At 42.6% G+C, this 144,179-nt stretch overlaps 3 protein-coding genes, 2 long non-coding RNA genes and 2 other non-coding genes across 10 annotated transcripts; 5 read left to right on the top strand and 2 right to left on the bottom strand.

The window, feature by feature from the left end:
- Positions 1 to 8,833: 8,833 nt before the first annotated feature.
- Positions 8,834 to 27,472, top strand: ZBED4 (zinc finger BED-type containing 4). 3 transcript variants are annotated; one of them, XM_020788199.3, is made up of 4 exons: positions 8,834 to 8,974; positions 12,588 to 12,636; positions 14,622 to 14,701; positions 22,331 to 27,472. In XM_020788199.3, exon 4 carries the CDS (start codon positions 22,668 to 22,670, stop codon positions 26,169 to 26,171), a length of 3,504 nt encoding a protein of 1,167 aa, XP_020643858.3. In that variant the 5' UTR covers positions 8,834 to 8,974; positions 12,588 to 12,636; positions 14,622 to 14,701; positions 22,331 to 22,667; the 3' UTR covers positions 26,172 to 27,472. The 3 variants fall into 3 exon arrangements, with proteins under 3 accessions (XP_020643858.3, XP_020643860.3, XP_020643859.3); XM_020788201.3 differs by having other exon boundaries at positions 8,837 to 8,974; positions 12,582 to 12,636; XM_020788200.3 differs by lacking the exon at positions 8,834 to 8,974 and adding an exon at positions 9,139 to 9,263.
- LOC140707938 (U1 spliceosomal RNA) lies at positions 15,643 to 15,806 on the bottom strand. Its single transcript, XR_012088067.2, has one exon. It is a non-coding gene; the product is annotated as a U1 spliceosomal RNA (small nuclear RNA).
- On the top strand, positions 16,995 to 17,158 carry LOC140707949 (U1 spliceosomal RNA). The gene has a single exon (XR_012088078.1). It is a non-coding gene; the product is annotated as a U1 spliceosomal RNA (small nuclear RNA).
- Positions 27,473 to 32,623: 5,151 nt separating the features above from the next.
- ALG12 (ALG12 alpha-1,6-mannosyltransferase) lies at positions 32,624 to 53,036 on the bottom strand. 2 transcript variants are annotated; one of them, XM_020788208.3, is made up of 10 exons: positions 52,952 to 53,036; positions 49,788 to 49,994; positions 47,594 to 47,726; positions 46,124 to 46,297; positions 44,252 to 44,446; positions 42,249 to 42,352; positions 40,111 to 40,334; positions 39,239 to 39,408; positions 36,187 to 36,262; positions 32,624 to 32,895 (listed from the first exon to the last, which is right to left on the bottom strand). In XM_020788208.3, the coding sequence occupies exons 2-10, from the start codon at positions 49,947 to 49,949 to the stop codon at positions 32,658 to 32,660; spliced, it is 1,476 nt and encodes a 491-aa protein (XP_020643867.3). In that variant the 5' UTR covers positions 49,950 to 49,994; positions 52,952 to 53,036; the 3' UTR covers positions 32,624 to 32,657. The 2 variants fall into 2 exon arrangements, with proteins under 2 accessions (XP_020643867.3, XP_078250529.1); XM_078394403.1 differs by lacking the exon at positions 46,124 to 46,297.
- LOC144589552 (uncharacterized) lies at positions 39,481 to 41,791 on the top strand. The gene is made up of 2 exons (XR_013545721.1): positions 39,481 to 40,588; positions 41,426 to 41,791. It is a non-coding gene; the product is annotated as an uncharacterized LOC144589552 (long non-coding RNA).
- Positions 53,037 to 57,821: 4,785 nt separating the features above from the next.
- CRELD2 (CRELD disulfide isomerase 2) lies at positions 57,822 to 83,104 on the top strand. The gene is made up of 10 exons (XM_073000607.2): positions 57,822 to 58,191; positions 59,497 to 59,579; positions 63,750 to 63,860; positions 65,663 to 65,754; positions 67,356 to 67,532; positions 76,029 to 76,124; positions 78,210 to 78,293; positions 80,500 to 80,595; positions 81,786 to 81,926; positions 82,548 to 83,104. The coding sequence occupies exons 1-10, from the start codon at positions 57,982 to 57,984 to the stop codon at positions 82,595 to 82,597; spliced, it is 1,140 nt and encodes a 379-aa protein (XP_072856708.2). The 5' UTR covers positions 57,822 to 57,981; the 3' UTR covers positions 82,598 to 83,104.
- On the top strand, positions 60,202 to 63,039 carry LOC144589551 (uncharacterized). Its single transcript, XR_013545720.1, has 2 exons — positions 60,202 to 60,877; positions 61,663 to 63,039. It is a non-coding gene; the product is annotated as an uncharacterized LOC144589551 (long non-coding RNA).
- Positions 83,105 to 144,179: the final 61,075 nt, after the last annotated feature.

Raw genomic sequence — 144,179 nt, forward strand, 5'->3', positions numbered from 1 at the left:
GGGGGAGGGGAGGAAGGGAACGCGCGCGGGGGGGGGAGGAGGAACAGGACGTGAGGGCGGCAGGCACCTCCCAGCCCCGCGGACGACGACAACGACGCGAACGCCTAGCCCGGACTCCGCGCGCTTTCTGGGCGGGGCCAACGGGTCTCCCTCGTGGCCCCCCCACTGTCGTCATTCTCCCAAGAGCCAATCCTGACGCAGAACGTCCCTCGGCAACCCCCTCCCCCAGCTCACGGCTAGCAGAAGCTGCCGGTCAAGTTCGGGAAGGGAGCGTGTGTTTGTTGCGGGGCGGGTGGTTGGCTGTCTACCGTCTTGTCGAATGTGTCCAACGATTGAACCATATTGAGGTTTAAAAAAAAATTGAGTCTCCAGCCACAGCTCCCATTTTCGGGGGGCTTTTAAAGTACTCCTTACCATATCTTTTTCGAACTTACAAAAAGACACCACCACTCGTGCTTGGAGTTTAAGCTAACTTCGAAGAAGGTTGCAGATAAGTTTACTTGAAAGGAGATCCCACTGAATGCTGTGGAAATGTTTTAGGAATTGATTTTTCAAGGCTGTGGCTTGCGTGCCGACTATTTTGCAAGATCAACGCATCTTGCTGTTGACCGTGTGAAAAAACGCAACCAGAAGAAAGGGGATTAGGCGCTACCATCTAAACATATTGAGGAACCGAAATGGTATATATAATGCCCAGTAGTTCTGGTACTACAGTTTTACACGTTTTGTTTCCATTCCCATTAACGGATTTAACTCTTAAAGATGTACATAGAGGACTAGTCCTACGATTCCTGCTACAAGTGTCCATTAGATTGTTCTGGCTTTATCACCTAATCTTCCACATCTTGGCTGCAAAACATGGCCAACTGATTGAATCAGATTTAAAATAAACAGTGTAGAATTGGAACTTGAGAGCTACATGGTAGGCAACTAGGTAATTTTCCAGCTGGTGGACTACAACTCCCATTATCTCTAGGCAAAACAGCCAACCCAGTGAGGCAGGATGGGAATTGCAGGCCAGCTACATTGTGAAGGCCCTAATTTGCTCAACCCATTCTAGGTTATTTCTACGTAGGTTTCATTTCACAGGAAAATAAAAATAAAAGCTAGTAAAACACCAACTAGACTTGGAACTGGAGGCATGCACATTCAAGTCTGCTCTAAAGGTTATATGATGAACCAGATAGGTGATTTTTTTTAGCCTAACTTAAGTCATTATATGCGGGATAGGAAAGAAGTTAAACCCAACACCAACAAGACACAATTGGATCATAAAAATAAATACAAGCACTAGGTATTTGAATTTACACTGGAATAGACTACATTTAAGCATAAGGTGACTTGTGCTGGAAGTAAATGTGTTCATTCAGGGATGGTAGTAAGAAACTATCTTGTAACATCATTAATAATTTAAACAAAGAAACCAGCTTAAGCCTCTGGGGCAGACATTCTTACAGAGGCTCTTCTGCCACATGTTAGAAAAACGATGACTTTTATATAGTTCAAGGTTAGCAAAGTTTGGATTGTCAGACAGGATTGTACTCTCATTGGCTCTAGCAAGCATAAGCAATATTATACAGTTCATGCCCAGCATGCACATGCACTCTGCTCTCGTTGTGTAAACACCAACACAGACATTTCACAAACAACTGTACTTCAGTATTAGGATGTAGCATTGATATATGAATATAATTCAAGCCCTGTAAACAGTGATGTCCTTTCATGGCTAACAGTATGTGAGAATGCCAGCTTCTTTGCCATGTAGGACTGTGAGGGTTCGGTTTTTGGCTCCATGTTTGATTCAAAATCAGTAGAATTTTGTTGCTTCAAAACAGGTGATTTATTGGTGCATTTAACATTAAACGAGTGTCCATAACATGATCTTGAGATCTATCTCCTTCCACCAATGGGTCCCAAAGGAGTTTCCAATCTTCCAATCTTCGAACATAGATGGATTTCCACAACTGGCATTCCATGATCCCAGCAAATCTGAAGGAACCCAGTCTCTTATGGTTTGCCCTGTTGAACCTTCCAACAGGGACACAGTCTCGTCATCCCGGGCATCAATCCACAGGGTTCATCTCTCCAGGTCTCAACTCTCCCAGTGTCCTCCCTGTAACTCTTCTTCCTCATCTCTCTTATCCTCCATTCTAATCTTTCCTTCCTCTCCCTCTCCACTCTTTTTCCTCTCTACTTCTCCACTATCTCGCTTTGGCTTCTCCCCAATGAGGGTTTGGGTGGAATCTCCCTTCTTCTATAGTCAGCCTTTTACTTGGGCACTCTTAGCCTCTCCCATAACCCAGTCCAGGGATCCTCCATCCACACCCATTCCCAGCCTGGCGGCAACTGCCCTTCCTTCCTCTTTACCTCCCCTATTCCTGCCTCAAACTCCACCCTCTTTTTCCTCTCCTTTCCCACCTTTTCCTTCTGAACCTCCTCCATTGTTATTTTCTGTATCTGTTCACTCAGTTCCTCTATTTCTGTCCCTTGCTGAGCTCTTTCTGTTGGTTTAGGTGCTGGCTGGTGTCTTGCCTCCTTATCGTTGTGGAAGACATATTTTTGGTATCACCTGGCAGGACAAAGTTCCAAATAGAGTAGTCCTAGAAGCTGGAATTTTTAGCATGTATACATTACTGAAACAGTGACGTCTACATTGGCCTGGGCACGTGGTGAGAATGACTGATGGTTGGATTCCAAAAGATTTCCTGTATGGAGAATTAGTGCAGGGAAAGTGCCCCTTAGGGAGACCACAGCTGCGATAGCATATCTGCAAGCGGGATCTGAAGGCCTTAGGAATAGACATCAACAGATGGGGAATGTTGACATCTGAGCATTCAGGCTGAAGGCAGGTGGTGCAGCATGGCCTCTCCCATTTTGAAGAGACACTTGTTCAGCAGGCCAAGACAAAGAGGCAGTCCCGAAACCAGCAAAATCAGAGAGCTGGACAGGGGACAGACTGTATTTGTACTCAGTGTGGAAGGGATTGTCACTCTCGAATTGGCCTTCTCAGCCACACTAGATGCTGTTCCAAGACCTCTATTCAGAGCATGTTACCATGCAGTAGGAATGGTGAACCACAGGCCTCCCAGATTTTCAGCCTAAAGAAACATCAGCCACTTTGGACAATGATAAAGGAGTGGACTGTGAGCCTTTTAATCCAAGTCATGTGAAAGGCAAATTGCTTTCTTGCTAGAGGCAGTGAACTGCAGTATCATTAAGATGAAAATGCAACAATGGAAAGGAGATGACATCATGTTATGTACATTTTAGGACAGGAATGAGAAACCCATTGTCTTTTAGAACATTGGCTCACAATGCCCCTAATCCTTAGCTAAGGCCAGTGCTGCTTGGGAACCACTGGTTCCTCAACTCTGTTTGAATGAGTGACACCTATTCCTATTTTCAAAAGACATTTGTAGGCTCGTTATCCTTGGTGCAGTATTCTATTACCATCAGATACCATTCTTTATTATCAAATAAGTTACTTTTAAAAAGATAAGTTTAAAGAAAAAGATTGAGCTTTTTCAAAATAATTAAATGTATCAAACCATTAGAAAGTACAGCAGTCCATTACAACATGCACAATATAAGCCATTTACCATTATTTTTTCTGCTAGTCAAATGGATGACTGAGGCTGAATAATGAATGATCCAAATCTCTGTTATGTGCATTTCTTTCTCTGACCTTCCCACACTACCCTGTGTCACTGCATTTAAGCCAGACAGCTCCCTTCTGCTTTGAAGCCATTGGTTTTGTTGACCATTTCATTTATTTATGAAAATCCCAAACTGCTTTATAAAGAGCCACATCAAGCTATAACTACCATTTCTATAACAGAAGCATGAAATATGTAGTAGAATGCTACATTTTAAATCAAGATCGGCAATGTACAGCTTGCTCTCCTGTGCTTAGTCTAAACTGGAGGGAGTACCATCCAGCCTAGGAACCATCCCCCCATACCTGTCAGAGGTTCCCCCCAGGAGCAAAATTTCTGTTTTGTTTAGGTTCAGTTTGAGCCCCTTGTTGCTGTTTAGTTGCTACCCATGGACCAGAGCACACCAGGCCCTCCTGTCTTCCACTGCCTCCCGGAGTCGGGTCAAATTCATGTTGGTAGCTTTGATGACACTGTCCAAACATCTCGTCCTCTGTCGTCCCCTTCTCCTCTTGCCTTCACACTTTCCCCAAATCAGAGTCTTTTCCAGAGAGTCCTCATCAGATGGCCAAAGTATTGGAGCCTCAGCTTCAGGATCTGTCCTTCCAGTGAGCACTCAGGGTTGATTTCCTTCAAAATGGATAGGTTTGTTCTCTTTGCAATCCAGGGGACCCTCAAGAGTCTCCTCCAGCACCACAAATGCAAAAGCATCAATTCTTTGGCAGGCAGCCTTCTTTATGGTCCAGCTCTCACTTCTATACATCACTACTGGAAAAACCATAGTTTTGACTATGCGGACTTTTTTTGGCAAAGTGATGTCTCTGCTTTTTAAGATGCTGTCTAGTTTTGTCATTGCTTTCCTCCCAAGAAGCAGGCGTCTTTTAATTTTGTGGCTGCTGTCACCATCTGCAGTGATCATGGAGCCCAAGAAAGTAAAATCAATCACTGCCTCCATATTTTCCCCTTCTATTTCCCAGGAGGTGATGGGACCAGTGGCCATGAGCTACCCTTAATATCTAGTTTTAATAGCTACAAGAAACACAGATATTTGCTCACTGCTTTGCAACATTTTGGAATATAGAAAGGTGTATTTAAAGAAAGAAAGAAAGAAAGAAAGAAAGAAAGAAAGAAAGAAAGAAAGAAAGAAAGAAAGGAAGGAAGGAAGGAAGGAAGGAAGGAAGGAAGGAAGGAAGGAAGGAAGGAAGGAAGGAAGGAAGGAAGGAAGGAAGGAAGGAAGGAAGGAAGGAAGGAAGGAAGGAAGGAAGGAAGGAAGGAAGGAAGGAAGGAAGGAAGGAAGGAAGGAAGGAAGGAAGGAAGGAAGGAAGGAAGGAAGGAAGGAAGGAAGGAAGGAAGGAAGGAAGGAAGGAAGGAAGGAAGGAAGGAAGGAAGGAAGGAAGGAAGGAAGGAAGGAAGGAAGGAAGGAAGGAAGGAAGGAAGGAAGGAAGGAAGGAAGGAAGGAAGGAAGGAAGGAAGGAAGGAAGGAAGGAAGGAAGGAAGGAAGGAAGGAAGGAAGGAAGGAAGGAAGGAAGGAAGGAAGGAAGGAAGGAAGGAAGGAAGGAAGGAAGGAAGGAAGGAAGGAAGGAAGGAAGGAAGGAAGGAAGGAAGGAAGGAAGGAAGGAAGGAACTATTATATCTTCACAATTTTAACCAAGGAAGTTGGCACTCCTGAAACCCTCAAAGCTAAGTGTATAAAGCTAAGTATAAAGTAATTAGAAAAGGGGGAGGGGTTGAAATATAAAGAATAATGCCAAGAATTAGTGTACTGTATATTTATTTGAACTGTGTTTTATGGAACCTTTTGTGAACTAGAGAAATTAGGTTCTCATGCAAACAAATGTAGCAAGTAATAATTATGCAACAAATATAGCTGCTAGCAACCTTTTTTACAAAGTAGCCTGGGACCCTTCTCCCTTTCAGATAGGTTATTTTCTATGCCATTTAGAGATTCTGAGGATCTCCTACTAAAGTATTGCACCCAACCCTACTTAGTTGCTGCAACTGGACAAGATCTGGAATATTTAGAGCGCCATACTTCTTTGCCCTAGAAATGCATTTCATAGAACTGGGATGTTAAATGAATTCCAAGACAACTGGCCAGTGTAAGTACACAATCACACCCCATCCTGATAGAGAGGATCTGCAGCAGGGTGGATTTGAATAAAATCAAATTCATTCAAATCACAATTTTAAAAAGAGAGATTTTTTGATTATTTAAATTTTAAAATCACTTAAATCAATTTGATTTAAAAATCATTTTGATTTTTTTTATCCACCCTGAACTTCAGTGATCATTTTAACAACTAATCTAAGGTGCAGACTATCATCTGCACACTTAGTTTCATAAAAAGGAGTTAGTGCCAGTAAATAAGTACCTTTATCATTGTATTCTTCAGTTTCAAAAAACTGTGATATCCTACTATTCTCTAAGCATTCCTTTCGATTAATGTGGAGCCAAGAGGAATTCTAGGGAAGCAAAGATGGTGCTAAAAACTGATATATCACTGCTAGACATGAGATAAGGAGGCTCTGTGGGGATGTTGTGCAGACACTGAGTTGGCAACCCCAGCCTGGAAAACTGAAAATAGAAGAAAGTACTGCCTTCCCCTTGTTTTGTCTTATTTACATTTTTTAAAGATAATGAAAGTTTTTCCTCCCTTTCTGGGGTGGTTTTACTATGCAAAAGGTTTAAGGATTCTTGCTATTCAAGTACTGGAAGGCAAAGCTCACACTACTGGTGTCTATAATAGTCATTTCATATCACTGCAGAATGTATTTTTCAATACAAATCATTCAAATGGCAAGCATTACCTAATTATACGTATTCACCTGAAGAAGGTTTGAACAAAATTAATATATACACAGCTTTATTAGTCAACTTCCCCTGCTCTCCCTGCACAGCTTTATCTCCCTAATTTACACAAAACTCATTAAGGATGCTTCTAGAAATTACACCCAATTTTCAGAACTGTCAGAGCATAATTAATGAACAGCTACATGCTGCTGAAACTTTGAGACTAGAGGAATATACAATTACATCACAACTCTGTATCCTTGAGATCTTTCTCACACATATAAAGGCAAGTGAGTATGTTTTCAGATGGTCAAAGCATATTTCTGGTTTGGCAACTAGTGAGGGGGGAAACCTGTTATGTAAGATTTTAAAAGTAGTAGAGCACTGATGGGTTTGGGCTTATGATACTGACACAAACTACCTCCTGCAAAATTCTTCAGATGCTGAGCAGACAAATGTTTGGGAGTCAACCAAACCAGTAATCTGATAATTGCATGGTTGAATTCTATCTGATGGAATCATGTAAACATTTAACCAACATATATATGTGTTCTACCAGGATGATAAACATATTCAATATTCTCTGTGGCCAAAGGATTTTAATAAGTTTGGGGCAGGGGCGAGGAGAAATCTCTATCCAAAAGTTGCTGTCAGAGAAACTAACATAATACAAAGCAGACGAGTCTTAACCTGATACAAGGCAACTCCTTACACTAAATATGGAGCAATGCCAATATTTCTGTAAAGTAAATATCACCGCTGATCCCATGCAAGAATCACCTTAATATAGAGAATGAACAATCATAAGCTAAAATCCTAAGCACATATGCAGACTAACACTGCAGCTTAAGAATAAATAGGAAATTTTATTAACCTCAATAGGGATTAGTCAAAAAGAGGGAAAAATTACATAAGAAGTCTCTGACAGCCAGTTATCTTATTAAGGTACAAACATCATTTTACTTCATTCCAGAATGCATTATTAAACTTATCATATATTCACTTCGATTCACAGAATTAATATTAGTGTCACACCTAATATTTAGGTAGCTCATATGCACATCTAAGAGTCAGACTGATGCTACAATTTGGACAAATGTAGGTTGCCATGTTACAGCGCCTCAGGGTGGGAAAACCTGAACTACAGAAATATCCTCCATGTTGATTAAAGATGTCATCTTTTTTGCATTTGGTTTACCACTTCTAAACAAATGGTCTTAATAGTATCCTCAACACCTTAACTGAAACTGTTTACTAACCAATCTCAAGTGATCGCAGAGCTTTCTGGTTGTATTGTGTCAATTCATGTGAGCCTTTGAAACTTGCAAAAATAATTTCAGGACAGTAGTTGCATAGATATGATCCCTAAATCAGCCACATCTTTTCATTTTCTTGAGTTAGCTGGTAAACAATTTAAACCCAGAAAAATCTACTTTTCGATTTAGAAGAAATTTTGACCACCACTTGTCATACCCCCCTAAAGTTCCTCATTCTACACAGTGATTATAGCCTCAATCCAATACGCAAATCCTTCAGAATCCGCTTTGTATTGCTGGAACTGCCAAGCGACGAATAAACCCCTTACTGCTCCTACATATGTAAAGCAGCCCAATGTGCTCAAATGCGATGAATATCTCACAGCATGGAGATCATCTTTAACACCGTCAAGGTCCCACGCATCAAGATAATTTTGAAAGCACAATGACCAGGCCTATATGAGACGCTGGCAAATCCTATGCATTCAATAGGATTTCCTCTCGCTTAAGGAGACCAGCTACAAAAATCAGAGCAGTCCTGAATATTTTTGCGTCAGTTGATGAGCGTTTCCATCTCTCTGAGACGGCTCATTTTCTGGAAGGGTAATTTCACAGAGGGGGGAAGGAAAGCAACGGTGCAATATTAGCAGTCCTTGCTTGTCATGCATGCCACTGCTGCCTCTTCAGTTGGCTCCCCAGTTGCAAAAAGACTACCAAAATAGGTCTGATACAAAAACAGGACAACTCTACCCTATACGAAGTGTCCCAGAAACAACGCCTTGGTTTATTTTGCCCGCCCATGCCCCCCTCCTGAACTCGCACCTGGCCATCACTTCCCTACTAATCTTCCACGGCCACCATTTTGTCGTCCCGCTGCTTGCTTTTGTCTGCTCGTCTCAACGGACGACGACGGCGCGCGACGCGGGCGATGACGCGCCAATCTGCGCCAGCGCGTGCCCGCGGGGCTGTGACGCATCAGCCCGGTCGACGGAGGCTGCCGCCGCGGCCGTCTTTTGCAGCTTGGCTGGCTGGCTGGCTGGCTTGCGTGCGTGCCATGCTTCGACTCCGCCTCCCCAACGGCCTGCTGCCCCGACCGCGACGCAAGCGCAGTACGACCCGTCGCGGCCGAGCCGGGGGAGTCCGAGTTCAGCGTCGCGGCAGCGGGAGACAAAGCGCCTGGGCAATGAATGGGACGGGCCCGCTCGACTTTTCGCGTTAACCAGTTCGGCCCCGGCAGAGCAGCCCCGGAGGCGGCAACACTTTGGAGGGGAGAGGTGAGGCTGAGAAAGACCCGGCCGGGAGGGAAGGCAGGGTCCGCGGAGCGCGTCTCTGGGTCCGTCGCCTCCACCCCTCCCCCGCCGCGGACTCCTTTCGGCCCCTCGCTGCGGCTCTGCTTGAGCAGCGACGCCCTGGAGGGCGTTGAAATCCCTCCGCTGAAGCCAGACCTTTCTCTCTCTCCGTCCCCCGGAGCCCCGAGGGTGGCGGTCGAAAGGCCGGCTCCGTGGCCTGAGTGTTGGACCTGCGTGCCGGGGCTTCTCTTATCGCTTCCTCGCCGGCCTTCTTGTGAGCGAGTCTCTGAGGGAGGGAGAAGAGGGACTGAATCCTCGGAGGCGCCAGGCCGGGAGCCTCCACGAGCTCCGGCATGAGGGGAGGCGGACGGCAGGGTTGTCGTCCTTCCTCCCACCCCCACCTTTACCCCCGTCCCGCCTTCTCTTCCCATCCTCGCCTGTGTTTTTTTTTTTTTTTTTTCCTTTTCACTTCGGTGTCAGTTCAGGAAGCCCCTCGGGAAGCCGCTGGGCCGCACTTCCCCTAATGGAGCCGTGGAGCATGCGCCTGGCTTTGTCTGGCCTCTCCTTCGGCCGGTTCACCTTCCCTCCCACCACCACCACCCTCAGAGCACGCACACCTTTAGCGTCTCCCTGGCCTGGGGAAGGCCCCTCACGTTTCCCCCCCCCTACACACGACCCCCTCAGCAGAGCCCAGGCCCCTTCACCTTTGGTGCGCGCCTGTGGCTCTTGCTGACAGACTTAAACGGGGTGGGAAGGGAGAGGAGAGGGGTCCTCCGTCGTTCCGGAGGGGCGCTTCCTGAGGGGGAAAGAAGGGAGGTGGCTGGGTAGCCGCCCCATTTCTCCCCCGAGCAACCCTTGGGCCTGGTCAACAACAGCAGTCAGACCCCTGAAGTGGCCCCTGTGCACCTTTTTGAGAGAGCCTTGTCTGCCTGTGGCTGCTACCAAAGGTTTGGAGCACATTTGCTCTTTAGTTAATCCTCTTAACAGTCCAAGCAGTAGCAGAGAGGAACTTTCAGGGACTGTTTGTGCATACAGATATTTAAGGCTACTTCATTATCTTGCCATTTCCCATAGGATGTTTATATATGTTCCTACAGTCTGTGGGATGTCTGTCACCTTTTTTTGGTGGAAGTGGTTATTAGTGTGAGGAAAAGCTGCAACGTTGTGAAGTCATCTTAGTGCTGAGTGATTAGAGTGTTAGCTGTCATTCTGATGCCATTGTATCCAGTCCCAAGTTCAGTCCTTGGCATCTTCAATTACAAGCCTTGATCTCAGATATCAGGGCTGGGAAAGACATCTGCTGGAGACCTTTGGAGAGCAGTCACCAGTTAAAATACTCAGTGTATCAATGCATTGATTTGATTAAGTGCTCAAAAGCAGATAAATAATGAGCTGTAGTGTTATAAGCTGATTGCTAACCAGTATGCTGGCTATGAGTCAGGAGATCTGGGTTTGAATCCATACTGAGCCATGGAAACTCAGTGGGGGGAGGTGGAGCTAGTAAAACCACTCCCACTTACTTTGAAAATATCCCAGTTACCTTGAAAATCCTGTTAGGGTCGCTGTGAGTCAGTTCTGACCTAAAAGCACATAACACACAATGTTACATGCATCTGTATGTACCTATATATATAGTAAGGGGTGATTGAAATGTCACATCAGCCTCTATGCAGAGGCTGCCATAAAACTTCCCAGGGTTGTTCCAATGTTTCAACAGTTTCTATGTATGTTGGCCAAAATACATTTTCCTGCTAGTATTGTGCATCCTGTATAGTCACTGTCATTTGTGTGGACCGCTGCACAGTATGCACTTCAGAAAAATTTAAACATTTGCTTGCTGCATAGTGTAATCATTGGAAAGTGCTTTTTGGCAGAATTCATATAGGGCCTGTTTTGCTTAAACTACTGCTTAAACAGCAGAAATTAGAAATTTGCTGACTCATCTTTTGTGTAAAACTCTTAGGAGTAAACTTCTTAACTAAGACTTTAAGCTTAGAAGTTTAAAACAAAAACCTTTAACAAAAATAATTCTGTTGCCTTTATTTCATTGTTAATCTTGTAGATAGTAGGATCTTAGTAAGCTTTCTAAGAAGGAAACAGGTGAAGCTGGACCTCAGGTTCACATTGTGTCCTAATCAAGTTATGGAACTATATCATGATTTGACTTGCTCACGAAGCCTTTTTAAGACACTGAGAGGCCTGGGGCAGAATGTCTGCTTGAGCTGCTCCAACTGTCATTTTGTGTCAGTTGATCAGTTACTCTTCCATGGGTGAGCCCCATCATATGTAAAGCCTGAGGTAATTGCCCCATGCCCGCATTTAAGGGGCTTGACTTGCTGAGAAAAGGCCAGCATAAACCAATCTTCACAATGAATTACTTACCCCATTGGGAGGATATTTAGAACTATAAAAGACATTGCAGTGCTAGGCATAAATTATAGGGTATGTTACATTATTATTTTCTTCCTCCTTTTTGTATGGAAGGTTCTGTCTTTTATGCCCAGGATTCAACATTCACGAGACACCACTGATTCAGTTTGTAGAACAAGCATCCATGATTGAGGTCTCATATAACTTTTTAGCTCATTACTAAATAATAGTTAAATGATCATCTATTTTGTTTTTATATCAAGCATATATTGTCCTTGCAAATATCTAATTAATTAATTAATTAATTCCATTTATACCCTGACTATCTGTTCATTACGAACACTCTAGGCGGCTTTTAACCAATGTGCCAGAGAGTCAGCTGGGACTTTTTAAATATGATTCAGTAAAGTCCTTCCTAATTAAAAAATAAACAAATACAATGTTAAACTTATGATCCAGATATCACAGATTATTATATTATTTAGTATAGAATGCAAGCGGGGCTTTGGAAATCAGACAAAACTGCCTGTTTATCAATGCTTACTAGTACGTTTTTCCTGTTTAATTTTGCTTTTGCATTTTATAACGACATTTATGGCATTACATAAAAATAGACTATCCCTTTTTTGTTTTTAATTGTTACAATTGCTGCATGAGAATAGTCACATAGACAGAAGCTGATAATAGCAGAGTACAGTTTTACTACTGATCTTGTACAGATTCTGGTCTGTTAAATACTGGTTAAAATAGCTGTCTTCTCTACTTTTTCCAGAAGTAATTTTGTTTTGCGAAAGGAACAAATGCAGGTCTAAGTAACTCAGTGCCACTTCATCCAAGAAAGCAGCAATGTGGCAATCTCTGGAATGCAACCTATGCTGCTTAGCATATATATGTTTTGTAAAGCATGGAGTATGCTTGGAGTCCTGTGATATTAAAACTTTTGGTGTAGATACTCTTTTATCCTTAATAATATATATATATACAGAAAGGCCGTGAACTTTTAATTAGGTATTTTCAGTCATTTTTAACTGTATTGTTATATGTGTATACCTTGCAACTTTGATAGAACGCAATGAGAATGTGTGGGCTAGAAGTTGCTGGGGAGTGTGCTAAAAGTGACTGTATGGAGAATTATAGTTATCCTGGTATTCATTTGGGCTGAATACAATGAGACTAATTTATGTTAAAGTAATTGTTTTCTCTTTTCTCCTCTTTTTCTGAGTCCCAGATCTGGAAAGGCTCTGAAATGAAGCTGGAGAAGATAGTTGTCAAGATAGGTGAGTATCCTTCCAGTCATACTTAAATATTTTTCATACTTTTTTATATAGTGCACAGTGGTGCCCCACTTGACAATTACCTCGTTGTACGATGAACCCGCTGTACAATTAGTTTTTTGTGATCGCAAAACGATGTTTCAATGGGTTTTTTCCTTTGACGATGATCGGTTCCCTGCTTCGGGAACCGATTTTTCACTTTATGACAATCAAAAACACCTGATCGTTGGGGTTTCAAAATGGCCATCCGCTGTGCAAAATGGCTCCCCGCTGTGTTCAGGACGGATTGCTCGCATTTCAGGCACCAGAAAATGGCCGCCATATGGAGGATCTTCGCTGGACTGTGAGGTATTTTGCTCATTGGAACAAATTAACTGGTTTTTAATGCATTTCAATGGGCCTTTTACTTTTGCTTGACGACGATTGCCTTCTACAGCGATTTTGCTGGAACGAGTTATTGTCATCAAGCGGGGCACCACTGTATTTGTTATACATATATAGTGATACATATATGTATCTATCGTGATCACCTCTGAAGGCCCTGTTCTCCTGGCCTTCACAAGGTTCTCGCTCTTCCTACCTCTTCACTGCCACCAGATATTAATGCTTTAATATCAATTAAAATTTAGGACACATGTAATGCCAAAACATAAGTCTTTTATTCAACAAGGGAAAATAGCCGCCTAGAGTGGTCGAAATGACTAGATAGGTGGGGTATAAATACAATAAATAAATAAAAAATAAAAATAAATAAGATAATAATCATCAAAGATTCATAGGATAAATTACAGGTTGCAAATCACTTATATTGAATCAATTAGAATATCATTTCTCAACTCTTTTAAACCTCTACTTCAGTTTCCACTCTAACAGTTCTCTAACTCGCTCTTCATTACTCTTAAGCCCCACACAGTCTAGACCCTCTCCTCTCCACCGGTCTTTTTATCTTGCTCCCCTCCCCCCTGGATCTGCCTTCCATTCTCCGATTGGCTCCTGTGTCAATGTTCCGCAGTAACGGGCAGGTGAGGTCAGGGCTGTTAGCTACAGTATCATTAGAAGCCAGCAACATTTAAAAACTAATGCAGCAAATCCATTGTGTATCCCAGTGTAAGGACCAGTCTAAAATATCCTCCTAAACAAAAGCATGCTGAACTAAGTGTCATTTTCTCCTTAATGATGGGGAAGACAGCTACTGCCTGAATATACTGAGAAAAATTCCCACAAACTGCATGCTATCACCAAGAAGGCATTTCATATCCACTTGCCATCTCGCAAGTAACAATCAGATATGAGGCAGTTTCTTTAATAACAGACTAAGGACACAAGCAGGTATAAAAAGAGAGGCAATACTTCTAAAATATTCAGGATGTAAACAGCTAAAACTTTTTTTAATTGGGGAATGAATTGGTAATCCTTGATGATATAGTTATCTGTGCAGTGAAATCAAAATGCTGGTATTTGGCTACTAGTTACATGTTACCAAGTGACCGTCAATTTTTTCTGTGCTCTAAAGCTTACTGGATGAATAACAATGAAAGTAGAAGTCTTGTGTTTCTTGTAATTTAAGAATTGAATGAGGTGCCATTGTATGAAAAATCAACAATACCTTTTTGTTCAGTGTTGTTGGAAGAATATTTTGACTCTAGTAGGATCTTAACTTGAAAGTATTTAATTATTCAATCATTGCATTTAGATTACTACTAGATATCTCAGTGGTTTTAGGCATCTGGCTGTGGTGCCAAAAGTTGGAAGTTCAGTTCCACACGGTGCCTCCTTGACTAGTTGTTCAGTTTAAGTAACCACAATTTCCTTTATTTGGATGAAAGAGAAACAATCTCATCCACTTATACTTAATGGAAGGCTTTTTAAATTGTGTGCGAACTAGACTATAAGTTGGAGAAGATGTCTGGATTTAGATTTTCTTAACAAAAGTTTTGATAAGGAAAATGAAAAATATTTTAAAGTGAATGTTATTTTTCTTTGTACAGGATTTCATAGAACGCTGGTTTCCTTCTTCCAATAATCTTTTTTCATGTGTGGTCTCATTTAGAATGATGAAGTCAACATGGTACGTGAAAACTTGGTTCTGGCAAAGTTAATTTGTTCAGATCATTATTAGTTTCAGAGGTAGATTTTTTCTTTGTTTCAGATAAAGGGTTATATGTATTTAGAATAATGCTTTTGTTTTACCTTCACCTCTAGCTTGTTGAGGAGAGACCGTGTCTGATAGAGCTTGCTACTTCAAATGTTCATACTTTGCTGTTTTGAGCTACTAGCCTTTGCTCCATGCATAGTGAGTTTCACAAAATTTGAAATTGGAATATATTACCAATGCAGTCCAGATTTGTCCTAAAATCTGAATTTTTAGAATTCGGAGAGCAGACTATAGTAAACTATTTGGAGGAATACTGATCTACAAAATAAACAAAGGGATGATCAGGCTGGTATTTCTATATGTGACTGTATGTGCCATGTGTATATGTATTGTCCTCTAAAGTAATTATGCCCACCAGTGGTAAAAACAGCTTTTCCAATAACAAGCAAAATTTAGGTCTTACACTTAGGATTGGTTAAAATGAAAGTACTGTAATTGAATTGCTTCAATGTGATTAGTTCTTTTAGTGTGGATTTATCATAGGAGTTACCGTATTTTTCGCTCCATAAGACACAGTTCCCCCCCCAAAAAAAAGTGGGGGGAAGTGTGTACGTCTCATGGAGTGAATACTGTAAAAAAGGGTTCAAACCCTCTTCAGCCACCACCACCCAGAAGCCTCCCACCGCTGTGCTGGGAGACCTCTGAACCGGCACCAGAGGCTGCTTGCCATGGCAGCCGCATTGAACATCGCCACTCTGCCATCTGTGCTGCTGGCGTTCCAGGATCTGCCTCCTGGAGCCAACCTGGAAAGCCAGCAGGGCCAGTAGGCCTATGGCAGCAAGTTTAAATGGCAGAGGGCAGTGAAAACAGCCAAGGACCAAAGGGGAAAGAGATCAAAGTGATTCTAGAAAGACCAGGGGAAAGCGCAAACACAGTCGCCCACTATCACAAATTATGCAGCTGCGTTTCTCACATTTGGGGAAATCACAGGGATTAGCACACCCGAAGTACAATGGATGAGCCTCACCCTGGGAAAACCACTTTCATAATCATGGTATCTCCTCTGCCAGGTAAGTATGAGTTGGAGTGGCCCCTGCTCCACCTGCCCTCTTCTGTGCCCTGCCCCCCCAAGGCATGGTGATTCCCCCGGCTGCACCTCCTGCTCAGAACAGGGCTGCACAGCCCCGGTCCTACCAGAGGCCAAGAGAGCTCCTCTGTGTTTTGGGGTGCCCCGCAGGACCCCCATCAGGGGCTGGGTATTACTCCCACAATCCTCCAATGCACAGGCATTAGAATATATGACTGCATCTGTCTGCTTACGTCACCCGGATGGCTTCTCTGTTGGAAAAGTAAAGCAGGAAGGAGGAGTCTCTGTTCACCTTCTGCGGAGAAGTTAGCTGGAGGCTACAGCAACTCTACAGATGGCAGCTTTATTCTTTGCAAACTAAAGCCCAAAATAGCTGTGGTTTTTCCCAATATATAAAAATGATAATACAGTCGTGCCCCGCCTAATGATTACCCTGCATTACGACGAATTCACTTCACAACGATATTTTTGCGATCGCAATTGCAATCGCAAAACGATGTTTTAAATGGGGTTTTTCGCTTTGCGAAGATCCGTTCCCTGCTTTGGGAACCGATTCTTCGCATTGCAACAATCAAAACAGCTGATCGTCGGGTTTTCAAAATGGTCACCAGGTGCTCAAAATGGCTCCCCGCTGTGCTTAGGAACGGATTCCTTGCTATACAGGCACTGAAAATGGCCGCCGTATGGAGGATCTTCACTAGATGGTGAGTTTTTAACCCACTGGAATGCCTTAACCGGGTTTTAATGTGTTTCAATGGGTTTTTAATTTTTGCTTTACGACGTTTTCGCTCTACAGCGATTTTGCTGGAATGAATTAACGTTAAGCTGTTATCTGTAGAGAGTTGCTGTAACCTCCAGCTAACTTCTCCGCGGAAGGTGAACAGAAAGAGACTCCTCCTTCCTGCTTTACTTTTCCAATAGAGAAGCCATCTGGGTGACGTAAGCTTGCAGACACAGTCAGGTATTCTAATGCCTGTGCATTGGAGGATTGTGAGAGGAACACCCGGCCCCTGATTGGGGTCCCGTGGGGCACCCCAAAACACGGAGGAGCTCTCTTGGCCTCTGGCAGGACCGGGGCTGTGCAGCCCAGTTTTGAGTGGGAGGTGCAGCCAGGAGATCACCATGCCTTGGGGGGCAAGGCACAGAAGGGGGCAGGAGGTGCAGGGGCCACTTCAACTCATACTTATCTGTTAGGGGAGATACCATGATCATGAAAGTGGTTTTCCCAGGGTGAGTCTCATCCATTGCACTTCAGGTGTGCTGATCCCTGTGATTTCCCGAAATGTAGAAAACTCAATTGCATAATTTGTGATAGTGGGGGACTGTGTTTGTGCTTTCCCCTGGTCTTTCTAGAATCAGTTTGATCTCTTTTTCCCTCACCAGTACCCACTGCAAAGGCAGCGAGTCCTGGTGATGTCTTAGATTACATTCCTCTCTTTTTCTCCCCAGCAGCAAAGGAAAATGGCAAAAGGAGTCACCATGATCAGGAGCCAGAGGAGTGGTTTTTGCCCTTTTCCTTTGCTGCTGGGGAGAAAAAGGGGGAATGCCATCCAAGACTGAGACCCACTGCATTTCCAAAGGCAGTGCAGACAAGGGGATCGCTTTTCCCCTCGCTGCTTTTGCAAAGGCGGTCTTGGTGACTTGGATCTGGCATTCCCCCTCTTTCTCTCCCTAGCAGCATGGGAAGAGAGGTATTTGGTTCAGAATATTTTTTTTTCTGTTTTCCTACATCTTATAGTCAGGTGCATCTTATGGAGTGAAAAATATGGTAAATGTTGGAACTTGAATTAAAAGGAACATGCCTGTTTTTCTATACCACAGCACAAACATTTGATCTTGTTATAATAATAGTTGAGGGTGGTATTATATGTACAGTGGTGCCCCAAATAGCGACGATAATCCGCGCCGAAAAAATCGTCGCTATGCGGGGGAAAAACCCATAGGAACACATTAAAACATGTTTAATGCATTCCTGTGGGGGGGGAAACTCACCGCTATGCTGCCCGGTAAACGAGGAAAGGGCGCGAAAACACTGCGGGCGGCCATTTTTTTTCTGGTGGCGATTTTGGAACCGTCAGCTGTTTTTAAAACATCGTTATGCGATAATAGGTAAGCGAAACGCTTACCGATCATCGCAAAGCGATGTTTTGCCAAATAAAACATTGCAATGTGATCACTTTTGCGATTGCAAAAACCTCATCGCTATGCGGATTCGTCAAACGGGGAGCTCGTTAAGCGAGGCACCACTGTATAAAGCAAAGCTTGGTAATTCCTGAGTGACATTTAATAAATAGTTATAAAAAGCTTAAAGAATAAAGCAATTGGTAAAAATGTGTCTTATTCAAAAGTAGCAGCACAATTGTGCAGCTAATTAAAAAGGAATTTTAAGACACTTTTCGTCTTCCTTATCAGTTTAAACAATCGTGAAGACTAAATTGGACTCCATGTGCACATCAATTATTCCTTTGGACAATGAAACATGTTATGTCAGATTTCATGAGCTGATGGTGTTTTTAAGTTAAGGTGCAAAAGTCAGGTTGTTTTCATATGCATGAGAAATCTGTGTTAGAATCATAGAAGAGAAACACATTTTAAAAAACAAAACATTTTTACAATTCAACAGCAACCATTGTCACATGCACACAGAAAAAATCCTTATAGAATTATGTATGTTTCAGGTTTCTGAGATAGAACCTGAAACATATTGTTTTTACATTCTGAGAAAGAATGAAACAGATTAATATGTCTGCTGTCTCTGTTGGAGTATGGGGAAAGCTGTGGAGCATTGATTATTAATGTTACAAAAGGAACTTAACCAGGTACTCAGTCTAGTCTGAGCACCTTATGAATGTGGCACAAACATTCACACACCTGTCCAATTTATATGATCTTGTGCTGGCGGAACAAAACAACATACTATGAGGCAATTCTAAAAGTAGGTGAAGCCCAAACAGAATATTATAACTTTTCAACTGGGTTTCAGATCAGCATCACATCTGTAGCAATCTGCTCTTGTTGTATGCCAAATTTGGGGAAGTTTGGGCAAATGGTTTTCAAGTTACAGTTAAAAAATAAATAAAACAATTCCACTACTTTCAGAAATCAGTTATCCTAAACACCCCCAGATTTAGATAATCACATAAACTTGGGGGGGCGGGAGAGACACCAGTCTTGTTTATATTGAAAGAGAATGGTTGGCTTCACCTACTTTTTTTATTTGGGAATAATCCAGGTTGCATGGACTGAAATATTGAGCCTCAAAAAAAGGCCTTCAAAGGATAAAAATAGCTGCTTTGTTATAAAACTGAGCATGCCTAGTATAGACTAACCAGCAGGACCTTGGTGAAATGAAACATGTATATTCTTAGGCAAGGAGGGGAGATATTTAGAGTGAAAAGTCATAGAAATAGACTGAAGAGACAGGTTTTCTTCAAAGAGTAAAAAAAAAAAGTTCTCCTTTGAAAAAAGTAACAGAGTAACATTCCTCCAGTAAGGTGAATATTTTGCCATGTATCTTCAGTAAACATTCAGGATTTCTAACACCAGACAGTCTCCTCACATAACTTTGCAAAGAGGAATTCTGATCCAGGTCTGGGGCAATCTGAACTTTTGACTCAGTCAAGCAGGATGCAATTGGCTTACTCTTAGCTACTTTTTAAACTCTTCCCGGCCTAATAAGCTTATCAAAATCATACTTGCAGGGGGATTTTGTGTCTGGTTTTCAAAATACATATATATTTAAAAAGAACACAACAAATATTTAGAAGCTTACACATTTAGGCTGTGAAATTACTGTTTTTTGTTTGATTTTTTTTTCTTTGTGGCTGCAAATGGTCTTACAGTGGTGCCTCACTTAACAATGATAATCCATTCCAGGAAAATCGCCGTTAAGCGAAAACATCGTAAAGTGAAAATAAAAACCTCATTGAAACTTATTGAAACCTGTTCAATGCATTCCAGTGGGGTAAAAACTCACTGTCCAGCGAAGATCCTTCATATGGTGGCCATTTTCGCTGCCTGTATAGCGAGGAATCCGTCTCTAAACACAGTGGGGAGCCATTTTAATTACCCGGCAGCCATTTCGAAACCGCTGATCAGCTGTTTAAAAACATCGTTTTGCGAAGAATCTGTTCCCGAAGCAGGGAACTGATCATCTCAAAGCGAAATACCCCCATTTAGACCATCGTTTTGTGATCACAAAAAGATTGTCGTAATGCGGGGCAATCGTAAAGCGAGGCACCACTATACTTGATGTTAACAGAGCTTTGGTGCCTATATCCCCTGTAATAGTTTCCATTCCACCTCTCTTGTTACTATATGATTGCTTGGTAATTTTTTTAAAAAAAATCTGAAGTTGTTATTTGCTGTCAAGTCATTTCTGATGTGTGGTGACTATATGTTAATGACCTCCCAAATGTCCTTTAATTTACAGCTCTGCTTAGATTTTGCAAGCCAACAACCTGTTAAATTGTTTTTTCTTTCTGCTGCCTCCCCCTGTCCCCAGCAATACTGTACTTTCCAGTTCTGCTCAGGTCTTGCAAACTGACAGTTCTGGATTCCTTTGTTGAGTCAACCATCTCATGTTAGCTCTTCCTCTTTTCCTTCTGTCCCCCAACACTTTTCCCAGCAATATTGTCTTTTCCAGTCAGTTCTGCATTGTCATTAGGTGTGGAAGGGAAGATACCCTCAATTTACTCATTGTTCCTCTAATGCTGGTTACCATTCATAAGAGACACCAATCAGGAAAAAAATCCCAGAACTTGACTCCTGTTTTTCATCAGTTAACCCCTTCTTGCCTAAAATAAAGCAATTCTCAGGGCTGTTTTTCAACAATTTCTCTAGGTAGCAAAATGTCTTGAAGAAATGGTAAGCACAATAGAGCATCTTGACTGCTGACATGGATGTTGTTAACTTTCATGTGGCCCTTTGCTATGTAACGTTTGGCCTCCTTTTTCCTGCTGAAAGTATTGTGCAGCAATATTGGGTGATTTTCTGGCATTTTGAATTCTGAATACAGAAGCACAATACAGTGGAGCATTTACGACTATAATCTGTTCCAGAAGATGGATGTAACTCTAAATGGTCGTAAGCCAAAGCACCATTTCCCATTGAAATGCATGGGAACGCGATTAATCCATTCCAGCATTTTTTACAAATACCATAATAATAATAGTAATAGTAATAGTAATAATAGCACGCAGAAAACCGCATCGGAAGATGCTGAGGCTTAAAAAACATACACACAACCAAAAACAAACAGAGCAAGCCCTGAAGGCGCTGGGACTGCAAAAAACAAAACAAAACCCAAAAATAAACATCAGAACAAGTCCCATGCTTGGACTGCAAAAAAATCACCAAAAAAAAACAACAACACAGCATAGGAACATACCCCCCCAAAGCCCAAACCCACCCAGAAGTTTTAGAAAAGCAAAAAGCAGCACCTTACCTTACCAGGCCTCCTCTGATCACACTCACTCCCCAGCTGCAGATGAGGAGGAGGCAGCAGGGCCAGCCATGGTGGAGGGCAAGGCCAGGGCAAGCGGCCAGAGTAGACCTGGGTGAGCATGTGGGAACTTGAGATAATTGGGAAAATTCAGCATAAATAAATAAAAGCGAACAATATTAGTAGAGTGAAACAAAGAATAATCCACCAGTCACAAAAGTCACTGCACCTATTACCTTTCACACAAACTAAACATGTAACTAATAGTAACATGTATAACAGTGTCATAAGGTGTTTTGGTTGTATCCCTTCTGTTCAGATGATGTGGAGTTGTTCCCTCCTCAGCAAAGATAGGTTATAGGTATTATGTGGGATGTGATCTGTGTGTCTTCTTTTACCCTGTAGTGCTTGTTATGTAGCATGTACACTTCCTTGTTACAGACTGAAGATGTTTAGTCTGTAAATCTTTTGCCAAACTTTTGAGTTTCAAGCAAATGATGGCCTGGTCCCCAAAAACAGATCATCAATTTTATGTGACTGTGGTGGTATAGCTTGTATTTCTCCAAATCAAACACATTGTGAGTGAGCTGTCATATACAGTTTTAAAAATAGTACAGGTGTCTTGTGGCAGACTGAGATGGAGATTAACAGTTATATTGGTCATGACTAAGCCCTTGGGCAAATATAAATTAGATACTTGGATCCTCACCATTAGAAACAACATATAGAGAATACTTTTTAGATGTACTCTTTATGCAAACATCTTAAGAACTCCATTTATATTTCCTTTAGTTTATCTTCCTTTTATTCATGTATAGGCAAACTGGCATCCTCCAAATGTTTGGATTGCAGATTCCATAATCCTCAAGTACTGGTCATGCTGGAATTTGGGCATTACAATTTAGCCTGAAAGATAACAGGTTGCCTACCTCTGCTTCTATTTATGACAACAATGGGATTTAAAGAACAATGGAACTGAAACATGAACATAAAGTAGTAGTTCAGTTTAGGGGAGTAAAGTGAGCCTGCCTGAACTGATATACTTATATTTGTTATATTCTTCTATTTCTAGATAATGCGAGGAAATCATAATAGAACTAAGATGAGTATATGAACTTATTGAGAAGAAATGCAACCACTTCTGCTTAGCCTGCACTCTACAATATGAAACATTTAGTACCAGCACCATTCGGAAACAATATATGACCTGGAGATCTCAAGGTTCTGATTGGGAATAGGATTCTATGCATTAAAAATGCTTTTTCAAAAATTCATGTAACCTTTTCATTAAACTACAAAGATATGTTCCTCACCTATTCTTTCTGCCTGACCTAAGAAATACAATTTAAACCCAGTTCTAAAATCTTCACTAGATGATGAAGACTCAGTAGAAATAATTGTGGTCAATCATGGATACAAATAGAGCAAATTCTCCACAAATTGATGATAATTTTATGATGAGTAAAATCAACAGTTTAAAAGTAGAACCAGAAGATGATAGTAATTGTGAATTGGAAGCAATGCATATAAAAACTGAGCAAGAAGATTTAAGGCAGACAGACAGCAGCGATGAACAAGATGACAGAGAAAAGAATTTCATCCATAGCAATTCAGGCAAATACATTTCTGCAGAAAATGAAGATGACTATGGATCTCTGTTTTCCCAGTACAGTAGCACTCTTTATGATGTAGCAATGGAAGCTGTAACACAGAGCCTTCTTTCAGGTCGAAACATAAGCTCTCGAAAAAAGTCACCTGCCTGGAACCATTTTTTTATATCTCCTAGAGACAGCACTAAAGCAATATGTATGTACTGTATGAAAGAATTTAGCAGGGGTAAAAATGAAAAGGACCTGAGTACAAGTTGTCTAATGAGGCATGTGAGGAGAGCTCATCCTACTGTACTTGTTCAGAAAAATGGAAGCATACCAACAATATCTTCCTTTTCGTCATCTGCTTTATTAATACTTCCTCAGCCTGCAGAAGTTGGAGATTTGACCAGCGTATTAGCTCCTGTAAAATTACTTAAGAAAACAGTTTCGAAGATCCCATCCCCAGATCAAATAACTGAGGAACCTGTTCCTGTAGTTTCTTCTGAAGAAATTCCTTCAGACCTGTTACATAATGAAAACAGCAATAAAGAAGAAGGTGGTGCTGGATTATCTCAACACTTACCAAATAATCAGTGTGAAGAAGTGGTGGAGAATGTAACAGAAAAAACTGTTCAGATCCCTAAAAGTACATCAGGCTCTAGGAGAAGATCTGCTGTCTGGAAACATTTTTATTTATCGCCTCTAGATAACTCAAAAGCTGTTTGTATACATTGTATGAATGAATTCAGTAGAGGAAAGAATGGAAAAGATCTTGGAACCAGTTGTTTAATACGACACATGTGGAGAGCCCATCGTTCTATTGTTTTGCAAGAGAATGGAGGTGGCTCAAGCATACCCCCTTTGTACTCTGCTCCTCCAACTCTATTGCCACCTTTACTGCCATCAGAAGGTGATCCAAGTTCTGTGTCATCTCCTGGTAAAATTGTGAAAGAAGCAATGTCTATTTGTTCTTCTCCAGATCAAGTGGCTGAAGAAAACAATTCTAATCTCCCTTTGGGCGATACTTTCATGGAGGACTCTTCATTGGTGTCATCATCTGAAGATATAGCTGAAGCTTCGTTAGTTTCATCCCCTGAAAAGAGCCCTTTGATATTTGAACATGGCTCTGTTTTTCATCAGAATAAAAGAATGATGCGAAAGCTTAAGTCAGAAGTGTGGCACCATTTTTCTTTGTCTCCAGGAGATAGTCTAAAAGTTGTGTGTAGACATTGCAGTTGTGTTATAAATCATGGGAAAAAAGGTGATTTAGGCACAAGCTGTTTAACAAGACACTTATACAGACGTCATCCTGAAATCATTGGGATCCAAAAGAGCTTTATTGATGTTAGTTTAGCAAATTCTCCTTATGCTACCTTGGCTTCTGCAGAATGTTCATCTTCAAAATTGACTGATTTACCCACAATGGTTACTAATGATACACAAGTTATATTTCCCATAAGTAGCAAAAAGACCTCAAAACTGTGGAATCATTTTTCAATTTGTTCTGCAGATTCAACTAAAGTAATATGCATGCACTGTGGACGTACCATAAGTCGAGGGAAAAAGCCAACCAATTTAGGTACCAGTTGCCTTCTAAGACATTTACAACGGTTTCATAACAATGTGCTGAAACCAGATGCTGCAGAGCCAGTATTGTCCTCTTCTACAAATAGTCATGTTCCACTGAATAAAGGTGTTTTAGGAGCTTCATCTTTTGAAGAAACCAATGACAAATTTTCTGACACTCACCCTGTTGCCAAAAAAATTACAAGTCTTGTAGCTGAAATGATTGCACTTGACCTTCAGCCATATTCTTTTGTAGACAATATTGGCTTTAATCGATTGCTTGAATACTTGCAGCCTCAATATTCGTTGCCTTCACCATCTTATTTTTCTCATACTGCAATTCCAGATATGTATGATAGTGTGAAAGAAATAATTGTTTCACATCTTAAAGAAGCTGAAAGTGGAGTAGTGCATTTTACCTCTGGAATATGGATGAGCAACCAAACCAGGGAATATATAACTCTGACTGCTCATTGGGTGACGTTTGAGTCTAGGGTTCGACCACAGTGTGAAGATTATCATTGTTCAGCTCTACTAAATGTATCACAGATTGATTGTGACTACAGTGGTATCAGCGTTCAAAAGCAACTAGAATATTGGTGGGAAACGTGGGTAACATCCATTGGACTTCAGGTTGGGATAACTGTTACAGATAATCAAACTATAGAAAAAACTTTAAATGAAGGGGAACATTCAAGTGTGCAGTGTTTTGGTCACACCATTAACCTCATAGTGAATGAAGCTATTAAAAGCCAGAGAATGGTTCAGAACCTGCTTAGTATTGCAAGAAAGATATGTGAACGTGTTCATCGGTCAGCAAAGGCAAAAGAGAAGCTGGCAGAGTTGCAGAAAGAATATCACTTGCCACAACATCAGTTAATTCAAGATGTTCCATCAAAGTGGAATACCTCATTCCATATGCTTGAACGCCTAATTGAACAGAAAAGAGCTATTGATGAAATGTCTATAGAGTGCAGCTTCAGAGAGTTAATAAGCTGTGATCAGTGGGAAGTGATGCAGTCTGTTTGTCATGCACTCAAACCATTTGAAGTTGCAAGCAGAGAGATGAGTACTCATATGTCCACTTTAAGCCAAGTAATTCCAATGATTCACATACTCAACCGGAAAATAGAACTACTGTTCGAAGAAACAATGGGTATAGATACCATGCTAAAGTCCTTAAAGGAAGCTATGGTGAGTCGGCTGTCCTCCACTCTTCAGGATCCAAGGTATATTTTTGCTACACTTTTGGATCCTCGCTACAAGGCCTCCTTATTCACTGAAGAGGAGGCAGAACAGTATAAACAGGATTTAATCAGGGAGCTGGAAATATTAAATGCTACCTCAGATGATGATAAACCTGTTTCCAGTGACTGTGGTATAGGTTCACCATCTAAAAATTCTTATGGGGACAATAATCTTTGGTCACTTATGGAAGATATGAAGAAAGCAAAAGTTCCAAAAGAAAAGGCAAAGTTGCCTGAAGAAATGGTACTTTTATATTTGGAAGAAGAAGTGCTTGAGCATAACTGTGATCCTCTAACCTACTGGAACTTTAAGAAATCATCCTGGCCAGTACTGTCAAAGTTGGCTGTTCGATTCCTGGGTTGTCCTCCAAGCATTGTTCCATCAGAGAGATTGTTCAGTACATCCAATGAAAACATCAGCTTTAGTCACTCAAGGTTGGCAATGGAACACTTTGAAAAACTTATATTTTTGAAAGTTAATCTTCCTTTGATATACTTCCAGTATTGAAACTAAGAACAAATTGTCAGTCTAAAAATGTTGCTCACTGGATACTTACTGTATTTGTAATTTGGATTGTTAAATTGCTCCAGTAGGGGCCATGTATGACATCTTATCAGTGACTGTAGTTCAAAATTCAGTTTTATTTTTTAGCTTTCTATATGTCTACATGTGCCTTATTAATAGTCATTCAGGCCAGATAATGTACATACATGTTTTTTTTTTAAAAAAATAATTTTAGAGTTAGACTTGTCTTTGTTCCAATTATTAAAAAAGTAGCTTTTAATTGAGAATTGTAAATGAAATTTTGAAGCTGTTTGAATAGAATGGCAAAGAAGAGATGTAAACAGTTCTATTACGTAGTTTTTTATTCAATTATGTAAAAACCAGGTACTGTATATTAGCTGAACATTGCTTTAATTGCAAGGACCATTTTGTAGCTATCAGAAGAAAGCTGTATATAAAGGTGGGATTGAAGCCATCTTTCTACTTAGCAGGTTTTAACTGCAACTGAAATATACTTAAAAGAATAATGGTAATATTCAAGTATGTTGTATGTACTAAGGGTGACTATTGATTTAGTATTTGACTAAACTGAACTTAGCGGTATCATGGAATATCAGTTATATGGTGACCTGTAACTTTGCTGTTAAGTGGTCCCTCTTCAGGTTTTTTACACTGTATGGATTAGAGCTTGAGTATTTATAAAGTCTTTGGGATGTTTTATTTTCAAATTTTTCCAAATGATGTTAGTTATTTAACACAGTGTATTAAAAAGTAAAATATAAAGAGTAGGCATTTGGCTAAAGCCTTTTAAGATTGAGTGCATCAAAGCATCCACTCCTCTATGGTGTAAAAATTGAATCCTGGTTTCCCCTGTAATTGAAAACTGTGTATGTCATCCTCTTGCATTCCCATTACAAGAAGCTGATTCTCAGTTAATACTCTTTATAGATTGGTGCCCTGCTTAGAATGTTATATAGTAGAATTGACCCATAATTGACAGTGTCCATCAGACAAATGAGATATTGTAGAAAACTTTTCAACCTTAAGCTGAGGTAAGAATAGCCAGCATTTTAATGGTAAACAAGTACACTCTTCACATTTAAAACATTTTTTAAAGATTCATTTTCTCTTTTTTGTGTGTTGCTGAAATTCTTTGGGGAAATAAGTTAACTATGACCTTTAGGAAATATGTAGTTTTGTTAAAATACTGTACCTCTGCTGAATTTTTGCATTTACTATGTTTTAGTGTATTTATAAATGGTGAACTCACTTTCTGAAATTAAACATCTTATTTGCAATTTTTAGAGCGAGTGCAATCTGCTGTTTTCTCCTTAGAGGGCAATGGAGATTGCTGGTTCCAGAAGGTGACATCAGGAATATGTGGGAGCATAACAACTATACAGTGGTGCCTCGCTTAACGAGCACCTCGTATAGCGACGAATCCGCATAGCGATCCCTTTTCCGGGATCGCTAATGCAGAGGCATAGGGTCGGCCCCAATGGGCGAAACTTGCATAGTGAAGATCGGTAAGCGTTTCACTTACCGATCTTCACTTTGCGACGCCCGAAAATCAGCTGTTCGGTGGTTCCAAAATGGCTGCCGGACGCCCGAAATGGCCGCGCGCAGAGTTTTCGCGCCCTCCCCTCACTTACCGAGGGCGCGGAAATGGCTGCCGGACCCTGGAAACTTCGCTAAACGGTGAGTTTTGTGCCGATTTGGCTTTTTACTTTCCGCTTAGCAAAGTTTTCACATAGAGAAGGTTAATCCGGAACGGATTAACCTCACTATGCAAGGCACCACTGTATAGAGACAGTATGGATTAAGAATTGGAGAATGGGATGTTTTTACACTTTTTGCCCTGTTTTGCACTTAATGAGATAAGCAAAGCTACTGGCTAATCAAGGCCCAGACTATGGAAAGGGTGAAGCAGGAACTATAAGGCTCACCATAACAGACACCCAGACAGGGCAATCCAAAGTTATAGTCCAGGAAGCAATTCAAACAAGGTCCAGCCAATCCAGAACAAGGCAGAGGCTGTCAGAAAAGTTCCTTCCAGCACCTTGTCAATCCAACAAACTGAGTTATAGCTGCAGTGCTGGGGCCCATCCCAACACACAGCTGTAGTGCTCAGGCAGCAAGTGGAAGAATGCAACCATATGGTTTGGCCCCTTGGTCTCCCTGGGAGAATGCCAACCCATGAGAACACAAGGAGGCTTCTGCTCACAAGGAGACCTTACGTGCCTTGTAGCTTTCAACCAGGCTCATGTTTTTAGTCTTTGCTCAAGGGCTGAGAGGTTATGCCACCTCCTCAGCCCTGGAACCCTCCACTAACCTTGGTACTCCAGATATTTTAGAATACAAATCCTTGAATCCTTAGGCTGCATTGTCAATAAAAAAAGTGGGACCTATAGTTCAAAGCAGCTGAAGTGCCAAAGGTTTACCATTCCTGTTCTAGGAGACACCTTCAGGTCTCAAATACAGCTTTTGTGCCCAGTAACCCCTTATCCCTCATGATGTCATTCTGTTCAGGAGGGGTGAATTTATGGGAGCAATAGGCACACAAGTGTAAGCCCTGGTTGACCCATGCTGGCTGAAAAAGTACTGCCCCAGTTACCAAACTGGAAGTGTTAATCTTCACAACAAAGGGAGGTTGCAGATCAGGATACTGGAGAATGGGTTCAGCGATGGGATGGAAGCATTTAACATTTGAAAAGACTTATCTGCAAGAGCTGTCCAGCAAAAGTCCATAATAGACTTGTCAGTTGGACTATTAATGAAGCAAAGTTTCATTATGAAGTGCCAGCCCACTTCTGGCCAGGTAGTGGAGATGATGCATCACTAGTAACAGATGAACCCAAGCAATTGCTGAACATCCTTATCATTCTGAGGAGCCTGCCAATAACAGGGTGGTCTCCATGTTAGCAGGATCCATATGGAGCACCTTAAGGGATGTCTAATAACCTATAGCTTAGAGATCAAAAGCACACTTCTCAAGTTTTGCACAGAGATGATGCTCCCATAGGCAGTGTAACACTATCTGGACATGTTGCTCATGCTCTAATGGGGAACCAGAAATAAATCAAGGTAGATTCTGATTAAATAGATTTTTATGTTGTCAACTGCCTAGAGTGGTCTTAACCGGCTAGATAGGCGGAATATTAAATAAATAAATAAATAAACAAATAAATAAATAAATAGTCTAACGGGTCATGAAATGCATCATTCATAAAATGTTGGAAGACTGCTGAAATGTTGCACAGCCCTAACTGCATGACTGGATACTTGAAATATTCGTACCTTGCACAGAAAACTCTTGCATTCAATGTCTACACAAATACAATTTTGTGTTTCTTAGGTTCATCATCTGCGTGTAGTTTGTGGTTATCTGTAGGCTTTTCGGGAGTTTCCCTTGGGCCAATACACCCCGGGGTGATGGAGTGCCAGCCATGCAAGCCCCAGTACAAGGGAAAAGTAGAAAACTGCAGCCAGGTAAAACGAGTGTCTCCTAGTTATTCTGGGAAGTCATTTGAGTGGTAAGCCCCAGATGGATCATTAGTTAGTTCTGCTGTCACTGGAACCCCCACTGAGTACCTGGGGATGTTGGTGCTGTTCTATGAAGGTGAGGTCCATGGTGAAGTCAGTGGTTCTCAAACGAGGTCCCCACATATTCTTGGACTGCAATTCCCAGAAGTCTCCACCACTAGCTATGCTGGCCAGGATTCCTGGGAGTTGCGCTCCAAATCTGGGGACCCCCCCAAGTTTGAGAACCACCGAGTCCAACACGAGTGTGGCATAGACGGCCAATTGTGCATTTGTAGGCCAGCATGCAAGCGGAGGGGTCTCGACAGTTGGAGCCAGCCATTCCAGACCTAGGGTCCTTTCTTAAGAATTTTCTTCGCTTCTTAGTGCACGTGTTAGCAAAATGTTCAGGCTGCCCACGTTACAGAGCCTTATTCTACTGCCATAGTCCCTTTGCAGAAATAATCAATTTGGGACAGACTTCACTCAACTGCATTGATGCTTCTGGAAGGGCTGCACTGGTCAAAGGAGCTGTAGGAACTCTTGAGTGTAAAAGCTAGATGAGAGGTAGTCCAAGAGACCAGTGTGCAGGAAGTTGCCCACCAGGTTTGAGCTGACAGATTGCCATCAGGATCGTCATAATGACATGCATCTGGGCCATAAAGCCTCCATAGTTGACCAGGTAGCTTTTTATGCTTCACATGGGCGTGGTTCCTATGGCCAGTATCCATTGAGGAGCATCTGTCCAATGAGGGACCTTGTGCCTCTTTAAAATTTACTCCAGTGCACAAGAAAACCCTCCCAAACAAGTTGGGAAGCCCCCCCCCCCCAGGGATAGGCAGAAAGTCCCATTATGAATGCTAATGTGATACTCAATGACCACTAATAAATTACTAACTCCTTATCCATGCCTGAATGATCACTAGGGATATGTATCTACACTCACACTCACACTGCCTTACTTGAAATAACTGACAAAGTCAGAATGAGTAGGAAGGCTCTTTAGGCAATACTAATTTGGAACTCAAATTTAAAAGCAGATTATAGATTGAATCTAGGCACAAGGTCTGTTGAAGACAAAGCAGTGCAATGGTACCAACTCATCTTTGCAATCAGTGAAGGTTCCTGTACTTGCAGCCCTGTGCCACACCCTAACATGATCTATTGTTTTGCTTGTCCTTAGTTGCATCTACTGCTGCTGAATATTTGATTAAATAAATTGTATGTCAATGGATGCTTACTGTAATATTCTCTGATGCACAATAAAAATAATCCAACTCATGGCACAATACGCCAAAGTGCATGGCTTTGCAAATTAACTGGTTGTACAGGTTGGCATTTGTTGCATCTTGGTAAACCTGCACCCTCCTTATTCTGTCCCAGGCTACACCCAGTATAATGCCTAGCTTTTCTGTTTTAAAAAATTGTAATGAATAATTGGAAGCAGCATACTTGCATATAACAACTTCTTTTGCAGCAGATAGTTCCATATCTGTATTTTCAATTAATGGGCAGAGGCCATCAATATGACAGTTGACTTCACTGCTTTTTATAAGTTTGGCATGTAGTGAACTAGGGGTTCTGAGGAAGCCAAAATATACTACACTATTAGTTTGGCTGCCATAAAAGAATGTTTCCTATCAGTTTGTTTTTAAAAAGCAACCCACAAATTTTAATGAATGTGGCTGAGAAAATATTTATAGAATATACATATTCATGTAAAAGATCAATTCACTTAAGTGACTCTTAACAAGTTCCATCTCTGCATCCAGAATTTCTAAAATGACTTAACGGTAATTAAGACATAAAGTAAGGACAGATGTTCTCAACAACATGGTACACTATTTTCCTCTTGATTTGTGTTACGGGATTTGTCATGGTAACACCCTTCAGAAGCAGCTTTGTTTCTCTCCTTCAACTCCAAAGACTGCATCGTAGGTCAGAACAATCTGTGGAGCAGATGACAGACTGGTTCAGAGGTCCCACCAGCATAAATAGTTGAACCTGTACCCAACTACTACATTATAAACAAGTTGGAGTCATGATTCAGTATAACATGCAGAAACCCCAAACACTATGTGCACAAATCTATATGCACTATATGCACAAATTGATTTTCTAGAATCAGTTCCTAGATTTTGTATGAGATGTTAAATGCAGTTGCTTAGGCTATGTGTATGGGATCTTTCCCATGTAGGTGCTGTTCAAACAGATAAAGATACCAACAATTTCACATCCCTGCTCCAAAACCAGGTTCAGTATGTAACTGCAATCCCATGTTGCAAATGACAGCTTGGACCTTGTCAGAACAGAATTAGATGCTGTGATTCAAGTAATGTACGTTGTACCTGGCAGTTGAGGAGGTGGGATGGGGAGATGTATCCATGCACCTTCAACCACTTATACATAGGTACAGGAAACAACATAAAACACTAGATAAATTGTCTTAGAATACAGTGGACCCTCTACTTACGGAATTAATCCGTATTGGAACGGTGGCTGCAGGTCGAAAAGACTGTAGGTCGAGTCTCCATTGACCTACAATGCATTGAAAACCGATTAATCCGCAACTGGCTGTTTTTATTCCGTTTTTATTCCATTTTGGTTTTTTTCTGGTCTGTAGGTCGATTCTCCGGCTGCAAGTCAAACCTAAATTTTGCAGCCAGAGAAGTCTGTAACTCGAAAAGTCTGTAAGTCGAGCCGTCTGTAAGTCAAGGGTCCACTGTATAGCATTTAACTGGACATTACATCTTTGTGAAATGGGAAACATTTCTGTATTCTGTGACGTTCCAATGCCTGGCAATCTACATATAACTGGCAGTATATGCATGTATGTGTACGTGCAGCACTCTCGCTGAAGAGAAATGAATGGAATCACGTAGGGTTCCCTTGATTGTTCAAAAACATTTGACTTGTTTTGAATTAATACAACAGAATCTTAGTGGGAAATTTATTTCAAGACTCAATATTTTATGTTCCAAAAGAAGTAGGAAGTTTTTCCAAAAGTACTAGTTTAGATTTCAAGTTTAAAGTAACAGGAGGTAGTTTAGTAAAATTGAGTCCAATCCCACTGGTGCCAGGTATATATGCCATCACTCGGTGGGTTGCTTTATAATGTGATACTTGAGCAGGGTCCATCTCCATAAGTAAATGTGTGTAAGAGAACATGAATGAGTCTCCCGGTTTGAGATCTTCTCTTTTGTCATACCTATAAGACAAACAACAATTACCTAGTGTAACAAGCACCCCTCCCTACATGCACCCAGACAAAACAGGCAGTTGCTACATAATCCTTCTATATGGAGAAAACAGTGGTTGCATGATGATGCAACTTTTTCTGACAGTAGCCTCTTCTCTGTTAGCTCAACCCTTGGGCCTTTCCAAAGAGACCCCTTTACACAAGACAAAAATGTATGTACTTGCAGGATGTACCCTGCACTGTCTTCTTGTAGGTGCAAAGTTCTAACTTGGATATTTGTTTTAAACTTATTTTTCTTGAATGATTTTTCATATGCTAATGGTTAATTACTTGGATGTCAAAAGACAGTGCTGGATCCAACAACACCCCCAAGCTGTGCACCTGCTTTTTCAAAAGGCAAGCAACCCCATCCAGAACAGGTAATACTCAACATCCTGGATTTAGAAACCACCAATTCACAGTGCCCCTTCCTTGCTATGATTCAGCTTTGGTTATTAATCTTTATTTTTCTCATTGCCAAATCAAAACAGCACTTCTAAAACCTCATCCATTTCAGATAACACCAAGGTCAGCGTCATCAGAATGCTAATGATACTTCAGTCTAAATCCCTGTGTAACCTCACCTAGCAGCTTCATACACACATACCATGGTCGATGTATCAAAAGCAGCTGAGAAATCAAGCAAAAAATCAATTCAACTCCTGGTTTTTCACACAACAGTCCTGGAGACAACCCAGGCTGTCTCTGTACAATAACCTGGTGCGAACCAAGAAAATTCCAGTGGAACTCGAGTTCATTCAACTGATCTCCCTGCTCTCCTAAACTGACTGTAGAAGTACTGATTTGGCATCCTCCAGCAGCGGGAATGGATGGATGGAGATTGCAAAAGGATACTGGACTGGGGAAACTAATAGAAGAGCCTGACTGGCTGGCTCCACTTAATCACCATCAGCTAATACCTTCAGCCATGCAACACAGTTCAACCTATTTGTGATGCATTTTTTTTGTCCTGCATTTACTTTTTCCCTATATAATGAAGAGTTTGACAGCCAATAGATTGTCAGGTGCCTTACGACAGATGCAGAACATCTTTTCTGCCAACTTCATCATAGACAGTTTGCCTCTCTAGGAGGTTGTGAGCAGAAAACAATGTAAAACAAAGATGAAGAAGGTGTGACCCTCTAGTTATTGTTGGCACACAAGTCCTGTCATCCTTTATCTTTGGCTACACTGGCTATGGCTGACGGGAACTGGAGTCAGATGACACCTGGAAGACCTCATGTTCTTCTCACCGATATAGAGGGGAAACACATTTTCCATTTGTTGATAATGGTCACCTCCCTCCAACTATGCAGAATAAGGTTTGTCCAAAATAACAGAGAACACAGCTGTAAAGCTCTCTTGAAGAAGAGCTTTTTCCTGTCTTCCTCTGAAATTGTATGCTAGTTACTGGATGACATATACAGTATTCAGCTTCTAATTAAAACAGAAAGTTTGGGCCATCTGCTGCCTCAAACTGAACACCTGGATGACTCTTTGAATGGAATTTCACCTTTGGCTGTCTAAGAAGCTGTTATTAGGATGTCAGTTTCCCTCAATAATATTATTCTAAAATTCCCCACATGTGAAAGCCTTTCATCCTAATTCAGCATGGCAGTGCCAGGATTAAAGAATTTACCCTATATTCACAGTTACAACAACAAAATTCTTCTGAATAAGAAAATGAAATGTCAGCTGTTTTCTTAAGGCACTTCTAGGAAAGGCAATGAAATAGCTCTCGCTCATATGGCACATATGAGTAACATGGGTTTTTTAGGAGTCAAATCTCAAATTCAAGATTCCATCAATCTGCACAGATGGAATAATATGTCTCTCTTATATACCAGTACTGGTTGCTCATGTTTGGTTACTATTTCATATTGTTGAAAGGAAAGTACTTGCATGTTTTGGAAAATTCAGAATATTTCTACCAACTTCCAGTAATGGATATTACGAACATTCTGTTTCAACACTGAAAAATTGTGAAATTAGCATCTATGAAACTGTGTCTTCTGGATCTTCCTACACAGTAGCATAAAAATCCCCAAACTATGGCCAGAATCCTATTGGTTATATATGCCAGTGTTAAGTGTAATGGCACAAATCACAATGGCAAATTGCAGCTAGTTAAGAAATCATTGATTATCATGCACCAAGTCATGCAATTAACACACAATAAGGAATACAAACATTAACTCATTTCTGCCATAACAGCATGTGTGAGAAATTTGTGATGCCCCATATGTTGCTCAACTACCCACTATCCCTCATCATGGACAAGGGTACCTACAAGGCTGTAGGCTACAGCTGCCACATCACAAGCAACAGTGGCTGATTTAAGAGTATTCAAGACTGAAACAACAGTCTTTTCCCTGTCCCAACTGACTCTCAATCAGGGGCCTCCAATGTGCAAAGTATGTGCTTGGATGCTGACTTCCATCCCTCTCACATGGTACTTTGAACCAGTGTAAGAGTGAATAGCTAGCCAAAGTTAAAGTGAAGTAGCAGAAAACTTCCACAAACCTTCCACTGCTCATCTGAATAAATTAGGTAAGAATGCCTCAGGCCATCTTTTCAAAGGACATTTTCACCTTTGTGCTTTTTCACAGCAACCTGAGGCCTCAGGGAAGGGTTCCCACTGGGCCAGAAGGCACACACAAAGGACCCCTTGGGCAGTTCCATTAATTTGTGGAGTGTCACTCCAAACGATATGCTGGACTGCAAGGATAGGCAACTTCAGTGGACCCAGAGGCTAATTTTCTTCTACTAGTACTTTCAGGGGGTTGCGCAGCATTCCAAAAATGCCCCCCAAATGAAGCACCTAGATGAACCACCTCTGGTTTTGGGGGGAAAAAAAGGTACTTGTTCCATGTTCACTGAACCAAGATGTGTGTCTCTGCAACGTATTTAAAAGGAAACTGACACTCCTGAAGATGTCCAGCAGCAGCAATTCACCTTTTTTTTTTTTCTGAGAAAAGGTCTGAAGGAAGCCTGGAGCATATTTTGCTCATCCAGTTCTGCTACTTCATCATCTCAGTGAGATAGTGCTTAGGACACAGAGGAAAGGAGGCCCTTCCCATGGTACCTACAGAGCCCTGTTGCAGCCCTCCGGCTTAGCAAGGGGCAAAAAAAGATCACCCTTGGGCTGCTAACAAGTAGCAACCACCCTGTACGAGAGCAAGCAATTTCCATAACTGACAAGCACATTTATACATAGAAAAGCAGAGGGTAAACAAATTTTTGAAAGGCCTTTGTTTTTACTTCCAATCCGAATTGACTTCTAAAAATCGAGATACTCCAGTTTGTGCTGCAGCCCCATCGATATGGACAGAAACGTCTGAAAAGAGAACAGAAAATACTTCCAAATAAAAAGCCTTTCAAGATAACAAATATCTGAAAGCATACAATAACATAAATAATCTATATTGTGGCAACACTGGAAGGATCTTTGTTTTTCAATAGATCTACTACAATGACTGGAACAGGCTGCAAAATAATGACTCAAGAAGTGTGGAATGAATAGACAATATATATTTTAAATTAAAGAATCAGCCTCCTATGAACATAGACTCAGGCCAAGTTTATGCAGGGTGGTGGTGGTCACCGTATTTCAGGAAAAACCAACTTCAGAGTTGTTGCAATGATAGAATCATAAGACCTGCCTTGAGCTCCTTAGAAGAAATGTGGGGCATAATTATAATAAATAAATAAATTGGAGGACATTATTGGATATTAAAAAGCCAAGATTCAGGCTGACTGACTTTTCTCAGAAACTGTTTTTCACTCAGTTTTTGTAGCCAGGCTCAAGCCAGGAGACTTTTTTCTCAAGGATTCGTATCAGAACTTCTCTCTGCCTTCTTCTTATGAAGATCTGAGGAACTAGCTTTTTATAGCATGAATGGAAAATAACCAGGGGTTGCTGGACTGCTGCTCTCACTTGCTCTAGCCCAGGGGTGTCAAACTCAAATTCATCGGGGGCCGCATCAGCAGTTTGGTCCCCATCAAAGGGCCGGTTGTATCTGTAGGGCGCCCTTATGGGGGGAGGGAGGGCTGTGCGGTGGGGTTGTGCCTGGCGCGCTGAGCAGCTCCTTGCGTTGGACGGGCGGGCGCTGTTGATTGGCAGGCGCTTGACAGTGATGGGCAGGAGCCCTTCCATGGAAACCGAGCCGAGGGAGGGCAGGGGCGGCCAATCTGGCAGGGGGCGCCCTCCCTCCGCGGCAAATCAGGAGTGGGCGGGAGATGTGCGCCAAGGGAGCAGGAGGAGGACGTCCGGGGTTTTCCCTTGTTCTCTCTCTGTGTGTGTCTCTCTTTCTTCCCCCCCTCAAGTCATCATCCTCCCCTCCTCCCCCCCACTCCCCCCCTCCCCTCGCGCCTCCCACCCTTTCCCGCCCACCCTCGACCACTTGAGGCAACGCAGCCCGAGAGGCGAGGCGCAGTCCTGCCTCCCAGCTCCTCTGTGCAGCGCCCGCGCCGGGCGGCTCCGGCTCCAGCTGCGCTTGCGAGGGGGGGAGAAAAAAAAAGCCCCGAGAGAGAGAAAGGCGAGGGGCGACGGGAGAAGACGAAGGGCGGCGTGGGGGGCGAAGCGAGAAGGAGGCGAGCCCCCTTGCTTGCTTTCGCTCCGGGGATTTGGAGCCAAGGGTGGCGGTGCCGGGGCGGTGGCGAGGGCACCCGGGAGGGACGAGCGGGGGGCGACCCGTGGTCCGTCGCCTCAGCGCTCCATGGGCGAGCGGGTCTCCTCGGGGACACCTCAGCCCGACGGGAGGGCGAGGCGGAGGGCAGCGCCCGGCCGCCTCTCCGGCCTCTCCTTCAGCCATGCTTCTGCCCCCCCGCCTCAACTCGGCTGCCCCCATGTTCCAGCTGCCCCTCCTCAACTTCAGCCCTCAGCAGGTGGCCGGGGTGTGCGAGACCCTGGAGGAGAGCGGTGATGTGGAGCGCCTGGGGCGCTTCCTGTGGTCGCTGCCGGTAGCGCCGGGGGCTGGCGAGGCGCTCCACCGCAACAAGTCGGTGCTGCGCGCCCGCGCCGTTGTGGCTTTCCACGGCGGCCACTACCGTGAGCTCTACCACATCCTGGAGAGCCACAAGTTCCCCAAGGAATCGCACGCCAAGCTCCAGGCCCTGTGGCCCTGTCCCCATCAAAGGGCCGGTTGTATCTGTAAGGCTGGCGGCGGCTCCGCGGGCCATCAGATGAGGTCTGGCGGGCCGGATTTGGCCCGCGGGCCTTGTGTTTGACACCCCTGCTCTAGCCAGTTGCGGAGCACGAGGAGAATGGCAGGCAGTAACAGCTGGGAAGAGTCACACTTTCCCCGTCCTCTCATTATGGTCTTAATTGAAGGGACTCTGATGATTAGGACAGCAGTTCACCATGCCTAGCCGCCACACCCAGCAAAACATCTTTTTCACTTCACCCCCCAAAATTACAATAATTATTGATTTATCCTCATAGTTCTGACAGCCTCATTCAACAACAGTGATCTACTTTCCCAGTTTGATACCGGTGAGGGTAATGATACAGTAAAGGTAGATACTCATTGAAGGTAATCCTAAACACTTCCCCTTTGGGGTATTTCAGAACAAGGAAATGGTGAAACATCGTGGCTGTGCTCTAAATTGTGTTCTTAAAGTTGGTTCCCCTCCCAAAGATAATTCAAACGATGTGTTTGTACTACCTATTATTACTACCAGTCTGCCCCCCCAACCCTAGATGATGATGATTTATATGCGACATTTCTCCCAACAAGGAACCCAAAGTGGCTCACAACATTAAAAATCACACAATTTAAAAACACAGTAAGTTAAATATGAAAAGATAAATTAAACAATATATGATTTAAAATACAATTAAAAGATTAAAACATGAAAGCATTAAAAAGTTTAAAATTATCTGCTAAAATGGGGTTCAGGTATAATTGTTCAAAACCTGCCTGAAGAGATGGATCTTTAGCTTTTTTTCAAAAGGATAAAGGGGAAGGGCCATCCTGGTCTCCCAAGGGAGAGCGTCCCATAGCCTGGGAGCTGCCACTGAGAAGGTCCTCTCCCATGTCCCCATCAGCTGTGCTTGTGCTGGCAATGGGACCGAGAGGAGGATCTCTTCTCCTGATCTTAATTGCCAAAAAGGCGCATATAGGGAGATACAGTCCTTCAGGTAGCCTGCATCCAAGCTGTATAGGGCTTTATAGGTAATGACCAGCACTTTGAATTGGGCCTGGAAATGGACTGGTAGCCAGTGCAGTTCTTGTAACAGGTGTGTTATATGCTCCATCCATGGTACAATCTCCAACATTTCTGTTTTAAAGTTTTGTCTCAATTTTATTACCTGCTGTTGAAGGTATTAACTGGTGTAGCTTTTGCATGGCAACTCCTCCTGGATAATTGAAGTGTGAAACATACAGTGATGCTCCTGAGTAAACAGCATTAACAAGAAGATGGGCTATGACAAAGAGGGAACCTAACTTATACATCCATGATTTCCTGTAATTATTTAGACTGTGAAATAAGAAAAAACAATACATCGATTAGTGGCTGACCTTGTGTCTACACAATATATCCAACTCTAATATGGGGAACCATCAAAATAGCTTCATTGATAAATACTGGATGACTTTTAGAAAGAATTCTGGACAAAATAACAAACCACAGCTAAGTATTATGGGAGGTGCAATCCAACACACTAGAAAGCATGGGATGAATGAAGAAACCTCTCCAATTGGTCACTAGAATTCTTACCCAGAGCCTCTTCTTTGCTAAACTTTTTTCAATTTCTGAAATGTCATGGTAGTATAAAATGCATAGAATTAACCATAAAGAACATAATGTTCTTTTGCAGATCTCTACATCCTCTGGTTCAATAAGTATCTTTTTCTAATATGAGTTTGTTACATAGTGCCAAAATAAGTTTATGCCTTACTGTTTATCTATTTTCTCTCCTTTGAGGGCTTAAGATCAATTTTACTGGCTCTCTATGGATCTGAAAATATACTTCAACAGAATAGGTAACTCACGGGTTATTTTTTAAAGATATAGAACCCAAGAGCTAAATCAATGGGATTTTACATCACAGCCTACATGAGCCCCACTGATTCACTGGGTCCACCTTACTTGGGACCAATAGCTGAATTTAGACCTAAATGATTAGAAAGGTGGCAGATGATAACACATAAGAAAGGGGGGGGGGAGAGCCAAACTTACATGCGTGAGCAACCTTTGGCAGCCACTATATTGAAGACTGGGAATGTGTATATAATAAACCGCAACTCTTTGTGTGGGAGAAATGAATAGAAGAAAATAAAAGCAAGTGTAGGTAGAATTAATATTCGGGTCCTTTTATCTATGGCACCAAATGGTATAAACAGAATACTGCATCCCAGAGCTCGGGGCAAGGCTGAATAAAAATACCACAGAAACGGAGAGGTCTTCGATAATAATTTTGAAGAAGAGTTAAGGATTTTTAAAGCCACCACCATCGTTTTAATAAATATTTTGTTCTATACAATAACTTTTGCCTGTATCATAATTATTATAATTATATAAGTGTGCCCAGTACTGCTCATAACATACACACATACATGCTGTTCATATCCAGCGCAAGTAAAAATCAAGCTATACCAAATGAGATACAAGGATACCAGTTTGCCCTTCAATACATGTATTATCCAAAAGAGGGGAGGTATATGCACAGATGTTTGTACAAATATACATAAAATTCCCCACCTCCTCCTTAGAGATGCCACAACTTTAGGAAAGGGCAAAATTCCTTAAAACCCTTTTCTAGAACAAGAGCAAACTGAACTAATCTTCCAAAAGTGTATTGTTGCACAGCCAAGATGGCAGCAGGAGGTATCAGCACATTTGGGAGAACCTCAGCATTCATAAAAGGCTATATACACACCAGACAAAAACCTCAGTGAGGGGACGCCAGGTGGATCAACAACAAGCCAATGAGGACTATGTATATTCAGCAGCCATAGGATCTGACTGACTGCAAAGAGCTAAGTAACAGCGGAACAGTGGCAGTGGATTGGAGTATCATAAAAGAAGCTATGGCTGGCATCTGGAATGGAAACAGTCCACACACTTGTACAACTTTGTTATAGACTCGTACTTCACAGTCACTGTTGCTCAATATTCCAGCCAGTGGGACAGGACAGAACTGCCTCACCACTGCAGCAAGGGAAGGCGAGGGTTTGCCTTTCACTCAGCAGTTCAATGAACTGGAATGTTTTCACAACAATAAGAAAGAAATCTCAGTAAAATAAAAATAAAAATTAGGTAAATATCTTGTTGAAACAGTGAAGCGTGGAAATGGTCAGTCAGCTTCAGCTGTAAAGATCAGGTATGTACCCATTCCACCTTCTTTTACAGAAGGGTTTTAAGGCTACATTTTAAGGTTACATCTGCTTGCACCCTCTGATAGATATGTTCAAAATGACAATCATTATTAACTCAGGTAATGAAACTTTCAGTCAACAAACACTTGGAAACTTCATGACCTGTGTTCACAAAGGTACTGTCACTTTCAAAATTCATCAGCTGAGTCTGTGTTCTGTCTTTATTCAGCACCACCACCCCACCACTGCAAATGGGTCTCTAAATTTATCATCTAAACATTGTGAGTCTTTAGTGAGTAAGTCATGAGAGTAGGCCCATTGAATCATTGGATATCTGGTGCATCAATACCTCTGCAAGTTCCACTGATTAAATTAGTCTTAACTGTTATGTTAAGCAACAAAGTTTTGACCAATGAGTCTGAAGAAATAAGACTGTAACACTCCAAAGATCGCTGAAATAAATCTGTTACATCTTTAAAGCATCACAATATTTTTGGTTTTTGTTATGCCACCAACAGAACACATCACTGAAAGAAGCTGCCTTATGGAAGTGTTAGATAATTTGTCCCTGTAGCCCAACATTATCTTTTCTAGGATGTGGTAGCTTTCTAGAATCTCAGGCAGAAAGGAGATCTCTTTCATCACCGGCAACCTGATCAGAATCAACTGGAGATACAAGGGACTGAATGTGCGACATCTAGCATATAAACGAGTTTAAGACTGCAGATACCACATAGAGAAGAGGAGGGCCTCCTCATTTCTTCCAAAAGTCCCTCTCCAGATAAGAAAGTTCACCAGGACCGCTAGGTTCCTCTTCCTTGGATGTTTATTTTATAAAGACTAAAGGGTTCACACAGCTGTTAATTGGAGGAAAAGTGACACTGCTTTTTTGTTTAAACACATTATTTCACAAGAACTAATTAAGCATCATGGATAGGTCAGACTATATCTCATCTCAGTGTGCTGCAGTTTTATCCTCAATCAGTATTTAAAGGATACTCCCCAGTTGGAACTTTTGTTTAGAACTGTGTTATACCAAAGTACTTCTCCTTCGGGCCACAGAAGCTGCCTCCAAAAAACAGAGTCCAAGGCTACTGTGAATCCTAGAAGATACAAACACTTAAAGATAAACAGAGAACTTTACAAACTTTACCTGCAGACCTGTTTCACACATACACTTAAAATAGGATTAACTAACCCATGATTGAATGAAAGACTTCATATAAACGCAACAAGCAAAAGGCGAAAGATTTATGCGATCTGAAGAGAAACCAGAGTATTGATTTCTAATTTTATGACAAATGCTAGAATATTAATAGCTACATTATGGAAAGACAAACATGATATTAAATCAGAAGATTGGTATAACGAAGTATGGGACATTGTGTTAAACAACAAATTGACTACGAACTTAAGATGAAAAGAAGGGAAATAAGTTTAAATATTGTTATGCTATTTGGGGTAGATCTATTGAATTTATACTAGTGAAAGAAAAGCGGAAAGCCTCTAATCAACAATCAATATTATTTTGGAAAGGAGGTATGTAATAAAAGATTGCTCCAAAGGTTCCCGTGGGTATGGAGGTGCACTGTTTTAGATTGTATTAGTAAGTGTTTTGTATTGTTGTATTTGTTTTGGAAATTAAAAAAATAATTAAAAAAAATAAAATAAATGTGACAAGCAGGAAGACAGTGACAGGAGACCTGTAGTATCAAAAATAATGTGAAACGAGACTGTGTTATTCGATCTGAATTCCAAATTGTTGAATTCTCCTAAATTTATAAATATAAATATAAATTTATAATTGAAAGTTTACCTAATTTAAGAAAAAAGACAATGGCACAAATGGCAAGTCTACACACTGCACCAATGTGAGCACTCTAGTGCGGGGTGGGCAACATGGGCCCTTCCAGATGTGGCTGGACTATTTATTTATTTATTGAATTTATATCCCACACCATCTGGCAACCAGGCCACTCTGGGTGGCCAACAACAATATCAGCAAGAATATTAAAACACGATAAAAATAAATTAATACATAGGGTAAAATTTTAAAAGATGGCAACGAAAGTGGTAAAAAGGGTGATGGAAAGGATGGCAAAAAGGAAGGTTGAGATCTTAATGCTTCAGGAAAGCCTGAATACAAATCTCAACTGTACTAGCAACACAGTCAGTGGGGAGAAATGCTGGGAATTGGCATTTATCAACTTGTGGAGGGCTCTACTTTGCCTAGTCAATGGCAGAAAATCTTTAGCCCTTCAGATGTTTGCACAACTGACATACAGTGGACCCTCAACTTACAGACGGCTCGACTTACAGACTTTTCGAGTTACAGACTTCTCTGACTGCAAAATTTAGGTTTGACTTGCAGCCGGAGAATCGACCTACAGACCAGAAAAAAAAACAAAATGGAACAAAAATGGAACAAAAACGGCCGGTTACGGGATTAATTGGGTTTCAATGCATTGTAGGTCAATGGAGACTCGACCTACAGACTTTTCGACCTGCAGCCACCGTTCCAATACGGATTAATTCCCTAAGTAGAGGGTCCACTGTATTCCTTTACCACTGGTTATGCTGATGGGAGTTGAAGCAGAAAGTATCTGAAGGTTCATCAACCCTTGTTTGAGAAGTGACCCTGTGGTTTGCACAGAGTCCTAACCAAGATACATAAAGACCATGCTACACCACCTGAGGTTTATCTGTGTATATTCATTATCATTTCCCCCCAGTGGTTAGATGTCTATTTGGAGCATTCTTGCATGTAAGCACACAGATAAACCCTACAGAAAGAATGCACATTTCAACACAGATAACACAGGTATGAAACCTAAACCTGCTTGATATTTTATTCTTTAACTTCCACAATTTCTTACCATAAGCAATGTCTGCTCAGATTTCTGGGAGTTGAAATCCAAAACATCTGGAAGGGCAAAGGTATCCAAATGATGTGGCATTTCAGAAGTCAATTCAACTGGTTCAAAGGCACCTTAAAAACTTACCTAACCAAAAAGCTCCTGCAGGAATGGCATACGACAACATTTTCACAAATGAAAGTCTTTTATTGAACAGCGACATCAGAAGCATAAACCCCAGGAACAGACAAAGCTCTGATCTGAAGACAATAATTGCCAAAGCGGAGAACCAGATGAATGAATGGTGCTTTTGCTGTATCCAAGATGTAACTGCCAACAGAACTAGTTAACAGACAAACAAACCAGACATTGAATACACTGTGTTTCAAAAACTGTATCATTATGGAAGGTCAGAATGCGGCATAGCAACTAATAAATATTGGCTGTATATCAGCAGCAACGAATACCTGCAGCAACAAACAACCCAAAAACAACAACCATACTCTACAAAACACAGTTTCCACTATTCCTGACTATTCTCCCTGATGGATGTGGCTGATGGAACTCAAGTCTGACAACATATGTTAGTATACAAAACCTGCTGAGAATCAAACTGCATGATTTTATACAGCTTCCAGACTGGTGTACTAAGAATTCTACTTAGGCATTCTGCCATTCTTAAGCTTCAGCCAAAAAGACCCGGCTGCATCTTTCTGCAGACCTCTTATTACCAAGAAAGATAAGCTGATATATGGCTTTCTTCTCCTGTAGATCTTAACAGACAGATAGACTCACATTGCATAAGATAAACAGGATCAAAGCCACACTGGGCTTTAGAGGTAAAGAGAGGCTGATACCTTGAACTCAACACTACAGCCCATTAGATGGCAATGCAATTGACATAAGTCAGATAGTCTGCTGTTGTGTTTTGGCACTTTTCAGTAAATGGACTATTATGATTTCTGCTCCCTTTTCAAAGGCAACTGCAGAAAATTTCAATTTGGCAGGATAGATACATGGTGCAAGAGTGACAGAGAGAGTTCTGAACAGAGACATGGAAGGGATAGCACTCCAAATGTTGTTAGACTGTAATTTTCCTTGTTGACCACTTGCCTTGCCCTAAACAGTTTGGGACCTCAATATTTGGCAGATCGTTTTCTCACACCCAGATCTACCTGAATCACACGATATAGCCAGCAGGGACGGCTGAGGGGTCTGACGCCGAGAGAGGCCTGGAAGGAAAAAACAAGAAACCGGGCCTTCTCGGCGGTGGCCCCTCGGCTGTGGAACACCCTCCCAACAAAAATTCGGCTGGCACCCTTGCTGGGTGTTTTTAAAAGCCAGTTAAAAACTTGGCTATTCAAGCAGGCCTTCCCTCCAGTCAACTAAGTCTTTCTTATTTTTTCCTTTCTTATGCTATTCCATCTTGGTAATCCTTTCTTTAAATTAATTGTTCTAATTAAAACTGTAACTGTAATTTTTATGATTTTATATATTTTTATACTGTTTTGTTTTATTTTGTAAGCTGCCCCGAGTAGACATGGTCTAGAGGGGTGGGGTAAAAATCCAATAAATAAATAGCTAGGACTGCTGGGTGTTAAATTCCAAAAACATTGGGGAAAGTCACCCATTCTGCACCTAGGACTTAGACACCCAACTAGAGTAGATAAGTCCCTTTGACTTAGCGGACCTATTCTAATTGGAATGAACAACTGGATTTAGCCTTACATTATGAACCAAAACCTAAACAAATAACCCCTATTCACAGGCTATCCACTACAAAAGAGGGACAAGTGGAAACTATGAGGAAATAGGGATTCAATTACATTAGCTGTGATGCATCCAGAGAGTTTTACACATTCTGCGGAACTAATGGTTCAATTCAAAGGTGTGTACTGTATCTACATAGGGCTAAACAAGGGAATATCTCAAGGCATCTATAACCCTGTTTAAAGATATTTTGTTTTACACTTAACTATTAATGCGAGAAGTGATTTTTTGCTCTGTGTAATGACTTACCAATGGGAAGTGCAAACACATTGGGGAGAGTTCGAGTGCAGTAAAACATCAGGTGGAATTGAGTAGCAGTTATCAAACAGAAGAACATGGAGACGGTTGAACCAAACTGCTTTCTCACTTCTTTGTGCATCCGCCACAAGGCATAGATCACGCTCAAACCCAGGCTTCCTCGGACTTGGGTTAAAGTGAAGTGTTCAGAAATTATTATCGATCATAGAAACAAAGCTTGGAATAAACTAATTATTATTTAACTGACCCAATAACCAAGCACTGTGAATATCATTATTGAACTTAATTTGCTCCTGCTCAGTTTACCATTTATCCATAACTTAATAGTTTTAGTTCATCTATTTTGCCAGGGATGTAACCTCCAGCAGGGAATGCACAGAAAGAGTGTCAGAGAAGGGGAGACAATCACAGCAGCAGCAGTTCAGAGAAGCTTTTCCCATTTCCAACTTCCTAGCTGTAGTAGGAAATGGAAATTGCCAAAGAGTAGCCAGATCATAGAAAAATGGCAACACAAACTGCAAAGTGTGCTGTCTGTAAGAGAGATGAAGGACACTCATCTCCTTTACATATATGGCGGGCAGGAGGAATCAGAGAGAAAAACAATACCTTCAGTCTGAAAAATAAGGATGGGGGGATTTGAAGAATCTACCACTCAGCTTCTACAAACAGAACTTTGCTAACCAAGGCGGTTTCTTTCTCTGTATAATAACACTAGATTTCTATTTTTAACTAAACTTCTTAATTCAAAGTAGATAAAGGAAACAGTCATCTGATAATTCAGAGAAATGTTAAGAGGCACTCAATGGCTGAAATCATGTTGCAGTTACATAAATGGCCTAACTTTTAGATACAAATTGCCACAAATTAAGAAATCTCCATCGAGATTATCTACTGTACACTGAGCCATGCAACTCAATATGCATGAGACAGATTTCTTAATTTACTAGCAGTTTGCTTCCAAAAGTTATACCATTTGCATTACTGTACAACAAAGTTTCAGTCAATATTTCTAATTCAGAATTCTGCACCTCTGATTATCTAACTGATTATCATCATTTACTGCCACACTTCAGAATTGTGCTGGATCAGTGTCTTCTAAGTAAAGACATAACTCTTTATTAACTTTTTTAAATCCAGACAACAGTCCAGGGTAAGAAAACAACATTGCTTCTGATCCTCGGACTTTTTCTGTGCCTTTACTGCTGATTCTATCCCTGGCAAAACCTATCAAAGACAGTGTTGCTATACATTACATTTTGAGTCTTCTTCTCATTAAAACCTTAACAAATTAAGCCTTTTATATTCATAGTATTCACTCCAAGCTATGAATACATGACAAGATTATCTAAACTATCTTGGCCATGTAACAACTTTAGAGATTACAGCACACTATGGAGCAACAGTGAGGAAAAATATTCAGGCATACAAATGTCCTATTGGACTTTGAACAACAGATCTCACCTATCAGCTGAGAGTAAAACTTAGACATCCGTAACAGAGAGAGCACATATATGGCTGGGCTGGAAAGTACAGCAATGAAAATCGGACCAAGAAACGTTCTTGGGACAACTCCAGGAAATTCATGATGATCATACTGCAAAAATGTTTTAAAGAAGAAGGCTGGTAATACAGACCAAATAAAAACAATAACCAGAAAGACTATTATATTGCATTATATGATTTCTATTTTAGATTAGACCCAGTACAGGTTGAGCGAGATCAGACAGGAATCCTCAAACCATTTACTCCAGAGCAACCCTATTAAGATTTATGAAACTATTGCAATGAATAGCAAAAATGAAAGAAGAAAAAAAAACAGATTATAATGCATTTGCGAAGGCTTTCACGGCCAGGATCTAATGGCTGTTGTGGGTTTTTCGGGCTCTTTGGCCGTGTTCTAACCGTCAGGAAGAACAACCTTCAGAACACGGCCAAAGAGCCTGAAAAACCCACAACAACCATTAGATTATAGTGCCTTTAAAACTCACAAATGCATTTCAGTGTGAGCTTTCGCAGATTAACAATCCATTTCTTTAGACACATGGGACACAGTGAATCTAAAGAAATGGATTATAATCCACAAAAACTCACAATGAAATAACTTTATTACTTTCACACAAGGTGCTCTAATACTTTTGTTTTAGTTGTGGCCTGAACGAACTAGCCCAGCTATTTATTTTTTTTGTACCCTTTACACAAGACACCTTTCTCCTGATCAGGGGCCTCCAGGAGGCTCTCAATGAAGCCGCCTCCATATCAAGTCTGATCAAGGATCAGTTGAGGGTAGTATACACCCTTCTCCGCCTAGCCACTCAGGCTCTCTCTGCTGGGGTTCCTGTTGTCCCTGCAGGTTTCACCACTCAAATCTAGCAATTCTACAATGAAACACAGCACAAAGGAAAAATAATTTACTGGGAAATCAAGCACACTCTCTCTGTTTCCCAGCAGAAGTGCTGGGATTAGAGGAAGGGGTGCTGTAGAAACAGCAGCAGGTGCAGAAGGCCGGAGCCCCCGTCAGTCCTTTGGAAGTCAATGTCGTCCCTGTTCTAGCTCAGTATAGCTTACACCAACCAACAATAGCTCCCTAGACTTTCAGAGGGAAGTCATACCCAGCCCTGCCTAGAAAAAAACAGAAATTGGGCTTGTCATCTTTCCTATGGAAACAATACCCCCACGGAGATACAGCCTTTCCCATGACCTTCATCGAAGCCATCCTGACCCTTTTAAAAGTGATAAAGCTAACAATATGAATACATATCTCTCAGTGGTTACGTTTCAATGAGGACAAGGTTAAGTGAACACTGGAGTCACAACCCAAAAATCAGCATGTATACTTTGTACAACTCTCAACCAGCTACTGTATATATATAGATTGAATGAATATTTTCCCTGTGAAACAGTATTCTGCCTGCCTTCTCCTATTTCTGTGCTCCCACAAACAAGGGAACCAAACTGGGTTTCCATGTTTGCAGAACTCTTAGAGGAGCCATTCGCAGAATACATTTCTTCACAGGACCCCTACTTCAAGTATACCCCTAGAGTTCCATGAGGGGTGGTAGACCTTTGGTTCTTCAGATGTTTTGGAATGGAGCTTCCACACGCCCTTTACTCTTGGACAAGGTGGTCAGGGCTCCTGAAGTCCAGAACATCTGGAGTCCAGAACATCTGGAGGGCCACAGATTTCCCAACCCTGCATTACACAGACGTTTTTCAGACATAGGACTTTCAATCAAAATATTTCACCTTGGATTAGAACTACCATAGTTGTTCACACAGCAATGTGATGTTCCTGCTTGCAAATCAAGCAGGAAAATCAAGAGGAATGTATTGAGGTGGAACACCTTTCTTCATATACTATATAAACAAGCCACATAAATTAAGTGCTTAATACTTGATCACCCACAACAGAAACATATAAAGCTCTTGTCTTTGACACCCCTCAAATATCAGGTTGGAGCTTCTTTTGCTCTTTTATTTCTGTTCATATCACTTTGAGAATCCAAAATAAGATAATCATGCTACACCTAATAATGCAGAACTGGAAGCATGAAAATTAGTGAAAATGCTGTTATTTGATGAGATGAAAATAACTCAACAGCATCCTATCTTGAGGGAAATATCTAAAAGGACCCTCTAAAAGAACACCAATATTCACCTTTTCCAGATCCAGCCTATGATACAAGATGTCATGGGTGGCTTGCAGATTAAAACTCTCCTCTACTTTCGTAAATGGACAAACTGCTAAGTGTGTGAAGACAACAGCAATGATCAGTAACAGCAGCAGGTACTGTCCTCCCGATGGTTTCTTCTCAGCCATTCTGGATAGGAAATTCCCATTTACATCATTGTAAAAAGACCATAACTGAAAAGGAAATAAGGATTTTTGTTAACTTTTGCCTCTTTCCTAAAGAAACACTTTAGGCACACAGCACAGGTTTGATACATCATCAACACCAACGTGTCATCTGAAATAATACAAGCATCTCCAGCTAGATATATCTGTTATATTTTTTACAGACGTTGGGGTAAAGTGTATGGCAGTCTTCGCCAACATGCTGGTCTCCTACGTATCATGGACTACAAATCCCATCATACCTAATCAGCACAGCCAATGCTGGGTGGAGTTAGTGGGACGGGGCATTAGGTAGGAGAAGGGCGGTATTAAAAATGCACAGAATTGTTTTAGGCCTACCCATCTCATTCCTTTTACCAAAAATTATCTCTTATGCCTCGTTATGAGGCTACACTGCCTATCCCCCCATACACAATGGACATAAAATTTATTTAGGTAATTTAATCAAAATGAAGACAAAAAATGAAACAAGGAAAGCTGCTAGCTTTAAAAACATTTGTATCAGAAGCTTCTGACTTGTCACAGTTTCAATTTTCCACACATCCCAAATATACCAATTTAATTATTATTTAATTTTTTTAAAAAAATTATAGGACCTGGCAGATGAAACAAGGGGCATATATAACTGGCCATTTCACATTTTTCAAAGGTCAATATTTTTTAGATTTTGTGGTCCGATCCTACCTCTACCTTGTACTCACATTGCAATCTTAAACTAATAAATTGCTTCCATATTTACTGTCTCGATTCTAATCTAATGTTTTATTTCTACAAGCACCAAATGGCTTTGGACAGCCTGCAAGTAAACTACAAGGACAACAGACTGTCCTTTTACTCACTCCCCTAAATACCATTCAGAGACATACTTCCTCTACATCTGAAGTTCCATTTAGATATTATCACCAATATTCTGTTCAGTCTTTAAGCCCATAGGGCTGCAGCGGAAGAAATGTCTACGGTGATGTGACAAGAAACAACTTGTGTGCAACCCAGTTCGGGTCATTATGGCAGCTTCCACAGCTTCCGCCCCATGTGCAGAAATACTAGCCTATGGCTGGAGCAAGTATAGCAAAGACAGGAAAGGTGCTATAGCTCAAAAGTGTCAGCACCACTAACACAGCAGATATGTGTAGCTGCCTTATGTGGAGGAGGCACCAGAGTCTGCTCATGAAATGCAGTTCAATAATGCATATAAGTCTGTTTTGGTTTATTCCATTTGCTCTACAGCTGACTCACACTGCAATCTTAAACGAATAAATAGCTTCCATATTTACTGTCTCGATTCTAACCTGGTATAGGCTCCACATTATTGTACTTTCCAACACAAAAGATAGATCCATATTATTCCATGTCAGCCTAGAACCCAACAAACATGTGAGAATGGAAGTGCCATGTTAATTCACTGCATAGTTGCCACTGGAATGCAGTTTTCCAGGGAAAATAACTGGCTTCACTGAATACATTCTAGACTGACTCCTAAAGCAAACTTCTTTCTCAATCTATTTCATGGATTTCCATAAATATCCAACAAAGCTGACTGTAGTTCACAGAAGTTTACACCAGGATAAACTTTATTTTTATTTATTATTTATTTTTATTTTATTATTTATTTAATTTATATGCCGCCCACTCTACCCAAAGGTCTCTGGGCGGCTTACAACAATTAAAATTCAATGCAATAAAATAAAATGATTAAAATACAATTAAAATACAATTAAAATACAATTAAAATTGCCATCATTAAGACCCACAGTTAATGTTATTTCAATAATGGCCTTTAATGGCCTCTGACGAGAAAATCAAGCCTGATTTATCTCTAGGCACAAAAAAAATGTTGAAACTGTGGCTGTCCTACTTTGGGCACATCATGAGAAGGAAGGATTCTTCGGAAAAGACAATAATGATGGGAAAGTTCAAAGGCAGCAGGAAAAGAGGAAGTTGAGATGAATTGACTCTCTAAAGGAAGCTACAACCTTGAGTTTGCAAGCTGTTGAAGACAATTTAGGAGATTGTCCATTCATAGGGTCACCATGGCTCTGGAGCGATTTGACAGCATGTAACAAAAACGAATAGTCAAAGCTATGGTTTTTCCTGTAGTGTTGTATGGAAGTGAGAGCTGGACCATAAAGAAAGCTGACCGCCAAAGAATTGATGCCTTTGAATTGTGGTGCTGGAGGAGACTCTTGAGAGTTCCCTGGACTGCAAAGAGAACAAACCTATCAATTCTAAAGGAAATCAAACCCGAGTGCTCATTGGAAGGACAGATCCTGAAGCTGAGGCTCCAGTACTTTGGCCATCTCATGAGAAGAAAAGACTCCTTGGAAAAGACTTTGATGTTGGGAAAGTGTGAAGGCAAGAGGAGAAGGGGACGACCGAGGATGAGATGGTTGGACAGTGTCATCGAAGCAACCAACATGAATTTGACACAACTCCGGGAGGTGGTGGAAGATAGGAGGGCCTGGCGTGCTCTGGTCCATGGGGTCACAAAGAGTCGGACACGACTAAATGACTGAACACACACACAACAAAAACGTGACAAGAAACTTCTGACACTACCACAGCTACTTTACAGGTGATAAAGACATTCTCCTGTGTTTATGCTAAAGACACCAGCCTTCTGGCTTACCCTGGCCAGCAACACATACATTTTATTCTTATTTTTTAATAAGTAAATGAACAGACTTTCAACATGCTATTATCATCGTGGAGTTTTAGCATCACATGCTCTCAATTCAATTCATTTCTCACTTTAAGCCACCCACAACCTGATTTTCCATCTTTAATCCCAATTTTTGCCCTATTTCCTCTAGCTGCGGGAGATTTCGGCTCATGGTCCTCTTTGTTTGCACCGGGATTTGGGCAACCTGACAAAATGAAAGCATGCCATCCGTCCCTGGCTAACGACGACACGGTCAGGGCGAGACACGACGGGTCCATCAGCCCGCTCCCAACCAACCTGGACTTACCCGCAAGGCACCCACGTGGCCTCTCCAGACAGGACAACCCTGAGCGCACGTGACGCGCTGCACTTCAGAGCCCCAGGAAAGGGGCGGGGCCAAGGCTACCCGAGCATGAAGCCGGAATCAGGAAGTGACAGAGCCCCTGGGCTCGTGCGGTCATCTTGGATAAGGGCGACGCAAATAATCAGGGGTTTTATTTTACCGTGGAGCAGCCGCAATTGAAGAGTTAAATGGAAATAATAGCAACCCTCTTGTCCAATAAATTCCGTGTGTTTGGTTGACCAAGAAGGAAAAGAAAAGGAGAGAAGAGAAACATTGATTTCGTTTGCCCGGACTTAACATGGCCGCTGGATCCCCCGACCTCGGTTGGGTCCATAAATATAAAACAGTAGAAGAGGGACTTGTCCCGCAAGCACGAACAATATACGAACGTAGATTCGATTAGAAGCTCTTTGTTTAAAATCAGTCCATCAGGCTTGCCTTCACTTTCTCCAACATTATTGTCTTTTGCAGCGACTCTTATCTTCTCATGATATGCCCATAGTACGACAGCTAAGGTTTTATCACTTCTACTTTTAGAGAGTTCAGAATTCATTTTATCTAATTATTAGATAATTATTAGATTCTAATACATACAGTATATGGTTTTGGTGGTCCGTGGTATTTATAAATCTCTCCTTTAAAAACACATTTCATATTAACACATTTTCCCTCTTTGTTTTCTTCACTGTCCAGCTATCACATCCCTTCATAGTAAATAAGAGTACTATAGTATAGTTGTCTAGGTCTCTGGTGGCACATCCTTATACTTGGGAATTTTTAAAATTTAAAATATTTTTATCCTGCCTTTCTCCTTAGAAAGGAACTTAGAAGGCTTACATCATTAAAATACAGTATTTAAAGCTAGCAACAGTGAGTATACTAAGCAGGATCAAACAAATACCATACTAAAAAACACAAGCAACACCACAACACATTCAAAACAGTAATGTACAACAATCCATTTAAAAAGCCCTTTCAGGCAACCAGTCACTAAGCAAAAGTTTACTTGAAGTGAAAGACCTTCATCTACTTGTGGAAGAACAGCAAAGATGGGGCCAGCCTGGCCTCCCATGGGAGGGAGTTCCAAAGTCCAGGACCAGCAACAGAGAAGGCCCTGTCTTGTGCCCCCACTAAAAGCATCTGTGAAAGTAGCAGGACCAAGAGGACATCTCCTGATGATTTTAATACTCAAGCAGGCTCATAAAGGGAGATGTAGTCCTTGAGATAGCTCGGTTTCAAGCTGTGTAGGGCTTTATAGCTTAGAACCAGTACTTTGAATTCTGCCTAGTTTGGCAGCCAGTGGAGTTGCTGCAATAACGGGGTTCTGTGATCCTTGCAACCAGCCCCAGATAGTAATCTGGCAGATACATTTTAGACCTGCTGAAGTTTCCTGACACTTTCCATAGACAGCCCCACCTAGAGTGTTACAGTAATCCAGTCAGGATGTATCTAAAACGTGTGGCTAGATCAGGACTCTCCAGGAATGGGTGCAGCTGATACTCTAGTTTTAATTGTACAAAGGCACTCCTGACCACCACCAAAACCTGGGCATCCAGATTGAAAGACAAATCCATGAGCACCCCCATGAGCACCTGCATTCTCAGAGGGAGTGTAACCTCATCCTATTCCTTAATCTGCCTTGTCTAGATTAAGTTTCTGTTTATTTGCCCCATCCAGTCTATTGCTGACACTAGACATTGATCTAAAGCCAAAACAGCTTCCTCAGAATTAGATGGCAAGGAGAGATAGAGTTGGTTGTTGTGAGGGTTCGGGGGTCAGGCTCCGGTTTTTCTTCAAATAAATTGACAGACTTCCTTGATTTAGAAATTGGTGTAACATTTATTGGATTGTTTAACAAATAACCTGTGTCAGGAAAGGTATTCCAACCATTTCCTCCCTCCAACAACTGGTTAGATGGGGGCTTCCACTCTTCAACTTTAAAGGGGTTACACCCCTGAACGTTCCAGGGACCCGGCCAGTCCAGTGCAAAGTCTGTGTTCAATAATTGTCTTGTCTCTCCTTCCAGTAAGGGGACGGTGTCTTCATCCCGGTCATCTGTCCAAACCTGGTCTCGTGAGGGGGAATCCTCCAGCCATAGTCTTCTGAGAGACCCCTCCACTGTAGCTCCATCATCCACCATTCTAATCTTTCCCTCCTCTCTCTCTCTCCACTTTTTCCTTCTCTTCTCTTAACTTCCTTCTCCACTCTTTTGTCTCTCATTCCCCCCAATAAGATGGTTTTGGGGTGTTCTCCCTTCTCCTTCCAGCATCCTCCTCCTCCTTTGGGACCCTTAGTTTTTCTACTTTCCCCTTCCATGGATCTTCCAAACAAATCCATTCCCAACCATGAGGCAGGTTCCCGTCCTCCCTATTTATATCCACAAGCCCCGCCTCTACCTCTACCCGGGGCTGTCGTTCCATTTCTGGCAAAATATTCCCACTTTCTTTAACAGTCATTTCTTTCAACTTCTCTTCTACAAGTTTCGGGTGGTCTTCCTGGAAGGGGGAATAGGTGGCATTTGTACTTCCTTGTCGGCACAGGGCAGGAGGGATTGCACTCCCATGACAGGAATCTTGCTCTGACAGTCAGTCTTACAGTTGTCATCTGCATGCTGATGATGCTAAACCCCAAAATGTCAGACAACCTCTCCCAGTGGTTTCATGTAGATGTTAAATACCATAGGAGATAAAACAGAACCTTGAAGGACCCTGCAGGCCAGCAGCTAGGGTGTCAAACAGGAATCCCCCGCACCATCTTCTGAGTTCTCTCCTCCAGAAAGAACTGGAGCCATTGTAAAACAGTGCCTCTAAGTCCCATTCAAGAGACGGGCCAGGAGGATACCATGGTTGATGGTATCGAAAGCCTCTGAGAAATCCAGCAGAACCAACAGGGACACACTCCCTTTGTCCAGTTCCTGACATAGATCATGCAACAAGGTGACCAGAGCAGTTTCTGTTCCATAACCAGACCAGAGGCTAGAGTGAAATGGATCTAGATCATCTGTCTCATCCAGGAACCCCTGCAGCTGAGAAGCCATGAATTGCTGCAGCACCTTGCCCAAGAATGGAATATTAGAGACAAATCAATAGTTACTCAATATTTCAAGATTTGAGGGCTTTTTCAACAATGGTCATACTACTGCCTCCTTTAAGCATGCTGGGATCCTACCCTGTTGGAAGATAGATTCACCATACCTTCTATCCATTTGACCAGACCCTATCTTCTTGTTCCTTTGTAACTGTCCATCCAAGTCTCCGTTTTCTGATTTCTTCGCTGTAGTGTCCATTTGGATTGGTGATTGAACAGATGTGTATAAAATCTTAACCAATTTCAATTTCTTTATTGTCCACAGTTGTTAAGTGGCATCAAGTCAGAACTTACATAAAGCAATTCAAATATGGTTTTCAAGATAAGTGAGGTATATAAGCAGTGGTTTTACCAGTTCCACCCACCCACCCCTCACTGAGTTTCCATGGGAGAGCTGAGAGATCAAATCTGGATCTCTTTGAGTCCTAGTCAGTTTTTCTCTCTACTAACCACTACCCTATTGTCAGCATTAAAGTTATACAGTTCTTCTGTAGACATGATTTTTTTCTTAATATTCAACTGCCATTTTGCTTTTAATCTCCATAATGAGCTATTTCAGGTCTTTGCTGCTTTCCATGAGGAACATGGTATCATCTACATATCCTGAATAATTTCTATTTTTTCCGCCACATTCCACTTCTTTATCTGAATCTAAATAAATATTTTCCATGATTTATTCTGAACACAGGTTAAGCAGAGAGATAAACTGCACCCTTGTCCCATGCCTTTGCCTGTGGTAAATAATTCTGTTCTGCATTCTGCTTTAATCGTAGTCTCTTGTCCAGAGTACATGTAATGCATCATGACATTCAAGTGTAGGGGCACATCTGTTTCTTTAAGAATTACCCATGCAATCTCAAGGTCCACAGTCATCTCTTCTATATTGGTCTTCAGTATACTGTGTAAATCTTTATTTTATTGTCACCAAATAAACTGCTCCTGTCTCAATCTCTCTACCCGTCTAACCTAAATTAACATATGCCATTGTTTTCTTGGGTTTCATAGCACACACTCTTCACTTTCCCTCTTTTTTCCCTCTTCTTCTTCGGTACTGATTATTTTAATATTTGTCTTTAAAGGAAGCTGCTGAAAACTTTTATTTATCCTACTGACCCTAGTTTTTGTCAGCCTTTAGCTTCTGGTCCGTGCTTAACTGTTTCAAGAGTCATCCGTTTCAAGAGTCATCCGTCATCCAGCTGGCTTTTCTGTATGTGTGTATAGAAGAATTTTCATATGCACGGAACGATTTATTTTTATTAAGTAACGTTATCTTTCAGATTAAGTTTTATTACCATAACGTAACTGGTGTGCACGTTTTTGCCATACTGATGTGTGAACTAGAATCTATCGTTTAAAAAACAACCGAAAAAAGATAAAGATCTCCTCGATGCGACTTCTTAAGTGAGTGAGCCTGCAGCCTCCTCACCTCATCCCACACCGCCTCATTCTCTCCTACGGGCAACTGCCACTCCCGCCCTCCAATCCCGCTCGGGCGAAGAAGGAAACGCGATCGAAACCGACCGCCACAGTACGGACTTCGCGCCTCTCCCCTTCCTGTGTAAATCTAAGACACCCGCGCCCCCCGGCCGCCGCTGTTTTGCTCTCCCCCGCCTTCTCCTCGACACGTGGGATTCCTATTGGCTCGGAGCGTGGCGGCCTTGGATTGGACCACGTCCTAGCAGTCGCCGGCACCAGGGGCCCGAGCCTGTCTCGGAATTGGCTGGCTGGGCTATGAGGGGGAGGGCTTGAAGCGGGATTCGGAATGGCCCCGCCACGAAGCCGGTTTTTCCCCCTGGAAGTGCTCCTCCTGAGCTCCTAGGACTATGCCCGGCCGGGGCTTGAGGGAGGTGGCCTCCGCCGCCCAGTGAGAGGGGACGCCGGTGCCCGTCAGTGGGGCTCCCTGAGCCATGAGAGTCTGGGCGGGCGGGACCCCCCGTCGGGCGCTGCGCTGCGCTCCTCGGCGGTGGCTGAGCGCTGCCTCCGGTCTCGCTCCGGTCCCCTTTTTCTGCCTCCTCCTCCTCCTCTTCCTGCCGCCCTCGCCTGGCTTGGGCGCCTCGACGGAGCGGATCCAGCAGGCTTGCGACACTTGCCGCGGAATCACCAAGCGCTTCAGCCAGGTAAGAGCCTGGGGAGGGGGGAAGGAGAGGTTTACATACATACATACATACATACATACATACATACATACATACATACATACATACATACATACATACATACATACATACATACATACATACATACATACATACATACATACATACATGTTAGGGTGAGGCGCTTGCTGCCTGTCCTGCTCTTTCACCCCCAGCGAAGTGTAAAAGAAGCGTACTGGGCTCTCCTCGCCTCTTTCCCCCTCACAACAACCCTGTGCAGTTGGCCCATTGGAGCGACCCGAGGTTACCCCGTGAGCTGCTGGGGGCTCAGGCAGGATTTGAATCCGCCTCTCACCCAGCCTAACGCACCGCAACCCCACTGGCTCGCCATGGGGGTAACTGATTGATTAAAGATCATTACACTTGTAACGCTAGGCTATACGTGTAGTAGGTTGTATTGTTTCGCAGTAATCCAAATGTTAATCTCTACTGTTTGCTGTAACGTTTCAATTTAACAGCAGGTGATCCGTGCTTGAGAAAGAGGGTTTTATAATATAGTGAGTTTAAAAAACTTTAGGTTTACAGTGGTGCCTGGCTAGACAGTTACCCCGCATGACAGTTTTTTCGCTAGACATTGACTTTTTGCGATTGCTATAGCGATTCGCAAAACAGTGGTTCCTATGGGGGAATTTTGCTGGACAATGTTTGGTCCCTGCTTCGCAAACCGATTTTCCCTAGACGATGATTTTGACAGCTCCCTCCGTGCTCACAAAACAGGTGTAAGCTTCGCAAGACAGTGATTTAAACAGGTTTCAATGCATTCCAATGGGGAAATGCTTTTCGCTAGACAATGATTTCGCTAAACAGCAATTTCAGTGGAACGGATTATCGTCTAGCGAGGCACCACTTGTATTGCGTTTTATGTAGGGATTAGGTTTAAGTTTGTGTTTTATACACCCAAACAGATTAAAAACTGTCCTGACTTTGTTTTTCATGAAGTGGGGTTTCTTTTGAAGAGTGTTCCCAAAATATAGGCAACAAATCTACTAGCTGAGCAAGTGACTGCTATAATGTGTGTAAACTTCCCATTCTGGGTATTTCTTGGAGTGTTGAAAGTTAGCAGTACAAGTGAAGTATATAGTCTGATGGTACTCGAAAGTTGGGTTTTTTTTTCTTGCTTACGCTGTGAAAAAATACAAGAAACGAGAGATTTACGAATAAATTGTGTCTTCCATTTGAAGCTATCCCATTTTTTTCAGCAGCGGGATACTGTTCAGCAGCACTTAAAGGTTCAGTTATCTTAAAGTGTTTGTTTCTGTTCTGCAGGGTTTGACAGACACTGCAAAAAAGAATTTTGGAGGTGGCAATACAGCTTGGGAAGAAAAAACACTATCAAAGTATGAAACCAGGTATAGGATATCTTCAGTTTTTTGCTCCTGTGAGATTGCAGTTCTTCTCCTCAAAGTTATGCAGGATGCTTCTGAATGAATAAAGCAAAGTGTTTAAGTCAACACTCTGTAGAAGACAAAATAGGGTATTATATGCAGACAATATAAAGTGTGAAGATCTGAGGTTCTTTTTATTTTGTCAGGATTGATTTATAGAACGAAGTAGTCTCTCTTTCTTTTTTGTTATTACTTTCCTGTTGCTAACTCTTCAACGTTCATTTTTCTTTCATACATTCTTGTAAAAGATAAAATAAACTTAGAGTATTGTTCTGGGTCAAGCCCAAAATATCTTAGACCAAAGTTAAGTATTTCAACTCACATTCTTGTTTCTCCTATTTTTTGGCCGGCTCTAACCATAACATTTGCTGTAACATTTTAGTCAAGTAATGGGTGATTAATGCTTTAGAAATTGCTTCTGTATTCGGATTTGAGAACATGAGATCATTTCAGCACGTAATTTGCCAAACATAATGGCAAACTATATTGGCTGGATAACTTAGTGGTCTAGAACCAAAGGTTGGGAGTTTAATTCCCCACAGTGTCTCCTATGAGTAGAACCAGCCTGTGTGGCCTTGGGCAAGCTGCACAGTCCCAGGGCACCCCCAGAAGAAGGGGCCCAGTAAACTACTTCTAAAGATTCTGTACCTAAAAAACCTTGAAAAGGGGTCACCATAAGTCAGAAATGATGATGACAATGGTTATTGTTATAGTAAGGACATGCCAGGAGAATGATGAATTCTGTGTATGAAAGGAGATATGTGTGACCTCAGAATGTGATTCTAGGTGCTGTAAGTCTGAATTGGGTATGCCTTATTTGTACAGTTGCATAAGTCATATGCTATGATTGAGGGACTGTATTCTCCTGCCTATGGTTCTGGGTGACGTATCTGCCTCTGTTAGACCAATGAACCCTTTAAGGCAGTTAACATAATGCCTGTTTGGTAAGGAAAGCAGTTCATAGCTCTGACAGGTTAGTATAGTTGTGTTGGGGCAGAGATCCTTGTAATTGGGATGGGAAATTTGTAGCCTTTTGAGTGCTCTTGAACTGCAACTCCCATCATCCTCACTATTGGCTCTGCTAGCTGAAGCTAATGTGAGTTATAGTTCAGCCACACCTGGAGGGTAATAGGTGTCCTGTTTCAGTTTTGGACTGTAAGTTCCAGAATTCCCCCAAGAATTCCCCTAGCAGAATTCTGGAAACTGCACCTCAAAAATACAAATCTGCAGATGTTTTTGCCCCCACAGAGAAACACTTTCAGGTTTGTGATTGGGTCCTTTTTCTGTGGAGGGCGGACCAAGGGATTTGGCGGGAATAATCGCAGGAGTCGATGTAACAGTCAAAAACGGGTTTGTTTTATTAGCTTTTTCATCAAGTAACTCTGGACCAAACGGGTCCGGCAACTCTTCATTCGTCAACAAATTATATTTCTTAGGTTTTACCCCAGGCATTACATCTTTGGTTCTCACTGTTTCTTCCCCCCAAACTGAGTGATTGCGTTCGGGCTCGCGACCGACGCAGTCAGAACTGAGCAGGAAGTCCTGCAACAAGGATGGACCACTACAGATCCCTCCAGCCTGGGTAGGAAAGGGCTAGCTCCACCAAGGGTTTCTCTGTCCATCATTGGGCGAGAAGCCGAACCCACTCCCGGTCTCCATCCCCTTGGGAACTCACAAGCTCCAGCTTTGCTTATTTCTTTCGGTAGAGGCAACAGGCCATCTTCCTTCATTAAATTTGGGAAATTCTTTACTAGTGTTGCAATCTTCTCCCTCTCTGCTCCCGTCTCTCTCGTTTGCGTACTCTTCTCCTCCTTTTCCCCCTCTGCCTCTCTCTCTCTCCTCTCCTCCTTTATAACCTCATCCCATCTCCAGTCTCCCGACTCCTCCCCCCAGTCTCTTGTCCTCTCCGCTAGGAACATCTCTATAGCTTTATTAGCGCCCCCTTCTTCATCATCCAGTTTGATCAATTTGCCCACAGCGCATCCCTCACTTCCTTCTTCTTTAGATGTCTGTGAGGACGGCTCACTTTCCTTCCTTCGCTCACAAGGTTATTTACTTCCAATGCTGACATCATTTCCTCTTATCTCCGCCACTTCCTGCTATAGTGTTTTCCAGGAATCATGGCTGCAAAATGGAATGGGGGAAGACACCCTCTATCGACACTAATGGGCACTAAGAGTACAACTCTCAGCTTCCTGTGTGCCCAGGAAAGACTGGTCCCCTTGTCAGCTGTATGATGGCAGAGGAAATTGACTGATAAGGTACAATGAATGCTGGGAGTTGTGGTCTTGCTGCCCATTAGGCTTTATAGAGGGTCACTTCCAAAGAACTATGACTACCAGGAAGTACCATGTTGGAAGAGGGTAAGTGAGAAGAAATGAAACCAGTATCACAGGTAAATAACATGAAATATATTCTTTCTCGACATTTGCAGATTTGTGTTTGCAGAGTACAGCTTCCCAAATTCTGCCAGAGTAATTCTTGAAAAAAATCTAGTCTTAAAAATGATTTGATCATAAGGCAGTTTTCCATGTTCCTTACTCCCCCCCCCCTTTAAAAACATTATACTGTTGCTAGCCCTAATCTCACTCTTTGCAGAAGAAGATTGATTTGCTTCTAAGAATGTAATTTTAAGCATGTAGGGAAGTAACTCAGAGCAGCTGAAAAGAAAAAGAGAGCAATGACACTTTGAATCCCTCGTCATTTTCAGATCTCTATTTTCTGAAGAGTGGCTGAAATCCAGTAGTAAATTGCCCCTAGATCAGGCTCATTGAATCAGCGGGGATTTGGTGAGTCATTTCCTCCATTGATTCAATGGACCTACTCTAGTTGTGACTTACTACTAGATTTCAGTTTCTTATTAGAAAGTTACTTCATCCTCCTTTTAAGCAATGCTTATCTCTAATCTTGGCATTTGTGAAACACTGAAAAGTTTACATTTAAAGGCCTTTCTAAAAGTCAAAAGTTGACTGCTGTCAGCTTTGATGATCTTCCTCTTCATCACAGTGACTGAAATTCAGTTGTGCAGCTTTATGCCATAGCTGCTTTGGGACAATGAAAAGCTTCCTAGAGCCCTCACTCCAGGTTGGAATCCCTAGAGATCCTATCCATCCTGGGGCAGCCTTTAGGAGGAGCAAAATGGAATGGGGGAAGATTTGAAGCTGGAAAAGCATCCTAAGCAAACTTTTTAGCTGTACTGTAAGTACTTCTAAATTCAGTGGAACCTAGTCCTAGTGTAAGTTTGTGAACTTGGAGGTAATATATTCAATATTAACACATGGACCAGATTAAAATCTCATGAATCCCATCCTTCTCTTAGTGCCTTCTTCTCTCTGCAACCCCATCCTTCATTTGTACTAGTCTCTCTTCCTCCCACTTTGGTACTCATTTTGGTTTTCTAAGGGGTGCAGATTCCAGAATCCCCTAGTGAATGTTTGTGAATGTTTGGCGCACACCCGTCCTGAAAATGATGGCACAATTCAAAACCTGTCTATTTCTGAACTTGGTTCTTCATACAGTAGCTGTCAGTATGATTAGTGTCACAATGATGCAGAAGTCAACAGGAGCAGAACACTGATATTTGTATGTTTTGTACCCTATATTTTAAGTCACCCTACCCCATCAATACCCCTAGTTTGTGAGCAAATCCATCTGGCTATTTCAGATATACTAATTAGAGTGCCAAGTTATTTTATTATATAGCATGAACCCTGTTTTTTTAAGGCAGACCATTCCAAACCAACCCTCCGAATTTGTTGAAAGCCATCTGGCTATTTTTATGTGATGCAGTAATGAAGGGACATACAGGAACTTGGTTTATTTATATAGATTTAAGCTGATTCATCACCTTTTTTGTATTAAAGATGTGAAATGGGAGAGGAATCTTTGGCTGTGGCTTCTAGAAACCACAGCCAATATTGTGACCACTGTTTAAGCAGCATATGATGGTTGGAGTCCAAAACAGTCCTAAATTTTCCCCATTTCTAGTTTAAAAGATTATACTGTTTGATTTATAGGTCATGTGGCAACTGAAATTAAGAGGAACACTTTTTCTTTTAATTAGTACAGAATATTTTAAGTATCATAGTAATATCAAAAAAGAAAAATCCCTGATTTCTCTTTCTTTTTATGTAGTGAAATTCGTCTTGTAGAGATAATAGAGAACCTCTGTGACAGTAGTAATTTTGAGTGCAACAACATGGTTGAAGAACATGAAGAACATATAGAAACTTGGTGGTTCAAATGGTAAGAAATAAAGTTATGATATCATGGTAGAGATATGAGAGGTTTAGGCCAAAATGGAGTGGACTTAGATAATTAAAATAACATAAGATACTGTTCTTAAATGCAGTTAGCTTGATAAAGTACTGCTAGTTCAACAGAATATAGATGATAGTGCAAATTCTGGACTTAGATTAAATATCTGCAAGAAAAATGGACAAGATGTATGGTTGCAAAAATTCTTTTAGGCGATGAGGATTTTACTGAATGAATCACTTTCCAAAGGCACTTCCAAAAAGGACGTGCACAAACTAAGGTTTGATATCGCTGTGCACTCTCCATCTCCAACCTGCTGTTGAACCATGGACAGTGTTTCAAATGTTTTAGAACATAGGAATCTAAGGAAAGTAGGTTCTGGACCCTGGAAGGAGTGTAAATTGCAGTCAGGAGGGAGCAAATTCATATCAGTATTTTAAAATTAGTTTTTCAGCCTCCGGCTAAAAAGACATGCAACAAAAATAATTTATTGGACCACACTGAGCCACCAGGACTGAGCTTTTGCAGCACCAGTATTGGCTAATGGCATGCTTTGCTGATACACCTTTTGAGAACAACTAGGTGAATGTTTCAGTGGCTTGCAAGAGCTTGATGCAGTACATTCTTTTCTATCAGGGTTGAGTTAAATTCTGAGGTCTTCATTCGTGTTGTCACACTGAGCTATTAGATGTTCCTGCAATATATGTGGGAAAACATTTTAAAATATTTATAGGATGCCATTATGGACTTCTGGCTAATACCAAATGGCATCTATTCCATTTGCAACTAAAAGAGACAGTTTATTTGGCTTCCAACTTTGACAGCTCCACCTGGGATCAAAAACACATGTTTGTCCTTCTACACATGGTTGTATAGCTGCTGAGCCTGTGGGCATACGACTAATTCTGCAAAAGATTGGCTTGAAAATTGTTACAACTGAGCAAAAGCAAAGGATAAGGAGGAGCTGAGCTCTTTCAACACAGCATCCCACGACTCATCAGTGTGAGCTTTGCAAGGAGTCTAGCTAGCTTTTCATACCACCTTCCCTCAGAGTGCATTAGTCTCTACTATATGTGACCTGAAGAATCTGCATGTTACCAGATAATTCATTGCATACATATCTGATAAAATATGCACGTTTTATACATACAATGGTACCTCGACTCAAGAACTTAACCTGTATTGGGACTGTGTTTGGAAACATTCTTAAGTCGAAGCACCATTTCCCATAGGAATGCATTGAAAAACCATTTAATCTGTATCTGCTGTTTTTCGTTCTTAAATCGAGGCACTGTTAAGTCGAAGCATTAGTTCCCATAGGAACTAATGCGAAACCAGTTAATCTGTATCTATCACAAGGGGGTGATTTTTTAAAATTTTTTTTCTTCTTTTGACCTAAGGTGAATTTAGGGCAAAAAAAAAGGGGGGGGGCAGGAAAGATTTTTTCTTTTTCTTTTCTTCTTCTTTTTGGTTCTTAAGTCGAGGCTCCATTCTCAGACCGAAGCAACTTTTTGCGAACGGAGCCGTTCTTAACTCAAATAGTTCTTATGTAGGGACGTTCACAAGTCAAGGTACCACTGTAGACACATATCAAACATGTTTTAGTTAGTGCAGATTCATGTGACAGAATGCCTTTTTAAAAATTAATTTAAAAATCCCTCCTCTGTTCAGATAAAAACACAATAATTAATTTTATTATGTGTGTGCGTGTGCAAACACGTGTATTTATTTATTAAAGAGTTATGTACATGAATTCTGTATTGCTCAGAAAGTTCCTTTTTTTTAAACAGGAAGAAAAAGTACCCTGACTTCTTTAACTGGCTTTGTGTAGAGACCATTAAAGTTTGCTGCCCTGCTGGGACACATGGTCCAGACTGTGTCGGTAATTAAATAATACTAATAAACAGAGCTTGAAAAATTTTAGAATGTCTCACCAGTTAGTCAAAATTTTCACCAGTCAGCATGACCAGATTATAGCCTTGCAATTTATGTTAACAAATTTAAACTAGACACTTGTGCACTTTTATTTATACGTAACAATGTGTACTAACCCAAAACAAATTGTATTACGTACACGGGAATCACTGATTTGGATTGTGTGCCTGTGGGGTCATGAAACTTTTATTTTTAATGCCTTTCTTTTGAATATCTCCAGCAAAAATAAAACTGAAAGCAAAAGCGCCCGGCCTCTTAAGGAGCCACAGTTCCCTCCCACCCCAGGATGTGTCCTTGTTCGGTTGAAATTGAGAGCAGGGAATCTCCATATTCTCCAGCATGGGACTACTCTACATTCTCCTAGAGAACTATATCTCTATGTGCCGCTCGAACTCTCTTCTCATGAAAAGAGGGCAGTTTTCCTTTTGCAGTGGGAGGGGGGAGGACTGCAGGATTAGAGAGAGAGGCTCATCCAGCAACATTTTTCACTTGTCACAGATGAGTGGACGAATTTTTCAAGCCCTGCTAATAAAGAACTGGAGTTATCCTTTAAACTAGTAGTATGGAGAAGCTTTAATTATAGCTTCATACCATCGAGACTGAATTTTTCTTCAAATGGAATCTTTGTATCTAGAGATGCAACTGGGTAGAGAGGGAGGCTGGGTTTGGCATAACTTGCATGAACTGAGATGAAATTCTCCAGGTAAATTTCTCACAGGAAAGGTGCCTGGTGGCGAATTTTACTTTTCAATCCCAGTAATAAAGGAAGTGAAAAGTGGCTGGAATCTTTAGTGATAAGAAACAAGCAGTGTATATGCAGTACTAGTTTCTGAGAAGGCAAACACCATAACCCTTTCAAATGTGAAAATAGTTAATTAAAAACAAGCATGCTGGGTTATTAATTCAAGGAGACCTTGTCAGGTTGATAGCCAAACATTTTTACAGTGGACCCTCGACTTACAGACGGCTCGACTTACAGACTTCTCTGGCTGCAAAATTTAGATTCGACTTGCAGCCAGAGAATCGACTTACAGACCAGAAAAAAACCAAAATGGAATAAAAATAGAATAAAAACCACTGGTTATGGGATTAATCGGTTTTCAGTGCATTGTAGGTCAATGGAGATTCGACTTACAGACTTTTCGACTTGCAGCCACCATTCCAATACGGATTAATTCCTTAAGTAGAGGGTCCACTGTACATTGAATTTTGAAGAAGACACTGGCTCAAGCTGGTAGACCAGAGAAATTATGCAACTGTAAGATTTATCTTGCTGTTATTTGGAAGAAGAAGAAAAAGGATACACTCAGTTGAGATGAAAATGGCCCCCAATCTCTCCCAGCAGTATTTTAGGAATTCTGAGTAAATGTTGCTTGTTACACTAATTTTTAAATGATGTTAACTTTATATAAATTGTTGTTTTTAGAAAGTAACACATTGTTCTTGCTTCAAATAGTGTTATAGGTAACGTGTAACACATTACTTTTAAGCTGTTCGACTAGTTTTATTTATGTGAAATGTTGGAACTTACATTTTGTGTTACTTCAGCTTGTCGTGGGGGATCTGAAAGGCCTTGCCATGGAAATGGTCACTGCGATGGAGATGGCACAAGAGGTGGTGATGGCTCGTGCAGCTGTAAAAAAGAATACAAAGGAGATTTTTGCTTGGAATGCTCCGATGGCTACTACAACTCTTACAAAAATGAGACCCATTCTGTTTGTACAGGTAGGATTTGATTGTTTTATAAAATGGTCTGGTAGCAGTCTTAGTCTAAGGAATATATGAGTTCTCTATAGGGAAAGAAGCATCAGATTTGAGTTTTTTTAAAAAATCTTTTCCTCATGCTACATGACACCTGATCTTTTAAGCAAGTTGTGATAATACATAGGGACCTGGATCTCAAAGGAAGAGAAAGCAGAAGTCTCATTAGATCAGAATTTGGGAAAAAGCAAAGCGAAGTCTGCTGTTTATATACCACCCCCATAGTGCTTAAAGTACTCTCTGGGAGGTTTACAATTTAATATGCAGGCTAAACATTGCCCCTCTCCCCAGCAAGTGGGTACTCAATTTGCCGACCTTGGAAAAGATGGGAGGTTGAGTTTACCTCAAGCCAGCTACCTGGATCATTTGAGATTGAATGCAGGTTGTGATCAGAGGTTCTCCTTCATGGCCTCTGTGAATGCACACTAATGGGTTAATCTGCCCTCCTTCTGAACTTTGCAAGTAAAAACAATTCTGTTCCTATCTTTTCTTTTCTTTGACCTCCTCTTCTTCTTTCTTCACTAACAAGTTGTTTCTTCTGCCTGGGGGAAGAGCACTAGCCAGCTTGTTCTTTGTAAAAGCTTTACAAAGCCGGCTTTGGAGCCCTCAGGGCTTTTCTCTTAAAGAAATAAGGTCTCTTCTACCTTAGCAAGGTTACCCCCAGGCTCAAGAGCAACAGCTATCCACCTACAGTGGTGCCTCGTTTAACGAGCGCCCTGTTTAACGATGGATCCGTATAGCGATGGCTTCTTTGCCATCGCTTTTCGGATCACATTACGATTTTGCCTATGGGGAAAAATCGCTTTGCGATTTTTCCCCATAGGCACCATTTTCCCACAGCTGACTGGCGGGAGCCTTCGAAGGACCACTCCCGCCGCTCAGCTGGGGGGAAATGCAGGCGGTAGCCTCGGAAGGACCCTTCCAAAGGGTCCTTCCGAGGCCACCCCCAGGATTCCCCTGCGGATGCCTCAGATCCTCCCACCCTGCCCCCGCGGCCGGGATCCCTACCCTTGCCAGGGAGGGACTGATCCAAGCGGCCGCGGCAGGATGGGAGGGGTCCAGATACCTTTCAGGCATCCAGGGCTTGGATCCGCCCCCGGCCGGCTTCCCCATCCATGGACGGACTCTCTGGAGTCCGTCCATGGATGGGGTAGCCGGCTGCAACGCGGATCACGGCCGCCCTCCTCCCAACCCCTCACCCCCTTCTCCGACGCCGCTGCTGGGCTTTGGAAGCCGCTTCCAAGCCCAGCGTCAGCGGCGGAGATGAGGGTGAGGGGTGTGTCGAGAAGGGCAAGGCTCGGGTATTCCCTGAGCCTTGCCCTCCTCTCAACCCCTCACTCCCTTCTCCACCACCGATGCTGGGTCTCGGAAGGGGCTTCTGAAACCTGGCGGCGGAGATGAGGGTGAGGGGTGTGTCGAGAAGGGCAAGGTTCGGGTATTCCCTGAGCCTTGCCCTCCTCTCAACCCCTCACTCCCTTCTCCACCACCGATGCTGGGTCTCGGAAGGGGCTTCTGAAACCCGGCGGCGGTGGCGGAGATGAGGGTGAGGGGTGTGTCGAGAAGGACAAGGCTCGGGTATTCCCCGAGCCTTGCCCTCCTCTCAACCCCTCACTCCCTTCTCCACCACCGATGCTGGGTCTCGGAAGGGGCTTCTGAAACCCGGCGGCGGTGGCGGAGATGAGGGTGAGGGGTGTGTCGAGAAGGGCAAGGCTCGGGTATTCCCCGAGCCTTGCCCTCCTCTCAACCCCTCACTCCCTTCTCCACCACCGATGCTGGGTCTCAGAAGGGGCTTCTGAAACCCAGTGGCGGGGGCGGAGATGAGGGTGAGGGGTGGATCGTCCAGAGCCGGGAGGAGGGGGAAGGCTCCACCACCGGCACTCGGACGCGCTGGCCGGCATTTTCCCGGCCAGCGCTTCCGAGAGGCCTCGGGGGAAGGCTTCTCCACTGCCGCTCGGACGTGCTGGCCCCGCCGCCGGCAGCCACCCCGCGCCACCTACCCCAGCCGTTCTCGGACGCCTGGAAGTCCGAGAACGGATGGGGTGGGCGGCTTCAAGCAGCGGCTGCAGGGTGGGGGGGGGTGTCCCGAAGCCTTCCAGACAACCCAGCCACCCTGCAGCCGCTGCCGCTTGAGCCCGCCGCCCAGCTGGGGGGAAAGGCCGGCCGGCTCTTGGGAAGGAGGGTGGAGGAGGTCCCCACACTCCTCCCCAAGAGCCCGCCGCCCAGGTGATCGGTGGTTCCAAAATGGCTGCCCGTTTGGTGCCTCGCTTACCGAGGCAGCGAAAATGGCAGCCCTATGGAAGATCTTCGCTGAACGGTGAGTTTTTGCCCCCTAGGAACGAATTAAACAGGGTTTAATTCGTTCCTATGGGGTTTTTTATTCCGTTCAGCGATGTTTTCGTATAGCGACGTTAATCCTGGAACGGATTAACGTCGCTATGCGGGGCACCACTGTATTTGCAATCTTCCTCTTCTGTCAAGAAAGAACATGACAGCATCTGAGCTTTGCCCTTGGAAAAGGCCCCCTGCAGTGCCAGCCGCCGTCCCCGCCTGTCAGTGATTCTCCTGACTGGGGTAAAGCCTCTTTGGAGGTTGGCGTGGAACAGCTCTCTTGCATCAAAGGGCTCGTTCATATAGCTGCCAAGTCTGCAGTACGTTGGGCACATGTGGCCCCAGGGTTACCCTTGGAAGAAGAGAGCGGCCCCTGAAGTTCCTTTCGCCATCCCCTTTTGACAGTGATTCTCCTGACTGGGGTAAAACTGAGGAGGTTGGTGTGGAATAGCCCTCTTGCATCAAAGGGCTCATTCATATACAGTGGGGTCTCGACTTACGAATGGCTTGACATATGAACGTTTCGACTTACAAACCGCTCTCATAGGAATATATGGACTCTACTTACGAACTTAGATTCGAGTTACGAACTCTTTCCCCCTTTTTTTAAAGCTAAGTCATCTTAGGTTAAAAGAAAAAATATCCCCCTCTAGTGGCAGAAGGTGGAATAGCAGCTTCCCATTAGTTTCTATGGACGAAAAGAGTAGATACGGATTAAATGGTTTTCAATGCATTCCTATGGGAAATGCAGATTCAGCTTAAGAACTTTTCGACCTGAGAACTGCCTTCCAATACAGATTAAGTTCGTAAGTCGAGACCCCACTGTAGCTGTTAAACCTACAGTGAGTTGGGCATCTGTAGCTCTGCCCTTGGAAGAAGAAAGGGCCTCCTGCAGCTCTAGTCGCCATCCCTGCCTGTCAGTGATTCTCCAGACTGGGGTAAAGCCTCTTTGGAGGTTGGCATGGAACAGCCTTCTTGCATCAAGGGGCTCGTTCATACAGCTGTTTAACTTGTAGTGAGTTTGGCGTCTGATGCCCTGCCCTTGGAAGAAGAAAGGGCCTCCTGCAGCTCCTGTCACCGTCCCCGCCTGTCAGTGATTCTCCTGACATGGGGTAAAGCCTCTGTGAGGTTGACGTGGAACAGCCCTCTTGCATCAAAGGGCTCGTTCATACAGCTGTCAAGCCTGCAGTAAACTGGGCACCTATAGCCCTAGGGTTGCCCTGGGAAGACGAGAGGGGCCCCTGCAGCTCCTGTTGCCATCGCTGCCAGTCAGTGAGTCTCCTAACATGGGGTAAAACCTCCCTGTAGAGGTTGGTGCAGAACAGCCCTCTTGCATCATGGGCTCGTTCATGCAGCTGCTAATTCCGGAGAGAGCAGGTAGCCGAGGCTGAAGATTTTCTGGTAACATGCGGTAAGCCTTGGCTTTGCCTTTGGGGAAAGAAAGGGCCCCTTGCAGCTCCCACTGCCAGCCCTACCTGTCAGTGATATGCCTGACTGGGCTAATACCTTTTGGTGCTTTGGCATAAAACAGCCCTCATTTATCAATGGGCTCATTCACACAGCTGCTATTTCCAAAATTAGCTAGGTGCCAAAGCAAGAGCTTTCTGGCAACATTTGGCAGCCCTAGCTTTGGCTTTAAAAAAAGGGGGGGGGGCTGCATCTCCCACTGCTAGCCCTGCTAGTCAGTGATATTCCTGTTTGAGGTAGCACCTGTCTGGTGGCTTATAATGTGGCACTAAACAGCCCTCTTTTATCAATGGGCTTGTTCACACAGTAGCCTGCTGCTCTACCTCAGCTGCCAGCGCCTGCATAGGCTCATAGGGAAATGACTCATAGGAGTCAACCCTAGAACCCTGCTACTCTCAGGTAGACCCAAGTAATTTTCATCAGGAGGGTCCTATCATGCCGACAAGTTCGTGCAGAACCAGTCCCTTTTATCTGGTACAGGAGCTGTGAGCCTTTTCCTCCACCTTTTCTGCCACCACCACCACCCCACTCCACCTGGCACTATTCTGAGCCATGGGCTAAGGAGCGGTTTGTGCCTCCACCCATGCCTCAAAGGTGTAGTGCACCCTCAAACTTGGCTCCGGCAGCAAAGTGTCCATGGGTTTGACCTAACCCGCTGTTAACCCTTTCAGCTTTCTCTGTCCCGGCAACTGTATGGAGACTGAGCTTGGTCAGGCTCATGCTAAGAAAGACTGCTCCCCTAATCGTCAGAAGGACTTACCTTATTCAGCCTGGGACTCACAAGAGACAGAAGGGGAGGAAGACTTCCAACCAATCTTCCTACTCCCATATCAGTTGCCGCAGTTAATCACCCTCCTTTACCGTTAACAGATAAAAAGTTCTTTGGTCGGCATTTTTATTTTCTGGCCGCCATCTGCCACGGGTGCTGATCATCATGGAATTTGGCATTGCCCATTCTGTGGGCAACTTCTGTGCACCTTTACAGTTAAGGCCTCCCATATCACTAGGAGGCAATGGGGCAGGCGTGTCACGAGTGCACTGCTGCTCGGCATGCCTTAAACCTTGTTAATAACTGATGTTATTTTTGGTAGCCTGCCCAAGCAATGGAAGGTAGCACGGTCATTTGCGGAGTAACAACCGCAAGTACCTGGTGATGTTCCCACCAGCCTAGGGCATCCCAGGAATGTCAAAGGCCTCAACCCCAAAGTTACCAGCTGCCACCCCCTAGACTTGTGGGCAGGGAGCGCCCTGACTAACAAAACCACAGGCAGGACTGCAAAATGGAATGGTCTCTTTACTGTACCTGACTTCTCTGTTGTTGACCAATCAGTCCGTTTGGCCCCTCATCTTTCCATTTGGTGTTTCTTCACGTCTAACATTTCGGTACTCTCTGTCATAGCTCCCAGTGATGCCACCGAATTTGATGTATCCTCTGTCACAGGCCACATTAAGGCCACCTTGACCCATCCACCCCCCCCAAAAAAAAGGATGGAGGCCTCTGGCCCATCCTTGATTTTGGAGGCCTGAATTCTTTTATTACTCTACGTAGACTCCGTATGGCTTCCTTGGACTCTGTTATTCACATGTTATGTCCAGGGAGTTGGTTTACCATGAGATGCTCATTTTCATGCTGGCATCTGGTCAGACCATCAACGCTTTCTCAGGGTTTCAGTTGGGGGAATCACTTGTTTACCCATATTTGGATAACTGGCTCCTGGCCACTGAATCCAGGTCACAAGCTTGTCAACACACGTCCTTGACATTGTCTCTTTTGTCAACATCAGGACTAAAGGTCAACATAGAGAAGTCAATTTTGCAACCTGTACAATATGTAGATTGTATTAATGCAACTTTGGATTCTTTCTTGAAGCAGGCTTTTTCCCCCCTGACAACAAGTCTGAAAATGCATAATTTGTTATGCTCCTTTTCTTCAGGCATTTGATTCCCTATCCTACAGATACAGCAACTCCTGGGGCTGATGGTGTCTACCACAGCTGTGGGACAGCATTCTCGACTGAGGATGCAGTCCCTTCAAGCCTGGTTTCTTTCACTCTTTCAGATTTCTTGCAACCACCCATCCATGTTGTTCCAGGTGACTCCGGAACTCGCTTCACAACTGGACTGGTGGAGATCCCCCCCAACCTATGGATAGCGTGACCCTTTGGTCTCTTGACCTGGTTGGTTCAGTCAGTGGTGGATGTCAATCCGCCATGCTGCGGGGGGTTTGTCTACACCACCACATTGCCCTTGGCCACTGGTCCACGATAGTAGCCAGCCTGTATATCATTGTGCTGGAGCTCCTGGCAATCACCAAGGCCTTTCGGGCCTCTGAGCCCCTACTCCAGGGTCGGGTGGTCCAGGTTGCATCAGACAATACCACTGCAGTTTATTATATGCACAAGAAGGGCAGCACTCACTTGTTACGCCTTCTTTTTCACACCATCGGAATGTTGTTATGCTCGCCACATTTATCCGGTGGCTGTACATTAGCAGGCGAGAACAGCAGACTACAGTCCTGCTCTCATGACTGGGCTCTTGACGATATCATCTTTTGTTGCCTCTGTTGTTGATGGGGGACTCCAGACATAGACGCTTTCGCATCTCAGACGAACAAGAGGTGTGTCATGTTTGGCTCCTAAGCCATCATCGGCTGCAACTCGCTAGGGGATGCCTTCCTGGCGAGTTGGTCATGGGGCCTCCTCTACATGTTTCCACCTTTCCCCTTTCTTCAAAGGACTGTCATTCGAGTCCAACATGAGTGTGAAAATGTCATGCTTGGTCGCCTCACTAGCCATGGTTCTCGATCCTGCTCCCCTGAGCTGCGGAATACATCACGCTGCAGCTAGTCCCTCATCTACTGACTGAGGTAGGATATTTGAATCTGTTACTGTCGGCTTTGAGTCTTCCCCAACAGTAACAGACATGCTCAATCATTTTCGCAAACCTTCTACCACCTTGACCTACTCCTATAATGGGTAGGTGTTCTGTCACTTTGCATCAAGACGACATTTGCCTACTAGGCCAATGTTTCTGGATGCATTCCTTCAGTCTCTCCTTCACCTGTTTTGCCTGGGCCTGGCCGGTTTTACCTGCAAGCTATTTCTCCGAGGCCTGGATAATATGTGCCCTGCCTATAGACCACTAACATCTCAGCGGTCTCTCCAATCAATTCTTTGACGGCTTATGAAGCCTCCCTTCAAGCCCTTGGCATCAGCATCGCTCCGCTTGCTAAACCTCAAAACTGCCTTTCTCCTGGTGGTATCCTTAGCTTGCAGGGCTGGAGAACTAGCTACACTAAGTGCAGATCCTTGTTTCTGCAAGGTAATCTTACGGCCAGACCTTACCTTCTTGCCTAAGGTATTTTTTGCCTTCCATTTGAACCAGCCAACTGTCCTTCCTGCCTTTTTTCCCACACCATCTTCACCGCTTGAGACAGTTCTGCACACTCTAGATGTGAAGTGTGCTCTTGTCATATTATGTGCATAGCACTACCACTTTTTGTGCCTCTCAATGTCTCTGTCACCTCTGCTGGCTCCTCCTTCGGAGCTCCGGCTTCCTCTCGGACCATCTCTAGTTGAATAGTCAAGACCATCCGTCTCCCTATGATTTGGCGGAGACTCCTCTTCCAAAGTCAGTGAGAGCTCACTCTACTAGAGTTGTAGCATCCTCAACAGCCTTTCTCCATGGAGTGGACATCTTGGATGTCTGTCAGGCTGCCACATGTGCCACTCTGTCTCTCTTCATCTCGCTCTACCGCCTGGATGTCCGGCCCAAGCTGCTGTAGGTTGAGCTACCCTGGCTTCTGCACTTACGCGACGTCCCTCCTCCTGGTTAGTCAGCTTGCCAGTCACCCACTAGTGTGTATTCACAGAGGCCACGAAGGAGAAAGAAAAGTTACTTACCTGTCTGTAACTCTGGTTCTTTGAGTGGTCCTCTGTGAATTCACATGTACCCACCCTCCTCCCCGCTGTCTGTCACGTGTGCCATTACATGCTGGGCAGCAGCAGTCGGTTCCTTAGAACTGAGGTACTTGGTGTTGGGGGCGGAGTTATATAGCCAGGTGTAGGGGAGGCCCCAGCACTAAATGCTTAAAGCTGTGAAAGTTTCCGAAGCTGCTCTGCTCGAGCACAGATTAGCCCATTAGTGTGAATTCACAGAGGACCACTCGAAGAACCAGAGTTACAGGTAAGTAACTTTTCTTTCAAGTGCAATGTTGCAGTTTAACCACTGTGCCACGAGGTTCCTGGGAAGCTGCTTGCTGGAATACAGCTAGCCATATGTGCTAGGCAGTACTGGGTGTTGTAGTCCAGAAATCTCTGACATATCCAAACTATAGTGGGCATGTTTAAAGTGACTTACCGGATTACATGCTAAACTTTTGTAGATGACAGTAATATTGAACATGTGTTCCATAATGTAATTACGCACCAGCTTTTCTATTATGCTTTTATATCGGATATATTGAACCTATATTCCAGTTTCTCTTCAAATCATATTCTTCTATTGAACCTGAATAGCAAACTACCTACTCCAGAAACTTCCTTCCCATGTAGAATATTCATGTTGGGACCTGGGCCCTCCTCTTTCTGCTGCAACTGTAAACTTCTTAAAGCATTGTATGTATATACTGTATGAAGAATTCTGAGTTTTGCTTTGTCTTAACAGCTTGCCATGATTCATGTAAAACATGCACAGGGGAAACTAATAAGGACTGTAAGGACTGCAAAGATGGATGGATCAGAAATGAAGAAGCTTGTATGGGTGAGTAGAACTACCTGATATTAAACTGTTCACACTAAGTGCTCATTTTGGAAACGGGATTTTAACAGGGCTGTGTTATAATGTTTTGCCATTACACTGCAATGCAGTGCTTTGGTGGTTGATTAAACTAATTTTTAGGATAAAAGGTACACAAATGCCAAAAGTATCAAATGATCTGTGCTTTCATTCAAGGGGCAAAATATAAACCTACGGCAACATAAATGTGCTGGACGTTACACCCAGTAGCAAGGAATTGCACAGTCAGCTACACATATCCAGAACAACTAATGCATCTGTGGAAGTGCTTTGTGTATAGCACTTTTGCCTCCTCACTAGCGCAGCTGTCATGGGCACAATCTTGAGCTGCACATGTGTGGTTGCACAACGGGACTCTTGCCAGTGAATCATGTAAAGCCATGGTTTGTGCATGCCCCTAGTATGCCATTTTTCCGTAATAGGTGGTACATGGGGTGCTCAAACTGAACATAAAACATGGAAGCACACAATTGCAACTTAAAAATTACAAAATCTATGAATAAATTCAAATAAAAGTCAACATAATAATCATATCATAATACAAATGAATTAATAATAATTGTGTGCCATCAAGTCAGTTCTGACTTATGGTGATTATTTTCAGGGTTTTCTGTATAGAGTACTTAAAGGGTGGCTTACCCTCCCCCCCCCTTTCTGGGGGCATCCTTGGACTGTGCAGCTTGCCCAAAGCCACACAGGCTTGTTCTTTTGGGATGCACAGTGGGAAATTGAGGCAGGATAACGATACAGTAAATAATAAGTAGCATAATCCACCTTTAATGTGATCCTAAAAGCAAGATTAAAATTAACAACAACAAAAAACCCTATGTTCAACCTTGTTCCATGATATTGCAGCAACCTAGTTTAAATATAGTTAGAAATCCCAGGAGCAAGGGCTTCTAATCTGCTTAAATTTTTTTGCAGATGGCTTTGCTGTGGTGCTAAAAAGTCACAGCAGCAAAGGGGCAATCTTGAGAAATGGCAACCGTGGTAGTTCTTCTCTCCATGCTTAATCTGCATTCTGATAAGCATTTACCTCTTGGCTTAAAACATGTACAGTGGTGCCTCACACAACGAGTGCACCGTAGAGCGATGAATTCGCTCTACGAGGCCGGTTTTGCGATCGCAAATGCGATCGCATACCGATGCCTCAATAGGGAAAAAATTGCAGAGCGAAGGTCGGTAAGCGGTTCACTTACCGCCCTTCGCTTTGTGACCTGCCGATCAGCTGTTCGGTGGCTACAAAATGGCCGCCGGAAGCCGCAAAATGGCCACGTGCAGCGTTTTCGCGCCCTCGTTAAGCGAGGGGAGGGCGCGAAAATGGCTGCCGGCCATTGGAGAAACATCGCTGAACGGTGAGTACAGCAGCCGATTGGAACGCATTAAACACTGTTTAATGCGTTCCAGTGGGCTTTTCTGCCCCGCGCAGCGATGTTTTCACACAGCGAGGCACCACTGTATTTTAGATAAAGAGGGCACCTTTTGTAGAGGCCATGTGGAATGCAGTGCTTCTGGCTGCTTTCACCTTCCTTTGTATTCTGATCCCCACCACCACCTTCCTGACATATGTTTTGATCTGGTTTAAACTTGTTTTGTCTCAAAACTGGAATCTGAAATCTATTTCAAACCTATGCCAGTTTGGACATAATGAGAAATATGACCTGTCAAACACAACAGGTAGATTGGAAATCAGAGTAGAAAAGCCCAAGATAAAACTATGGTTTTCATATTACATATAAATTGATCTGGTAGGAGTGATGTTGATGGGTAAACCCACTGTATTTAAAACTGTTTTGCTTTCTCTGAGTCATGGGAGTAGTATAATTCCTTTAGCCCAGGCCCCAGGTTTTGTTAACCTCTGGATTGATCAGGTGTTTTCTAATGACTACTCCCCCTTGCAGTCCCTTAAAACTTGCTCTCGAAGGCCAAAAGCATCACTCGATGTCTCTTAAGCAATGGGAAAATAAAATCAGTGGTCCTTCCTCTTTTCAAGTGTTTCTTCCCCAGTCATATGGTTGTACTAACTTAATTTGTGATTCTTTCTTTCAGATGTGGATGAATGTGCTTTTGACGAACCTCCTTGCAGTAGTGACCAATATTGTCTAAACTCAGATGGCTCTTTCTCATGCAAAGGTTTCCTTTCTCCCTATATATATTTAATTTAGTTTTCATGTTTAACTTGGAAGGTTCCATTTTTAAAGAATATTCAAAGATTCTGGTGTCTAAAATGAAATTAGATTTGCTGCATGAAAGAAATTGACTGGCTCCAAAAATGTTTGCAGAGAGCTTTATTTTTAATTTCACAAGTGTGTGGGATAGCCTGTTATATTTCTTCCTCCTTAAACATTTCTTGGATATTCTTCCTATTCCTTAGCTTGCAGTGTGGCATGGTAGCTGTGCATTTTAACTAGACTTTTCACTTGCATTCATACATCAACCCAGCTGTCATTTTCTTGTTAATGTTCCTTTTTGTGCCTGAATAAGAGTTCATGGAGAAATGCAATCTATAACTCTTGCTAAGTGTAGATGCATGGTGGCAGGGGAGAATCTCCATATGCTGAAACCCAGCATATGGAAAATCAAAATCCTAGCTTGCCAGAACCTACCTGAAACCTTACACCCATGAAAGAGAGGAGACCGTGCTGTGAATTGGATAGAACAGCAAGGATTTCCTGGCAAGCTATTTATATCCTTGATCTCTAATGGGACATGGGTGTGTGTGTGGATTTGCTTATTACAGGTTCTCTGCATGCTGGATAGCATCTGAGTGCATGGCCACAATCTTAATGTTACAGTGGGGTCTTGACTTAAGAACGGCTTGAGTTAAGAACATTTTGACTTAAGAACCACTCTCATAGGAAAATATTGACTTGACTTACATACTTAGATTTGAGTTAAGAACTGAAAAAACCCACGTGGGAGGCAGGGAAAGTGCAAAATTTGAACTTTCAGTTAACTGTTGGCCGGTGAAAAGGGTGCCTGTCTGCTTCCTCACTCCTCCCAGCGTTTCGAGAGTGGATTGGGAGACAGTCTTCGGACTGCCTGGTCCTGTACTGCCTGGACTGTATTTTCCCTGCCTTCCCTGAACCTTTCTTGACCTAAGAAAAAAAGAAACAAAATATCCCCCTCTAGTGGTCGAAGGCGGAATAGCAGCTTCCCATTAGTTTCTATGGATGGAAAAGAGCAGATACGGATCAAATGGTTTTCAATGCATTCCTATGGGAAATGCAGATTTGACTTGAGAACTTTTTGACTTGAGAACCGCCTTCCAATACGGATTAAGTTCTCAAGTCAAGACCCCACTGTATTGGGTCTTTGGTTTAAGTGACTCACAAAATGGTGTTCCCCATTTTTCATCTGAGGCTGATTCTCTCTAGAGCCCCTGAGAGCACTAGCTGATAGCAGATCATCCCCTGCTTCCCTTTCACCAATGTAAAAAGTACAGGGGAAAGTCCCCCACAAAGAGTCCTCTGCTTGCTCTTTGATCTGGCACTGATGACATCATGGAGATGTGGCCATGCGTGGGGAGCTTGCCCATGCTTGTAATATTGAGTTCATCAAAGGCTTGGAAAATTCAGCCTCACGCCATCCTATTTCATTCCTGCCCCCCCATTACAACCTGCATTATAGTGTGTCTCAACAAAAATGTAGCTGCAGAAAGGGCTTCAACGGCTGTAAAAATAATAGTCAAGAGTGTCTGTAATAACACTTATTACATTAATTTTGTGTGTAACCTTTTCATGAGATACAGTAGTGAGCAGATGAAGGGAAACTGTTATGTGAGACACCAGCTCCAAATCTCTCAAACTTTTCAAGGAAAAATAATGGGCCAAATACTTCATTGTGAGCCCCTTGAGACTATTATTTTGGGGAGCCTAAAATAGAGACATTACAGGATGAGGGGGAAATGTATCACTGATTACTTAAGTATATAAGAACATAAGTATATAAGAGACATTACAGGATGAGGGGGAAATGGAATAGAATGAGAGACTGACCTTCAGTGAAGTCCTAGAGAGAGGGCACCCATTTTGGTGAGAGTGGTATGAACACGGTGATGTGTAGGGAAACAGAAGCATTAGATGTTTATGACAAATATTCTTTTATCTACAGTTGTCTTGGAACATTGGCTGAGATTGGGATGTATCTGTGTTCTTATATACTTAAGTAATCAGTGATACAGATAGAAATCTAAAACATTAAACTTCAGAGAACTTGGTATGAGATAAGTTTCCCTGGCAGTGCTGTCCAAGTTAGTGTTACTGTCTTTTGTATATAAGCAAGCATAAAGCACATTTCCTGTAATGAATTTAAAGAATAACCATTTTTCATTTTTCAGCGTGTGATATTAGCTGTTCGGGATGCACAGGAGAAGGACCCAGCAAATGTAAAGCCTGCATATCAGGCTATGAAATGAAAGATGACAAATGCACAGGTTAGACTTTTGCATTGTATTTATATAGTCATAATTAAATTATTTTGTGGCTCTCAGTCTTTTCACAGCTCAAAATGGTAGCTCAACCCTAGCCCTCAACAGCCATACATTGGCTGCAGTCCTGTTGCACAGCTCTGCCTTCTGCCTGTGCAGGGGGAATCATGTCATCAGCTGTGACAGAGGGCTGCTGATTAAAGGATTTCTTTTGTGATCTTAGGGTGGCTGTGGCTTCATTGCATTTAGTTTGAGGCATGTGCACCAAGTTGTTGAACAGGCGGAGCTGCACAGCAGCATTTCATCCATTTAGTTCTGCTTCGGAGTGCCACTCAACTGAGAGTGGGATATGTAGCTATGTTTTGGGCTTTTTGTAGAAATAATAATGATAACTCAAGGTCACATAGAGTTAATGCAATTATCAGTTTGCAAAGCTTGTGTCTTGATGCATGTAATGCTTTGTAGCAGATATTAAAAGATGGTTGCAGATTGAGTAAAGTAGTTTATATTTTGCAAAAATTGTTTCAGCCTAGTAAATCAAAGTTCAGTACCAGTCTGGAGAATTTGGAGGAGGCTCCTCTTTTTCTTTACAACTATTCCTTTGGCTGAATTAGGTAAAGGTAAAGGTTCCCCTTGACATTTAGTCCAGTCATGTCCGACTGTAGGTCATGGTGCTCATCCCTGTTTCCAAGGCATAGAGCCAGCGTTTGTCCGAAGATAGTTTCTGTGGTGACGTGGCCAGCGCGACTAGACACGGAATGGCATTACCTTCCCGCCACGGTGGTACCTATTTATTGACTCGCATTTAGATGCTGTCAAACTGCTAGGTTGGCAGGTGCTGGGACAAACGACAGGAGCTCACACTGTCACTTGGATTTGATCTTACAACAGCTGGTCTTCTGATCTTGCAACACAGAGGCTTCTGCGGTTTAACCCGCAGTGCCACCACGTCCCAGTGTGTGACATTGGCTAATTTAGAAAGGCCCTTAAGAGGACATGAAACAGTAATGGTAGCCAAGTGAATTCCGATGAAGTGGGCTGCAGTCTACATCAGCTTATGCCAAAGAGAGCATGTTAGTGTCTTGCACAACTACCCTGCCCTCATATAATTTTTTGTAATAGAGTCATTCCTTGTTCATTGAAAAAGTTGTGATTGTACATGTCACTTCAGTCTTCTTTACCATATTTTTTTATAGATGTGGATGAATGTACGTTGTCTGAAAAAGTGTGTGTAAGAGAAAATGAAGACTGTATTAATACTCCAGGTGGTTACAAATGTGCCTGCTCGGAGGGCTTTCAAGAGAAAGATGGTGTCTGTATTCCAGCTGTAAAAGCAGGTGAGTGTATTCTGAACAGAGTTTGGAAAGACTTAAGTTGTAAGTTCCAGTTCACCCAGAAAACTCACAGGTGCTGTTATGCATGTCACCCTTTTACTTTAGCTTACTATTTAACAGGCTGCTTCTACAGGGTAAAGTGTATGCTTACAAAAGGGTTGAAGATAAAGGGGGAGGGGCAGGAATCATGCATATTTACCCACATTCCTTAAAAGGTGGATAAAATGTCATACTCATTATAAGTCTGTCCCTTGCTTTCTTTTTCCTCAGAAGATAGCTGATATGAAAATAGTTTATGATGGGTTTCTGTAGTGCAGAAACTACAATCTCAGTGTGTTTTTAGCCAGAATAGCTTCTTACAATTAGGTGTCTGATGGAAGATAGATATACATGTCTTCTCCAAGCTAGCACCCTTCAGAATAGTTATAACTTTAATTTCCTCCAAACAATAATATGGCAACTTGTATCAAATCCATTTTAAGAGGAAGGCTGCTTTATTTAATGGCCAAGATCCACAATGTACATGGAGTGGTATTTTGTGAGCATGAAGGGCTTACCTTAGAATGCTTTCCATGCAAAGGGTATAGATGCTTAAATCTAATTAAGGTTAATTTGTTTTAACAGATGATACACCAGCTAATGTATCTTCATCTGATGTTCACGAGGACTTATGAACTACATTCCAAGATGAGTGACAGTGATATCTAACCCTTAAGTTATTGGACTGAAAAGCCACTACATGAGATAATATGTAAATGGTATTACATAAGGGCACGTTGCCAGTGGACATCTTTTTGGAAACAGAGGGTGAACTGCCCTTACAACTGCATTTCTTTTTTAAATGTAAACAATTGCTACTTTTTAATATTGCCATTAAATTCTCCTAATAGTAGACGTGTCTGGGAACAAAAAAAAAATTACAAAAGCTTTTCAGTGCTTTTGATTAAATTGAACTGTGAGTTGCCAGTTAACCACTAACCTTGTGGGACAAAGTAAAATAAAATAAATTGGGAAACAAAATGCTCTTGGATGTAAACAACATTTCTATGACTAAAACTTGTCTTTTCAATATTAGTAATGGGAGGTTTTATTGGGGGAAGGGGATTGGAAAATACTCTTTGTGTAAATGAAAACAATGTCAGGTGTGACATTAAATAAAGATTTATTTTGGCTGCTTTGTATTCCATGTGCCTTGTTTGCCAGTATATGTTGAATGGATGGAGCAGTTGTAGCTAGGTACACTTTTATGTACATCATTGTTCTTTACAAAGATTAGCTGATATGGAATAAAGAAATGAATATAACAGCTTCTTTAGTCTTCAGGTAGAAGATAATTTTTCTTTCAGTTTCAAGTTTCAGAGTTTTAGGGGATAGTGTAAACTTCCTGGATACTGTATTCAGTATCTCATGAATTTGATTTCTAGATTTGATATCCCAGAAATACCAAGAATAATATTTTAGTGAAGTACCTTGTTGTCCAGTAAAAGGGTAGATTTAATTTCAGATTTATTCCTTCAGAGCCGTCTGTTGGTAACTGGGAAGTGAAGTTGAGTAAAAGAAAGCTGCACCAAACCATCAAAGATATGTCCTTCTTCAAAGAAAGTGTGTGTGTAAAACCTCCAGCTTAAATTTTGAGAGAACTAGTGTGATACTGTTGTTGACCTATAATGCACAATACTTCATAGTATTATAATATGTGCGCAGCTTAAAGGATTCTGCTTGCTCACACACACGCTGGTTTCAAGAGCAAGCAGAATCCTTTAAGCTGTGCACATGCTGCCTTCTGTATTGAATCATTCTAATGTTTGTTCGTTCTTTATTTGTATCAGAGCATTGCACAATTCAAAACCTTTGGCACATAGGAAATACACTTCTCCCTTCAATAACGCTGGATTTACGGGCACTGAACCTCTAGGTCATTTGAAATCTGTGTATAACTCTTATGCCCTCAAAAACATAACTACAAAATATAAATGGTTGATTAACACACACAGTTCTTCCTATCGGGGTTTTCTTCCATAGCATTGATAATCCTTTCCATACAGTACTGTGTGTAATAAGCTTTAAAGATCTTTATGGCTCCCTGACCTAGAGGCTGAATTAGAGATGTTGTGTTCAAGGTTAAGTAGAGCACTTCAAACTTTTTGATGCTGAACCTATTGCACAGTATTTATTGCATACTTATTGAATATTTGTTTATTGAAATACTTAACAAACAACAAGAAAAAGATCTGTGTACAGTATAACCAAAAGCATCCTCCTCAGACCTATGCAGTTCAAGGGAGAAGTGTATGGGCAAAATCAAAAATTGGTTAAAATGTCAAGACAATCAGACTGTTTTTGACCAAAAGCAGTCAGAGCTTGAGATGTGTGCAGAAACTTTTCCTCAACTTCAGCCATCCAGGGGGTTGTTGTCCATGAAGGGAGGCGGGTTTGGTGCTGTTTCAGAGCAGTGCCTCTGGAAGTAAAGGATTTGCCATCTGCATGCCATTGCCCAGTCGATGTCCGAGTGTACTCACAATGCTTTCCCACTCTTCAGTGAACTCCTCTGTCCCCTGAAACATTCCTCTGAATGTTACTGTACCCATACGTAGGACTCTTTGCCTTAGTTCTTTGGGTGCTTGATGGTTGGCATATACAGTACCTTTACCTTTCTCCGTGCTGAAGATGCAGCTTATGACCTAGGACCACCACCACATCATACAGCAGTCCTTTTCCACGCTATTTTGCTTGCCCCATTTTTTAAGGGAATCTCGCAAATGGGATCTTGGGATGGTTGTGTGGAGACTCAACACATTACTATATACATCAGAACTTGCAAGTTTATTAATAGCTGAATCTTTCATGTTAGAGGATTGTGATGAACTGGATAAATGGATGTTGAGTGTACTGCATGAGTACTGAACTGCTTTATTTTGCATGTACAGCATAGATTAGTGAACATGTGCAGGCTAACTGCAGAGGTGTATGCACTTAAGTCAAGTCAGTTTGTTCATATCAGAAAGGTGAACACTGATTTTTTAAAACTTCTGTTTTCCATACAGCAACCCTAGTGTCACATGTGTTGTTTTTTTCCTGCATCCTTCAAGGAGGTAATGTTCCCATTTGGGAGAAACATCCATTAATAAACTGGGGGAAGAACAATACCTGGAAGTACCTCTCTTCTGTTTTAACAGGCTGTAGTGTAGTATTTGAATGTTTCCACTTTCAGCCACAAGAGGGCATCTTTCAGTTGCTGCAAGTACAGCTGAAAAACTGAGTCAGCAATATTAATTTAGGATGTCCAGTACCACAGCCAAAGAGAAACTAAGGATATTGCCTTCTAGTACTGAGAGAATCATAATTCAGATAAAGCAGAATACCTTCTGTATGTTGTGTCTACTTTCGCCTATTGCATTAAAAATAAGATTCTATTGGGAAGTTTGTTCCCATGGTAATTACACTATTACTATTGCATCCCTTTCCTGCATTTTCCCTGCAAATAATCAGTGTGACTGAGGCTAAGATGAACACTCCTCTAGCAATGCATGATCAGTGCAAATTCACCACAGCAAGGCCCATAGAAATATGCAAAATGACTTTGAACATAACATTTTCTATGCATACTCTGTCTTTGAATTCTTTCTCTAATGCAAAAAACAAAGAGACCATATAAATGATGTTCTGAATCTGCATCTGAGAAGAACCTTCCACAGCTGGAACTTTCATCACGGCAGTTCCAATTACCAGAGAAATCACCTGCTGGGGAGAGGAAAAGCGGTTTCCCTTTTCAGCAGTGATCATGGTAGTTCCTCGCTCTTATCCTTGCTTGGCTTATGAGAACATGTTGATTTCATGCAGGCACATACACAATACAGAGGGTTCTTTGTCTAGTGTCACATGTGCTGTGCTTTTTTTAAGATTGAGGGGCTAATGTTCCCATTTGGTAAAACCACCCATTTAATAAACTGGATTTAAAAAATCTAGCATGGTTATGAGTGAGCTTGCTACTGAACATCAGATAGCAAAACATTAGGCTGGACCACCAAGTGAAGAGAAATATTGAGTATCTAAAACTTTCCTGCTTTCTCCTTGCTACGATTGCATGTGTCCTCGCCATTTAAAAGATAAAATAGTGAGAAATTCATAATTTGGCCACCCAAGAAAAGTTGCAGTTTTCTTGTCCAGGGGAAACTAAGTTAACTCTCTTCCTGTTGTTTTTCCATTACCAGCAGGAGTCTTTGGCATTTGACTTTGAGCACCGTGCAAAAGGGTTTTTATTTAGGCAAGTGATGCATTTTGCCTTAAATTCCGTATTCATATTTGTATCTTTCTGTTCATTTTTACTTTTTCACTGCAAATCATTCAGCTTTATTGCAACCTACTTTCCATCCTATTCCTTGGAAAAATATAAAATTGATATGAATGGTTTGATTTGTAGATCAAATTAAATATGTCAGTGGCTGAAATCTTGTTCTTTAGTATAGGAAGTTGCAACTCCAGTCCCATTTGAAACAATGGAACTTATGGAGGCGTTGACTCACCAAATTCTCACTGATTCAATGGGTCTACTCTAGTGCAAAGTATGCTAAACAGGAGAAAATCAAGGTACAAGCAAGAATTTTGTCTACTGGGAAAATCCGGGGGGCGGGGTAGGAATTTCTTGTATTCTTTGCTACTGCTCAGTGCTAGTGCTTTGCAGAGTGGCATGTTTTCAATTGTTCAGCATAAACAAGGCAGAAAGAGATGTTAGAAGCAGTTACCATTCAATCCTTTAATGATTCCTAGGACAAGTTTCCCAGACACTTGAACCAAGGCAAAAGATTTGTCACAGAGTACTAAATGCTAAATGTAGTTCTCAGCGTGGTGTAGTGGACAGAACGACAGATTAGAGCTCTAGAGACCAGGGTTCGAATCTCCACTCAGCCATGAAAATTCACTGGGGTAGTAGAACTGATAAAACCATTCCTTAAAAAATATTTCACTTTCCTTGAAAACCCTGTTAGGGTTGCTATAAGTCACTTTGACTTGACAGCACTTATCAGCAATGCTAAATGTATGCCTAATTGACATTCAGATGCAAAGAGGGTTTTTTTTCTCCCATGGGAAGTCATAATTCCACTATAATACAATGCCGGGTGTACTAACTTCAAGGAACCCTTTGCATAATTTTAGTTGATTAGCTGTAGATGGAGAAAGGATCCTCAGCATTTCTTAGTGGGTAAAATGAGCATCCCTTCTTTTGAGTAATTTAAACCATGCATCGAGCTGCTTTTGTTTTCTTTAAGGAACCTTATCACAAGGAATGGCCAATGATATGAATCAGATTCACCACAGTTAAATATCCAGAGGGGGAAAGTATGCATAGAGCTAGCTGGATGTAGAGAGAGCTAAGGCTGAGCATACATTTTTCAAAGAGATCTGCATTGCGGTTTCTTCCAGCAAGAGAAGAGCAAATCAACCCCCCTTTTTTCTTTCTCTTTTGAATTGGCAGTATTTTTGGCAGGTAGAGCAGTGGCTTGCCAGCATTTCCTAGAACACTTCAGAAATTTGAATTTATTGCCACGGGGCCTAGGCTGAACACATAACATACATGTCCTGTTCTTTCAGTATGTGCACACACCCCTTTCTCTATGTGTTTCTCACAAGTTTAAGAAACTAAATATTAAAAAGACAAAGAAAAGCAAAATGCACACACTTCCTTCTAAAACTGCTTTGGTGTCATTGTTTTTAAAGTGCTTCTTTTATTTATTTATTTATTTATTTATTTATTTACTTACTTACTTACTTACTTACTTACTTACTTACTTACTTACTTACTTACTTACTTACTTACTTACTTACTTACTTACTTATTTATTTATTTATCTTCCTTTCCTAAATTCCTCCATACTATTTCTTAGTTTGTAGAAAACTGGTGTTTTTCTACAGTTTTTGGAGACTGGAAAGAAAGTATTAGAGAGCAGATTTCCTTTTGATAATTTTGTATCTCTTAGCACAACCCTGAATGATGGCATTCAATGAAAAACTGATCAGTTTCCAGTCCTTATTACTGCTAGAATAATACTTCCTGGAATGGGAGATTTCTGCAAAATTCCTTCGATTATTTGATACAATACACTGCACATTAAGGTTCACAAATGCTAAAACATAAATGATTTTTAGAAAAGAGAAATAAAATACTGCATAAGCTTTTCAAGCCTTAAAATGCACAGTATTTCCCCCCATATTCTCCAGGAAATACATATATATTAACTGTGGATTTTCACTTGCTCCCCTCCTTCGTGGTTACATTTCCATATTTCTCATAGGCTTGGGTACAGTAAGGGATGGATAGAATCCTGCTTATGCAGGAAAGTAGTCTGGGATCTTTCCCATTGCTGGTAACCAGCTATACTCCTTCAGTAACATTCCCAAGAGCTTGGGGCCTACCTCCAGAATAGTGTGTGATGGTGTTACAGGAGCTATAGCAGAATGGAAAAATCAGAACTCAGCAAGTTACATTGTGGTATTGCTAGTTTTGATCCAGTGTTGTTAGCTAGGTGTTCTCTTATTTTCAGGGTGGAGGGAACCTGTTTTACTTCAGAGCTTGAAAAAAGTATTCATGAAAAACCATTCATTAGTGTTCCAAGTCACAGGACAGGAGATAGGTTCTGTTGTAATTGTGATTTTAAAAAACAAACAAACTTCCTTTCCTTTTTTCATAAAATAGCTGAAAACATCTGAATGCTACAAGCTGTTGGCTTGTCATGACCTCACTGGGTAACCGAGGCACCAGGTAAACCAGCACTTGAAGTCTGTACTCTTGAAGTCTGAAGGCTTACTTGAGCATGTCCCAACATGTTAACAGCCCCACTCACGTGGGCAGTCATATGCTAGACCTGGTTTTCTCCACTAATTGGAGTGAGCGTGGTCTGATGGTGATTGATCTTGTGTCAGTTCTCTTGTCATAAACAGATCACCACCTAATAAAATGTGACCTCTCAGTGGACCTCCCCCATCACAGGGAGCAAGGACTGACTTTAATGGTCCACCCTCGAAGGCTACGGGATCCTATAGGATTCCAAGATTCCATGAGAGGGATACTGGCTGATCTGACTGGTGCTCCTGTCAAGGTTCTGGAGCAAGGATGGTTTACAGCTGCCACCAGGTGCATTTAGATGAAACAAATGCCTTGGACCCATTCCAGTTGGGCTTCAGACCGCGCCATGGTACAGAAATGGCATTGGTCACCCTGTTAGATGACCTATTACCATCAACCATGGTATCCTCCTGAGGAGGCTCTCCGAGCTGGGAATTGGTGGCCTGGCGTTTGCCTGGCTCTGATCCTTCTTGGAGGACCGTCCTCAGAGAGTACAGCTTGGGGAGAGGGATTCAGCCCTGTGGAGTCTCAATTGTGGAGTTCCGCAGGATTTGATAATCTCCCCAATGTTGTTTAATAGCTCTATGAGGCCGCTGTGTGGGGTCATCAGGGGGTGTGGGGCATTGTGCCATCAGTATGCTGATGACACTCAGCTCTACATCTCCTTTCTTCAACCACAGTGGATGCCGTTCTGTCCCTTCAGCGCTGTTTGGGGACTGTACTGCAATGGATGCAGGAAAATGGGCTGAGGCTGAACCCGGACAAGACGGAGGTCCTGAGGGTGAGTGGCCCCACCATTGGTGGCTTGGGAAACTCCCTCTCTTTTGGGGGGTGACGCTCACTGCAAAGGTGCTCATCCCGTTTTTAAGGCATAGAGGCAGCGCTTGTCCGAAGACAGTTTCCGTTGCCACGTGGCCAGCGTGACTAGGGAACACTGTTTCCTCTGGACACTACATAATATGTTTTCATTTCCATCTTGAATAATTGTTAATTCTCTGTAAATGGTGGTATAACTGTTTTATATGTTGTCTTTATATTCTCTGTTGTGAGCCACCCAGAGTAGACTTGTGTCTAGATGGGCGGCATTTAAGTCGAATGAATGAATGAATGAATGTAGTACAGTATTTGTATTTGCGAAGGCTTTCACAGCCTCTGTAGTACAGTGGTGCCCCACATAGCGACGTTAATCCATTCCAGGATTTACGTCGCTATCCGGATTCGTCGCTATGCGGGGGGGGGGAACCCATAGGAACGTATTAAACTCCGTTTAATGCGTTCCTATTGGGGAAAAACTCACCGGTAAGCGAAGATTCCCCCATCCGGCTGCCATTTTCACTGCCTGGTAAGCGAGGGCAAGGTGCGAAAATGCTGCAGGCGGCCATTTCCTGCACCCGGCGGCCATTTTGGAACCGCCGATCAGCTGTTTTCTAAACATCGCACTGCGAAGATCGGTAAGCGAAACGCTTACCGATCATCGCAATGCGATGTTTAGCCTATCTAAATATCGCAATGCGATCGCATTATCGATCGCAAAAAATGCGTCGCTATGCGGATTCGTCATTAAACTGTGTGCTCGTTAAGCAAGGCACCACTGTATTTCTCCACAAATTAGTGAGGCAACTTCCTTAATCCCTGTCAAAGTAAGGAAAAGTTACAATTACTCAGCAAAAGGAATGAGTGAATATTTCAATAGTTACAGTTGTGAGACAATTTTGCTGTATCTTAGCTATTGGGAAAAGGAATAATTATAGAGATGGACATGCACCAAAAATCCCAAAAAAACAGTAGTGTGTGGTTGGGTGTGATAGTTTGTGGCTACCAGTGAACCATCACGAATCCCCCAAAGAACAAAACGGTTTTTTTTGGGGGGGTTGTTTTTGGGGGGATGTTCTGGAAGGGCCACCATCTCTGAGGATGGTGGCAAAGGAGGTGGAGGCAGCAGGACCAGATAGGGAAGCAATAGGAGCAGTGGGAAGACCCAGATGGGCATCTGTTTTGCTGAAGCAAAATGAAACACCAAGGGGGGTATTGTTTGGCACTTCGTTTTGCTTTGGCAAAACAGGATCCCTCAACCAGGTCATGAATGAAACCACAAACCAGCCCAATACATCGTTGTTGTTTTTTCTGGTTTGTGGTTTGCTTAGTACCCATTCCTAATTACAAGTAAACATTTAACTTGCATCCAGTTACTTCCTGTTTTTGTCTTTTACCTCCTGGTGTTCTAGCCCAGCAGTCCCCAACCTTTTTTGTAAGCTCATACTGGTTTGGGGGGCAGGTTCCATGTGCAGGAGGGCAGGGGCACACCTGCACTCACAGGTGGATATGTTGCGCTCACAGGCATGCACACCTGTGCAACACCCCTCCACAAGAGCAACACACACACCACGCAAGTGTGACATACCCACCACACATGTGGGCGGGGGCGGAAATCTGTCTCCGTGGGCCAGTACTGGGAACCCCACGGACTGGCACCGAGCTGTGGACTGGGGGTTGGGGACCCCTGTTCTAGCCTATACCTTTCTTTGCCCCTAACCTAATGTAGCCAATGATAAGAGGTTATGGGAGTTATAGTCCAAAAAGTGCAGGAAGACCAAGGTTAACCTATCCTCTTCCACAACAGCGGTCAACTGAGAGCCCAAGAGACACTGAGCTAATTAAAGGTGGGCTAATTATGATTTCTAGTGTGGTGCTGTTGATAGAGTGATGGACTAGGAGAGCGCAGGTTTCATATCCCCACTTGGCCGTGGAAACTCACTGAAGTAGTGGATATTCTTAAATATTTCACGTACCTAGAAAGTCCTATTAAGGTTCTGACAAACAGCACAGAAAACATGATTAAGATTACTAAATGAAAAAAGAGCCCCCACTAAAGCAGGTCTGGGGAAGGAATGGCCCCCTAAGATGTTGCTAGATCACAAACCCCATAATTCCTCATGTCTGGCTATGTTGGCTAGGGTTTGCAGGGAGGTGGAGTCCAAAAACCATATAAAAGTACTGACATCGTCTCCACCTGTGCTGTACAGCTACCCTACCTCTTTCCTCTGTTGCACAAATTGCCATAGCTTACTATTAAAGAAGAAATTGGGTTTGGTCATGATGTCGTTTGATCTAGCTGGCCAAAGATGGAATCCCTTTAATCTTTCAATAACATATTTTTTCATGTTTTATGAACCCTTTTAATGCTTAGATCATACCAGCTTCTTTTCTGAAAGTCTGTTATCTTTCGTATATGAATAACAGTACAATCAGATAGCACTCTGTGATGAGTATATAATGGTTTGGAGGTGCCTCATGTGAGAGTAAAAGGCAAACCTGAAGTTACATGTTCAACCTCCTGGACCAAGAGAAAGGGAAGGAAGATTGCCATGTGTCATAATACACAGTGTGAGTTGGTAAATCTTGCTGTTGTTCATGATGTTGTGACCTGATCCATTTGTTATTAAATGGAAATATGACTTGGCATGACATGACAGAGCTGTAAAGACACTTGGGACTGTATTATAGTCGAGTTAGATGTATTTGATGTTCTCACTTTGATCTTATGTCTAATCAATGCATTTGAAGTTCAGAACCTGAATGTACATCTTGAGTAAACAATACCAGTTCCCTGACTTTTTGATCTGCAAAATAATTCATTCATGCACAATTCCACACTGGTCTTAGGTCTGATCAGAAAAATTAGAATAAAATGAAATGCTCTTTTAATTTAGGGAGCTTTTTTTCCTTACCATTTGCTGCCAAGTATCAGATCAAGCAGTATGTGGACCATGGATCGAGAACTCCCAGAAATACAAGCAGGATTTTGAAGGGGCAGAGGGATTAGAGACCAAATTGCTAACATGCACTGGATTATGGAGAAAGCCAGAGAGTTCCAGAAAAACATCTGCTTTTGCTTTATTTACGCAAAAACCTTTGACTCTGTGGACCACAGCAAACTATGGAAGTTCTTAAAGAAATGGGAGTGCCTGACCACCTTATCTATCTCCTGATAAATCTATATGTGGGACAGGAAGCAACAGTTAGAACTAGATATAGAACAAATGATTGGTTCAAAATTGGGAAAGGAGTACGACAAGGCTGTATATTGTCTTCCTGCTTATTTAACTTATATGCAGAATACATCATGCGAAAGACTGGACCGGATGAATCCCAAGCCAAAATTAAGATTGCCGAAAGAAATATCAACAATCTCAGATATGCAGATGATACCACTCTGATGGCAGAAAGTGAAGACAAATTAAAGAACTTCTTAATGAGGGTGAAAGAGGAGAGCGCCAAAAATGGTCTGAAGCTGAACATCAAAAAACTAAGATCATGGCCACTGGTCCCATCACTTCCTGACAAATAGAAGGGGAAGATATGGAGGCAGTGACAGATTTTACTTTCTTGGGCTCCATGATCACTGCAGATGGTGACAGCAGCCACGAAATTAAAAGACACCTGCTTCTTGGGAAGAAAGCAATGACAAACCTAGACAGCTCCTTAAAAAGCAGAGACATCACCTTCCCGACAAAGGTCCTCATAGTCATAGCTATGGTTTTTCCAGTAGTGATATTTGGAAGTGAGAGCTGGACCATAAAAAGGGCTGATCACCAAATAAATGATGCTTTTGAATTGTGGTGCTAGAGGAGACTCTTGAGAGTCCTCTGAACTGCAAGGAGAACAAACCTATCAATTTTAAAGGAAATCAACCCTGAGTGCTCACTGGAAGAACAGCTCCTGAAGCTGAGGCTCCAATACTTTGGCCATCTCATGAGAAGAGAAGACTCCCTGGAAAAGACCCTGATGTTGGGAAAGTGTGAAGGCAAGAGGAGAAGGGACGACAGAGGACAAGATGGTTGGACAGTGTCATTGAAGCTACCAACATGAATTTGACCCAACTCCGGGAGGCAGTGGAAGACTGGCGTGCTGTGGTCCATGGGGTCACAAAGAGACGGACTGGACTGAATGATTAAACATCAACAGCAGCACATAAAAGGCTACTCATGACCCCACAGAAAGATTATGTGAGCCCCTTGGGGATCAGAGCACCCAGGCTGGGAGAGAGTCACACTTTGCTCATCCTGAATGTAAAAATTCCTGGTAATTTAATGGTTTTGAATCAAAAGTGTGATTGAATTTTCTTTTCTTTTCTTCTTTTTAAACATTACAAACTGGAAGGGATTGGGGGGAGGGTTAAATGGCAGTATCCATGGGCACAGAAGCTGATCTTGTAAGTATTCTTAATGAGAAATTACTGTTTACTATATTAGGTCTTTGTATCGGGAGAAAGGTGGGTTTAAAAAATGAAATGAATAAATACATTAATAATGCTGTAATTATATATATTTGGAAGCCGCCTAGAGTGGTCCGGTGGGCCAGATAGGCGGGGTATAAATTAAATAAAATAAATAAATAAATAAATATATAGTTTTAGCTAAGCCAAAAACTCAAACCTCTCTACGTACTGTGCCTTTTGGGTAGCATTTTGTTTTGAAGCTCGGCCTGAACTGATGAATAATGCTAAGTAATATGGCTGGAATGTGGTCATATTAGCTGCTGGCACGCACCTGTCAACATCGCCTGTGGCATTCTGTGGGCCTTTCCTGCAAGTTCAAAGAAGTTCTGGAATTCCAAGGAGATAAGTTATTTGTACCTCTTTTCTGTTATCATTCACAGGGGATTATTTGAAATAAAGTGTGCAGGCAGACCCATGCTGATACTCACCAGTGGAGCAATTGGGCTTCTTCCAGAAGACAGAAAGCCACTTTATGTCTATTTTTGCCTTTAACTGGAGAACCGATCCAGGCCTTATGTGTTGGGCATGCAGGCCTGGATGAGTGAGTGACATCCAGGAGCAATGAGGTGATTTCCTCTGGGACCTGTTTAAACTTGTATTCCTGTGATATTTTCTTCCCCTTTCATTTGCAGGATATTTTTAAACGCTTCCCAGAGTGTTTCAATCTTGGCTTTTCTTTGTAGAGGTCTACAGAGCTATTTTTGACTCTATATCTTAGAAACCATCATCCTGCATAGTCCAGAAAAGCATTTTCCCCAAGCATTTGTCAACTGGGTCATCTCTACTATTGATATCAATGACGCAGTTGCCTCAGACAGTAAGGTACTAAGTATCACAAACTGCTGTTCCACTCCTTGCCAGGAAACATGGCCCTCGTTGCTCTGGAAATCTGCTGCTACTCTGTGCTGTTTTCTTGATTTGAAATTTCCTCATTACCTGGTTTAGTGGACTCCTCACAGCCCAACACTGTGGCAGGGATGATGTGGAAAACCCCTGTGTCACATTACAGGGCACCCCACCCACCCCACCTCTTTCCTATATAACTTTGACTTGGAAGACCCTATTGAGGAGGGCAGGGGGTGAAATTCAACTGAGTAAAAGAACAGCTTGCTCTACTATTAAAAGCTCTACTAAAAGGCTGTCCCTACTGCTGTTCCCCAGCTTGTTCCTCTTATGATGTGAGTGGGCAGCACACCTTCTCCTGCTCTTTCTTTCAGGGGTAGGGCTTCTTGCCGGGGAGGAAGGTACCACTCTGAGTGCTGTCCATGTTTTTGTGATGGAGCCAAGCAGGAGGATTCAGGAGGCACTGCTTGGACTGCCTCCTCTTTGTGAGATGCTAATATATTATAAAAGTGGCATACGGTATATGACATTTCTTTATTGAATCTGGGAAAGAGAAGGTGCTACTATTATAAAACTGTCCCTTTTAATTTAACAACAAGAACAACATGCCTTCAGTCAGTTCAAACTTTTGGTGACCATTTTCAGGGTTTTCTAGGTACAGAGTATTCAGAAGTCGTTCACGGTTCCCTTCTTCTGGGAGTGTTTTGGAGCTGTGCAGCTTGTCTAAGGACACAAAGGCTGGCTCTTCCTTCAGAAGGCATAGGGTAGAATTGAACTTCCAGTCTCTGGCTTCTCAGACAGGTTCTGTAACTCACTGAGTTTTCTGGCCACGTGTAAAACATTTTAAATATTTTTTACTCTTATAGTAAACTGTTTATTTGACACAGAATGGAAGGAGGCTGTGTGAAAGATGCTTACTCATTTGCTTACTCATTCTTTCTCTATGAATCCCTTCGAACATAACATACATTATTCATCAATCTGTGGAAAAATAAATATCATGTGAAGTTAAACAAAAGCCACACAGCTGCATTTATTCCATTTCGATTAAGTCAAATGTTTCTACTGTCTTTGTACAGTGGCGCCTCGACTTACGACCATAATCCGTTCCAGAACAGGGACTTAACTCGAAGTGGTCGTAAGTCGAAGCACCATTTCCCATAGGAATGCATTGAAATGTAATTAATCCTTTCTGGCTAAAGAAAAAAATCACACACACAAAAATCACTGCAAGACTCATTGGAAACACGATCCCTTCTGGCTGAAGGGGGGGAAAAGAATGAAAAGCAATCAAGTGTGCAAGACCCATTGGAAATGCACAGAAAACAAACAGAGCAGATCGGAAATGCACAGAGAACAAAGGGGGCAGGTCGGAAATGCAAAGAAAACAAAGGAAAAAAGCAAGGGAAGCATGCAGGACCCATCGGAAATAGGGACAAACCCCAAAAAGCAACCAACCCCCCCAAGACCCATTCAAAATGGGGGAAGCTAAAAAACAAACAAACCCCCCAAGACCCATCGGAAATGGGGGCAAACCCCCCAAAGCAACCAAACCTCCCAAGACCCATTGGAAATGGGTCGGAAACCAAAAAACAAACAACCCCCCAGGACCCATCAGAAATGGGAAAAAACACTCCAAAAAGTAACAAAAAACCTCAAGACCCATTGGAAATGGGGGGAGAACAAAAAACAAACAACTCCCCTAAGACCCATCACAGCACAGAAACATAAAACCCCCCAGCCCAAAACCACGCTGGAAAAACACCCAGAACAGTTTTTAAAAAGCAGAAAACAGCACCTTACCTTACCAGGCAGCCCAAAGCCTCCCTGCAAACACACACACACACTCACTCAGAAGCAGAAGGAGGCAGTCCCAAGCCTCTTCTGATGCACACTCTCTAAATGCTGGGGCGAAAGAGCTACAAAGAAGCAGCCTCGTCACAACCTACAGTTAGAAATTTGAATTTCCTGCTTTTTTTGTTCATAAGAGGACGCTCCAGTCACAAGTAGAAGCAAAATTTTGCGGCCAGAGCTGGTTGTAACTCAAAATGGTCGTAAGTAGGGACATTGGTAAGTCAAGGCACCACTGTATAAAGATCCATCATTGTGCCAAAAAAGAAATTTGGTGGTTTTAAGGGGTATCTAGATAAAACTTAATTTGGAAATGACTTTCTGGAATGTGCAAATCTGCAAATCTAATCTGGTTTATTCACCCACCTCTGCAGCCAGATTGCTGAAGTTTGAAGATAAAAGATGTCAACATGCCTGCAGACAAATTCCCCATGGGTGGGTAATTTACCACAGCTGTAAGAAAACTGACAATGAAAGGGTGGGAATGCCATCCTGGCTCCCTCCTGTCTCCTGCTTCCAGGAAGAAATTTTTATTTTTAATTTTTTATAAGTAATTTAGTGCATCGGTGCTGCCCTAATACAGTGTGTGTGTGGGAGCCTTCCACTTCTTCTGTCCCTCTACTGATCAAAGGAAGCATTTACTTTATCAATATCATGAAATGGCTGTCTTCTTAACCTACTTCATGATATGGGAAGTTGAAGAGGAAGGAGCCAAACCAAACAGGGTTGCTTGAGGTGTGTATGCCATTTGGCTGCAAGGATCACATGAAATGGATACCAGATCTTATGCAACCCGATTTAGCACACCTGCCCACTTGAGGTGAGCCCATGCATACAAGTATTAACTTCACCTTTCATATTCTTGCATTCCTTGCACGTTGATGGCAGGATATAAAGAAATATAGTAAAAGATGCTTAAGATAATAGAAACCCAAAAAACCCTAATGTAATGGAGACCATGTAACACCATTCACATAGACTTGGAGCAGAAAGATAGCTGAAATGAGTATTAATTGCTATGTTTTTTCTTCAGTTTGTTGATTGTTAATGACATGTCACTGCATTCAAGTATATACAAAATGTGCAGGAGATGGGGACAGCGCCCATGAGAAAATTACACAAACACCCAAATGCTGCCAAAAATGGGACATTTTGGCTACTCTTCATGATATTAAAATAAACTCTTTTAACAGTGCCACTGAGAGCTGTAAGAACCTTTTAAAAAGGTTTGGGTAATCTGACAAACATATGTGGGTAAAATTTAAAATAAGAAGACAGATACTTTAAAAATCTAAGCAGCTGTCATGGTGTCCAGAAGGGTGTGAAATGTAGACAAATGTACCATCTGAAAGAGATGCAAGTAAAGTTACAACAGATCGTGAGCATCTGTCCTGTGAAGGTTGTATATTATTCAGAGAAAATGGGGGGATGGGGTGGTGGATTTATCTAGAGAGCTCTGTTTTGGGAGGGAAGGATCCACATGGTCATGTTACTTTTACGTTAACTCATCCATGCACAATACCAGGAACAAAATACATACAACAAGAAGATAGCCATGTATTGATCAAACAAAACCCGCAGCCAGATTTCCATCAAATAGATAGCTCTTTTGTTTATATTATGACCTTGCTGGTTCGTGCAGGTTCAGCCTGAGGCCTGGCACAGCTCTTAAAGGAACTAAACAACATGGATACACCAAGACATTATAGCAGTTCAATCCTGTTTTAACTTTTATGGCTCCATCCTATGGATTCCTGGGATCTGTAGCTTGATGAGATACAGTGGTGCCCCGCATAGCGACATTAATCCATTCCGGATTAATCTTCGCTATGCAAAAACATCGCTAAACGGATTGAAAAACCCCATAGGAACGCATTAAACTTAGTTTAATGCGTTCCTATGGGACCCAAACTCACAGTTCAGCGAAGTTCCTCCATAGCACCGCCATTTTCGCGCCCTCGGTAAATGAGGGCAGGGCGCGAAAACACTTGTGGTGGCCATTTTGGGCACTCAGTGGCCATTTTGGAACCGCCGATCAGCTGTTCTGTAAACATCGCAATGCGAAGATCGGTAAGCAAAATGCTTACCGATCATCGCAATGCGAGTTTTTGCTTATCTAAACGTCGCAATGCAATCACTTTTGTGATCGCAAAAGCAACATCGCTATGCGGATTCATCGTTAAACGGTGCGCTCGTTAAGCGAGGCACCACTGTATTAGGAACTCTGTCAGAGAGCTCTAGAGGCAAACTGGGGCATTCTAGCAGAAACTTCTAAGGACCTCACCAAATCCCAGGTTTTCATGAAATGGGACCAAGGCACTCGAAGTGGTACTATGTCCGTCACACTGACATACTTCTCAAAAAAGACAGTATAACACAGAAGACAGTGAATATTGAACACCATGATTCAAAATCCTGCCAACTTTGTTGAGAAAATCCCTGGATGTTATCTAGAATCTGCTCATGCAACTGCTGTTCAGGCATTCTTGTATGAGATTGATTGATTGATTGATTGATTGATTGATTGATTGATTGATTGATTGATTGATTGATTGCATTTATATCCCGCCTATCTAGTCAACGACCACTCTAAGCGGCTTCCAACACATAAAACAACAATCTGACAAAATTACAGTACAACAAAGTTTATAAACATCAGTATAAACGAAGTATTCAAAAGGAAAAAGGGGAAAAAGAAACACACACCAAAAAAAATCAGGTATTAACAGATAAGCAAATATGTGAGACAGGGAGCGACCCTAGGCTTGTGTCCCCAGCACTTTGCTGATACAAGCAGAAGACATCATTTAAGTGAGGGTTTCCACATGAACCAGATTTCCAAAGGTGTGTCTCACATGGAGAGTCTTTTCTTTTAAGAAGACTAAATTCCAGTACTGTATCCTAATACAGCTAGTCAGCTGATGATAGGTCAGTGGGTTGAAGTGCTGACTGCAAATCCAGGAGCTGTAAGTTTGAATCCTCACTATGCCCCCATGGGAGAGGATCAAGTGAACATCACAAGGAATGTGTCCAGCTGATGTGGTTACATTCCCTGCCAGCTGTGCAGCCTTGGGCAAACTGCACAGTCTTGACGTCACACCAGAAAAAGGGACTGATAAACCACTTCTGAGTACTTCGTATGTTAAAAACTTTGGGAGCATGTAATCATTTATTAGGAGCCTCGTGGCACAGTGTTAAACTGCAGTACTGCGGTGGAGATTCTGCTCATCACTTGAGTTCAATCTCAACAGGCTCAAGAAGCCAGCTCACAGTTGATTTGGCCTTCCATCCTTCCAGGGCCAGTGAACTGAGTACCTAGCTCACTGGTATGTTTGTGTAGCCACATAATTAAAATGTTAAGCTCCCAGAGAGAGCTTTAAGCCCTATGAGGAGCTATATATTGTAAGTAGCACACTGCTTTGCTTTGCTTTATCAACGTAGCTAATAGAGTTGTGTAGATGCTTTATTCACTTCATTGCTGTTACTGGACAAACTTATATTATTATTTATTTATTTATTTATTTATTTATTTATTTATTTATTTGATTTATATCCCGCTCATCTGGTAAATCTATACCACTCTGAGCGGCTAACAGGAACATATATACAATTATAATAAAATAAATTAAAAAACAATTAACAGAAAATGACAAAAATCATAAATAATCGCAAATAATAAATAGATAAAGAAGAGAAAAATAAATTAAGTTAGATTAGGTGCTGGCAGGAGGGAAGGCCTTGACATAGAGCCATGTTTTTAGTTGAGTTTGAATGTGCCCAGCGTAGGGGCCGCGCGAATCTCAGGAGGGAGATTGTTCCAAAGGCGAGGAGCCACCACCGAGAAGGCCCGGTTTCGTGTCTTCTCCCTCCGGGCCTCCCTCGGCGTCAGGCTCCTCAGCCTCACCTCCTGGGTCGCGCGGGTGGTCCGGGTAGAACTTGGTGGGTGAAGGCGTTCCGCCAAGTATCGAGGTCCCAAACCGTTTAGGGCCTTATAAGTGAGCATTAAAACTTTGAAGTCAATACGGAAACGAATGGGCAGCCAATGCAGTCTAGCCAGGATAGGAGAAATGTGATGGAATTTTCTCCCTCCGGTAAGGAGTCTGGCTGCTGCATTCTGCACCATCTGGAGTTTCCGTATCAGCCTCAAAGGTAGCCCCACGTAGAGCGCGTTGCAGTGATCTAATCTTGAGATTACGAGCGCGTGTACTAAGGTGGTGAGCGCCCCCGAGTCGAGATAGGGCCGCAGCCGGGCAATCCGCCAAAGGTGGAAAAAGGCGGAGCGGACAACCGACGCCACCTGTGTTTCCATGGTGAGCGTCGGGTCCAAATGTATGCCCAAGCTGCGGACCCCACTCACCGGAGCCAGGGTGGCCCCCCCAAACGAGAGAGAGCCAACCAAGCCACCAACCACGGGGGGGCCCACCCTCAGGACTTCCGTCTTGTCCGGGTTCAGCCGCAGGCCATTTTCCTGCATCCATTCCAGTACAGTCCCCAGGCAGCGCTGAAGGGACAGGACGGCATCACCTGCAGTTGGTAAAAAGGAGATGTAGAGCTGGGTGTCATCAGCATACTGATGACACAGCGCTCCACACCCCCTGATGATCCCGCTAGCGGCCTCATATAGATGTTAAATAGCATTGGGGAGATAATCGACCCCTGTGGAACCCCACAGTTGGAGTTCCATGGGGCCGAGACACTCTCCCCAAGCTGAACTCTCTGGGGGCGGTCCTCCAAGAAGGAACGGAGCCAGGCTAACGCCAGGCCACCGATTCCCAACTCGGAGAGCCTCCCCAGGAGGATACCGTGGTCGACGGTATCAAAGGCCGCCGAAATATCGAGGAGGACCAGCAGAGACGTTTTGCCCCTGTCGGCCTCCCTCAGCAGGTCATCATACAGACAATTCTGTGTTACTATGGTCTTGCAATGACAAACATGTAGCCCTACAGATGTTGTTTGACACCAAATCCCAAAAGTCCTCTCCATTGGCTACGGTGGATAGAGCCGATGGGAGTTATACTTTAGCAGCATTTAATGAGCCACATCTCCCTGACTCTACTATAGTCATTACAGATTACCTGGAAGAGAGTTTCAGAGCTCCTGAATCTTCAGCAGTTTTGTGGAATACACCTGCTGATATTTCTTTTTCCTCTAAGAGTGGAGGGGACCCACCCGCCTTTTCATCCAGCTGCCCAAAAAAAGGGATTTTGCCTTCCTTTATGATCTCTACACATATATTCCAAATCAATGCCCACATTCCTCCCCTTCCCTGGAGTTTTAGTGCTTTTTCTGTCTGCCTATATGTGAAGGGCCTTTGGGCCTTTATTAACACACTGTTTTGTCTAATATCTAAATGAAATACACCTAAACTATCTGGCAGCTTTTCCCTTTTATACTTTGCTTCTTTTGTCTAATGCTGATTAAACTGTAATCAATTTGGCAGGGATCTTATCTGTTCCTTGCACCATTCTTAGTACAGCGTTGGCCCTACCATTCAGCACGTTGAAGCAGCCATCTCAGATAGCAGATGTTATGGGGTGAGGGGAAGTGGTGAGCTGATAAGAAAACAGTGCTATGTGTGTGACCTCTTCTTTCTTTAAGTGAGATGGAAGACCCTGCCCTGTCTCTGGTAATAAAATACAATTTGGTCACCATTTTGTCAACTTCTGTACAAAGAATGGAAAGAGGCACCATCTTGTCTTTCACACAGCGACATGCCCTGGGCTAGCTCTGGTTTAGTCAGAGCTTTAGAGCTTAAGAAACAATACTCTCTCAGATCAGAAGATTGTTCAGTGTGTTAAATGTTGTGCCTAAAGAGACACATCTAATGGGGCGATCTTAAGCACGTACATTCCGAAATGTCCCTTGAGTTCAATATTTGTTTATATTCATTGCATCCCTTCCCCTATTTTCCCCCCACCTCAGGCTTATGATGGTAAACGTAATCTAGGGTTGAATTCTTGAGCATCGTCCATTCTGTTATTGTCAGCTTTTAGCTTTGTGGTACATGCTAAAGGATTCTATTTGAAAATAATGCAGCGCTTTTCATTTTTAGCCCACAATAAAGGTCAGGGATAAATTTTGAGCCACAGAAAACAGATGGGGAAAAAAGCACTCACTTCATTAATTATGGCAGCCTAGGTGCAGGGTGATGCTTTGAGACAAAGGAGTCAAACTCTCTTTAATATTAAATTAATCCTTTTTTTTAACAGCCTACATTTACCCAGGATATATTTTATTTTCATGACTATTTGGTGTTTGTATGTGTGTTTGAAAAATTCAAAGGATTACATTTCCACTGATGGATTGGCAAATGGAAAGGGCCTGGTTCAGATAAAAGAAACCTGATAGCATGGTCCTCCCTGTTCTGCAAAAAAGGATGTTTACTTGGAAAACTCATTAGCCAACTCGAGGAAAGCATCTTCTCCATTTCTTGCAGAAGTCTTTGTCAGCTATTTGGATTCAAAGAGCCAATGTAATGTTTCCTATTGATCTTCTTCACATCTCAGCTTCTTAGTAGTCATTCCTGGAATGTTGCCACCTGCTTTTAAGCTTGCAATACATTTAGATGAGAGGGGTAATTTTCATTTAATACAAATGATGTAATATGATAAACAAGTATATACTATAAACATATAGAATATCAGCCTGACAGAATACACATGTGAACACATACACAGGGGATTTGTGAAGATGTCATAGAATGATGCACTTAAACGATTTTTCTGATTTAATCCAGACCATCACATATCTTCAGGAGATGATGATGATAATAATCATCTTAGAGTTGCAGAGCTGGAAGGGAGCCTATGGATCATTGAGTCCAGCCCCTGTCAAGGAGGCACAGTGGGGAAATCAAACACACAATCTCTGGCTCAACAGCCAAATACCTAAACCACCAAGCTATCCAGATTGACTGTCTATGTGTCTGTCTGGCAGAATCTTACATTTAATTGGGCGTTGGCTGGAAATTTCACCACATCATGTTCTTAGCTTCTTCTCAGTAATATCTAGGAGCTTTTTCTCTATTTTCTGATCTGGACATTTGTTTAAATTGCCCGGCCTTTTTAGCTAACTTTGGCAATAACCATTCTTCATCGTGGCCTCTGTGAATGCACACATATGGATATTGTCTGCGCCTGCGCTGACGATCTCAGAAGATTCTAGAGCTAAAAGTAACAATTTTATGGTGTGATCTCCCATGAGGCAATGCTCCTCCCACCAACCATTCCTCTCAATTCCTTTTTTCCGCTGTGCTAAAAGGTTCTACGGAAGAGAGGGCAATTATTTGGCCTTTGTACTGCTAAATACCAATTACCTTTTTCAATTAACAATCAACAACTTATTTTGTTTGATCTCCCATGAGTTTTTTTTTTCCTGTTCAATCGTCATTTTTGATTTTTCAGACCTTTTCCCTTCCCCCTGGACTTTCAACCATCCTTCCCCTCCTTCCCCACCCTTTATGGCCTCTTCAGCTCTTTTTAAGCACTGCGTCGGCTGCAATAGTAAGATTCCATCTTCCGATGGCCACGATAAGTGATTATTCTATTTGGATGAGGAACACCAAACCCAATTCTGCATGGCTTGTAAAAGTTTTACCAAACCTGCGCTAAAACACAGGCTCCAAGGATTAAGATCTCACCTTTGGGAAGCAGCCATGAACCCTGCTGCCGTTGCTCCCAGCGAGGCTCCGCATTCGGAAGCAGCTCCGCCGCGGCAAGCGTCATCCTCCACTCTGGGGCATTCTACCCCTTATCGCCCCGTTCCAAGGAGGGCTCTGACACTTCTAGGGCTTCAAAATCCAAAGCCCTGAAGGAGCAATCTAAGAAAAAGAAAGAAAAACCTGTTGCCAAGAAACCTAAGAAAGTTAAATCTGTTCGTTTGGATCCACCCGGAGAGCACCCACCCTCTCCTATATTGGAAGAATATTCTATGGAGGCTCTTGTATCTGTGGTGGAAAGGGATGAGGTGCATATTCCCTCAGCACAAGCTCCAGCTCTGGCTGGTAGCTTCTCTCCCTCCACTGGCCATGTCAGGACTGAGCTTCCATCCAGCTCGGCCACTGCCCATTCGAGCCCGATTTCAGGGCGGGCTTTTGACACCGAGCCATTTGAACTCAAAACTCCTCCTCAATCTCCAAAGAAACGTAAGGAGAAGAGGAAGCATGTTGACCCACCAGTTCCAATATGTCATTTTGGTCAATGTTACCAATTCTCATTCTTTCCAGTTTACCAACAACTTGCTTTCTAACAAATTGGCATGGACAACTTTTTTCCCTTTGCTAACCAATTCCAAATGGAAGCATATCATGGGTTTTCTCAAACAACTCCAGCGCAACGGTCCCGTCATGAATCTCCTCCCCACTGCCCACAGAGTCCCCCCTCAACAATGACATAGAAGCCTATGGAACTTCTTTGGACATCGACATCACTCTCGATGTCGAAAAAACACCACTCACAATCTGTGACTGTCCAGCCATCGAAGCAACCTAAACATTTTTTAAATGATCGCCATGTTACACCAACTTTGACATCAAGAACTGCACCATCTAGAAGACACACATCTCAAGCTACTTCCCATTCGGATGATGACTCTTCATCTACTCCATCAGCCTCAGATCACGACACTGATGCAGAATCATCTCCAGAATCTCCTGCCAATATCCCTACACCCAAATCTGATTCTATTGATACACAACCATCCTCTCCATCAAAGGATTTTACTTCATACTCCAATCTGGTCTCTCGTATGGCTACTGCATTCAGGCTCCAGGTTGAAGAACCTCTTTCCCCTGAAGCAGACATCATCTTTGATGACATCCATAGTGAGAAGTCACAGCCTCTGACCCTGGTTTTTATTCCTGCCATGAAGCAAATAATTAGAGATGCCTGGGACATGCCTCCTACAACTTTGAGAATGTCCAGACATACTGATAACAAGCACAGAACCCATGTTTCTGACATGGAATTCCTAGCAAAACACCCAGTCCTGAATTCCATCATAGTCAAATCCAGTTTACCAAAATCGAGAGGTAAATCACCAACTAATAAAGAAGGGAGAAAACTCGACGCCATAGCCAGAAGAATCTATTCCTTACAGTCGTTTCTGCTCAGTACAGCTATCTACCAGGCAGCAATGGGCGCCTACCAATGACACCTCTGGGCAAAAATCCTGCCCATCCTTGAGTCTGCACCTGAAGCCATCAAAACAGACCTCATGCCCATGCTGAAGCTACCTCCTTGGCAAAGCAACAGAAGATAGCTACCTGACATGCTGCTGAAGCTGCTTCTAAATCCTTAGCATCTTCTATAGCTATTCATAGACATGCTTGGCTCAGATCTACATCTCTTAATGACGACACCAAACATAGAATAGAGGAACTCCCTTTTCATGGCATTGGTCTTTTCAATCAAAAAACAGATAACACCATGGAAAATCTTCACAAAATTCGCAAAACCGCTAAGACTTACATGAACCAATCATCCTTTCGCTCCTACAAGCCACATTATAGATCCTCCCAATATTATCAGCAACCTTTCCAGCCATTTCAAAGATACCAATCATACCGACCTTTTGAATACCAACAATCTGACAGACCTCTCTCGACATCAGGGCCGTCGACCTCGACAGCCCATGTTTGAAACCAGCAACAACACCGCCAACCCCCACCAAAGACACAAGAGAAGGGTAAGGGCTATCGATGCAATTGATATCCCGTTCCATGTTCCTCTAAGTCTCGATGACACATTTTCCCCAAGATTGTGATCTTTTCTCCCATTCTGAGAACATTTCACGAACAACAAGTGGGTTCTTAATATTGTTTCATCAGGTTACTGTATTGAGTTTCAATCTCTTCCTCCTTTAGGCAATCTGAAATTTACTCCCTACTCTGACACCCTTCAAGAGGAAGTTTCCACTCTACTTGACAAACAAGCCATTACTTTGATTCCAATTAGTGACTCCCTTTACGGCTTCTATTTCAAATACTTCACAGTACCGAAGAAGGATCGAGGTCTCCGTCCAATCCTCGATCTCAGGGACCTCAATAGTTATATTCAACCTCGAAAATTTCAAATGCTCACACTTGACACTGTTATTCCCCTTCTTTCACAGGGAGACTGGTTCATCCTGATTGACCTCAAGCATGTGTATTTTCACATATCCATTCATCCATCCCACCACAAGTACCTCCACTTCCACTTCAACAATTCAGCTTACCAATTCTGCTGCCTCCCATTTGGACTCTCAACAGCCTCAAGGACGTTTACAAAGTGCATGGTGCCGATTGCAGCTTTCCTTCACCTCCAGGATATCCACATCTACCCTTACATCGATTGGCTCATTGTAGCACACTCTTGTCTCGACGACATAAGAGCCACCCACATTACCCCACACACTCTTCAAAAATTTGGTCTCCAAGTCAATAATTCCAAATCGCATCTGGAACCATCCCAAACAACTACCTTCATCAGAGCCTGACTCAATTCCATACAAGCCAGAGCATTCATTACGCAAGAAAGAATCATGAAACTAAAGCATGCCATAGCGTCGTTTCAACCTCGAGCTTTGATCACAGCTCGGCAACATCTTCTGAGACTCATGTCCTTGACAACTTCAGTCATCCAACATGCAAGACTCAAGCTCAGATCCCTTCAAGCATGGTTCCTCATACAATTCGATCCACAAACAGACAACCAATCCAAACGACTTCAAGTAACACCAGAACTCTCGTATCAACTCACCTGGTGGACCACACTGTCCAATCTCCTTGTTGGTCACCCGTTCTGACCTCTTCAAGCCACTGTGCAAATCACGATGGACGCCAATCCCTCAGGATGGGGTGCTCATTGCCTGCAATACAAAATCTATGGGCTCTGGACAAGATCGGAATCAACACTACACATAAATCACTTGGAACTCATGGCAATCATAAAAGCCTTCCATGCCTTTCTACCATTTATTCGAGGCCATGTAGTCCAACTGGCAACAGACAACACCACTGCCCTCTTTTACATCAACAAATGGGGGGCACCACTCGTCCTTCTTCTTATACATGGTGGTCGACCTCTGGGAATGGTGCTACCAACACCATATTTTTCCAATAGCGGTACACATCTCCACAGAGAACTACCTAGCAGACCATCTGAGTCACCTCACATCGAGATCACATGAGTGGTCCCCCAAAACGTTGATCTTCCATCTCCTCTGCCGCTGATGGGGAACACCAGATGTTGATGTCTTTGCCTCAAGATCGAACGCAAAATGTATGACTTATTGCACTCGAGCTGGGGCTGATGCCAATTCCATCAGAGATGTTTTCATGGTTGACTGGTTGAGGGGACTTCTTTACCTCTTTCGCCTGATTCCGCTGATACAATAAACTGTGATTCGCATCCACCATTTCCATGCAGATAGCTCCCTGGTGGCCGAGACAACCATGGGTCCCTTACCTCCGATCCATCTCGATGGACACATTCTGACTCCCTCTGATCCCCAGTCTTCTCACGTTGAACGGTGGGATGGTCTACCACCCAGACCTGTCCTCCCTTCACTTAACAGCCTGGAGGATAATCCCGACCTTCAGTCAGTTATAGATCAAGCTCGAAAGCAGTCCACCAGACTCCTATATGAGAATAAATGGAAGTCCTTCCTTAAATACACGAAAGACGACAACTTACCTGCCATACCTGTTTCCACCAAAACTTTACTCACTTACCTTCTTCCTCTTTTCAATTTTGGCTTATCTCTCCCAACCCTCAGTTTACATTGCAGCGATCGTCGCACATCAACCTGATGATTCCCCTTCTGCAATACTCTTCTCATCCAGCTGTAAAAAAGTTTCTCAACGGGCTTAATAACAGCCGCCCCCACCTCAATGTATTACCCCTCAATGGTTACTTCTAATTATTCTGAATATGCTTATGCGCTCTCCATTCAAACCCATGGCCACATCCGACCTCAAATTACTTACATTGAAGACAGCATTTTTGGTAGCTGTCACTTCAGGTAAGAGAGCCTGTGAACTCACTGCCCTCAGGCCAGACCCTCCCTTCATTCAATTTCATCCTGAAAAGGTGACTCTCTACTTTAATGTTTCCTTTCTCCTGAAGATTGTGACTGATTTCCACAGAAAACCAACCAATCATTCTACCCTTTTTTTTCAAATCTCCATCATTCCCTCTAGAACACATGCTCCACAAAATTGACGTTAGACATTCTTTGGCATTCTATTTGAATAGAACTAAAGACTTCAGGACCACAGATTGTTTGTCTGTTTTTATGGACCCAACAAGGGACGTCCAGCATCTCCTCCAGATGGATGGTGCTATATCCCTTGCTTACCAACTGTCAGGAAAACCACCACCTGACCAACTCAAGGCTCATTCCACCAGGTCACTTTCCACATCAATTGCCTTCCAACAGGCACAGACATTCCGGATATCTGCCATGCTGCAACCTGGTCCACTCCATTGATCTTTGTCAAGCACTACCGGCTAGATGTCAGAGCACGCACTGATGCTGGTTTTGGCAGAACTGTCTTAGCTTCCTTCCTACTGTGACGTCCCACCTGCCAGTAATTGAAGCTTGCTAGTCACCCATATGTGTGCATCCACAGAGGCCACGATGAAGAAAAGAATGTTATTTACCTGTAACTGCAGTTGTTCAAGTGGTCCTCTGTGAATTCACACTATCCTCCCCTCTGTCCCTCCCCACCCATCCTCCCCTCTGTCCATCACGGCACTTAAATAATAAATTTTGCCCAGCGGACATATCCTAGGAACTAAGGGGAACAGTGGGTGGGAGGAGCATTGCCTCATGGGAGAACCAACCATAAAATTGTTACTTTTAGCTCTAGAATCTTCTGAGATCATCAGCACAGGCGCAAACAATACCCATATGTATGAATTCACAGAGGACCACTCAACGAACTATGATTACAGATAAGTAACCTTTTCCCCATTCATCTACTCCCTGATCCTGTCCAACTGGACACACCAAGGATTAAAGCAGCACATGTGCTCTACCACTAAGAGATTGACCCTTCTGCATTTATTCTTAAATTCCAGCCCTCTTTTCTAAGCTCCTCTGGGTTTGTCCAGGACTCATACTAAGCCCTCTCATACCCGAAGAGAGAACAACAGACCTAAACAACAAGACTTACACTTAATGACATCAAATGTCTTATTTCTCCAACCATGTTCTGCAGCTTTGTCTGTCTTTAGTAGGGGGTTGGAAAATACATACTGTAGGGATGCCACAGTGCAGGACAAACAATCTTACATGCCATGAAGCAGGCTGGAAAACTAAAACATCAGACCTGTGTGAAATATAATGTACAGTTCTGCCATTATCATCCTCCAAAACTAGATTTCATTTCAGTCCCAGGGACATCATTGCAGTGGTGAACCTCTCTTGCTGACAAAAATTCAGAGCACTTGGAAATTTGAATTTCCTGCTTTTTTTGTTCATAAGTGGAAGCTCCGGTCACAAGTAAAAGCAAAATTTTGTGGCCGGAGCTGGTTGTAACTCAAAATGGCCATAAGTAGGGATGTTCGTAACTTGAGGCAGCACTGTAATGATGAACAATTGCCATTCACCTTGTTCTGAGGTTCTTAGAGTATCTGAATATTAGCATCCTCTTAATCTTGAAAGAGTCAGTAGGTAACAGAATTTGCAGTACCAGCTACAGGAGAAATACAGTCAGGCTTTGCAGTTCCTTTGGATGGTGAGCAGAGATGGGGACGAATTGCCATTTTAACGATTCATCCTGCTTCATGATCCGTCGAAGCTGCAGAAGCATGAAGCACAAAGCTCCTCCGCATGAACCAATGAAGCATGAATTGATTTGTCGGTTCATCAGGGTTTGTTTGGCTCTTTTTAGGCAGCCAAGGGGGCTGCAGCTTTCCTGCCCTAAAAGAAGCCGCAGCCACCATCTTTTCAAAGGGCAGCCAGTGTCCCTTACTGCAGGCCATGGCTGCGGAGGCCACTGCAGCGGGTGGTGATGAATGACAGCGGCAATTGATGATGGTGGTGCTGGGCAGTGGCGGGTGGCAGCAGCAGTTAAGGTAGGGAGGGGAAGGGGTGGGGTATAGGCTGTGGGGATAGGTGGCTGTTGGGTTGGCTGGATGCCTATTGGCCTGCCAATCAGCTGATCAGTGAGTACATAGGCAGAATGGGAAGGCTGTAGGAAGAGGGGGACAAATAAAAATTGGCAAATATTCATCCCTTCATATTTGTCAGGGTCTCTGGAACTCACAAATACGAAGGGATGAATATTTAATGAATCAGTGATTTTTTAAATGAGTATCACAATTTTTTTTTTATTCATCCCTTTGTCTAATGGTCTAATTGGCCATCTCATGAGAAGAGAAGACTCCTTGGAAAAGACCTTGATGTTAGGAAAGTGTGAAGGCAAGAGGAGAAGGGGACAACAGAGGATGAGATGATTGGACACTGTCACCAAAGCTACCAACATGAATTTGACCCAACTTCGGGAGGCAGTGGAAGACAGGAGGGCCTGGCGTGCTGTGGTCCATGGGGTCACGAAGAGTTGGACATGACTAAACGACTAAACAAAAATTTATAATGGTGAGCTTACTGGCAGCTCATATATGCCTGCTTGCAAAAGTCTTCTGAGAGTCTGGATTATTGCAGTAAGTTCACTTCTCCATCCCTGTTCCAGAGCATTGAAGAGTCCCAGTAAAAGATTCATTGGTGTCAGAAGCTTTAGTGGCTAGTCACAAAATTACATGGGGGATCCTCTACCACCCCCACCCCACTTTCCTTTTGTTAAGAGCTTGTGGAGAGATGAATCCTCTGTGTTTGCTTATCTTCGCACAAGAGTTCCACACTCCTGCAAGCTGCCAGTTAGTTTGCTTTTTATTGGTGGTCAGTTATCACAAAGTAAGCAGCAAGTTGCATGGCAGTTTTGAAGGCATGCATCTCTGGAGGAAAAAAAAATCATCATCTCTATGTAAGAAATTGGCAAATCAGACCTGAATCAGCTCAGTTCTGTTCTGCACTTGGGATCCATCCAAATTTGAAGCATACAGAGGCAATAATAATAAAAAGATGAAAAGGGTTCTCTGTTCCTTGTGTAAAATACAAAAATAAGGGTGAGTTGTATCTTCATTAGATTGCTGAACGTCAAAAACAGGCAAGCTTTCACCTCCTACATGATTTTTCTTCAGACTGGGCATTATGGAGTTTAAAAGAGGGGCAGAAACAGACAAATCCATGGAGAAAGGGACCCCAGCCTTGTGAGTTCTCCACTGCCTTTTGTCAAAGAATGCAGCTTCTGTGGCTAGGAATAAAAGCATCCAACATTTAGCAAATGCCACAATGTGAACCGCAGATTCCTTATCAGCCACAGGATGGCAATGTTGTCCTTATGTTCTTTAATCTGATGGTTGCCATGATCTTCAAAAGAACCCATCCTCACAGCATGGTGCTAGCATTTTTTCCTCCCCCTGCCCGCGCCCCACAGCCTGCCAAAAAGGAAGGGGGACCAAAAAAAGGGGGGAAGGATAGCACTGACTTGCCAAAAGTGCTGAGTGCAGGTCACTCTGTACCCTTGCGTTTCAATGGGCTTCAGCGGAGGTTAGCGTGACATCTGCATTTTCCTGGATCCAAAGCAGGTCCCAGATGGATCCCATGCCCCGTCTGGCTCGATTTCATTGTCACACTGACCACAATGTCTGTAGCTGCCGACTTGCTGAGGAGAACGCCCATACACAGCATCTGGGGAAAGAAAGGAGGAGGACTGGAAATGGATGAAAAAGACAGCATTTTTGTGTTGTTGTTTAAGGAAAAGTAAATTAGGGAGACAACTTAATGGCACGGGGTAGAATAATTAAAGCACAGCATGTGAGTAGTGAATGGTTCGTCGAGCAATAAAACATGTCTTCTTGGAAAAAATATTAGGCTAATAAGACTCCATTAGGGAAGGACGTTTATAGTACTGTAATGCAGGCTTTGTTCCAGTGAGTAAATGCAATGAGGTTGAAAGGCTGGATGTGAAGAAGGAGAGGGTTCCTGTATCTCTAGCTCTATAAAACAGTCTTCCCCAGCCCTCATTGTGTTTTGGACTCCAACACCCCTAACCTTGACCACTGGTGGTTGAAGATGATGGGAGTTGGAATGCAGCACTCTACTGATTCCCGCATGCCTCCAGCTACCAATGGTTGTTGCTGTGTCCATCAGAGGGAAAGGAGGCCAGGCTGGCGGCTGGTGGTGAGCAGGTTTGACCACATCTCCCCATTACTGTCTCACCTTCACTGGTTATCTGTTGCATCCTGGATTAAATTCACCTATAAAGCCTTTCATGGTTTGGGACCATGTTACCTGTTGGACTGTTTTTCCCCAAGGCTATCTATCTGCTCCATGAGAAATCATTCACCAGAAGTAGAGCCTTCTTTGCGATGGTGCTGACACTTCAATGGCCAATAGAGTTGTGCCTGGATCACTCTCTCCCCACATTTAAAAGGCACTCATAAACACTGCTTTATAGAGAAGCCTTTTTGGCAAGCCTACCTGTGAGCCTGAGGGCAGATCTGAAGGCATCTCTGCCTGATGCTGTCCAACCCTCCAGAAAATAGCGAAAGAAGGATGGGTACAGAGGAAATGTGAAAGAGTCAGTGGACCCCTAGTGGAGGAAGAGAGATGGAGGAGGAGGTGTCCAGGAGAGTAGATGAGGCCTTGAAGGAGGTCATGGAACAGCTAGAAAAGACAGGATGAGAAGAGACAGGGACTGGCTCCTTAGAAAAGGCAGGAGAAGAAGGGATGTAAGAGGGAGAGAACAAGAGAGGGGGCAGTAGAAGCAGGAGAGTCAGAGGGAAAGAAGGGGGGGAAAGGTCCTTCCCCCAGGGTAGGAGTGCATCTGGACAGAAAACCCTTGGATCCACTATTGGGAGAGGCTGGTGGTTCCATGAGAGGATGCTGATTGGAGAAGGAGAGAGTCATCCTCAGAAAAGCCCTCTTATTGGAGTGAGAAAGAGTAGGGTGAGAAAGGGTGGGGAAAGAGGATAAGAGAAGAGCGAGCTACGGTGGAGAGAGAAAAAAGAGAGAGGGCAAGATGGATGTCAACATCTGGGATGGTGAAATCTACAGCCCTGGAGTATGGGAGGTTTCAAATGCAGAAGGGGAGCCATAGGGAAGTGGAAATCAACCCAGGGAACAGTGGCCCTTGTTGCCACTACCACCAGGGCCAACGTTGATGGACACTGAAAAGGTGCATGGAGATGGTCAATGGGACTATACCTTGGAGAACCTGTTTGCATCTAAAGAAAAGAACCCCTTTTGTACCCCATAGGGTGAAAATGAGTTGTTAAACGTTAATGTTGATATAAGTCATTTTTTAGATGTTCCAGAAATAAACGTTGAATGTCTGAAAACAGGAAAGGAGTCTTTGGTTTGTAAACTTGAACCAGGAGAGGAACAAGATCTGCCAAATGATAAAGGAGAAACTTCACTCTACCTGAAGTCTTTTTTCTAGTTTTGTTCTCTGGTATGTCTATTTGTTTTTATGCAGCCTGTTCCACATTTTATATTAGTGCATTGCACTAATGGGGTGGTGTGTGTGTGTGCATGTAAACAAACAAATAAAGAAGGGGTGCTTAAATTCGGTCCTGTGACCTGCTGTGTTATGTTATCAAGAATCTGGTGTCTGAATTTGCTTCTTGCTGTCTTCTCCCTCCCTGTCCTTTTTCCTTGTGTGCCATGTCTTTTAAGTCGGAGCCCTTTTTTTTTGCATTTGTAGCACACTTCAGGAGCATAATGGGATGAAGATTAAAGTTACAAACTGTAAACAATCTATGTGTCAGTTGTGGTATGTGTATACATGTGCATGTACATGGGGGCTTGAGGATATACGATGGCCAATAGCAGTTTCCTTCTGCAGCATACAGTCAGCAGGGAGCATGCTTGATACACATGGAGCAAAATGGGTCCCCATAAGAGCTGAGCTTGCATCATTGATACGTTTCTGATTTTTTTGTTTCTTTGTTTGTACTGATATGAATAAAGGAATAAGAAATTATTCAGATTCTGTAACAACCATCCTAGTTCAGTTTCATCAGTTATCAGTTGTTTCCTGGCACAATTTAATGTGATGTCCTCTTTTTTAAAAAAAGGTTTGTTGTATTTTCAAACTTGAAATCAACCATTAACACTGTTCAGACATTATCTTCTACAAAATGTTCCTATTTATGCAATTAAAGAAGCACTATCCATCAACATTTTCAACATTTAGGGTCATTTAACAGTTGAACACAGTATGTTTCAGTCCCTGAAGAAGATATCATTCCACAGATCTTAACTAGAGATGGGCACAAATCAGAAAAATGGTGATTCATTTTGATTCATGATTCATCAAGGTCAATGATTTACGAATTGCAAATTTATGGTTCTTCTTCGTGGTCTCTGTGAATGCACACTAATGGCTTTAATCTGCCCTTGCGCAGAGGTCTCAGGAATATTCTAGAGCTCAAACATGCACTTCCTAGGACCGCCCCCTCAGTACACGTGGTCCACCTGTCATGGTGATTGCCTCAGTTCCTTTTTGCTGCTGCTGAGGTCTCACCTTCTGAGCTCCCCGTTTGCTCAAATTGATTCTTTTTCCTAATAACGCATAATACATCGTATCATTCTTATTTAGAAATATACTGTTCTATAATACTATTTTCATTACTCCTTTGTGATTTTTGGTCATTTTACCACTTTTTCTGTAATTCGCACCCCTTCACTCTTCTTTCCCACCTTTTATGGCCCCGACAGGACCGTTTAAGAGGTGCACTTTGTGCATTAATAAGTTGCCTGTTCCTTTTTTTTTTTTTTTAATTTTATTTTATTTAGAAACAAGGATAGAGGGTACAGAAAGAAAGAGGGGATAGAAAAGGAAAAATGGTTTTGGGGGATAGGAGAGCATAAAGTATAGCATCATCCAATCAATTCATATTACTAATACATATCAACTTTTTGCTTTTTCACAGTTTGATTACCCTCCTGCTTTTATCTTATCATTTAATTTTAATTTTATTCTATGTTATTCCAACATTGTCTGGTAGCTGCTGCCATTTATACAATACATCCCATCGTTCCGTTTCTTTTTGAATTGAACAATCTTTCAGCCCATCTGACAGAATATCCATTTTTTTCACTTCCCATATTTTCACCATAAAATTATCTGGTTTCAGTATCTCTGCCTCCTTAAGATTTTTGTCATAATGCTTTTTAATTTTGGAAGCTGCATGGGTCACTGGATAACTCTCTACTGCATTCATATTACCTGGTGTCATGTCTAATACAGACGATTCTAAAGTCTGTACAACTTCATTTAAGTTTTGTTTGGCATCTACTGTCCCCTCTTTCGTCCCTTTCATCAAATTTTCTATTTTGCTAAGACCTGCATTCACTTGCTGAAACCCTGTTAAAATTAGCCTTTGTATATTAATCTGCCATTCCTTTTCTATTTCTTGCACCACTATTCCAGAACTTTGGGATTGAACAGACCAAGTCTCCATTTGTTCTTTTGAATTTTTGGGGTCCATCTCAGGCTTTGGGGTTTGTATAAATACCACAATAATCAACAATTCAAACCCCTCATCATAAACCTCCCCTTAGATCTCCCTCCAATCTTTGTCCAAATATTGTAGTATAAAAATCAACTTTTAGCCCAGCAAATACAATATCAATTAGAACCGTGACGCAGTTATTTCTTCTTCTCCTGAGTTCAGCAAGCTTCTATTATTAGACTCACACGTGGTCACAAACAAAACAACAGTCACAGAGTCTCAAACTGTCCAGTAGATTGTCCTTGGAGCTCGTCTTGTGATCTTCATTAACCCCTTAATGCTCCTTAGTCCAGTTAGCCACGTCAGCTCCTTCTCCCGAAAACCACCAGATTCTATTATTTATAGTTCACAAAGTCCAGAGAAGGCAAAGAGTAGCGTATCTCAACCACACTGCATCCACCGAAGTCTCTTAAATCCAGTCAGACAGTGTTGCTATCTGGGATTCTTCTCCAGAAACATAAGATTTATTTTCCATCTCAGACTCTCGGCTTTAGAATCAGCCTGGCGTTTTAATAGTTCACTTGGAGAAGCTTAGTTTCGCTTTTGAGTCAGACTGATAAGATAAACCCGCCGCTGCATTTATTCTTTCCGCCAAATATTTTCATTCTTATTTCAGCTTAATGAGGCTGTTTCATAAATCAGAGGCTTCGGCTTACTTACTTGTTATATATTTTTAGTTTATATTGATTGCTCTCCTCTCCCCCGGTAAAGGGTTCCTCGCGGCTCAGTGCCAAAAAATGGCGCCCGCTCCGGTCTGTGCACGGTGATTTCTTCAGAAGAAAAAAGTCCGGGTCTGCCTCCCTTTCTTCTCCTTCTGCTGCTCACCATCTGCTTCAGAGAGACTTCTTCTAGACTCTCCTTTGATCCCCATTTCAAAAGGGGATCCTGGACCGGAGGGTTCCAGCTTTTCCAGAGAGAGCTCCTCTCTGGAGTTGCTGGCAGCACCGCAACAAAGCCCCCAATAAGTTGCCTGTTCCTGACAGCCACAATTCATTTCTTTTTTTGTTTGGGAGAATTGTACCAGCCAGCCTCCTGCTGTAAAAACTTTACTAAACAAGCCATCAAGCAACGTCAGCAACGTCTTAAATCTTTCTTGTGGGAGCAATCTCTTCATCCACCATCCATACTGGATGAGACTCAGGCTTCACAACCACCACCGGTTTCTTTGGTTACCAATTCCCCGTTACCAACTCCTAAATCTAAGCCAACATTGCCTAAGTCATTGTCCTCTAGATCAATATCACAATTGACCCCAACACCGAAAACCACTCCGAAACTGATTGGTTCCAAACCGAAGAAATCAAAAAAGTCTTCTGTAGACCCTCAACCGCTGGTACAGCATCCTTCCATACAGGATCAACCACCTATTGATCTCGATACTGACTGCGAATCCATTCCACCTCCGTCTGGCCAATCACCTTTTCCTTTGCTGGCTCAATCTCCATCCTGGGCAGACACCTCGGCCTTATTCGGCCTGTTTGAGCCCCTAATCTTTGGGTTGCTCTGTGTCTGGGTGTGAGTCTGGATCAATATCTGTTCCTGTTGATCCAATTCCTTTGCGGATGAAGAAGGCTAAACTCCACTACAATGAGGACACTGGACATTCCAATACCGTTCTGTCACAGCCTCGGGAGTGTCAGTATCGTGAGTGTCTCGGACTCAACATCATCAGCCTAAACGAGTTATGTCTACTATGAACTGCCACCTAAACGGTATCGACATAGTCCACACTGGTACTGGCAGTATGATACTGAATGTTATGTCAAACCCAAGCGGTTTCGGTATGTATACTATTATCCTTCAGACTCTTTGGAGTCCCCCTCGCCTCCTCGATACCGTTTGAGCTATTACTATGATCAGTCGTTGGACAATGAGAGTACTTCTCCTGCTTCAGTACTGAAGCTCCATAAGAAAACTCACAAACAGCATGCTTCAGCTGCCCCGGCTCCATCGATTTCAATACCAAAGAAACCAAAGCCGTCAGCCAAGCCCTCTGTACCACTGGCTGATATGGCTGCTCTTTCTCGGGACCGCTCATCATCCTTACAAGTTCCTTGCCTTCACCAGCACATTCTTCAGACTTGGAGTCCTCTGATTCCATGGCCTTACAGGAATCACCCCCCAATCTTCTGACTCCCGATTCTGATGTATCTGATGCCAACCCTCCATCACCATCGGAGGACTTCTCCTGTTCTCAGTTAGTTCTCCGTATCACCAAAGCCATGGACCTTGAGGTCCAGCAATCAACCCAGTCTGAATCTGACAAGGTATATGAGGATATCGATGAGGATTAGACACCCCCACTTTGTATGGGGTTCATTCTGTCACTGCTCAAGCTTATTAAGCAGTCTTGGGCCAAACCATCTTCAGTGCCTCAGATCTCTCGCAGAGTCAAGAATCTGTACAACGCCCCTTGTACTAACACAGAATTTATCTTGAAACATCCTCCTCCTAATTCCGTTATTGTCGACGCAAGGCAAAATCGTGCATGTAGTCATTCTAACGCTACTCCAAACAATAAAGAGGGTAAGAGGTTAGACATTATTGAACGTAGAGTTTACATTCTCACATCTTTCACCTTGCGTGCTGCAAACTGTTTAGCTGCAATGGGAGCCTATCACAGGTTTCTCTGGAACAAGGCCCTTCTGTCCCTACAGTCGAGTACAAACCTTTGGGTCTCACCTTTCACCAAGAGGCTATGGCATTGGCATGACAAGAGTGCATCACAGCATGACATATAATTGAGGCAGCTTCTAAACACATGCCCACACCTGTAGCTGGATAACCTACAAAAGATGAGAAAAAGAGCACACTCCTACAATACGTAGCCTATTACAGGCCTCAAAGGTATCAGTGGTGTCGTCCGTATCCCTTCCACCAGTACAAGTCTCTCCCAGAAAAGCAACTTTACTTACCTCAATAATCTTCCACATTCCAACCTCAACACAGATATCAATATGTGCTACATTTTAGAAACTTCTGAAAGCTGATTGGTGAAAAGTTTTTCCATACAGCAGGTGAAGGAATCCGTATGATAACTAAACAGGCCTGCAAATCCTACTGCAGTGCAGGGTGATTGCATGCTGGATATGGATGTAGCTTTTTGCCAGCTAAAAAAAGTCTGAAAACTAGTGGGTGATCTTAATTTTCACTTTCTTTGTTTCAAAACACTCCAGCCTAAAATGAAAAAGATACTTGGCAATGACAAGGAAAATGGATCAAACCTGGAATCCAAAAACCTCCCAGAATTCATGAGCTGTCATAGCTGCATCCAATAACTTCCCACCATGACCATCAGTCTTACTCCTCACATCAGTCACGTCAGCCTCTGATTTCCCAGAGTCACTTCACTTAATCCCCTGTTGTGCAGCTCATCAAAAGTTCATCCCAGCTTTTGAGACGGTGCATCAAATGATAGGGTGCAACTATTATTCAACAAATGAATGAGGTTGTTTGCTTTCTGCTGTGTCAGGTTGCTGCAGACGCCTGCCAAACTATCACAATCAATTGCATATTTTGTCAGGAGTAAGTGAGACTCAAATGTAGGGCCTATTTCTAATGCTGGAATAAACCGGCAGAGGATTGTATTTTTGGATTCGAGCTAAAGGTGTGGACTTTAGCCTGAATCCAAAATGTTTGGAGTGGTCGGCACATCCTCACCTTACCACTCCCTCCTCGTCCATGGGCTCTCTGCTGCTACCACCTTCTCCTCCCCTGTCTCAATCTCCTGTCAGGTGAGTCTGAAGAGTGGTGGTGGGGAGAACAGAAAGGGGGAGGAGAGAAATGGGAGTGAAAGTGGCAAGGTGTGAGAGTGGGAAAGCCTGAGACAGGTGCCTGAAGGGTGGAGGGTGGAGTGAGTGAGGAGGCAGGGGTGGGCGAGATGGCATGTGAGCAAGGAGGCACAACCAGGCAGGGGTGGGGAGAACAGAAAGGGAGGTGGTAGAGGCCAAGAGGGAAAGGAACAACAGGTGAGGTGGGGGGAACTGGATGGGCAAAGGGGTGGGCAATCTGTCAGGCAGTGGGTGGGGCAGTGGGTGGGTGGGGGTTGAATCAGGTGAGTGGGTGAGAAAGGAATTGGTCAGGCAATTGGGCAGGGGGGAAGTGATTCTTCTGGCAGGGGGTCTATCAGGTGGGCAGCAGGAGGAGGCAAGCATGGAGCTTTAATTTTTTAATTTTTTTATCTGGTATAGTGCTGTATCAGATAGTAGGAATTTTATATAAAAACTGCAGGGACATGTATACATGTGCCAATTCCAAGGAATCGATTCCACATATCCCTCAAAATAAATGGATCACTGCTAGAAGAGCAGAAAGGCTGTGCTGCTTTGTGGGGCGGGCAGCCCATGGGGTCAATGTAGCCTTCTTCCCTTCCTTTTTTCACTTCCAGCTGCAGTGGCTTTCTTTGTTGTTGTTGTTGTTGTTGTTGTTGTTGTTGTTGTTGTTGTTGTTGTTGTTGTTGTTGTTGTTGTTAAATAAAGTATGTGGTGTATCCAAAGAGCAATGCATCACCTAGTATGGCATTAGAATTGTGGTGGGTCAGTTAGGGGAATATTTTTAAAAAAGAGATATGAAAATAGAAGAAGAGGTTTCTCTGCCCTCCCTTTTAATGTCACAACCCACCTAATATAGCATAGGATTATCTCTTTAATTAACACCACCCAAAATTCCATTTGGGTGTGGGCTAACCATTTGCACAGGCTACACAACAAGCTAAGTAGGATCGTGCTAAATCATACCAAAAAGAATACATGCCCCACAACTGTGCCAGAAAGGTAAGCAACAGTTCTTAAAGGAGCAGGCTAGATTGATCTAAGTGGAAACGTGTGGTCACCATCATTTCATTCATAACAAACTATACCAACATCAATCTATATATCAATTGATATGCCACTGTGGACAGCTTTTTACTGGAAGAAAACAGTGATGACTTGAAAAAACTACTGAGTAAGGTTAAAGAGGAAAATTCAAGAGAAAGATTACAGTTGACTATTAAGAAGACAAAAATAATTATCACTGCTGAAGAATTACAAAACTTTAATACTGGCAATAGAGATATCAAAATAGTGAAAGATTTTCAATCATCAATCAAAATGGAGACTTGGACAAGAAAACTGAGATTAGGAAGGACAACTATGAAGGAACTAGAAAAGATCCTAAAGAGTGAAGCTGTGTTAGTAGAGACTGAGCCCAAGATCATCCATACTATAGCATTCCTGATTACTATGTACAGATGTGAAAGTTGGACAGTGATGACAGGCAACAGTAAAACAATAGATTCATTTGAAATGAAGTGCCGGAGAAGAGCTTAGTGGATACTGTGGATTGCCAGAAAGACGAACAAGTGGGTCTTAAACGAAATCAAACCTGATCAATCCCTATAGCAAAAATGTCTAAGCCGAGGTTGTTGTATTTTGAACATACCATGCATGAGAAGACAAATCCCACAGGCAATAATGACAATAATGCTGGGAAAAGTGAAAGGAGTAGGAGAAGAGGAAGTCTGATAATGAGATTGATTAAATAAATAAATAAATAAATAAATAAATAAATAAATAAATAAATAAATAAATAAATAAATAAATAAATAAATAAATAAGCAAGTAAACAAACAAACAAACAAACAAACAAACAAACAAACAAATAAATAAATAAAAGGGAAGCTATTGGAAAGGAGTTTGCAAGGGATAAGCAGAGCTGTTAAAACAGTACTTTTGAGAGGTGACTAAGTCCTCATAAGCCAAAAGCAATATGACAGTACATAGAAATAAAAATGATAAAGGATCAAAGTAGACGTTCAGGTAAATGCTTATTTCCTGCAGTTAGTCTGGTTTTTGTATCACAAAACAATTTCCACAGAGCCAAGCGCCTTGACAATCAGACTTGCAAGTTAAAACCATATTTAGCTTCAGTGACCAATCACAACACCTGTCATGCTGGAATGTAAGTTATGAAGGCAAGGAAACCATGTGCTATGATGGACACACATTTTTCACAGCTTGAAGAAGCACCTCTTTTAATGAAATGCTAACTGTATAATCTAATTTGACCCCAAGCCCATACAGATTTCCAAATTCTTTTGTTGCCTTTATCATACTGGTAAGTGATAACATGAAGAACTGGACTAAAATATGTTTTGTCTGTTTTGAGTCTGATGTCCAAAACAAATAAGGCTGAGGTGCAAACTGCATTCAGTGCACTCCATGGAATGATCATGCCATCATTACTAGTCTTCTGCTTGGTTCTTCTCAATATGCTAGTTAATGTTGCAGTTTCATTTACAACCTCACATTCTGTCTGTACTTTGAGTGACTGGGATGGACTTTTCTGGACTCAGGTGATTGTCTATCTATCCATCACTAACCAATCATTCATTCCAGGTTTTGAAGTTCAAAGAGAGCCATACCTCTCTGCTAAGTGTTCTAGCCCTCTCTATCATCAATTGGTGACAGTTGTTTGTTGCTGTTGATGTGTTCAGTTTGTTGCTAGTACAGTAGGATTGCTGCCCTGCCCACAGTTTCACTTATCTAATATTAAATATTAAATAAAAAGCCTCCCAGAAATATGCATTTTCAAAGTGTATTATCAGAATTGGCCACTAGAGGAAACCAGAGATTATGCTATAGATAAGGTTTCTAGCTCTGTGCTTTCCAGCATCTGTAGGGGTGGTGTGGGGTTGGAACCAAACCCCCATGGGTACCGCAGCCCTACTGTATGTGTGCAGTAAAGAAAGCAATTCCCTTAAAGCAGGCTAAGGGAATCCAGGCTTCCCCCTTTGCAAAGATGGCAGCTGCAGCTTCCATACCCTAAATGAAGCCGCAGCCGTCATCTTTGCAAAGGGCAGCCAGTCTCCCTTTTTACGTGCGTGGCTGGGAGGCCAGAAGGAGACAGTGGCAGCAGTGATTAAGGTAAGGGGGTGTCGGTGGGATTTGGGGTGGGTGCTAACATAGGGAAAGGAAGGGGGTGTGGGGGTAGACTGTTGGGGTGGCTGGCTGTGGGAGGGGGATGGCTGCCTATCTGGTAAGCAGAATGGTGTTGTTGTTGTTGTTTAATAGGAAGGGGGTGTCAGTGGGGTGGGAGAGGGCTAAGGTAGAGAAAGGAAGGGGATGGGAGGATAGGCTGTGGTGTTGGATGGTTGTTGGAAGTGGTGGTTGCCTATCCCCTGCCGATAAGTTGATTGGCAGCCAGTAGGCAGAATGTTTTTCTAAAAAAATATGAAGGATGAAAAAAAATGGGTAAATATTCGTCCCTTCATATTCATGGAGGTCTCTGGAATCTATGAATATGAAGGGACAAATATTTAACGAAATGGCTATTTTCGTCGAAAAAGCTGATCCATTTTTATATTCGTCACCATATCTATACACAACTCTTTCATTTCAACGCAACCGTAAGTATTTTTTTTTTAAAAAAAATCTTTATCTTTCAAGTGTGTAAGTGAGTAATTGAGACTCTAAGTGCCAATTAATAAGAAAGGGATGGACTCTTGGGAACTTGAAACTAGTCTTCTCTGTGAATCTCTGGACTTCCACTATAAAGCAAACAGAGAATTTATGAGAAATTAAAAGCTCTGCAACAGTTAACAGAGAAAAAAGATTGTGTGGCAACAACACTGTTGAACTGTGTGACACTGAGTGCTTTGACATGGTTTACTAAGGAACTCTCCTCCTGATATATTACCTTTTAAAATAGATCCCTCACACTTCCAAGCAAAGGCCCTACAAGGTTCTTCAGGTTAATGTGAGCTTTGCTCCCATTTTCACCGCTCATTAAGCAGGGATAAAGTCAAGCCACACTGAAATACTGCTGGAGGGGGAAATCATATGAATCCACACTTTGCTTCTATTAACACTGTTAAAAGACAGTGGAGCTCAGTTCTATCTCTTTGGTTTCTCTTGAGCTAATCACTTAATCAGCAAATGAACTACTCATTATGTCAGGAATAAAAAAAAAAGCTCATTCTCCTTCCCACTTCCTCCTTTTCTTTTCTGTGATTTTGGCAAAGAGCACATATCAGTAACATCACCCTTCCTGGAAAGACACTGGGATTATATTTGTGGTAAACATGTGTGGAAAATTACTCTGCAGCTCATAGCTGAATGACAGATCCTGCTTCACTTCTTGGACAGGGTTATAAAAGTGATTGATAATTGTACCAGTTAATTCTTTCGCTTTGTTTCCTCTGAGGTGACATTCAAAAAAAAAGGCTTCCCTGGGATTTAGGTATATTTTAGTAAACAGATCCACAGCTGTGACAGGTAGGGGGCAAATGATAGATCACTTACGTAACCCTGCTTAACTTGCTATCATTTTGAAGCTTCAGCAACAGTGGAAAGCTGCTGTTTAAACATAGCAGAGGTGAGAAGGCTCAATTCTTTAAGCTCAGTAAGACTCAGCTAGACAGCTATGACGTATATTGTGCAACTGCCATGTGATTTATCCCTTAAACAGGCCAAATTCAGCAAGTTGAGATGCTGGACACCAGGGATCTAATGAACACTTGTATGTTTTCTTATCTTTTCCCCTCTCACCCCAAAAGTTTCTTTTAACTTATTGACATACCTTATGGAGGGGGGGGGGAGCCTTGTCAGATGCTAGATTTTTCACTCTACATGAGAAAGAAAAGTTTGCCTCCCACTGCATTTGTCAGCAGCTGCATTAGCCCCCAAATTTATTTTTCTTTATTTTATTCATTCGATTTATACCCCACCCCACTAGACAGCGTCTACTCGGGGTGGCTTACAAAATAATAAAATATCATTAAATAATAATAAAAACGGCACAATCAAAATAAACAACATTCATAATCATAAAGATATTTGAACATTAATATAGTGTGATCAAGATGGGGAATAAAAGAACAGAAAAGATAGAATTCAAGAATTGACATGAGGGAAAGCCTGCCTGAACAGCCAAGTTTTTAAATGGCTCTTAAAAACACCCAGCGAGGGAGCCAGGCAGATCTCTGATGGAAGGCTGTTCCATAGTCGAGGGGCCACTGCCGAGAAAGCCCGGTTTCTTGTTCTTTCTTTCCGGGCCTCTCTCGGCGTTAGGACCCTCAACCGACCCTCCTGGCTGTGCCGAGTAATTCCGGTAGATCTGGGTGGGAGAAGGCAATCTGCCAAATACTGAGGTCCCAAACCGTTTAGGGCTTTATACGTCATCATTAACACTTTGAAGTCAATGCGGAAGCGAATGGGCAGCCAGTGTAGGGCAGCCAGAGTGGGAGAGATATGCTGGTGTTTTCTCCCCCCGCTCAGAAGTCTGGCCACTGCGTTGTGCACCATTTGAAGTTTCTGCATCAATCTCGAAGGTAGCCCCACGTAGAGCGCATTGCAGTGGTCTAATTGTGAGATTACGAGCGCGTGGACGAGAGTAGTGAGGGACCCCCAAAACCCCAAAACAGAACAAAAGAGGGAAGGTTGTTGTGAAGGAGTACTGACAGAGAGTGTGCTGTCCCCTAGCGAAAAGAGTGCTGCAGTGAAAGGGAGCGCAGAAAATACAGGAGAGTGGCAGGGAGAGGAAGGAAGCGTGGGAACAAATGAGAGAGAGCGGGAAGGCGGGAAGTTTGAAGTAAGTTTTGTGGAGGAGGGAAAGGACGCGATGGGCGGGGAGCAAGAACTGTCGGTTTGGCAAGAGGATATAAATGTCCCTGGTGAACGTCGCTTCGGGGTTGAAATAGAGATATGGAAGAGAAAGAGAGAGCTAGAAAAGCTGTGCGCGTATGAAAGGGTGAAAACACAGGAGTTATTGAGGGACTTTCCCCACATGCGAGTGGGAGGTCTGCTCCCTGATCCTGTTCCTAAGGGGAAGGAGGAACTGCATATAGAGCCACTAGAGTGGTCTGTAGTCATTTTTCCTAAGAATCAGGGCAAGGGACGGTGTGTGATCCGGCCGGACGCGAGACACAACACCCCTCCCCTGGAAGGTGACTGGGCACGGCATCCATGCTGCGGAACCATCTGCGCGGTGCGGAGTGCCCCTCTACGGAGTCCGACCGACGCAGAGAGGTTTGGTCCTGCACCCCTTTAAGTTCTGCTGGTGAGAAGACCGCTTCAGAGATGGACAGTTTCGGCTTGTTGCCGGAGTTGAGTTTCTTAGACCCATTTTCTAACAATGTTGAGCCGTTAAATGTTAATAAACCTGAAGTTGTTAAAGTGAAGAAAATGACTCCTCTCCTTCTTCCCACCCTAGATGAGGAACCGCTACACCCAGAAAGTGAACCCATTTACAGTTGTGTAAAAAAACTACATGACCCAGACTTATCAAAGCACCCCAGTGTTGTGCTCAAAATGGCAGGCCTAGAATGGTGATGGGCAACACAGTTCATGGCAGGCAACATGGCAGTTCCCTTGTATACTTCAGCACCATACTAAAAATGCCAGGGGATGTGCTCCTCCAACGGCTGCCCTGCTGGCTCCTGATTGGCTGATGGAGGCATACCAGAGGGAAGCAGGCTTCACTCAGGTCCATCTATAGAATATTTAATGTGAGGAGGTCCTCTGAACTTCACTGTCCCTCCCAAGGGGCCCCATAGTTTTTGTATATTGCATGTATATTATGGCCACAGACATGTTGTTTTTTTAATACCGTTATCATAGGATTTGTTTTAAAAAATTCTAGTCACACCTTTGGGGTGGGTGGGTGGTTGTTCATGTTGAAGGGGAGGCAGGTGTGGACCTGTCCGTCCACTCCCCCCCCCCCGGCCCGGAGTTTGAGGAACATCTTAAGGAAGCTAGGGTTGAAGGATTGATCAGGCCTAATGGGTGACTGCAGGTGACTGGGAGTCACTAAGTGGCTGTGTGCTCATATGATCTCTAGTGGTCTGTGACTGGTTTTACAGGAGTGCCAACCAGGGGCAAGGGGATGTTCTGTCACTGGCTGCCACTCAGGTCACCTGAGTGCCACACTCTCCATGCTGTGCTAGAGATATTGCTGCTGTAATCGACAAAGTAGTGCCTGCCTTTAACTCATAAATTGTGTGGATCTGTATTCCTCCTGCATCCCAGATTTAGGATTAGAGGCACAGCTTGTACTTTGCACAAAAATTGTATTTTTTTTATTTTACATTATGTACCTTGCATTTTGTACAAAATGCAAGTTTTCTGTTTAAAAACACTTCTTTGAATTTTCCACAGAAAAAGGCCCACGTGCAAAACTTGCAGAGAACTCTGGTGATCTCACCTAGGGGAGAGAAAACCTTTCAAATATTTTGTTCTGCTAAAATAAAATAAGTGAAGATTTACATCCCAAAGTTCTTATCTGTGTTTATCCCTCCTCCAATACTACAACAGCACAAATCAAATTCAGTGTCGATTGGGCTGAATTGCCTTTTCATCACCTACTAATACTGCTGCGTCACCTTCATCAGACTGGATCTTTACACCAAATAAACCCCAAACATTGATCCCTCCCTTCCCCTTGTGGCGCAGGGGTTAAACCGCTGTACTGCAGCCAAAACTGTGCTCACGACCCGGGGTTCAATCCCAGGTAGCCGGCTCAAGGTTGACTCAGCCTTCTATCCTTCTGAGGTTGGTAAAATGAGTACCCAGCTCGGTGTGGGGGGCAATGTGTAGCCTGCATAACTAACTTGTAAACCGTCTAGAGAGTGCTTGAAGCACTATGGGGCGGTATATAAGCAGCACACTTTGCTTTTTCTTTGCTTTGTCTGGAATAACTACAGTTGATTGCCCCCTTTCCTCTTAAAACTGGGATGAAGAAGATGCGGTCCTCCAGATGCTGCTGGGCTGCAATGCTAGTCTGCCAGACCAGGCATAGCCAATGACAAGGGATGGTGGATATAATAAGTCTCTGGTTTCTCCCAATACATGAAGGAGTGAGACATTCCTGTGCAGGGAATTCCCATGGTGGATGGCAGTGGGAGGAAGCAGCATTGTGTTAAACCAGGGAAGTGAAACTCTGGTGGGCTATTTCTGGACCTCAGGACCACTGGTGGGTTGGACCAGGCCCAGAAACAGTAATATACAAGGGGGGGGGGGAACAACAATAAAAAACGTGCTCAGAAATCAATTTCTGATTTTGTTTTTTTGTTTCGGAGGACTGGATCCCCTGTCACCCGATTTATTCAAAGTTCAGAAAACTCTTTTATTATTATTATTTTAAAAAAGGTGGGGGGGCATCAGAGATGTTCAGGGGAGTTATAGGTGACAGAACAGCTTCAGGAGCCACATGCGGCCTATGGCCAGTGCTAAGCCTGTGCCTGCTTTAAATGGCCCAGCATATTTCATTTATCCCCTCCCCACACACACATGTTTCTTCAACAGCTGCCAGGGATCCTCAAGCTTGGCAGAATAAGGACTGTTGATGAGGGCTTGGTGAAGCCAGCACAGAGGGTGAAATGTTAGCAGTTTGCCTATGTTGTCTTGGTCCAGCCACTCTTTGCAAACCGAGGGAGAAAAGAGCAAATAATGAAGTGGTTGATTGCCTAACCCTGACATTTCCCTCCATGTGTGTTTGCTTATTTTGGCCCTTTACGACAGGGGATGTGGCAGGAAGGCTGAGAAGCAAACAGATCTCTTAGTGGCACTTGAGGTGGCAAGGCTGCAACTGCCAACTGCCCCAGTTACTTGGATGGAAAGTTCTGTTCCCAAAACAGGTTCCCAGGCAGGGCATCATAACCTTGGACGATTAGGCCAAGCTTGTTTGTTTGCTGAGAAATGGCGGAGCTGGCCAGGAACAAACAGCATGTTTTATTGCGTGTTCTGCCTGAACCCTGTTTGTACAGCACTTGCTGAGAAAATGAACCCAAAGCTTCAGGAATAGTCCACTCTTGCTTAGTTAATGATGTCTGTCCATGGTTTCAAATAAATTCAGTCTTGCATTGTCAGTTCACCAGATAATGGACAGATCATGGCAGCTGTATTTGATAGCTATCCACCTTTTCTGTAGCCTCCGCTCATTGGCTGCATGGTTCCATTTAATCTCTACTGGGCTCTGAAGACCCGTTCTTATTCTTTTGAATGTTCACGATCTACTTTTTTTTTTCTTAGTCATCCCTTGGGTGTTTTTCTCCCTTTTAAAACAACAGCAAAAGCTTTCTAAAAGTAGAAGTCAAATATAGGACAGAATATTATTTTTGTTTTCACCCAGCATACCCGGTTTCCATTTCCAAAATCCTCCCACAGTTCTGCATTTCCTTGGCCACCTCCAAAAACTTACATGTATTCTTTGTGTTCTGAAAAACATTCTGGTTTTTAACTCCTGCAATGTTTGAAATCCTTTCTGTCACAGCCTCAGTGAAGGAACATTATCCGCATCTTTAGATTTGTGCTTAGATGATGGTCATATTGCACTGTGCTCATTTAACTAACAGCTTGAGTCCAAAAAGACGCTAGTCCTCATGTGATGTCATCAAGATAGGGTGTGAAGGAGCTTTCAGCTAAAGTTGAAGAAAAGTGGTCCAACCTATTATGTATTGAAATCGGTGGCCCTTGTGATTGTCCCATTTGTATTCAGCAATAGTAAAAATCCTATGCTTAGGATACTCTCATTGCACTAAAGTCTATTTAAATCAGTGGAGGTTTGGTAAGTCAACTCCTATGTAAGTTCCATTGATTCGAATGGGCCTGCTCAAGTTCTGATATACTATGATAAAATAAGTCAGAACAAGAGTAGCCCCATTTGAATCAATGGAATGTATGGAGATTGACTCACCAAATCTCCACTCATTCCCTAGACCTACTCTAAACAACAAGATTTCAGGCAACACATTTGCATGTGTAACCTTTGAGCCCCATCATCATTTCCATACACTCCCATATTGTCTCATTAAATGTAGACAATTCATATATTTATAATAAAGTTTTTCGTTTAGTCGTTTAGTCGTGTCCGACTCTTCGTGACCCCATGGACCAGAGCGCGCCAGGTCCTCCTATCTTCTACTGCCTCCCGGAGTTGTGTCAAATTCATGTTGGTTGCTTCGCAGACACTGTCCAGCCATCTCATCCTTGGTCGTCCCCTTCTCCTCTTGCCATCACACTTTCCCAACATCAGGGTCTTTTCCAGGGAGTCTTTTCTTCTCATTAGATGGCCAAAGTACTGGAGCCTCAGCTTCAGGATCTGTCCTTCCAGTGAGCACTCAGGGTTGATTTCCTTTAGAATTGATAGGTTTGTTCTCCTTGCAGTCCAGGGGATTCTCAAGAGTCTCCTCCAGCACCACAAGTCAAAGGCATCAATTTGTCGGCGGTCTGCTTTCTTTATGGTCCAGCTCTCACTTCCATACATCACGATAGGAAAAACCATAGCTTTGACTATTCGGACTTTTGTTGGCAAGGTGATGTCTCTGCTTTTTAACATGCTGTCAAGATTTGTCATCGCTTTCCTTCCAAGAAGCAGGTGTCTTTTAATTTCGTGGCTGCTGTCTCCATCTGCAGTGATCATGGAGCCCAGGAAAATAAAATCTGTCACTGCCTCCATATCTTCCCCTTCTATTTCCCAGGAGGTGATGGGACCAGTGGCCATGATCTTAGTTTTTTTGAAGTTGAGTTTCAGACCATTTTTTTGCACTCTCTTCTTTCACCCTCATTACAAGGTTCTTTAATTCCTCCTCACTTTCTGCCATCAGAGTGGTGTCATCTGCGTATCGGAGGTTGTTGATATTTCTTCCGGCAATCTTAATTCCGGCTTGGGATTCCTCCAGTCCAGCCTTCCGCATGATGTATTCTGCATATAAGTTGAATAAGCTGGGAGACAATATACAGCCTTGTCGTACTCCTTTCCCAATTTTGAACCAATCAGTTGTTCCATATTCAGTTCTAACTGTTGCTTCCTGTCCCACATATAGGTTTCTCAGTAGATAGATAAGGTGGTCAGGCACTCCCATTTCTTTAAGAACTTGCCATAGTTTGTTGTGGTCCACACAGTCAAAGGCTTTTGCATAGTCAATGAAGCAGAGGTAGATGTTTTTCTGGAACTCTCTGGCTTTCTCCATAATCCAGCACAAGTTAGCAATTTGGTCTCGAGTGCCTCTGCCTCTTCGGAATCCAGCTTGTACTTCTGGGAGTTCTCGGTCCACATACTGCTGAAGCCTACCTTGGAGGATTTTGAGCATAACCTTGCTAGCGTGTGAAATGAGTGCAATTGTGCGGTAGTTGGAGCATTCTTTGGCACTGCCTTTCTTTGGGATTGGGATGTAGACTTGTTGGGATGTAGACTGATCTTTTCCAATCCTCTGGCCACTGTTGGGTTTTCCAAACTTGCTGGCATATTGAATGTAGCACCTTAACAGCATCATCTTTCAAGATTTTAAATAGTTCAACTGGAATGCCATCACCTCCACTGGCCTTGTTGTTAGCCAGGCTTTCTAAGGCCCACTTGACTTCACTCTCCAGGATGTCTGGCTCAAGGTCAGCAACTACATTGTCTGGGTTGTCCGGGATATCCACATCTTTCTGATATAATTCCTCTGTGTATTCTTGCCACCTCTTCTTGATGTCTTCTGCTTCTGTTAGGTCCCTTCCATTTTTGTCCTTTATCATGCCCATCTTTGCGCGAAATGTTCCTCTAATATCTCCAATTTTCCTGAACAGATCTCTGGTTTTTCCTTTTCTGTTATTTTCCTGTTATTAAAGTACAGTCAGATTATGTAAAAGAGGCAAGCAACAACATCATTACCCATACATGATTATGCACTAGTCCCAAACAATTATATCTAATGTCACCAAATTAAAGAAATATAAAGAAGGGGTTGTGGCTCTGTGGTAGAGCACATGCCTTGCATGCAGCAGGTTGCCATGTTCACCCCCTGGCATCTCTAGGCTTGCTTTGAACCTGGAGTGCCACTAGCCTTTGGTGTTGACACTAGACCAATGGTCCGACAGAGTACAGAGATCTTTTTGTGTTCTTAATAACTTATTAATGAAGTTCATTCCCTATGTGTGTATTCTGTGTTGTCAAGATGGAACTGACTTATAGCGACCCAAACAGGGCTTTCATGGTAAGTGAGATATTTAAGGAGTGGCTTTACCACTTCCACCACCCCCGAGTTTTCATAGCCAAATGGGGATTTGAACCCTGTTCTCCAGAGTCCTAGTCCGTCACTCTATCTGGTACATCACACTGGGAATCCTGTAGATGGGGACAAATTCAGAAGGTCTGTGAGCCAATGTTCAGCCTGCAGGATTTACCACAGAAGGGGCTACATCTGCCCTGAAAATCAGCATAAATAACAGTAAATCAGAACGAACTGTTTCTGGAAATATATTTCTGATTTCATCATTGTGTTTGGGAGAGGTAGGGATTGAAGGGCCCTGTGTGCCCTCATTTTCTATACTGTATTCTCCCATCTAAGTGTTTTAAGAGGATCTGTGTTTCAAGAAAATCATTATTGAATTCTGACTTGTCTCATGCTTAAGCCTGCTTTCCCAAATCTGGCACTTGCCAGATGTGTTGTATCATAACACTGATCATTACATCTAGCAATTACTCTTCTTTGTATTTTGTATCATCTTCCTGAGGATTAGCTAACGAGCTGTCTTTTGGTCATTAGAAATCCTACAAAGGACTGAGAATCAGATTAGTATAAATACAAACTGAAATTTTGAACACTAAATTTCTTTAGTGAATACACTCTTGAACATCTTATTTATTGGTTTTCAATAAATTTCTTTTAATTTATTAGGGAGGGTCTCCTTAATTTTTGATTAACAAGAATTCTATTCTCTAAATAGTTAACTAAGATTACAATAAACTAATATATAGCTTTCTGATGTAATGAATGTCTAATGCCATTCTGGTGTCATTCTTGTCTAATGAAATCTACTGATTATTTATTTATTTATTTATTTATTTATTTATTTATTTATTTATTTATTTATTTATTTATTTATTTATTTATTTATTTATTTATTTAGATTTCTATCCTGTCCTTTTAGACAAAGTCTACTCCAGGCGGGTTCCATTAAGCATTGTATGCTAAAACAGTTAAAAATCATATTCTCTTTTGTAATTTTTTGAATTATAAGGTCAAGACTGAGAAAAGTTTCTGTATTATATATTGTGCAGCCAATACAGTGGGGTCTTGACTTGAGAACTTAATCCGTATTGGAAGGTGGTTCTCAAGTCAAAAAGTCTGTAAGTCAAGTCTCCATTGACCTACAGTGCCTTGAAAACCAATTAATCCCGTAACAGGCCGTTTTTGTTCCATTTTGGTTTTTTTCTGGTCTGTAAGTCAATTCTCAGGCTGCAAGTCAAACCTAAATTTTGCGGCCAGAGAAGTCTGTAACTCAAAAAGTCTGTAAGTCAAGCCGTCTGTAAGTCAAGGGTCCACTGTATATGTTTATTTATGTGTTCTTTGAAGTTGACATAAAGTTTTAGAATACATAAAAAATTCATTGGAATTTGGATGTTTATTCATAAATCAAGTTTGTAAGTCACCTTGGGCACTATTCAAGGTAGTAGAAGGGTACAGTACAGACATAATAAGCAATAATTATGAATATTAATTTGAAATAAGAAGCAGGTAGAACTCTTTGAGCATGGTACATGAATAAATGAATGAATGAATCGAGGAAGCAAACACACACACACCGGATGGTATTCAGCTGCATAGCTCTGTCTGCACAACAGCAGTTGTCGTCATCATCATCGCAGAAATGCAGAGTTGGAAGGGACCTATGGAACATCAAGTCCAGCCCTTGTCATGGAGGCACAGTGAGGAATGAACTCCCAATTTCTGGCTCTGCAGCCAGATGCCTAAAACCGCAGAGCTATCCAGATGACTAGGTCTCTCTCTGCCAGAACCTCACATTTCATAGGCCTTTGGCTGCAAATTTTACCACGTTAAGTTCTTTGTGTTTCCACAGTAGTATCTGGGAGCTGTATCTCTGTGTTTTGATATAGGCATTTGTTTATAGTGACCAGCCTCTTTAGCCAACTCTGACAAGCAGCCATGTTTTATTCACCTGCTAACTGACTGTAGCAGGTAGGCACTAATTGTAGAGTTCCTTTTAAAAAAAAATAAATTCAGATCATGCACAAGGTGTGCAAAATTACAGAAAGACACACAAAGCCCAAAATGAAATAAAAAATAGAGAATCCTTTAATTCGTGAAAAATTGCTGTGCCTGGCGATGCTATTCACAGACCACTGGCAACCGAAGTAAAAACATTTCCCCGGTTTTCTTTTGCCTTGCAGCTCTTTAATGTTCAGCCAAGTTTGCGCCCAATATTTCTGAAAATTAGAAAATTCATGTTATTAACGAACACAAGGGTTATAAAAACCACACCAAGCATATTATAGTTCAGGGAAAATAATTAACAGATGTTGGGCAAAATGTTGTTGAGTAACTCTGTGCTGGCATAACCCGAATCAGGTGCTGGAAGCATTCAGTTTAAAGTAATCGAAAGCTTTCTATCTCCCTCTTTTTGGGTTCCAAAGCTCTCCTTTGCTCCTAGGAAAGCAGGGAGGCTTTAACAGGAGGCTTTGCCACCTGATTGCTGCTGCCAGGATCAGAACTGCTGGTGACCCAGTAGTGATTTTTTTTTAACTATTAAAGGCTTCCTCGCCCATCCCAAGGCTCCCAAAGGCTTCTCCAGTGCAAAAGCGAGCCCCAGGAAGCCCCAGAACCTAAAAGGAATGAGATAGGAAGTTTTTAATTACTTTAAATTGAATGCTTCCAGCTCCTGATCCAGGTTATGCCAGTGCAGAGTTAGGCAACAGGATTATGCCCCTTTCCTAGTATCCTATCAGTAGTCCCAAATAGTGCAAACCCATTGACTCAATAGAATTTATGCAACTGTTGACTTATCATTCAGCACTTGCTTCAGTGGCTGAAATCCTGTTGCTCAGCTCTGTGTGCACAATGCAAAGCAGTGGGAGTGCTAATGAAAAGCATGGTGGGGCAGAAGTGCCGTTCGCACACCACTGCTGCCTGTGTGCCATGCAGTGGTCACAACAGGAGTTGTGAGATTGGTTGCTCAATCTACTAGCAGAATGCTACTTGCCTGGACATAGCACCTGCCATATTTATACTGTTGTAACTTCGCATTACACCAGAATGTACAGGATTTTGCCCACTGTATTTATTCTTTAGTTTAGACTAGCAATAAGATACTAGCCATTATATATTCCACATCACTTCTTTTCTACTTTAAATACAAATTAATGTGGATTTTTTTCCCCTGTTGGATGGAGGAAAAGAGGACATTGTTGTTGAAAAGTATTTTCTGATATGGGGAACTAAGTCTTCTAAGAAAAAATGAAATTAAGATGAAAAAACTGTAAAGGATCAGAGCACGATATTTATCTCTCCTTTCCTTTCAGGGCTGCCTACCCATAGAACCATTCTAAAACAGCCTGAGTTTTTTACTTCTCTCTCTCTTTTTGTTGTTAAATATCCTTTGCAGCTCAAACGTCATGTGTCATAATAATCTTTACAGGAATGTCTTAAGAAAAAAAGACTGCAATTTAGTAAGTACTTTTCAGGGTCAGGATATCAGCATACATTAATGCTGAGAGCAGCAGGAGGGAAGAAGGTTTGATTTATAATTAAGCACCATGCAGTATCCGTGTGTGATAAGAGGCCGTTTCGGCTCCTGAAGCAGAACATCGAAGCAGCTTTGATATCTCGTAGCCTGGCCTAATAGCCTAACCCTAAAATGGCACTTTGGAAATGCTCAACTTTTGATAGAGACCATAATTTCACATTAGCATGGCATTTCCAGGCACAAAACAGACCAAGCACAATATGAGTTTTAATCACTAATGTGACTTCAGACACCAGGTAGCTAACTAAATGGTAGCAGCAGAATTTAATCAATAAAATACCACAGCTTTGATTTGGCAGGTGTTGCTAATTACATTGGTAAAGGTTCCCCTTGACAATTTTTTTAATAACTTGGGATAGGGTATGGGATACAGAGGGTAAAGGGAAATGTAAGGGGGGGGGGAAGAGGCGGGAGAGGAGAAACACAAAATATACTGACATCCAGTCTATTTATATTGCAATATCAAAATTCAAACTTTCTGCTTATCTACTATTTGCTGCCCTCCAGATTTTAACTCATATTTACATCTTAGTTTAGATCTATGTTATTCAAACACTATCTGGTGACTTGAACCATTTATAAAATAAATCCCATCGTTCAGTTGCCTTTTCTATTGGACAGTCTTTCAACACTTCTGATAGAATATCCATTTCCGCTGCTTCTCGTATCTTCTCAATAAGTTCCTCTTGCTTGGTTATCACTTGTCTTTTCCAGTTTTTGGCATAAAGAATTCTGGCTACAGTGACTATATATAAAAGGAAAGACCTCCCCTTGCCAACAAAAGTCGTCATAGTCAAAGCTTTGGTTTTTCCAGTAGTGATGTATGGAAGTGCTGGACCATAAAGAAAGCTGACTGCCGAAGAATTGATGCCTTTGAATTGTGGTGCTGGAGGAGACTCTTGAGAGTCCCCTGGACACCAAGGAGAACAAAACTATCCATTCTGAAGGAAGTCAGCTCTGAGTGCTCACTGGAAGGACAGATCCTGAAGCTGAGGCTCCAATACTTTGGCCATCTCATGAGAAGAGAAGACTCCCTGGAAAAGACGCTGATGTTGGGAAAGTGTGAAAGCAAGAGGAGAAGGGGACGTCAAAGGATGAGATGGTTGGACAGTGTCACCGAAGTGACCAATATGAATTTGACCAAACGCCGGGAGGCAGTGGAAGACAGGAGGGCCTGGCATGCTCTGGTCCATGGGGTCATGAAGAGTCGGACATGACTAAACGGCTAAACAACAGGAGTGCCTTTGCAAAATTAAAACTTGTGTGGCAGCTGTACCCATTCCTGGATATATGCCTTAGTGACATATGCCTTAGTTGCATCCCAGGTGGAGTACTGTGACACACTCTATGTGAGGGCTTCCTCTGGAAAGTGTCTGGAATCTTCAGCGGGTCCAAAACGCTGCATCCAGATTACTACCTGGGGCTGGTCACCAGGATCACAGAACCCCTCTGTTACAGCTACTCAACTGGCTGCTGATCCATTTCCAGGCTTAATTCAGAGTGCTGGTTTTAACCTATAAAGTCTTGAACAGCTTGGGCTCAAGCTATCTCAAGGATTTGGGTGTTAAGATTATCAGGAGAGGCCTTTCTCTTAATCTCACCACCTTTTCAGGTGTGTGTGATGGGCACACAAGAGAGAGCCTTCTCTGTGGCTACTCTCAGACTTTGGAACTCCCTCCCACAGGAAGCATGGCGGCCCCCATCTTTGCTATCCTTCTGCAAGCAGGCCAAGACCTTCCTCTTCAGGCAAGCTTTCCGTCAGTGACTGGCTACCTGAGTGGGATTTTTAAATGGATTGTTGTGCCTTACTGCTTTGAATGTGCTTTTGGTGTGGCTTTTGTTTACCATGTTTCTTTGTGGTATTTTTTGACCCTTTGTATACTTACTGATTTAAACTTTAAAGATGGTATTTTCATCAATCTAAGCTACTTTGGATCCTTTGTACGGAGAAAGGTGGGGTTAAAAATATTTTAAATAAATAAATAAATGCCCAAATGCCCAAATGTTCAGTGCTATGCTGCAGAAAAATCAGATCACTAAAGGGCTGGAGCCTGTCTTATGCATCTTGCTCCATCGCTTCCTTGAAGGTGGCTAGGTCCCAAAGGAGGGCTGAGGCAGAATAACCAAAGCCAAATACCCACCTTTGAAGTCAGTCTTTTCTTCTTGTCAGGTGTATTCCATTCCCATTAATTCAAGGCCTGAAAATAAATAACACCATTAAAACCTATGCTTGCCTTCATGCAGTCTTTCAAGACGTCATTTCCTTAATAGCACATTCACTGAGGAAATTAATAGTAGTCAATCAAACAAACCATACAGCATTCTGATTGCTCTCTATTATCAATGTAATAGTTTCTGAAGCATATTAAAATATGGCCTGTGTGCAGGGTAAGCAATCATCTGACCTGCCAGTGTATGTTCTCATGAGTGAAGTCTAGGATTTGTAAAACTGTTTTTTTCTTTTTCTTTTCTTTTAATGGCCTGGATGATAAGGTACTCATTAGAATGTTGAAACAAGTGTAAAGGAAACAATCTTACAAGGAGCATTTTTGGCAGTGATAAATAATTTGGCGTACTGGAAATTTGTAAACCAGAAGACAGAAGACTTCAAGCTTCTAGAATCTTTTTACCTCCCTTTTTAAAACCATAACTCGGGTCTCACAATTAGGGCACAGATGGCAAACATAGGGCCTTCCGGATGCTGTTAGACTGCAACTCCCATCACTCTTTACCCTTAGCCGTGGTGACAAGGCCTGAGGGGAGTTAAGAGTCCAACAGCAACTGGACTTGTCTCCCACTGCAGCACTAAGGCAGGTTTCAAATCTTGTTTTAGATACTGAGTTCAGAATTTCGGGTACTTTCTGAACACAGGCCCAATGGAAGTATGCATTTTCAGTGCTAAGAGAGAGTTTATACTCCCACTTCTGATTTACTTTCTCACCCAAGCTCTTTTCATTAGTTCAACCCAGACTGAGGTGGTATTAGTGGTGGGGAGTTGTTGAAAGAAAATCAGAACTTGCAAATCTATTGTAGATTACTTAGAGTTTTACCAGAAGATCCCAAACTACCATCTGTTCTGGGGAAGCTTGTGGACAAAGGTGAGGGGTGAAGATTGGGGGGGGGGCAGCCTTTGCTCTGGCCACACGCCTCCTATGCTTCTGCTCAGCCCTGGTGTAAACCATATGTTGACCTGCTGAGATTTCATTTATGAGATTTCAGAGGGAAAACCCAAGTTCTGTGGACGAGCTATTCTGATGATGTCACAAAGGTGACACAGGCAAGGGCTGGGAGGGGGGGGTGGAACTGCTCTTGGACCAGATGAATAGGAAAGCAAGCATAAAGAATACCTGTGCAAATGTGTCCACAATCCACGTTAAACTCAGTCCACCAACTAGTATGACAGTGCACAACTGGGAGAAAAGCAAGATTGGGATATCTTCGTGGATGGCAAAATGTGCTTTGCTGGAAAACGATAGAGGTGGTCACACAGACTTTTAAGATCATCTCATGTGAATAAATAAAACAAATAAAAGATTTTTTCCCCTCCAGTGCTGCTCATGATGAGATTTCTCTAGAGACGGGCATGAACTTCCAATTTGACAGATCATGCCAATTCAGCTGATCCAAAGTCCAGTGCCCACCCCCCTCTGGCGGTTGGCCCACTCACAGACAGCACCCAGAGGAGGCAGGGCAGGGAGGGTGGCGTCCTGCTTCTAAATGAGTGCTTACTGGAGTGCGCAGGGCACCAAACCACAGATCAGCTGTGCAGCTGTCAGCCAAACCAGGCTGAATCACCGAAGTGGCAGCTCTTGCTCATCTCTAGATTTCACTTTCCACCTGGAAACCAAAGGAAGCACAGTGATTATCTGAGTTTTCTCGAGGTGTTATGGGATCTGGCAATCCCAGGGATGTCCCACCAATGTACACTTCAAAGAACAGTTTTTTTAAAAAAAGGCAGTGGCATGTAGGGAAATAAATAGTCTGTGGCACCAGAAAGCTGATATTGAAGTTTGCAAAATTTGTTTTGTTTCATTTAAATTTTTGCAAGAGTGTGATCCTTTCTACAAAAAAAAGCTGTCTTTGCACCTCTGCTTTAAAGCAGCAGATTTAATGCATACAACATGAACTCTTGTGAACTCATCTCCTTTTTACCCTTTCATGACAGGGTAATATACAATAAGGCTTCCTGTGTAGCTCACACTTTAAAATTCAATAAAAAATAAAGCCATATGTAGGGTTAATGCAACATGAACACACAGGTCAAAGAGAGTAAAAATGGCGTAAAGACAAGACATGTGAAAATTAAGGAAATATCACCCAAATGCTCATCACACCTTACTATCATGGTGGCTTGCAAGTGGGAATGAAGACGGGTATACGGGACATAATGTGGAGATTTTTCAGACATAATTATATTGTTTTATATATCATAGTTGTTAGGGAAAAAAATAATATTCAGGGGCTAGAATAGAATAGTTTTCTATTTTTCATTTCAACCAAAAAGCAAACCCATTGAATCAATTGTTAAATGTTTAGTGAATACTTGTGTAAATCCTATTGAGTTAATGAGTCCACTCTATTTAGGGTTAGCAGCCAGAGTATCACCCAGTATTAAGCAAAATATTGTAGTGGAATCAATTCATAAATCTGCTAAAAGTTTATCCAGCTCAGATTAAACAGAATAAGAAAAAAAATATGAAATAATATACATGAACTTCTGTTGGACAGGGTGTCTGTAGACTCAAGAAACCTTGCCTGGTGTTTAATCATTTGTAGAATCATTTTTAGTATCTGTGTTTTTTACACTGCAGTCCTTAAAAAAAAAGGGGGGGAAGTACAACATCACACATATTTTCCAGGAAACAACAGTTTTCCTACACTTCATTTCTTTGAAATTGTGCTTTCAGTTTGTGAAAAGTGTGATGCCCTAACAACAGCAACAAAAACCCAATTTGACAAAGAAAACCATGTGTTGTGGAGCTCATGCGTTGTTAAGCTCTCTTAACCAGAAAGATCAAGACTGCATTGTTTGGACCATGTACGTACGTCACAGCTTTAGAGGCTACTTTGGGTCAGATTTGCCTGAAGTGCAGTTGTAAGTTGATGGTTTTTTGTGGTTGAGGGTGGAGGGCATTGAATGAAAAAGTGAAAGAGAGAATGTTCTTACCATGTTCTTCCTGAGGTTTTGATTTAGATGTTTAAATTCAGGTTAGAAAAAAATGCCTCCTTAGTTTACAATTTCTGCATAAGCAGAGTTGAATGGGGAAAAACAATGAGACAAAGATAGATTAGTAGATAGATAGGTACCCTGTTTTCCCCAAAATAAGACCTATTCTGAAAATAAGCCCTAGTATGATTTTTCAGGATGCTCGTAATATAAGCCCTACCCCAAAATTAAGCCCCAGTTAAGTGAAACCCCGCCTTCCACCACTGTGCAGCAACCAGAGAATACATGACTGTATTTGCATGAATGTAGATTGTTGTACAGTCATGCCCCACTTAATGATTACCCCATATAATGATGAATCCGCTTCATGACAATGTTTTTGCAATTGCAATTGCGATCGAAAAATGATGTTTTAATGTTTTTTTTTCACTTTGCAACAGTCGGTTCCCTGCTTTGGGAACCGATTCTTCGCATTACAATGATCAAAACAGCTGATCATCGGATTTTCAAAATGGCTGCCGGCTGCTCAAAATGGCTCCCCGCTGTTTTTAGGAGGCATTTTTCGCAAGACAGGCACCCGAAAATGGCCACCGTATGGAGGATCTTCGATGGACGAGCAGGTATTCAGCCCATTGGAATGCATTGAACAGTTTTCAATGCATTTCAATTGGCTTTTTTATTTCGCTTTACGACATTTTCGCTCTACAGCGATTTCACTGGAATGAATTAACGTCGTCAAGCGAGGCACCACTGTATATGAAAAAAAAATCCCCTGAAAATAAGCCCTAATGCATTTTTTGGAGCAAAAATTAATATAAGACCCTGTCTTATTTTCGGGGAAACATGGTAGATACAATATATCACAGAAGTGAATACACCCCCTCACATTTCATAAACATTTTAGTATATATTTTCATGTGACAACACTGAACAAATGACACTTGGCTACAATTTAAACACTGAGTAGACAGCATGTAGAGCAGTGTAAATGTGCTGTCCCCTCAAAATAATGCAACACATAGCCATCAATGACTAAACAGCTAACAATAAAAGTGAGTACACCCCTAAGTGACAATGTCCCAATTGGGCACAAAGTGTCAATATTTTGTGTGGCCACCATTATTTTCCAGCACTACCTTATCCCTCTTGGGTGCAACAGAGCTTCACAGGTTACCACTGGAGTCCTCTTCCACTCCTCCATGACAACATCTGTTGGATGTTAGAGACCTTGTTCACCTCCACCTTCCATTTCAGGATGCTCCACAGATGCTCAATAGGGTTTAGGTCTGGAGACATGCTTGCCCAGTCCATCACCTTTACCCTCAGTTTCTTTAGCAAGGCAGTGGTCATTTTGTAGATGTGTTTGGGGCTGTTATCATGTTGGAATACTGCCCTGCAGACCAGTCCCCGAAGTACACAATACATGTTGCCATTCATGGTTCTCTCAATGAGCTGTAGCTTCTCAGTGCTAGCAGCACTCATGCAGCCCCAGACCATGACCACCACGCTTGACTGTACGCATGACACACTTGTCTTTGTACTCCTCACCTGGTTGCTGCCACACATGCTTGACACCATCTAAACCAAGTAAGTTTATCTTGGTCTCACTGGACCACAGAACATGGTTCCAGAAATCCATGTCCTTAGTCTGCTTATCTGCAGCAAACTGTATGTAGGCTTTCTTGTGCATCACCTTTAGAAGAGCCTTCCTTCTGGGACAACAGCCCTGGAGATCAATGTAATGCAGTGTGCAGCGTATGGTCTGAGTGCTGACAGGCTGACCCACTCCACCCCTTCAGCCTCTGCAGCAATGCTGGCAGCACTCATATGTCTATTTCCCAAAGCCAACCTCTGGATATGACGCTGAGCACGGGCACTCAAATTCTTGGGTCAACAATGGCGAGGCATGTTCTGAGTGGAACCTGTCCTGTTAAACCGCTGTATGGTCTTGGCCACTGTGCTGCAGCTCAGTTTCCGGGTTCTTCTTATAGCCTAGGCCATCTTTATATAGAGCAACAATTCATTTTTTCAGATCCCCAGATAGTTCATTCCCATGAGGTGCCATGTGGAACTTCCAGTGACCAGTTTGAGAGAGTGAGAGAGATAACAGCTGCTCCCCCTTCACACTTGAGACTTTTGACACTGACGGATCTCATGACACCAGGGAGGGAAAACGGCTACTTAGGCCCAATTTAGACATTGTCACTTAGGGATGTGCTCACTTTTGTTGCCAGCGGTTTAGATACTAATGGCTGTGTGTTGCGTTTTTTTGAGGGGACAGCACATTTAGACTGTTACGTAAGCTATCTACTTACTGCTTTACATTGTAGCCAAGTGTCGTTTGTTCAGTGTTGTCACATGAAAAGATATACTAAAATATTTATGAAATGTGAGGGGGTGTACGCACTTCTGTCATATACTGTAGATATTCAAACCCCTTTGGATCACTTATAAACACGGCTAGAAAAGTTTGTGCAGCTGTTGTTCTGTTTTCTGTTTCATGGATAGTAGCGATCTAAAGCAGCCTCTCTGAGGAAATGGTGTGGGTCTTGAGGGGGAAACGTGTGTCTGATCACAAGGAAGCACAAGTAAGTGAATGCTGGTTCATTCATATCCCTCATGTGAACTTCTCAAAACTACTTCATTGACTTTTGTGTGTACAGGGCGTTGGACTAGGCCAGGATTTGGCCTGAGCCAACAGCGTTCTTCTTTTGTTTTTGGGACCAGATTTCAGATTATGGAGAAGGGAAGGTGATTCCAGGCCAAAAGCAATTAGATCATCTGGAATCAAAAACTGAAACTGAAGTGACCTTTTCCAAGCTTAGAATCCTAAAAGGAGATCATATTGTACTCCTCCTCCTTCTTATCAGAAGAAGGTTCTTATATAAGACCATGCGGATAGAACATGAACAGAACAAAGAACTAGGGACGTACATTTGAAAATATTCGGAATCCACCGGGCTAATGTGGTGGCTGGGAAGATGAAAGGGGTGTGGTGTATGGCCTACTCTCTCAACCAAGTTGTTCAAGATGCTTTGCAAGCTATGGAAGACACATACGGTATATACCTAACATAATGGAGTGGGCCAAAAAATGGCAGGGCATTTTCACCACAGTGTCTGCAAAAGTGAGCTGCTGCAGCGGAGGCAAGAAAAATTGGGATCAGCCTTGTACCACCTAATCTAGGATGTGGCATCTTGATGGAC

The sequence above is a fragment of the Pogona vitticeps genome, chromosome 5 (assembly GCF_051106095.1).
Source record: "Pogona vitticeps strain Pit_001003342236 chromosome 5, PviZW2.1, whole genome shotgun sequence".
Taxonomy (NCBI): Eukaryota; Metazoa; Chordata; class Lepidosauria; order Squamata; family Agamidae; genus Pogona; species Pogona vitticeps.

Bases quoted from the DNA above. Each gene is read 5' to 3' on its own strand.
- ZBED4 (XM_020788199.3), top strand. From the start codon at position 22,668: ATGGATACAAATAGAGCAAATTCTCCACAAATTGATGATAATTTTATG.
- ALG12 (XM_020788208.3), bottom strand. From the start codon at position 49,949: ATGGCTGAGAAGAAACCATCGGGAGGACAGTACCTGCTGCTGTTACTG. The intron at 44,447-46,123 runs GTAAGTCATTAC...TCTGTTAACTAG, and splicing joins TGTGTTTGCACTTCCCATTG to TTCTGTTGGCAGTTACATCT. The intron at 36,263-39,238 runs GTAATAAAATTG...TTCTCTTTTCAG, and splicing joins GTTAATACCTTCAACAGCAG to ACGTTTCTGTCCATATCGAT.
- CRELD2 (XM_073000607.2), top strand. From the start codon at position 57,982: ATGAGAGTCTGGGCGGGCGGGACCCCCCGTCGGGCGCTGCGCTGCGCT. The intron at 58,192-59,496 runs GTAAGAGCCTGG...TCTGTTCTGCAG, and splicing joins TCACCAAGCGCTTCAGCCAG to GGTTTGACAGACACTGCAAA. The intron at 81,927-82,547 runs GTGAGTGTATTC...TTGTTTTAACAG, and splicing joins TATTCCAGCTGTAAAAGCAG to ATGATACACCAGCTAATGTA.